The sequence below is a fragment of the Carassius gibelio genome, chromosome B22, assembly GCF_023724105.1.
Source record: "Carassius gibelio isolate Cgi1373 ecotype wild population from Czech Republic chromosome B22, carGib1.2-hapl.c, whole genome shotgun sequence".
Classification (NCBI taxonomy): domain Eukaryota; kingdom Metazoa; phylum Chordata; class Actinopteri; order Cypriniformes; family Cyprinidae; genus Carassius; species Carassius gibelio.
The window spans coordinates 11338242-11482420 of record NC_068417.1 but is presented as its reverse complement, the minus strand read 5'-3'; the positions used below and the strand labels follow the sequence as shown (position 1 = coordinate 11482420).

The following is a 144179-nucleotide window of genomic DNA, read 5'->3' as shown; positions in this document are numbered from 1 at the left end:
GCTAAATTAAGATGTTTTTGAACTGTTTGTGTGAAAATGAAATATTTGAGGCTGCCTATATGAAATCACGCCTCCGATCACAGCGCGTACAGTGTCGAGCTCAAAACAAACGAATTTATTCTTGTTTAAGAGCTTTTTTAAATAAAATATTACCACAAATGCACACAATAAACCCATTGTAACACTACAAGAGCTAAATGCAGGTGTTTGTGACCCGTTTAAGTGTGCAAGACTATTTGAAAGCGCGACTGGCAGAATAACATATATCTCTCGAGCTGCAGGATTCTGGCTTTCGTCGTACAAACGAACACATCACGGACAAGATTATTTCAAAATAGCTTGGCGAATATAAACGAAAACAGCCACGTGAACGTAAACCGTTGAGAAATATATCTGAAGTGGATCTACTGGATTTTAATATTAAGTGACCGCGTATACCAGCTGCTTCTGTCTTCAATTTTAATCTATATAAAAAATGTAATTCATTCATCTTGGCTGCGTTTTTAATGTGTGTACGTATTTATTTATTTATTATTTTGCTCTAACAAGAATTAATCTATATTTAATTAAATCAATTACATTTTATTTTACATTTGATTTGTCCATTTCTGCATCTAAACGCCTAAAAACATAAAACATGCTCTATTATACTATTGTTAGCAATTTCTTTATCGTCCAATTTATCTGGTGTACACACTTTTATTTTCATAATAAACTTGTTTGTTAGATTATACACAGTTACAGTGGTCTATAATAAATATTAACAGGTTTTATTCAAGCTGTTTAGAATGATTGCAGTAGGCTAAAAAACATTGGAAAACAATAACTGTTGTACTTTTTTATATATTTTGTATAATTTCATAGTTTATGCATTATAGTTATAAAAACAAATAAATTTAGCCACTCACATAGAAATCTTAGGCCTTATCCGTTTCTTACAGTTTTAGGAATTTTAAAAAATCGTAAAAAACCTTATTTGTGCTGCAAATAATAATTTCAAACTCAAAAAGTAAATAGTCAGTTCATGCTTTATAAAGCCTTGTCCCAATATTAATAGTCAGTAGTAAGCAGTTTATAAATACAGCTATAAATAGCTTGTTTTTGGTTTATAAGCACATTTATTAAAAAGGAGAGTAAAGGATCAGTTATCTTCCTATGAAAAATAAAAAAATAAAAATAAACAAACAACAACACAGATTGATACAGAACTCAGAAATTCTATTGTGGATTTATGATAAAATCAGCCTGTAAATGAATTCATACTCCTCCAAGAAGACACAAGTAGTTCACACCAAACTTTTTTTTTAACATGAATCCAATATACTGAAGATGTTAAATTGCGAATGGGTTTAGGATACCTTAAATGGTGTGGCCATAGCGATTTATTAAAGTAACATAAAAAAATACAATAGTTATTTTACTATATCTTTAAATTTTTTAATTCCAAACTCTTCATAATTTTTTATATACGTAGAAGTCATCATTTGAAGGAACCACAGTAAGTTTCAAAGCTTTATCATTTTCAAGAGCCAGCAAAAAATTAAAACTATCATAACTTATAAATGAAGCTTGCAATTCTTAGTACCAATAATGGCCACCTGATGGAGCTATAGGATCACTTTTAAATAATTATTGTAGAAACAAGTATGATTTAAATCATTTATAGAAATCTTTCAAAGAAAAATAATATGAATTTTATGTATTTTACTGATAAAATGACCCTCACTTAATTAGAATAACAAGCTGAAGTATTGTGAACTGTATATTAAGAATAATTCTTTATAGGCTTTATGGACAGATACGTTTTGAGTGACTCTTGAAGGTTCAGCACCACATCCTCTTTTACCACTGTTTAAAGAATTTATCTTACAGAACAGATGCGAATGAATTTTGGATAGCTTGAATGGTTTTGTCGTGGTGATTTTTTGAAATAACAGTAAAAAAGTAACCAGTAAATGTCTTTTATTTTTTTAAAGTGCAGCTTCTAAACACTTCAAAAAAATGTACACATAGAAGACAAGTCATTCTGAGGAAATATGCATAGTTTCATGACTATACAACACTATATGGATGATAGAAAATTAAAAAACTATCATAAATCTGATGTCACTCAGTCCCACTGTCACTGTGGGTAATGTGTGTGTGTGTGTGTGTGTGTGTGTGTGTGTGTGTGTGTGTGTTAAGTGAATTAGGTGTGAAACTATCAGGGAGCATTTAGTCTCCAGTGCCAACATTTTACAGAACTGCCACTTTCCTGGAGTCTCAGAATTACAATGTGTCAGGTTCTGAGAAATCTAAGATTCCAAAAAATGATTTAATTAGAATACCATGAAGTATTGTGAAATACTATATATTAAGACTTTATATATAGGCTTCATGAACAGATTAGAGTGACTCGTGAAGGACCAGCACCACCTACTCTTGTCCGATGGTTTGAGGAATATATCTTCCAGAATCCGAGATTAAGATTTAGGAGTTCATTTTTATTCCACCTCCTTTCCTGAAAGTCTGTCTTGCAGAATTGACTAAAAATTAATCTTCACATTAATTCCTAATTATTTTGCAATTCTTTTTGTCAGTTCTTCTTGACCTGTTTTTTTCTTCTTCTTTTCTGACCTCATGACCGAGTCAGCATTTTTTGTATAATGGTCAAGTCTTAACTTATCCATTTCTGTATTGCATTTGTGTTTGATATTTCTCATGGGTATTTCATAATTTTCGACTTTACAGTTTGAGTTAAAACTCTTTTTTAGCGCATTCCATCTGCAAAAGAAAACATGCCTAATAATTCTACACATAAATATAAAGTGTTTTTCTCTTCCAGCTTTCCTGGACTATTGTATAGCACTTATAAATGATTAAATAAAAATAATGGTAGTTATTAAGATTGATATGGTTTGGAATTGGTAAAATGTTCTTGGAAAAAAATCACAATAAAACAATGTTTTAATGTTTAAGTTTGGAATATTAACTGACATGAATGAATGCTATATAAATATTGTTCATGTTAACATAATGTTTATAAATGAAATCTTATTGTAAAGTGTTACTAAAGTTATATATATATATATATATATATATATATATATATATATATATATATATATATATATATATATATATATATATATATATATATATATATTGTTCTGTGAATGTAATTTTAAAGTCTAGATGATTCGGATTAACCCTTTAACTGCCATATCCTTTAAAACCTCACTGCCAGAGGGATATTATGAATGCATGTGCCCGCTGGGCACACTTTACCTGATGCCACCGGGGTGGCGATGGCATTGGTGGCTTGAGCCCGCCATCGCTGCTTGCAGCTATATTTATTATTATTATTATTATTATTATTATTATTATTTTTTTCCAACGTCTCGGGGGCTTTTGGGGCCCTTAACGTGCTTAAAAAGTCTTGAAAATTGGCACACAGATTGGAACCTGCGGCCATTAGGGCCGGGCAGAGACTGATACACGGGCGTGGCACAGGGGCTCTACAGCGCCCCCTGGAATATGGAGGGCCATATATCATACATTCTTGCTCGTAGACGTATGAAACTCGGTACACATATAAATCTCATCAATCCAAACAACTTTTGTATTGCATATCATAGGCTCCGCCCAACAGGAAGTTGGCTATTTAGGGTTTAGTATTCAAATTTTTCGTCAAAGTTGTGGGGGCTTTGGGGGTCCTTAACATACTCAAAAACTCTTGAAAATTTGCGCACACTTTGGAATCTGTGACCTTTAGGAGCCTGCAGAGGCTGGGACCCGGGCGTGGCACAGGGGCTCTACGGCGCCCCCTGGAACACAGTCATAAATGTTGATGTATAGCTCACACATACTTGCACATATTCATATGAAACTCAGTACACATATAGATCTCATCGTGCCGAACAACTTTCATATTGCATGTCATAGGCTCCGCCCAACAGGAAGTCAGCTATTTAGAGTTATGTAAAAAGCGCATGCTCTGGAATTTGAAATACTTGTCATAGGTTTTTTTCTCGATTGCCGCCAAACTCGGTCAACATGATCTCAAGACACTGGGGATGAAAAATTGCCAGGGGATTTTTGATATCTCGAACGGTTTGCTCGTGGCGAGGCATTGAAATTATGGCGAGAAATGAGAAACAGGAAGTGTCTAATACCGTCCACATACAGTTTCTGATTTTAATCAAACTTCATCAGATTATTCGTTGTATGATGTCGATCGCATATATGTGACTATTAGGAGTCAAAGTTATAGCGCCACCAACTGGCAGAAGGAAGTGTGTCATTTTCAAAATGATTTGAATTCAGCATCTTATTATTACTCGATTTGCTTCAAACTTCATCAGAATAATGTTAAAACACAGCCGATATAAATCTGCAAGGGGGATATTGATATCTAAAAAATTGTTGGCGTGGCAACATGTCAAACTGGAATACTTCTCAGGTGATTTTGAGGCAAATACCATACTTAGAATTTCACAAAACTCTGAACACACATCAGTATTTCTGATAGGAACTTAAATTGTGAATGGATTTTGGATAGCTTGAATGGTTTTGCCGTGGTGATTTTTTTAAATGACCTTACAAAGGGAATCATTATTGTATTTTTAAGTTGCAGCTTCCAAAGACGTCAAATAATTTTTTCATACAGATGAAAAAGTCATTCTGAGGAAATATGCATAGTTTCACGACTTTACAACACTGTATGGATAACAGAAAATTAAAAAAACTGTCAGACATCTCATCTCACTCTGTCCCTCTGTTTGAGTATATGTGCTTCAGACTTCCATTGTCTGAGAGAAATAGCGCCCCTACAGGTTCAATTCCCGGACTTTTACTTTCACTTTTAAATCCGTTAAAAATACAAATAAATACTTAGATTTAATTCACACTGACAAGCTAAACCAACATATCTGATTATTACCGGTTCAGGGCTCATGGATAAATTATTTCTGGCCAGAGATACGTGAGAAATAGGAGAGATGAATCACCGCTGTGATCACGAGCGTCTGGAGTAAAGAGCTCAGAGAAAACGAATTTATTCCTGTTTTAAAGCTTTTAAAAATAAATTATTACAGCGATATCACACAATCAACCAATTAGAACACACCAAGAGCTAAATTAAGATGTTTTTGAACTGTTTGTGTGAAAATGAAATATTTGTGGCTGCCTATCTGAAATCACGCCTCCGATCAGCGCGTACAGTGTCGAGCTCAAAACAAACGAATTTATTCTTGTTTAAGAGCTTTTTTAAATAAAATATTACCACAAATGCACACAATAAACCCACTGTAACACAACAAGAGGTAAATGCAGGTGTTTGTGACCAGTTTAAGTGTGCAAGACTATTTGAAAGCGCGACTGGCAGAATAACATATCTCTCGAGCTGCAGGATTCTGTCTTTCGTCGTACGAACGAACACATCACGGACAAGATTATTTCAAAACACATAATAGCTTGGCGACTATAAACGAAAACAGCCACGTGAACATAAACTGGATCTACTGGATTTGAATATTAAAGTGACCACATTTACCACTTGCTTCTGTCTTCAATTTTAATCTATATAAAAAAGGAAACTCATTCGACTTGGCTGCTTTTTTAATGTGTGCGTATTTATTTATTTACCTTTTTATACGTTTTGTATAATTTCATAGTTTGTGTATTACAATTATAAAAACAAAAATAAATTTAGCCACTCACATAGAAATAGCTTAGGCCTTAACCTTTTTCTGACAGTTTTAGGGATTTTAAAAAATCCTAAAAAAACCTTATTTGTGCTGCAAATAATAATTTCAAACTCATTTGATACTGACCTATGACATCCTGTGACATTATATTTATTTTAACTTACATAATCTCATGGATGTAACAGTAAATCTGTTCAGCTCACAGATCAATACTAAGCTGTAATACAAGCAGAACTTTCACAAATGCTTATGAGTCATTTAAGGATTTGATAACACTGTAAAATAATGTCTAATTTGTTAACATTAGCAAATGCATTGATAACACTTTATAATAACTGCACTCATTATTAAATAGTCAGTTCATGCTTTATAAAGCCTTGTCCCAATATTAATAGTCAGTAGTAAGCAGTTTATAAATACAGCTATAAATAGCTTGTCCTTGGTTTATAAGCACATTTATTAAAAAGGAGAGTAAGTTATCTTCCTATGAAAAATAAAAGATAAAAATAAACAAACAACAACACAGATTGATACAGAACTCAGAAATGTTATTGTGGATTTATGATAAAGCCTGTAAATGAATTCATACTCCTCCTCATACTACTCCATACTCCTTTTTCAACATTATGCCAAAATACTGAGATGTTAAATTGTGAATGGGTTTAGGATAGCTTAAATGGTGTTGCCACAGAGATTTATTAAAGTAACATAAAAAAAACAATAGTTATTTTACTATATCTTTACAATTTTTCATTCTAACTCTTCATAATTTTTTATATAAGTAGAAGTCCTCATTTGAAGGAAGCACAGTAAGTTTCATAGCTTTATCATTTTCAAGAGCCAGCATAAAATTTAAACTATCATAACTTATAAATCAAGCTTGCAATTCTTAGTACCTATAATGGCCACCTGAGGGAGCTATAGGATTACTTTTAAATAATTATTGGAGAAACGAGTATGATTTAAATAATTTATAGAAATCTTTCAAATAAAATAATATGTATTTTATGTATTTTACTGATAAAATGACCCTCACTTAATTAGAATAACAAGCTGAAGTATTGTGAACTGTATATTAAGAATAATTCTTAATAGGCTTTATGGACAGATACGTTTTGAGTGACTCTTGAAGGTTCAGCACCACATCCTCTTTTACCACTGTTTAAAGAATTAATCTTACAGAACAGGTGTGAATGAATTTTGGATAGCTTGAAGGGTTTTGTCGTGGTGATTTTTTTAAATAATAGTAAAAAAGGAACCAGTAAATGTATTTTTATTTTTTTAAAGTGCAGCTTCTAAACACTTAAAAAAAACTGTACACATAAAAGACAAGTCATTCTGAGGCATATTTCCTCAGAATGACTGGTCTCATGACAATAGTTTCATGACTATACAACACTATATGGATGATAGAAAATTAAAAAACTATCATACATCTGATGTCACTCTGTCCCTCTGTCACTGTGGGTAATGTGTGTGTGTGTATGTGTGTGTGTGTGTGTTAAGTGAATTAGGTGTGAAACTATCAGTGAGCATTTAGTCTCCAGCGCCAACATTTTACAGAACTGCCACTTTCCTGGAGTCTCCAGAATTACTCGGTGTCAGGCTCTGAGAGATCTAAGATTCCAAAAAATGATTTAATTAGAATACCATGAAGTATTGTGAAATACTATATATAAAGACTTTATATATAGGCTTAATGAACAGATTAGACTGACTCGTGAAGGACCAGCACCACCTCCTCTTGTTCGATGGTTTGAGGAGTATATCTTCCAGAATCTGGGATTAAGATTTAGGAGCTCATTTTTATTCCACCTCCTTTCCTGAAAGTCTGTCTTGCAGAATTGACTAAAAATTAATCTTCACATTATTTCCTAATTATTTTGCAATTCTTTTAGTCAGTTCTTCTTGACCTGTTTTTCTCTTCCAGCTTTCCTGGACTATTGTATAGCACTCATAAATGATTAAATAAAAAAATAATGGTAGTTATTAAGATTGATATGGTTAGGAATTGGTAAAATGTGCTTGGAAAAAAATCACAATAAAACAATGTTTTAATGTTTAAGTTTGGAATATTAACTGACGTGAATGAATGCTATATAAATATTGTTCATGTTAACATAATGTTTATGAATGGAATCTTATTGTAAAGTGTTACTAAAGTTATACATATATATTGTTCTGTGAATGTGATTTTAAAGTCTAGATGATTCGGATTAACCCTTTAACTGCCATATCCTTTAAAACCTCACTGCCAGAGGGATATTGTGAATGCATGTGCCCGCTGGGCACAGTTTACCTGATGCCACCGGGGTGGCGATGGCATTGGTGGCTTGAGCCCGACATCGCTGCTTGCAGCTATATTTATTATTTTATTTTTTTACTTAACTTAGTTAAGTAGATTTACTTAATTTCCAAATGTGTTAAATTTACTTGAAAAATGCTTGTGCAAAAACTTGCCAAATAAAAATTAAGTAAATTTACTTATTACTTTTTTCAGTGTAGTCTGTACCGATTTTTTCCGGAAAAACATGAGCGTCTGTAGGCGTGACGTGTGGGCGGAGCTAAAGAATCACGAGAGCCAGTAGGCTTTTGCGCTGATAGCGTTTGGAAGCTGTGACATTACGTGAGGACAAAACCAACCAAAACAAACCATTGCAACAGTCAGATTCAGCGTATATTTATGATCCAGAATCAGATCCAGAGGCTGAAATTTAACAAGAGCAGCAGCAACAACAACGTCTCTATGTGGTATGTACTGAAACTGTATATATTTGCTTAGCGGTTTTGGAAAATGATTAAGTTCCACTTTGTCGTTTTTTTTTTTATGTGGAAAGTGCAGTTTGATGACAACATCGCATGTTGTTTACTTGATGTGCTTACGCGCCGATAGCTAAGTTAACAACACAGAGATATTTGAAGCCGTTTCACTTACCGCCTGCGGTTCCAACACACGATCGTGACCCTTTTTCATTGGGACTGTATTATCCTTAAGAAATAAACGATGTGCAAATCCGTCGTCAAACTGGGCCTTGTTTGTAAAACAAGCATCTTTGAAATGCAGGGAACAAACACAAACACTTACACAACTCCGTTGATGCTCTGTAAAAATAGACTCCATCCACTGGTCCCTTAATGCTGTTTCTCTTTAGGTAATCTGTGCAGGGTTGTCTTGCCCTGGCAACCAAAAACACACTTCTTTTGTGACATTTCGCGACGCTCTCGCTCTGATCAGTGAAGTCTGTTGTGCTCTCAGTGCTCTGCTATACGGGAGCGCGCGCTCTTCCGGCAGAAGTGCCTCAGGACCCATATAAGGAAATTCCGCTCCATCTAACGTCACACAGAGCCATACTCGAAATAAACTTTCCGAAACTTGTGACAAACCGGAAGGAGTATTTTTGGAACAGAAATACTCCTTCAAATGTACAACTTAATTTTTGAAACTTTGTCCATGTTTAGCATGGGAATCTAACTCTTTAACAGTGTAAAAAACTCAGTATGCATGAAATAGCATTTCACCCCCCCTTTAAAAAAAAACAAAAAAACTTTAACCACTAGATGGCTATAGAGCTTCACTATATGCTATTTGCTATTTGACTACCTGAAAGATATCTTTCACAAGTTGGATTCAGTTGGATTAATATCTAAATATTATAAAATCACAATTATAACAAAAATAAAATATTTTTTGTCAAATTTTAGTATTTATTTTACTGAAAAAATCCCAGATTTTCAATGTTACATTACAATGCATTGCAGGCAGTAAGCATGGTAAACTGCATGACTTCTGTAGAAGGCGTTGGAGCAGGTTTGTGTGTGTGTGTGCGTGCTAAATTGTATTGTCTCATCCTGTCATCTCACTCTCTCTCCCTCTTTGGTGGTTCTGCATGATTTTTTTGAAATAATTATAAGAGAGCAGTTGTTTTATAACCTCACAAGTGTGTGTGTGTGAGATGGAGAGAGAGAGGGAGGGAGGGAGAAGTGTGTGTGTGAGATGGAGAGAGATAGAGAGGGAGGGAGATGTGTGTGTGTGTGTGTGTGTGTGTGTGTGTGTGTGTGTGTGTGTGTGTGTGTGTGTGTGTGTGTGTGTGTTTGTGTGTGTGTGTGAGAGAGAGAGAGAACCAGAGAGAGTGTATGTCAAATTATAATAAATTGTTTCTTCAACTTATTAAAATATCTTATTTTACTGCAACTATCTGTTTCTGCTTCTTTATCATATTTATAGTGTGTGATTTATAAATATCCTACCTCACATATTTAGATTTTGGGCGTCTGGTCACTTATATATTATATCAGAATATAATATGTCACTTTAAGCCTATTATGAATAGGGAATGTGAAGGTACGTCACGCAGTGTTGCATTATGGGACGTGGGCGCCATGTTTAGAGGCACGATCTCTGTTTACGTTTTCGCCAACCATTGCTATGACATTTAATTGTGGGTGTGTTTGGCTAAAACAAGGTAAAATTGAAGAACGGAAGAAATGGAGAATTTGAAAGAAAAAGAGAAGGGACCCTATCGGGAGAAACTAAATGCCACTGCCAAAAAAAAAACGTTATTTAGACAAACTGTCCGAGATAAACAAGATAGATCCATATGATTTAGCAGCCCAAGACTGGATTACGGATCCAGACGCACTACCTCCGCTCACATATATGGTTTTAGGATTGAGTGCGTACACTTTGCAGGAGTTTAAGAGCTATAAATCCCTTCAAGCCCATGAACAGTTTTGCAGCGGCTGGGTACAAGACCTCCTCATTCACAGGCCGCCTAACTGCAAGAGCACAGTCGTACTGGCAAAGGTAAGATGGCACTTCTTCTGTCGGAGTTTTATGGCAGTTGGCAAACCAGCTAAAATAAATATGCTATTCACTGACAATGTTTTAATACCTAAGTATCTTAATGATTCTGTAAAACTGATTCTTTCTCTGTTGTATTTTGTGCAATGAATCAACACGTTCATAAGAAGGCACTTGTGTTTTTGGCCAAGTTATTAAAACAAACAAAATGCTAAATATTCAGCTGAAGTTATGTTATTTTAAAGAGTCATAAGCAGTGGGTTTGAGCAGTTGCATTTAAAAAAATATTGGTTATAATTGTCAAAATTGTCTAAAAACCCAGTTTTATTTTGCTTGTGGTGGGCAGATTTATTTTTGTAATACGTGATTATGTTGATTAGAAATGAATGAATACATAATGTACAATCAATAATTTACATTAGATTATTTTTACATTGAAATACATAATTTACATTTACAAATTAGTTTGACAGTGTAAGCATAAAAGCAAGATAATTTAAGTGGTTCTGCTTTTATTAATCACAAAGTAACTACATTTAATTTGTATTAATCAAATAATAAATGTATCTGTCATTGATTAACATTTCTGTCTTTATGTACAGGTGATGCACTCCCAGCGCCTTAGTGAAGTTCCTCTGAAGGCTTGGGTTATTATCAACACCAATGGTGAAGTTTCCTCAGCCCACTGTACGTGTATGCCTGGAGTTGCAGAGACATGCACCCATGTTGAAGAATGTCAGTACCCAAACAGTTACCTGGAACCACTGACTTCCGTAGATTTTTTTTTTCCTGCTATGGAAGTCAGTGGTTCCAGGTAACTGTTTGGGTACTGACATTCTTCAAAATATCTTCCTTTGTGTTCAGCAGAAGAAAGAAATTCATACAGGTTTGAAACAACTTGAGGGTGAATAAATGATAAATTTTTCCGGATACATCGTGGTAAGAAATCATGCCTCCCAAACAATCTAAGACTGCACCTTCTGAGGATGATTCAGTCGTTACAATGAGTGTACTTTCTCAATTAATGGATCAACAGAGAGAATTTTACAGAGAGATGCTTCATCAACAACAAGACAACTTCAAGAGCTTTGTTCAGTTGGTAGTAGATGGAACAAACAAAAGATTGGATGGAGTGATCAGAGATGTTCAAGATATAAAAACTAGTTTGGAATTCACACAACATAAAGTGGATGGATTGATGACTGGTTATAAGGATGTTGAAATAAAAATAAAGCAGTTTGAAAAGGATATTGTCAAGTCAAAGGAGGAACTAGACGGATTCTTTGTCAAACTGGATTATGTGGAAAATCAGATGAAGAGGACAAACATCATTGTGGATGGGATCTCTGATGAAAAAGATGAAAGCTGGATGAAATCAGAGGTGAAAGTTCGTGATATCCTTTCAAGTAAATTGGGGCTAGATGACTCCGAAATGGAAATCGAGCGAGCTCACAGGATCGGACAGTATCAAGATGGGGGTAAGCCCAGAAAAGTTGTTGTTAAACTTCTACGTTTGAAAGATAAACAGACTATCATGTCATCAGCCAAGAGGTTAAAAGGCACAAACATTTTTATAAATGAAGACTTTTCTGAGGCTCTTCAGTTGAGAAGGAGGGAACTCCTTCCAAAATTAAGAGCTGCCCGGGACAGAGGTGAAAGAGCCTTCCTGAAATATGACAAGTTAGTCATCTTGTCCAGAACTGGAAATACTCAAACATAATTGCAATGCATTTTTAGAATGATTGTGTAATTATTATCTTACATTTTTGTTTGCTGTTTTGTTAGGAAGCAAGACAAGTTTATGGCATCTCTTTTAACAAAATTGTCAAAGAAAGGATTAATTATTGCACATTTAAATATATGTAGCCTCAAGAACAAAATTCATGAGGTGATGAGAATATGCACTGAAGATAATATTCAAGTTTTAGCATTGTCAGAAACACATTTAGATATGGCTATGAGTAATTCTGAGCTTATGATTAATGGTTTTAAATTGTATAGGAATGACCGGGATAAATATGGTGGTGGAGTAGCCTTTTATATTAGAGAACATTTTGGTGTGTTGTTAAGGGAAGACTTAATGAACAGTTATATTGAAGATATATGGGTAGAGATTTCTGTTCCACACTGTAAACCAATTTTAGCTGGTTGTTGTTATCGGCCTCCTAGTGCTAATGTGCAGTATTTGGATAGAATATGTGAAAGTATGAACAGGGTCACAGATGAAAATAAGGCCATATTTTTATTGGGTGATTTTAATATTGATTGGATGGCTAAAAACTGCTCATTAACAAAAAAGTTAAAATCTATGGCTGATACTTGTAATCTCACACAAATGATTATCCAACCAACAAGAATTGTTATGAAGGCAAACAAGGTTAGTACTTCTAGCTGCATTGACCTTATATTTACCAATGTCCAGGAATTGTGTTCAAAGGCAGTATCAGTGGCAGTTGGCTGTAGTGATCACAATTTGATCGCATTAACTAAAAAGACAAAAATTCCCAAATCAGGAGCCAGGATTTTATTATCTAGGTCATATAAAAGATTCAATCAAGATCTGTTTATTAATGAAGTTCAGAGTGTGCAGTGGACTGAAGTGTGTCAAGAAAAAGATGTTAATAAAGCCTTAAATATTTTTATGGATATAATAAATAAGATAATTGATAAATACGCCCCACTTAGAAAAAGATCAGTAAAAACTAAAAATGCTCCTTGGCTCGATGATGAGCTGAAGTGCTTAATGCTGCAAAGAGACAAGGCAAAGGAGGTAGTACAGAAATTAGGAAGTGACTACAATAAAAAATTCTATTGTAAGTTAAGAAATAGGGTTTCTAAATTAAATCATATTAAAAAAAGGGAATATTATAAGCAAAAAATTAGGTCTGCAGCTGGTGATTCCAAGAAAATATGGAAAACACTGAATGAAATAATGTGTAGGAAGACAAATAATTATCAAGGGTGTGTGGAAAATGAAGGTCAGTTTATTACTAAACCATTAGAGATAGCTAATTATTTTAACACCTTTTTTAACGATAAGGTGAACAATTTAAGATCTAGCATGTATGGCAATGATGTTCAATCAGCCTGTAGTCCTATTTCTAAAATAATGAAAAATAAATTATGCAGTTTTAATTTTAGGTCTGTTGATCAAACTACTGTAGAAGAGATGTTGCTTTCAATTCCAGATGATAAACCTTGTGGAGCTGATCAGTTAGATGGAAAATTGCTAAAAATGGTAGCTAGACAGCTTTCTCAACCGATCTGTCATATTTATAATAGGTGTTTGATTGGTGGCAAATATCCAAATCTTTGGAAAGAATCTAAAATTATTCCATTTCTTAAAAAGGGAAAAACAGACTTTTTAGGTTCTAATTGCAGACCAATTAGCATACTTCCAATTTTGAGTAAGCTTTTAGAGAAGATTACCTTCAAGCAAATTTTACAATATTTTAGTACAAATGGATTACTTGCCAATGCTCAACATGCCTATCGACCAGGACACTCCACAAGTACTGCTCTTATACATATGACAGATGAATGGTTAGCATGTCTAGATAATAAGAAACTGGTTGGTGCTGTTTTAATTGATTTTACAGCAGCCTTTGATGTCATTGACCATGATATTCTTATGGCTAAACTAAAATGTTATGGTTTTTCATTGACAGCCCTTAATTGGATGGGAAGCTATCTTTCTAATAGTAAACAGAGAGTGTTTTATAATGGATCTTTTTCAGATGCTAAAAATACTTATTGTGGTGTTCCACAAGGAAGTTGCTTAGGTCCTTTATTGTTTTCTATTTTTATAAATGATTTACCATATGTTGTTAATAATGCTAATATAGTTATGTATGCAGATGACTCTACAATGTTTTCTGCAGCACATTCTTCAGCTGAACTAAAGAAAAATTTGAGTGATGAGCTTTTAACAATTTCTAAATGGGTTCAAATTAACAAATTAATTTTAAATATAGAAAAAACTAAATGCATAATTTTTTAGCCAAAAATACAATATTTCTAGGGCAGCAGATTTGAATTTATTTATTGATGGGACGCCAGTGGAACAAGTAACAGATGTTACTTTGTTGGGCGTGATACTTGACAATACATTGTCCTGGTCCAAACATATAGATCATATAGTAAGCAGCATGGGTAAAGGTATAGCAGTAGCCAGGAAATGTTCTGCATTTATTTCGTCTTTGGTTTTAAAAGATGTGGTGCAGTCAATAGTTTTATCGCATCTTGAGTACTGCCCTATAATATGGTCAAGTGCATCAGAAAAGCACTTAAAAAAACTTCAGATTGTTCAGAATAGAGCAGCTAGGTTGGTGCTCCATTATCAATTTCAGGCCAGTGTTGCTGATATGCATAGAAAATTATCATGGCTTTTAGTGAAGGACAAATTACATTTACGAGTGTTGGTATATTTTTATAAGGTAATCAAGTATCACACACCATGTTTTTTCTTTGAAAGGCTTGTTTATGTTGGTTTTAGACACGATCATAAAACACGTCAAGTGAGTAAGTCTCAACTGTTTTTACCATGTCCACAATCAAATTTGCTGAAAAAGACTGTATTTTATCGTGGCTCTGCTGCTTGGAATGTTGTTCCTATAAATATACGTAAAAGTAATTCAACACATGTGTTTAAAAGAAATTGTGTAAACATGTTGTTAAAGGTATAGACGTACTTCTGCTTGTGCTACTACTATTAATATGTATGGGTATAGTTTTGTGATGTGACTGGATTAGCAATTGTATTTTTGTTATTATTTTATTTGTTTGAATGATTTTTTGTATTGTGCAACTCTGTGGACCCCAGGAAGATTAGCAACCACTTTGTGGAAGCTAATGGGGATCCAAATTAACAATAAACAATAAACAATGACAGAATTTTCATTTTAAAGTGAACTATCCCTTTAAAGGGTCTCTGTGGATACAATCAGTACAGAAACAGATTCGTCACTTAATGTATTTATTAAGCAGTTATATAAAAACTTGAGTCAGAAACATTTTAAAAAGGCATGTAAAAATATGTACAGAATATCAAAGCAAATTGTTCATTGAAAAAATAAATAATTTTTGATTCATGCAATGTGGCCTGTCTTTATCATCTGCTAACATAAACCACAAATTCAACATCATTCATCAGCTATCCTACACTGTAAAAATTGATACTCTATATTTACTCAATTAAATTGTGGCAACAGATTACAAGCAATATTGTTAATTACATTTAACACATTAGAATTAATTGGAATTAATCAAATGAGATGCTTGAAAGAAATTATTCAAAATGAGTAAAATAACATGGAAAAAATAATTAAAATATATTTAAAAATATCGGTTTTGTTGGATAAAACGAGAAGCACCCAGCTGCAGCCTGCATATAGAGGCGGGGTGGCACAAATTAACCCGCCCCATACCTACTGTGATTGGTTTGACCATCTTTCATAGGCATACATGATAGGAAATGCGTGTGTAGTTGGTGTACACTGTTAAAAATAATACATTATATTTAGTTAATAAAATTGTGGCAACAGATTACAAGCAATATTATTAATTAAATTTAACACATAAGAATTCATTAGAATTAATCAAATGAGATACTTAGAAATTAACCATTCAAAATGAGTTAAATAGCACAAAAAATAAGCTAAGTTTAAACAAATAGAAACAACAACAAAAAAATAACATTTCTTTAAGAAAAACACACTATGAACATTATGTTATGCATACCAGGCCAGTAGTTGGCGACTAAGAAACACAGCCCAAAAATGTAATTTACAAAGTCATGTTTTAGTTGATTACATGGAGATGATACAGGCATCATGTTCAAAAGCTCATGTTTTCAAGCTACCAAAACTGGAGACACCTGATGTTAACAAACAAAATCACTGCGGGAGAATAATCTAAATTTTGGTTACCATTACGGTGGTCAGTGTTTGCTGTAGTTGGGAACTTTACCCTTAACCTTTCAAACAAAGCTTTTTTTGGTTGCTGTAATTGTGAGATTGCCGCTAGATAAGCCAATAAAGAGTAAGATCAGATGGTGTTGTTTGTTTTGACAGCATTTGGTCTGGATTTCAGTTGTCCTATGTTTGAACAGCATAAGGTCTGGACATTTAAAAAAAAAAAAAAAAGAAAATTTTATTTAGGCACACAAACATCAAGAATCAGCCTGATAATCTCAACAATGGTGACCATCAAATATCTTGCTGCACTGCATTCGGGGTGCCACCAATCAAAACTAATTTATGGATCCCATCATGCTGTCTGTCACCATTCTTGAGAATCATATGCTGGTTCTTGATGTCACTTAGTGCCAAAGAGAAAGTTTCCCTTCTCCATCGCATTTTTTTTTTCTTAATCAGAATTCTTAAACTCTGGATTTCACATAAAAATCCAGGTCTTCTATTGCAGAATTACAGATGTTGCTTTAATGAATGTCAATTTGTCTCCGAGAACAGACTCAATTTATAATGCTCAGGCCAAACAAAGATTGTGCTAGATTATAACCAGGACCACCGCAATTCTGTCAGCAAATCTAGCTGTTATAATTCAGTTACAACAGCAGTACAAAATGTAACATTAAAAAGTCAAGGGTCAAGAGCCCTACTAAAGCAAACACTGACCACTATAATGGAAACCCTATAAATGTACCTTTTTTTCCTTCAGTGATTCTGTTTGTGAACCTTAGGTGTCTTCAATAACTTTTGGGGGACTGAAGACACAAACTTCTGAACATGATGCCTGTATCATATCTATGTAAGCAACAAAAATGTGAACATGTATAGTGTTTCATGATCCCCAACTACTGGCCTGGCATGTATAACATAGTATTCTTTAGCATAGTGTTTTTTGTTTCTTTGTTTTCAATAAAATCAATATTTTTGTGAAAATTTTAATTAATTTTTTCATGTTATTCTACTCATTTTGAATGGTTGGTTGTAACCATCTAATTTGATTATTAATAATTAATTATAAAGTGTTAAATTTAATTAATAATATTGAATGTAACATTTTAAACAATTTTATTGAGTAAATAAAGTGAATCATTTTTTACAGTGTACAAATCATCAAGGAATATACAATACACAACACCTCTTGCTTTGTACAACTTTTAACAAACGTTTTTACAAACCAGTTGATTTAGCAATCACTGCACAACACTTGGACACATGTTTGTAAGAGCACAGCAGACTGTGACAACTTTCTTCTTGTTCTTTCTCCTCTCCTGCCCTCTTGCTAATTACCTGATGTTTGAGGTATTTTCTTAACTGACGTGCAAACCTCTCTTTGTTCATCCCTTTCACTTCATTGTGGCCCAGAAGCAAAGATGGTGCCCAGTCAGGATGAGTATCCAGCATTTCAAATGCTGGTTGTCCTGTAAATACAGCAATTTTGTAGGTTATAGATAATTATGGACATCTTCATATACTTTCAACACACATACACACACACACACACACACACACACACACACATATATATATATATATATATATATATATATATATATATATATATATATACACACACACACATACATAATTATGTTAGTAGAAACTGGACCAGAAGATAAACAAAAACTAACAATTTTAAAGTGATCTTAATAAAACTATTGACAGTGTGTGACATATACATATATATATATATATATATATATATATATATATATATATATATATATATATATATATAATCAACTTCTTAGATATTGTGATTGTTGTTGCAAATGGAACATTATCTGTTGATCGCCACAAATTATGCATTGCTCTGGAAGTCAACACACACCGACGTTTAAGACAATAAGAACAAAATGAAAATATTCTATTTAGGTCAAAGTTAGAGACCACAGAACTCACCTGACTGAAAATGCAGCGAACACACTCTCGCTGATGCAGGGATGTTTTGGAAAGTAATTTTTTTTTCTCCTGATTGCGGCAACCCACGCGATCCGGCGTCTTTTCGTCAGCTCCTCCACCTGCTTCCCTTGTTGTTTTTTCCAGGAAGGAAAGCTGAAAAAACGTATTCCGTTGTTCAGTTTCCTCCCTGAACGATCGTGTGACCTGCTATGGCAGTTTTTGATCGAGCAGTAAGATTCCCCTCAACACTTGAACAAATGGTAGCTAGCGAGTTTTCTTAGCTTGTTTTTTTAACAGTGGCTGGAGAAAATCTGAATATATCTGCTTTATCTGAATATTTAAGGTCACTCACTGTCCGGGGCCGCGATAATTATTTGAAAAAGTTCACTTTAACGGACGGAACCAGATTGGTCGACCCGTACACAATCACTCATTGGATGGACGATCTGACAGGATTACCTCCGATTGAGTGGATTGAGAAACCGAGCGTGTATAGTAAAGAGAAATGATGAGGGCGTATAAATCCTTAGATTAAATAAAGAGTGACATTACAGTAAAATTATTATTAAGATGTAAATATTTTCTAGAAATAAAAATTCTGAAGACTGCAAATTAATTATAAACTTTCTGTATTTATTCTTTCTTACCATGTTCTTAAATTCCGGTCACAATTAATCACAACAATGTATATAAAATGTTCTCTGTCGATTCTGGCAACCAACAACACAACAAGACGACATTTTAAGCTCCTTGAGTAGCCGACCCTGTGTTGGTTTGTATTAGCCGCCTCCAGTTTTCCATTTGTTTTGCCTCCAGCTAGCGCCGTGACGTACCTGTGACGTCCGCGCAAAAGGGGTCTATTGGAAAGCTCTCAGAGCACCGGCAAGATGGCGGCGTGAATAGTCAGATGTTTCGAGCTCTCAGCACCAAACTTTTCTAAGGAAAGTAATTAACGTAACTATCAGCATAATTGTGTACGTTTTGATTTGTAAGATATATTTTTCAACTTGAAACATGCCCAAACCTGCACAAAAGAGAACCAGTGACTCAGGAAAAACTGATTCACACGTGCTTGCTAATAACGACCATGGCTACGAAAGTGGTTTGATTCGAGACAAGCATATGGCAGAAGATGAAGACGAATTTCCGCCATACCCTGTAACTCCGACTAAACCTCCACTTGCGAAAAAGCCAACTTTTACCAACGTGAAAACAGGGAATTCTAATACTGATTAAATAATCTTGACGCTCGCTAATCTTATCAATACACGGAGTGATGCGTTGGAATTGATGGTGCAAACCGCCTGTGCAGAGATAAAAGATATATAAAATGTTTTACATGGAGAAACGGATTGACAGGGGTGAACAGACAACCAGGCTGTGCATGAGTCGGGTGACGGATTTGGAGCGGTACGATAGGCGCTGGAACCTGCGGCTCAATGGACTGGCAGAGGCTACCAAAGAGAATGTGTGAGAAGAGGTTATCCGTGTGTGCCAAAAGCTGCTTCCACATGAAGCCGTGAAACTACCAGATGCTATAGATGTCGCTCAACGACTGGGTACCAATCGCGTTAATGAGACAAGGCCCCGTGCAACAATCATTCGCTTCACTGCCAGAAGGCTCAGAGATGCAGTTTGGAAAGCAGCTAAGAGCAGCGAGTTTCTTCGGAACCGAGGCATGCAGTTTAAGGAGGATCAGACAAAGGAGGATAGAGACAGTAGACAGAAGTTGTGGCCTCTGATCAAAAAAGCCTGCGATGAAGGAAAATCTGCTTATTTTGTCGGAGGTCGTGGATTTATTGAAGGTACTGAAGTGACAGGGTGAGAGGAGCAGACAAATGACTGTTCTTCAATATATTCTCAAGGTTCTTGATATATTCAAGAAAGTTGATCTCTATGTTTTCTTCTATAAACTCCAATAGCTAGGGTCATTAGTTTACACTCAAGTCTGGGTCGGACTGGAAGGGTTTGACCTGCCTACTGGAATGTTTCACAGTATTCTAAATACTGTTTGTTTTGTACTTTTATAATATTCTCGAGTTTTAAGAGAGTTGTTACGTTTCATCATCTACCGTTGGGAAGTTTGAGATTAAGATTATTTTCCTAATGTTTATTTAGCACTGCTAAAGGTGCTGATCTTGATACTACTTTGATTTCAGCGTTTACAGATTGATCACACAGTTCAATTGTCTAATATTCCTTAACTAGTCTGTCTCATCTTTCATTTGTTTCGTTTAATGCTAGGGGACCAAGAAATAATGTCAAAAGGAAAGCTCTTTTTCTATTTGCTAAACAGTTTAGGGCTGATTTTTGTTTTGTACAAGAAGCACACTCTACAACAGAGGATAGCAAATTTTGGACTTCACAATGGGGTAATTCCGTATGGTTTTCTCACGGGTCTGAACACTCGGCTGGAGTGATTACCTTAAAGAACAGATTTAATGGAGATGTTTTGCAAACACAATGTGATGCTGCAGGGCATTTTATTTGCCATGTAATTAAGTATGTTGATAATTTATTAATCCTGGGTAATTTATATGGGTATAATAACTATCAAGATAATAATTATCTTTTTGAATCCATAGAAAATATATTTTTTGGTTGGTTAAATATCCAAATGCCACTGTATTAGTTGGAGGAGATTTTAATATCGTATTTGATGGAACAACTGATAAATGGCCACCAGGTCGATCTAACATAAATAACAGTAATCTTAGAAATTTAATGGATAAATTCAATCTCATAGATATTTGAAGAGCCAAATTTCCACATAATAAGTCATTTACCTGGAGCAATAAAACAGGGTCCAGTCAGTCCAGAATTGACTTTTGGTTAGTGTCCGAGAACTTTAATATAGATAATTTGGTAGTTGATATTGCTTCTACCCCATTAACAGACCATAAAGCTATAAGTATTAATATTAAATTATCTAATACAAGGTGTTTCAATAATGGGACATACTGGAAACTCAACAATACATTGTTAATGTATGATGAAGTAAAAAGAGAGGTATCTAGATTGATATGCCAATTCTGGGGTAAAGCTAACAAGGAGAATTCTTTTTGTTCAAATTGGGAACTTCTGAAATTTGAGGTCACTAAATATTTAAGGAAATGTGGCAGCCAATTAGCAAAATATAAAAGAGCTGAAGAAACCGCCATTATTGTTGAAATTACTAAATTAACAAATAAATGTCCAGACAGTTTATTAAATGAAGAAAAAATATGATCTGATCTGCAAATCAAACTAGATGAACTTTATAGAAGGAAAGGTGAAGGTGCGTTTGTTCGATCAAGGAGACGTTGGCTTGAGGAAGGCGAGCAAAATTCACAATACTTCTTTAATTTGGAGAGGCACCATATTAATAATAACTTAAGTAAATTAAATGTTAATGGGATTGTTACAAAAGACCATAAACTAATTTCTAATGACTGGTTTGAATTTTATAAGAAAATATATACTTCTAATTACTCTCCATCTATATCTGATGCTTTTTTAAACTCTATAGAGGTAAAAACTATTGACAAAAATGAAAGAGTATTTTGTGATATGCATATCTCTGTTGAAGAAGTGATAAAGGCAATTAATAATCTGAAAAAGTAATAAATCTCCAGGCACGGATGGTTTGACTGGAGAATTTTATAAGCTATTTGCAGATGATTTGGCCCCTTTTTTGCTAAAAATGTTTAATGAAAGTGTTAATAATCAGTGTCTTCCTCCCACCTTAACTCAAGGGTTAATCACATTAATTCCCAAACCAAAAAAGGATCTATTTTCTCTGGATAATTGGCGTCCAATTAGTTTACTCAACAATGATTATAAACTATTTGCCCTGATCTTTGCTAAAAGACTGAAATCTGTGCTAGATTCAATTACAAAAGAATCTGGATTCATGAGAAATAGGCATATTACAAACAATATAAGATTAGTATTAGATATTTTGGATTATCCAGAATTTAACATAGATAATGGTTTTATTCTTTTTCTTGATTTTTGTAAGGCTCTTGACTCCGTAGAGCATCAGTTTATTTTTAATTCTCTTATAAAATTTGGTTTTGGAAATTTCTTTACTAATGCAATTAAAACCCTTTATAAGAATTTTAACAGTTCAATTAAATTGTTTGGTGGTACTTCTAGTAGATTTAACTTGTCTAGAGGGATTAGACAGGGCTGCCCTGTTTCTCCATATTTATTTTTGATAATTAGTCAACTCCTAGCAAATCATATTAAAACCAGCCCAATTAAAGGTATGTCTATTATTGATAGAGAACTTATTATAACGCAATTAGCTGATGATACCACCCTTTTTCTCCGAAATGAAAACCAAATCCCAGTCGCAATTAATGTAATAGAGGAGTTTTCTAAAGCATCTGGTGTATATTTAAATGTAAAGAAGTGTGAGCTTATGGCAGTTAAAGAATGTTCAGTGCCATCTTATTGTAACATTCCAGTCAAAACAGAAGTCAACAGAAATCAACAGAACAAAAGTTTATTAAATTTTAATCATGTTATTCAAAATACTCAAAGGAAATTAAATCAGTGGCTTTTAAGAGATTTATCATTAAAAGGAAGAGTTTTGATTTCCAAAGCAGAAGGTATATCCCGGCTAACTTATACAGCAATGGCTCTTCAAGTTGATGATAAAATTTCAAAGGAGATTGATAAGATGCTCTTTAATTTTGCTTGGAAAAATAGGATACATTATATAAGGAACTATTTTAATGAACTCGTATGATAATGGTGATAATGGTGGCCTCAACTTTCTGGACTTTACTACACTAAACAATACATTTAAAGTCAGCTGGATTAGACAATTTGTTAAATATCCAACCTCTATTTGGAATATTATTCCCTTTCATCATTTATCCAATCTGGGTGGCATACATTTTTTTCTTGTTTGTAACTTTGACATCAACAAAATACCAGTGATGCTTTCTGCATTTCATCGACAAGCTTTTCTGTCATGGAATTTGATTTTCAAACACAACTTTTCACCACACCATTACATTATTTGGAATAATAAGGACATATTATATGAACAAAAGTCTATTTTCTTAGAAAATTGGTTTCAAAATAATATTGTTTTGGTAGATCAACTATTTAATTCGGAAAGCCTTCTTTTTACATACGAGGAATTTATTAAAAAAAAATGTAATATACCCATAACCCCAAAGGAATTTGCAACTGTTTTTGGTGCTTTTTCTTCTAAAATATGTATGTTGTTTAAACAGCACAAAAGAGTTAATTATGAGCAACTTCCATGCCTTTCACCAAATCACTCCCCTATAGGTAAAATATGTTTCTCTTTTAATAATTATAATAGATCAATAAGAGCCCTTTTCCAGAAGGATGTTGTCTCGAAACCAAATGTAACTGCATATTGGAGTAAATTTGTGAGTGGTGTTGACTGGAAAAAAGTCTGGCTTCTGCCCAATTGATATCTTTTAAAAAATAAGGTGAAAGAAGTATCCTTTAAACTTCTTCACAGAATATACCATGCTAAACATTATTTAATTAAATTTAAAAAGGATATTGATGTTAGCTGTAGCTTTTGCAAGCAGAAACCAGAGACAGCTGTTCATTTATTTTGGCACTGCCCTTTTGTGTCTTTTTTCTGGAAGAATATACTTGATTTTATTGTTGGATATGTTGATGGAGATTTCATTTTAGAGTGGAAAGATGTTCTTTTAGGCATTACTGTAAATTCTAAAGATAAACAGACCTGTATTTATTTTATTAATTTTTTTATTTCAATGGCTAAATTTCATATACATACATGTAAATTTTCAGGTAAAAAAACGTGTTTTATAGCATTTAAAAATGAGGTGAAATACTATATTGAATCTATATTACCCTCGAAGAAACAAAAAGCTATTCAAATTTTGCAAGCATGTACACTTTTTAATGTATTCCTATAATTTTGTTTACATCTCCCCCTAGCATTCTTTTTTTGTATTGTTATTGTTACTTTATGTTTTGTATGATTGTGCAATTCTGTGCAATAATAAAAAATAAAGCTCTCGCGGTGCACAGCTAAACAGATGTGTTTTAAGTCTAGATTTAAATGTGGCCACTGTTTCAGCACATCTTTAAGACATGTTCAGCATTTTATGCTTATAAATAACATTTTTGACAATTGTTGAGCTATGTTTCTCCTTCTTTTTACTACATACTACAGAATGTCACTCCGCTGCGTTTAAGCCTGAAACGAAGAAAATTAAATCCAATTTGATTTTTACTGATGTGTTTACTGAAAACTTTTTTAATTAATTTAAACAAAGCAGAAAAATATTACTAACTGTGATGTTCACTTATCAATAGATCACAATAATGAGTGTCTATCTGTATAGTTCCAGACTCAACATCTATGATCACTGCTGCTGGATCTCTGCTGATTGTTGCTGCAGTCGTGATAGTTTGTATTTGCAGGAAATGTAGAAAAACAGACAAAGAAGGTACGTGTTAAATGTATTAATGGCTATTACATTTGTAAAAGTAATAAATGTTATAATAAATAATAATTAGCCCTTGTATTGTGGTGCGGTCATATTGAACCGAGAATATACAGGTGCTGGTCATATAATTAGAATATCATCAAAAAGTTGATTTATTTCATTAATTTCATTCATAAAGTGAAACTTGTATATTATATTCATTCATTACACACAGACTGATGTATTTCAAATGTTTATTTCTTTTAATTTTGATGATTATAACTTACAACTAAGGAAAATCCCAAATTCAGTATCTCAGAAATTTAGAACTAAGTATAACTTAAGACTAATACAAAGAAAGGATTTTTAGAAATCTTGGCCAACTGAAAAGTATGAACATGAAAAGTATGAGCATGTACAGCACTTAATTCTTAGTTGGGGCTTCTTTTGCCTGAATTACTGCAGCAATGCGGCGTGGCATGGAGTTGATCAATCTGTGGCACTGCTCAGGTGTTATGAGAGCCCAGGTTGCTCTGATAGTGGCCTTCAGCTCTTCTGCATTCTTGGGTCTGGCATATCACATCTTCCTCTTCACAATACCCCATAGATTTTCTATTAAGGTTAAGGTCAGGCGAGCTTGCTGGCCAATTAAGAACAGGGATACCATGGTCCTTAAACCAGGCACTGGTAGCTTTGGTCCTGTGTGCAGGTGCCAAGTCCTGTTGGAAAATGAAATCTGCATCTCAATAAAGTTGCTCAGCAGCAGGAAGCATGAAGTGCTCTAAAACTTCCTTGTATACGGCTGTCTTGACCTTGGACCTCAGAAAACACAGTGGACCAACACCAGCAGATGACATGGCAGCCCAAACCAACACTGACTGTGGAAACTTTACACTGGACCTCAAGCAACGTGGATCGTGTGCCTCTCCTCTCTTCCTCCAGACTCTGGGACCCTGATATCCAAAGGAAATCCAAAATTTACTTTCATCAGAGCACATAACTTTGGACCTCAGCAGTAGTCCAGTCCTTTTTGAAGTGAGACGCTTCTGACGCTGTCTGTTGTTCAAGAGTGGCTTGACACAAGGAATGCGACAGCTGAAACCCAACACAGTCAAATATACAAATTTTAACACTACAAATTCAGTCTCAGTGTAAACGGAATGCCAAAACAGAGAGAAAAAGATGTGTTTTCAAATGAAAACGTATTAGTGTGGATATGGCCTAAGTTAATCTATAGAACATTGGTGGCAATAAACAATAAAATAGCTGCATGTGTTAATTATAAAGATTTGGTTTATTTATGTTACTTATGCGCAACACTTTTATTCCCAGGTGTATTTAATGAAGTGGTTACAGTGTCCATAATGGAGGGAGATACAGTCACTCTAAACACTGATATAATCAAAAAAGAGCATGACAAGTTGCTGTGGTATTTTGAAGACACTCGCATCGCTCTGATCAATGGACATCCCAACACGAGCTGTTTATATGATGGAGAAGACGGGAGATTCAGAGACAGACTGGAGGTGGACTATGAGACTGGATCTCTGATCATCACAAACATCACAACTCAACACACTGGACGTTATGAAGCAGAGATCATCAGAAGTGAGAGTTCAGGAAAAAGACAAAGTTTAAACAGAAACCGCAAGTGTGATAGCACAAAAATCACCAAAAAAAAACAAAAAAAAACAATCAGCATCAGTCATGATGATACCATAAAATCTTTCAATGTGATTGTCATTGGTGACTTACTCAATGTAATTTACCCTTAAATGTTTTTCTTCATCATCATCTTCTTCTTTTTTTTTGGAATAAATCAATGTTAGATATTAAATATTAAATATAGAACCATGAAATTAAAATCATGATTCTTGCACGTCATCATTTTTTTTTTTCATTTTATGTTTGTTTTTTTTCATTTCACTCAAAAGTGACACAACATTCAGCCAAGTATGGTGACCAATACTCAGAATTCATGCTCTGCATTTAACCCATCCAAAATGCACACACACAGAGCTGTGAACACACACTGTGTGTCATGTGTAGGCTTTTGTGGCTGTGCTCTAATGAGCTTCAGCTGTGGCTGACCAGCCCATACTGAGGGTGCACATGTGTTTCCTCTCTGTTTCCAGGGCGATGCTGATGAGTGCTCAGGACGCATCACAATATATATATATATATATATATATATATATATATATATACATATATACTGTATATAATGTATATATATATTATTACTATTATTTATTTATTTATTTATTTATTTATTTTTCTGAGAAAATTTTATACACCTTTTATATACTTAACTGCAGACATGGACATGGTACAGTACAAATAGTTTGAGCATCCCTTATTTTCCTACAAAGAATCACAATTATTCCTTATTATCCTTTATGGGATCCCTAGTTATATTGTTAGGAAAAGTTTAAATTGTGTGAATTTTAACTACGTGGTCTGTAATTAATTACTTTTTAAATAAAATGAGCAAAACTTTTTGTGGCGAAAGAAGCATTGCAATAATATGATCTTGAGGCTTACTATGGAGTAATTTTAACATACACAACATGCAAACACCAATAAAACTATTAAAGTTATTAAAAACAATCAACATGCAGCAAGAAACACAAAAAGAAAGTTGGATGAACTAGTTTTTTTTTTCTGATTTAGTTTGTCGATACTGCATTTTGCTTTTGCAATACTGTTTTAGTAGTTTAGGTCATCCAAAGGCAGAGTGCAGTATCTGCATTTTAGTGGTCAAAGGTCACATCAATGGTCATGGTTTTTATCTATAAAAAATGTTATCCTAAAAAGGTCAAAAATATGTAAAAACTTTAAAGGCATTTTTCTCAATTTCAATGTTTGCGTGGTTACTGCAATTTGCCTTTGTAGGGCAGTATAGTTCACTGTAAATTATTTTGCAGTTTTTTAAACATTTGCATTTCATTTAAACACAAAATATGACATTTCATTTTTTTTTTTTTTTTACAGAAGCATAAGCCTTTTGGAAATGCAAAAGTGTCCATCGAGAGAATATATGCAGTGAATATGGTATATAAACACACTGTAATGTTTTATTTCACTTAAGTCTGTGTGTCTTTAGCTGTTTCAGGTTCAGGTCTGTCTTCAGCGGCTGTAGCAGGGATTGTTGTTGGGGTTATTGCTGTTCTGCTGCTGACTGTTGTAGCTGCTGCTGTGATTCATTATCGCCGCAGGAGCTCCAGAAATAGTGAGTATCACATGAAGAAACTATAGTGAGAGAGAAACATCATGTGCTTTATGCAAAATTATTATTTGGCTCTCTGAAATACTTGACTCTGATTGGTCACACATTCCGGATATTCCCTGGTAATGACCTTCATCGTTTAATTGTTTGTGTGTTTTTTTTTTTCACAGCAGTCAAGGAGAAAAACTCCAATAAAGGATTACTGCAAAACAATGAGGTAAGACACGATACTGTAAACTGACTTTTCATCACATCTGTCTTTGATTTTTACCTGCACTGACAAAATCATTTTAAATTTCAAATAAAACTTTTTAACCGAATCTAATTCACTGATAGATGATGGAGGCGCTGATTGTGTCTGATTTGTGTTTGAGCGGTGTTCGTTTCTCTAACTTTATCTTCTGTGATTCATTGTTTTCTTACAGGAGGTCCTAAAAGTGTGATTATGAAACAAGAAAAAACTGCTTACCTGTAAAACATATTGCACTACTGTACCTTGATCAAACACTGATTGTAACACTGGACACACTAATTTTAAGGCAATAAGTGCACCTTTTTAGCTTTAAGAGTGTAACATCATAGTTGTGTTGTGTTTTGGTGTGGTTGAATTGGTTTTATCATTCATTTGTAAGCATGTAATTATTTTGCATACGTCCTACGTTTTTTAATTTTATCATTGTGGGGTATTTTTTAAGTAAGATATATTGTCTTCATTTAAATATTTTTGTAATATTTCCCATTGCTTTGGTTTTGGTATGACTATTTTGAATTTGTCTTGATGAAGTAGGGATGAAGTAACAATGAAGACTGGGCACTGAAATGTGTGCAGCTGAAAGTATTTATTCTACTACCTGTTAACTTTTACACTAGCTGTAATCTGATCTAGAGTACATTACATTTAGTCATTTAGAATATTTAGATCAGCAGATGAGCATCACAAGAAGTTATTATAATAAGATGAAGGATGGATCCTTAATCCAACGAAGCTCAACAGAGCAGGTTAAGGTTCTGGAAGTGACTTTGAAACTTATTGTTTCTTTGTGTAATAAATAAATATTTGGATGAAACATATATTTTAGGTTTACTTTATGCACAGGACAATTTTAGGATTACCAGTCAACAATTAGCAAGTTTATGTATAGGTGACTATAATCAGATGGTTGCACCAAAACATTATGCAAACAAATGCAAACTTGTACTATCACTGTACTATAACTGTTACTTTCATTATACCGCAGAGGATGAAATTCTCTTTGACCAATAACTGTAATGTATTTATAATACTCAACATTCTGAAATTCCCATTAATTTCCTCTGTTGAGAAACTGATTAATGATTCTGTATAAACCACTGACATGTAAGCGGTGCAAAAACTTATTACAAATTACATGAAAATTAGAGTTTGTAATTTAATCTAGACTACTAATTTTAAGTAATGTATCCTGACTACTTCTAGATTAATTTTGAAATGACTCTTAAAAAGATTTTAAGCAAATATTCTTAGCTCAAAAGGGTTTTTCTGGCAAAAAAAAAAGTTTGGGAATCCCTGCATGACATCAAAACACAATATTTCACATTTAGAGATTTCCAGGTTTGAGAAAATGTTGTCTAGACATTTGTTCAGATCAATGATTAGTTAAGGTCAGTGGATGCAATAGTGTGAATAATATGTAAATGTAATCCATAAAAGTAATTGTAACCTGATTATGATAATTTTAAAAATGTTATATAATTACAAAGAAAACTTTTTGGAATGTGATTATGTGATCTGGATTACATAATCACATGAAAAATCAATCAGATCAACATGTTTTGCATCACATGGTCATTGCTCTAATATATATATATATATATATATATATATATATATATATATATATATAAATAAAAGTATTATTATTATTATTTTTTTTTGTGTGTGAAATCTTTATGGAGAAAATGAATTGGACGAATTCTTCCAGAACATTTTTTTTCTGTCACTGTTTATGCTGAATTACTATATGCATTAAAATAAGAATTATGAATGTATGTCTGTAATAAAGAGATTGTTGTCCGCTTCAGATTTCCTGTGGTATGTTGTTGCTGCTGTTTTTTATTATTATTCACTTGTAGTTTTGTCTTTTTATTTAATTAAATATTAAATAAAAGTACAATTTATGTATCTATAAGTAATTAATTTAACTGAAATTCCCCTGTAAATTGGCTTAAATCAGTAAAAATAATATTTATACCATGTTAGTAATGTATTTATATTACTGTGAACATTTAATTTGAATCCACTACAATATATATATATATATATATATTTCTTAGTATACAGTACAAAGTGTTAAAGTGACACTGAAGCATTAAAAAAATAATAAAAAGTGATTAAGTGCCGATTCAGCATTAGTGAACACCATAACAAGCAGAAAAAAAGTGAAACAAAAATAGAGAAAGGGAAGAGGTGAGTAAAAACACAACTAACTGATGTCCAGCCATAGACTTGCATGAAATCAACTAAAATAAAAGAAGTCTTGACTTTTTACTCAACAATGCTGACAGATGGCCGCAATGTACACCATATACCCGCACTGGATAAAAAAAAATCTTAAGAAGCATACATGTAAATCAAAATATTTATATCTGATCTTTTTTCCTTTCAAGAGGTGCGTTCATGCCATATAGTAATTACGGTAATTATGACATACCAGCTTGTAAAAATGTCAAATTTACAATGAAAAAGAAAGAAAAAAAGAAAAGAAAGAAAATTACATAAAAACATGGAAATGTTTACATACATTAACACACTTAAAAGGGTTTGGTTTATCAGAATGTAAATATATTTTAGGCATTGCTTAACTTCTGATTTCAAAATGAGAAACAATGGTTTATAATCGCCGTACTTGCATTTATGTATACTAAACTTTGGCAGCAAAAGTAATAAATTAATCAAATAAAATTCCTTATGGAATGAGATGTTGTAAGTAAAAAATAAATAAATAAATAAATAATAAAACATTTTCAAATCAGAGCTGAAAGCTGGGCATGATACGATCTGTAACAAATGAGCAGAAATCGGAACACAAATTGGCTGACAAAGAACAATGCCAAAATAAATGAAATAACTGTCTGTATGTAGACCAAAAATGTAAATAATGTATTAATATGACAGTTAAATCTGTTTACAAGGAAATAGTTACTGGGGTAACATTTATAAATGAGTTTGAAATAAGTGTTTTTTACTTTATTTGTGATTAAATATTTCTGAGGTAATTTCCAGATTTTATGTCATATCAAACCATAAACCCAACTATTCCAGAAAGTTACAACAGGAGATCTAGAGACAACATCCCTTTGAAAAAGAGCCCAAACCTGTCAATTATTGTGTTTAACAGAAAAAGAAGAAAAACAAACTCGATCAACAGCAGTGTCAACAGAATCTAAAGACTGCAGAGAGGATTGGGGACACAAATTTTTAAGCATTTGTGAAAATTGTGAAAATTGGATAACGTTAACAGAAGTTTAGAAATGCTTACAAAACAAAAGAATGAAATGAAGACCTTCAACCTGTGAAAAAAATGCAGTGAGGAATAATGTTCCATATGTTTTTTTTTTATTATTATTGTTTAATTCAGTTTACTTTATAAGTTTAAGAGTGGCAAAATCTAATTTGATCTGATTTATTAATTTCTGATTCAGCATGAGTGAACATCTGCTGTTAACATGAAGAATCACTGAAGAAAAGAGAAAGAAGAACAAAAAAGGGGAAGAAGAGAGTAAAAACAGTCTAATTTACTTTCAACCTACAAGAAATCTGCTGATATAAAAGAAGACTTAACTTTTTCTCAATAATGCTGACAAACAATATAAAACTTCATGCTGCAATGCATGCTGGTTCCACCAATCAAACTCATCCATTACTCTCAGTTATTTATTTATTTGTGTCTTTAATAGCTTGTTTTGTGATGTTCAGAGTTATCTGTTTATCTGAATGTCTTGATTGTCACGGTTGTTGAGATGAATACACTTATTCTTGATATGTGTGTGTGTGTGTGTTAAAGTAGTTCCTTTAGATATCTGAACACTGCTCGATCTCAAGCTGTAGAATCACAGAACTGCTAGAATCAATCATGTAACATTAACACATTATCCATATACAGTAAATGTGATCAGGTTAAGCAGAAGGATGATGCTGATGTTTTACTTGATGATCCTTTTGTGTTAAAACATGAACTCCTTTATAAGCAAACTAAGAAGGGGGATCTTCGGCTAGTTGTACCTAAAGCACAAAGAAGTGAGGTGTTGCAGTTAGGTCATTTAGGGTTCGCAAAGACATGTTTGAGAATCTCTAAAAGATTTTATTGGCCCAGAATGTACACAGACATTAAAAAACACTGCCAGGCATGCCCTGATTGCCAACTCACTGCTGGTCGGACTCCTGGCAATGCACCACTAATCCCTTTGCCTGTGATTGATGTACCTTTTGAGAGAATAGGAGTGGATGTTGTTGGACCAGTTGAGAGAAGCCAGACAGGGAACAGGTTTATTCTAGTAATCTCAGATTATGCCACAAGGTACCCTGAAGCATATCCCTTGAGAGACGTTACTGCTAAGCAAATAGCTTCAGCCTTGTTGAAATAGGCATACCAAAAGAGGTTCTGACAGACCAGGGCACTAACATTATGAGTCACACACTGCATCAAGTTTATCAGCTATTAGGCGTTAAAAGAGTACGAACAGCCCCATATCACCCTCAGACTGATGGCCTTGTTGAAAGGTTCAATCAGACTCTAAAGAATATGTTTAAGAAGTTTGTTTCAGACTCTGGCAAAGACTGGGATAAATGGCTGCCGTACCTCTTTTTCGCCTACCGTGAAGTACCCCAGGCTTCTACAGGATTCTCGCCGTTTAAACTGCTATACGCCCACCAAATAAGAGGTCCTCTAGATGTACTGAAAGAGAGCTGGGAGGCAACAGACAACCCAAAGAGAATGAACATCCTCACTTACGTGATGAAAATGAGGGAGAACCTTCAACAGAATACTGCCTTGGCACGAGAAAACCTGGGAAAGTCCCAAGTACAGCAGAAACACTGGTACGACAAGATGGCTAGATCACGAAGCTTCAAACCAGGTGAGGAAGTCCTATTGTTGCTTCCAACATCTGACAATAAGCTGTTAGCAAAGTGGCGAGGCCCGTACCAGATAAAGAAGAAGGTAGGTCCTGTGACCTATCAGATCGAAATTCCTTCAAGAAACCAGCCTCTTCAAATATTTCAAGTGAACATGCTGAAGAAATGGCATTCGCATCGAATTCCAGGCTGGACAGAAGAGAACAAGGACATGGCTATGCTGGTTAGAGCCATAGAGGGTGAAGAGGAAATAGAAGAACAGTATTTACCGTCCTGTCGCAGTGACAGCAAATTGAATTTACAGCACCTGACTGAAGTGCAGAGACATCAGCTATGGGAATGTATTCCTGATCAGCTGTTCATGGATACCCCTGGCAGAACAGACTTGTTCGACCATTCTATCATCCTCAAGGACCCTAAACCTGTCCATCAGTCTGTGTTTCGTGTGCCAGAGAAACTTTTATCTGTTATGAAAGAGGAATTACAGACCATGAAACAACTGGGAGTTATTGAACCATCGTCAAGTGAACCATCGTCATCGTTATTGAACCATCGTCATGAGCTGGTGGAGAGGCTGGGAAGGGCAAAATACCTAAGTACGCTGGATCTCTGCAAGGGATACTGGCAGGTGCCACTGGAACCAGCATGTAAGGAGACACTTCAGAACCCCCTTTGGCCACTACCAGTTCCGAGTCCTTCCTTTTGGTCTCCATGGGACCGCGGCCACATTTCAAAGGATGATGGATAAAATCCTCCATGGTACTGAGGACTATGCTGCGGCTTACCTTGATGACATCATAATATTCAGCCAAAGCTGGGAAGAGCATCTGGAGCACCTTAAGGAGGTGTTGAACCGCATTAAGGCTGCAGGACTAACCATCCGCCCTGATAAATGTGCCCTCGACAAACCAGAAACCCAATACCTGGGATTTGTACTGGGTCATGGTGTGATCTGACCTCAGGTGGGGAAGGTGGAGGCCGTAAAAGGAGCAGGACAGCCTGTGACAAAGAAGCAGGTTAGAGCGTTTCTTGGACTTGTTGGCTGGTATAGGAAATTTATTAAAAATTTCTCAGCCGGGGAATAAACCTAACAAACTTGACAAAAAAGAGCCAGCCCAACAATGTAGTATGGACTGAGGACTGCGAAAAAGCCTTTAAAGACTTAAAAAATGCACTATGTCAGGAACCAGTTCTTCAGAGTCCTGACTTTGGGAAACCGTTCACAGTACAGACTGATGCCTCACAACATGGCGTTGGTGCTGTATTCCTTCAAGAGGAAGAAGGTCTAGGGGTGCTCCGATCACGATCGGACGATCGTTATGCACATCTCGTCAGTAAAGCCGGTTTTCTAATCAGCAGTTATCAACATTTGGTCTTAATTTATATTATGGCCTAACGTTATATAACCTTTTCAGTGGTGAGTTTAAAATATTCCAGTGGTCCCCCCAGAGTGAGTTATTTTTAACTCGACCATTATTTTAGAACGTTCCCCTTACTGTTTCCATGGCGATGTGTCAGAATTGTCACATGACACACCACATCTACAATAACCCTGTATGACAGATGGATCGCTTTTATTTTGTTTGTTTTTTTATTTAAAATATTCAAAAACTTGCATATGATGTCATGAACAATCTGATATTCTGATTCACAAATATGTGTAAATGAGTGCGTTTTTGTCATTTAAAAACCTTTCTAAATGATCTTGATCGTGATCTGTCATGTGAGATGGGCGCCGCCATGTTTGTTCGCGCTGCAGTTCAGAGTCCTGTCGGTCGGATTTACAGCACGTGAATTCATCAGTTTCTCCCGAAATACAAGTAATAAGTGGCCGGTGAACTGGGTGAAGAATAGAGTGAACTTTATGGTTACCTATGTGTATCTGATATGAATAAAAAACATCTGCAAATTAAATTTGAATTGATTACTATTGTTGCTTCCATAGACAAATGCCTGTATTTTTCAAACTCTAAATGTATTGTTTTACTAGTACTTATGTGTATTAACTGTCATCATCCCACCTGTGGAACGCTTGGCACTCTTTTTTGTTGTTGTCCTTTTTCTCTATAAAATCTTTTAGTAATCATCATAAATTATATATCATTTGAAAGCCCAAGATTCATCCTGTGAAAACCATTTTGAAATCAGACATTGCGTTACCATGGAAATGGTACTTTAAAATCTTATGGCAGTCTCCTCCCCCTTAGTGGGCAGTGTCAAGTGTCATATTACAAAATGCATTATTTTAGAATCAAAACTTTTTTATAATCTTGGCAACAAACATATCATTGGAAAGGTCTGAGTCTAGGGATTCCATATTTGGTGGTTATTTTGAGATAGAAGTAAAATTGACAGAGAAATGTAGAGAAAAATTCATTAAGCAAAATTCAAAGTAGTTTTGATGGCTCCCAGTGGCTGTTTGTGGTATGACACCCTTAATAAACTCTCACAGGAACCTAATTTTTTTTTTTCATATCAACTTCAAATTTGGAATATAACTTATTTAGACACAAGGCTTTCTTCAAAGTGTATTCTTTAAAAAGAGATCAACCTTAGGTTTATATTCCAAATTATATTCTAAATTACAACAATTTAAGTTTGGATAGTGCACTTTAATGCCTATTTTAAAAAATGGGGGCTGACAGTTAAAGGGTTAAATGTCTGAAACCTAAAATATGCATTATGTGGTTAATAATACTGCATAGTTGTATTAATATGACAAGAGCAGTGTACGTCTGTCTCTGGCTCAGCGCCAGCCAATGCACGAAACCACAGTTTGAATTTGGCAGTTATGCGACGTCACCGAACGTTCTAAATCCCATCTGTGGGACCATACTCCCAGGGGCACGGAAATAAGAATCCCATATGTGGGACCATACGCCCAGGGGCCCTGGGGCATATATATATATATATATATATATATATATATATATATATATATATATATATATATATATATATATATATATATATATATATATATATATAGGGATTCCAAATTAAATGAAATATTAATGAGTACTCTACAATACATCTTTGCATGAAATCATCTGAAAATTTCCTAAATATTCCATAAATGTCATAAATTCACATAAATGTAAAACATTATTAGAAATTAATAGTCACAATATTTCTATCTGAATTTTTTTTCTTCAATGATACAAGCAGCAATCACATCATAAGCACATTTATCACACACCTCAGTTTTCTACTAATATAGATTATTAAACTAATCTTTCTAAAATCTTCCAAATTTACAGATATATGAAATATGGCCATTTACATTGACTATGTAGATTTTAAAATATGCTGCTAAAAGCTGTTTTATGTTTTCATTATGACACCCATTTAATTAAAATATAGTCACATGATTCATAGAGCTGTCATATTTTCAGTATGTAATATTCAGTTTTTGATAAAAAATAATAACAAATATCTTTACTTTTGTATTAGAGGGGTTGCTGCAGATAGTGTAAAAAAAATACAAAAAAATAACAAATGAAAGAGGAAATGAGAACATTGAAATATTGAAGAATATTTATCATTTTGGCCACTAGATGGAGAGCAAAGTTTTGTTTTGCCATCACTAACAGATGGAGCACACATATTTTGTATCTGATTATAACTCCAATATACGTTACAATATCTTAAATCTGTTCTGTTCTTCTTTTAACCTCTTGTAGCTCTGACGTCATTGATCAGAAGAACAGCAGCAGCTGCAGCAGCCACGCCCATCAGAGCAGTGACGACCAATCGCATCACAGCTTCAACTGTATCACAACAACTGACATGTGCTTCTGAAAATAAGAAATAAAAAGAAATGGGGTTTACATACCTCATCTCATTAGCAGTAAATTGTTGAAAAAGGAAAAAAAAAATGACAGTTTAATAATATGCAAAATTTCATATATTCATTTAAATCAGTGTAAATTTGATGCTAAAGAGGTTGAACTTGCCCATTATCAAAATATATTAGATGGGTTTTCAAACAAAAAGCTGAAGGAGCAATTGTTAAAGTTGGATGTAAGTAGGTTGGAAAAGCAAAAAAAATAAAATAAATAAAATCTGATTGGAAAGCTTATGATTTGAAAACAAGAAAATCATTGCTAATTTTTGTGCCAAATTTTATACTTATTTATTCACTTAAAATCCATTCACTTAAATTTAACAAACATGCATTTTTTTTTTATCATTTGTTTTTTCATCGCTATCTTCCATAAACACATTGATACTGATCAAACTTTTTGTGATGCTCCCATTACTTTAAAAGAAACTGATGGTCTGACGTAAGAATTACAAGAAGTAAAAATATAGCTACTTCCTTATTAAGTGTTTATAAATTAATCTTTTCATTCCATCAGGAATCAGTAGCTTTTTAACCCTTTGGGCCTCTGTTTAGAAGTCACACTCAGCTCTTTCATGGTGAAAAAAAGTGACTGAAAACTTGAAATGTAACTTTTTTTTTTTCCTGCAGGAAAATCAATGTAATAAATTTTTGTTCAATAATATTTTCTCATTGTAATTTAAAATTATTTTATGATATTATGCAATATTTATACAGTTTTAATAAGCTATTCTTTTCCATTAGAATTAATAAATATTTTGTTATTTAATTATATATTTATTAATTTTAAATAAATGCAATATTTCACATTTAAACATAATGAAATCTTCATTTTTTGAAGTGAGAATTGTGTCATCTGGTGGCATTAAAAAATAAAAACTTGTGTAATGTCTTCCTGTATAGCTCCCTATATACATATACACAGAGGCTTTTGGATTCCAAGTTTTTTAGACATCATTTCTTAATTTTATTACCCTCAAGTTCTGATGTTGTGTCTTCTATCTTCTATCTTTTCTTACTTTTTTAAGTCTTTAAACAAATTTCTAATACTTCTTTGTTTTCAGTTGATATAGTGTGTATTGTTGTTAATTGTGTATTATGCACAAAACATTTTTATATGTCAACTCTAGAATCTTTTCTTGAATTAGTAAAAAAGTCTCAAAAATGTCCTTTTGTGCTCCACAAAACATAAAAAAAAAAAATCTAATTTTTCATAATTTCAGGCACCTTAAAATCAATAAATTAAATTAATTCAGTGAATACGTGCACAAGAGCAGCTGTACCAGAACATGGTTGACAGAGTTTGCTGATGTCCAGATGTGTGGTCTGGTTTGTGATGGGATTGTTGATCACACAGCTGTAGCTGTTTTTCTCCTGATATTCCACCTCCAGAGGTAGAGAGAGACTGATGCTGAGATCAGACACACTGATGCTGGACAATAAACTGTTTCCTTTGTACCAGGAGAGAGTCACATGACCCACATTCACCACTGAACACAACAATGAACAATTCTGCTGTGATGATGAAGATGATGATGATGAAGAACATTGTGAAGAGTTTCTGATGATGACAGGAACAGGAAGATGAGCTGAAAACATGAAAAAAAAAATAATAATAGATGATTATAAGTGTTTTTTTTTTCAGCATCAGTCAGTCTCATAGCAGTGATCTTCACTCGTTTCTCTCTTTACATTTATAAAAGATTATTGTTTACATGTATGAACAAATATCAGACAGGAATATTATGCTTAATTAAAGTTATCTAGTAATTTTAATAATCAATAATCAAAATAATAGAAGTGTTAAGATACATCTAATAAGTTAATGAAACCAGTATTTAACTCACCGTAGACCGTGAGACTGAATCTCTTTCTCACAATGTTGATCTGTAGTTGATATTCTCCAGTGTGTTCAGTTCTGGTGTTTGTGATGATCAGAGATCCAGTTTGATGATCCAGCTTCAGTCTGTCTCTGAATCTCCCGTCAAGAACATTATCAAATACAGTGACGCTGCCGGCCATTACATTGATTTGAGCTATTAAAGTGTTTTCAGATCCAAACCTCCACAGAATCAGATCTTCATCCATCATTTCAGTAAGACCAGAGTGAAGAGTGACTGAATCTCCCTCCAGCACTGACACTGACTTCACTGTAACTGTATCACCAAACACACCTGAAGAAAAGAGTTACAGATTAAGGTCTCAAATAATTTTGTTGACCTTCTTTAATAGATCAGTTTCATAAATGTAATGAAGAACAGCAGCACAGACAAAAAAAGTATCCTGGGATTCATATTTTCTGACGTGTTATTTTTAGTTAGCTGACACTGTTAGTAAAGCTGGGTCTGGAGCCAATCTGATTGTTCCCTTTAGTGCCTCTGAGAGATTAAGACATGTTTCACAGACAGACAGAATAAAACAGAATTAGGCAATAGCAAAAAAAAAAAATAATAATAATAATTAAGTAATTTTTATAAACTGCCTTGAAAGATAAGATTACTGGTGTGCATACTGAGACAAAACATAAGATCAATCAGTGCAAGTTTCTTTCAGATGAAACAGCTCAGATTTATATTTCAGTCTGGGAGGCCTTGTCTGTGAAACCAAGTATGAGGTTTACAGGAAGCCAAATACTACAAATCAGATGAAAAACACAGCAACACACCTGGACAGAGCCGGTTCATTTATGCTGGACACATAAGCAGCTCATTGTGCTTTCATCACACAACAGAAGCAAAAGAGCAGTGATCCTTTGACACTAATATATGTAGGACATCTTTCAATAAAGCCAGCATGAAATCAAATTGACTTTTTCTTTTTTTTATGGAATATTGAAGTATTTATTATAAAGGATTTATACATTTTTAATTAATGTGCAGTCATTATCTTTAATAAAAATAACTTGTCTTCCCTCTAACAGATACATCTCTTCTCTGATGATGTGTTTACTGGCACGAGGGCGGGGAAACTTGTCACTCACTTGAGATTGTCCAATAGCAAACCACAACCATCCAATTACCTCCCATGAACAAAATTAAGCCCCGCCCTACATTTGTTCTTATGTTTTACATTTGTTTGAATGTCAGGAATAGGAAATAAAAGACTCTGTCCATTGCATGCCAAACAGAACAGATTTCACACAAAAGGAAACTGCAGCCTGACTTCACTACAGTACAGTAGTTGCCTTAAATGGATAACTGTATAATAACATTGCAATGCCTTTGTTTTGAAAATAATTCACTTGAATGACAAATAATCTGCACAATCTGTAAATCATGGATATATAGAAATGCATATGCAGCTGAATATCAATCTCATATTTCACATACAAATAGTAAATTAACATCTAACATCTACGCAGTAACTTTAACATTACACTCTTAAAAATAAAGGTCCTTTATTGGCATCAATATTTCCATGAACAACCTTAAACATCCATTGAACCTTTCAAATGCAAATGCAAATGCAAAAAAAAAAAAAAGAGTCTTTCGATTTTTAAAATGTTTTTTAAAAAGTTTTCTTGGGTAACCAAAAAGGGTTCTTCAATGAAATCACTGCAAAAACATCATTTTGGAGCATAATTTTTTAAGAGTGTAGCATTCATAGATTCTTTACTTTATTTTACAATAAAACTGTTTCTCATATAGAGGAAGTGAAATTGTGGAGATCCTTTCAATCACATGCTATACTCATAAGAACACACACTCACTCTATTCAAACCTCAAGACATTGTAGCAGAAATGAGTCAAACCAGACAAATCAAAGAGTCTATCAGAGCTGTGTGCATTGAAACGAGAGCCGAACTCCTCAGGAAGTCATAAATCAGTTCTAGTGCCACAAGAACCAAGCAAGATAACCAACCAACCAACTTGTTCACACAACAGCTTTCAACATTAACACCAATAGAACAATTATTGAAAATTTTAATTCGAAGAAGAGATTGTCAAATTTATTGTTCGTGATTGGAATGCAACGCTGGACATCACATGTAAACCCAGCAGATCAAGTTAAATACTTGCATTGACTTCCCCCCCAGCCAGTGAAACCAGACTGAAATTCCTAAGGGGAAGGGCTTTAAACCTTTGTCTTCACAGAAAAGTCCCTTTGCCAGAGAATGGCAAAGAAACTGCTTGTTGTACATTATATATGGACCAGAATGAACTCAAAAAGACTTATAAATGAATCGTTCCATTTCTTAACTCCATATTCATTTATGTGTAACCCACACTTTTGACTATCATGTATAATCACTTATTGTGTATGTCTTTTGATAACTATAGGATACATAGTCATGTCTAGTATTGACATAATCAAATTTCCGTGCCTGCCTGCTGCTACTATGCCACAATGAGAAGGAACACAACCTAGTCTCGTCAAACTTTATTTCTTTTCCGTTTGAGAGTTTCGTGTTCTGAGTTAAGTTTTGTAACGTCGACCTCGTCTGCGCGTTGAACTCCAACCAGCCACACAACTCCAGCTTCAGCCAACGCCCAAGCACGGGCTTCCCAAGACGTCACTTCAGCCAACTGAACTTCCAGCCAATCAGCGACACCGGGATACCCCTTTCAACTGGAGTCCCTTTCACAGCAAACGAAGGCAACGTATTCCCAGATATTTGTTGTGCTGGTGTATCTAATATAATTTTAACCCCATTGAGGAACTCAATGCGAGCGCTAATTACGTGATTGATGGTTGTTCATGTCTATGCAATTTAACGTATTGCTGTAAACTTGGGATTCCATATTTCCATTCTCTTAAACTCATCTTTCCCTAACTTTCGACCATCCTGCAACTTGTGTGAATGTGTGTGTGCGTGCGTTTATGTGTTAGATTAGTTTATATGTCTTAGATTTATCTAATAAAGCCTTATTCATATTGAAAAGAGAAGTATCTTGTGTTTTGTGCTTACAAGTTAATGTCTTAAACTGCCGATCTTGTTACTGTGCTAATTGATAGTGTTTTCACTATAGTTTGGATATTAGTATCCAGCGCAGATTTGATGTTAAACGGCTCGTTCACTGAACCGCAGGCGCATCTCCGTGAACAGCCGTGAAACAGTGATTCTGTTCAAATTCCCTTTAAAATCTTAAATGATTCCCTTTGAGCTAAATTGACCTGTTTCCCTTACAACATACACACACTAACATACATTAACCACAAACATGGAATAATAGCCTCACTGTAATGCACGTTAAAAATGAAGCTGTGGAGATGCAGTGGTAAAACAGTGTCTGCAACCGAAGACAGAGTGTTAGTAAGAAGTATTCTGACATACTCCAAGCTCACATACTCTATGCTATTTTGTGATATTACACATAATGCAACAATTTACACTTAAATAATATTTGATCTAATTTCACAGTTTACTTTGTCTTGGATTATTGTTACTTCTTTAGATTGCCATCTTTGTAGATCCTCACCCCAACTGCACATTACGTGTAGCCTACTGCAAAATTAACTCAGTCTAACTATAGTTAGTTTGTAGTTAAACTAGTGCATTAATGAACTGGTTAACTTTAACTGAGGAGACATCAGGAGACATCAGTTTTTTCTTATTTTTAGCTTAGTGACTTCATCTGCAGAGACATATATACACCAGAGGTCTGTGCTTTGTAGCTCGCATAATACATCAGAGATTATTTGACACATGGCTGACCTTGTAATTATCTGAGGCTAATTTGGATTTATTAAAATATCTGCATTAGGTTTTCTGAGATTAGTGCAGAGATTGTGTGCACTGGAAAGGACAGATATATTGATCGTTGAAACCATGATCAGCAATGCAGCAACTGACTGAATCAAGACAGAAACATAATGACATCATAACTAAAATCAAGGAAACAGCCTAGCGAGCATAAAAGTTATATTAGATATTTATTATTATTATTATTATTATTTTTACAATCTCTAGTATTTGTACAGGCTTGCATTATTTATTGATTGATAGTGGAATTGAATTCATTAGAGCTCCACAATAATAACATGCCACTGTATAAAAAAAAAAATAATAATAATAATAAATCTGTTCTGTAACTTACCAGCCAGGCTGCAACAGCACAAACAGCAAAAAGCCAATGTGTGAAACATTTTCATCATCAGTCTGAAACAGTTTCAGTCAAATGTGAAACCTTGCAGTAAAGTTGTGTAGAGAACAAGCTGTTAACAAAGTGAACCCTCTGCTGACTTCCTCCGGACTGAAGACTGAATTAGATCATCCCCCATGTGTTCAACAACACTTCCTGTCTAAAACTCACCCAAAGACAGTCAGTAAATTGGCAGCTAGGAGAGCCTTTGTTTTTTTCTTGACAAAACTATTATTCACTACTCATTAAATTTTCAGTGTAGGTTGCGGTTTACTAGACAGTATGTTATTAAAAGGGTCTTATTATGCTTTTTCACTTTTTCAACTTTAGTTAGTCTGTAATGTTACTGTTTGAGCATAAAAAAAGATCTGCGAAGTTTCAAAGCTCAAAAGCAAATTCAAAAGGAGATTTTTTTTTTTTTTTTTTTTTTTTTTACATAAATCACTTGGACTACAACACATATTTTCCGGGATTTGTGATATCACAAATATCAATGGATGGGATGAGATCTGGTTGAGCTGCAATAGAGAAGGCAGTGCGCTTAAATTGATTTGATTTTGACGCAATATTTACACTGAAGCACAGGCAGGGAGCTATGGTAAGAGGCAGGACATTTTCTGAACAGTGGTGCCAAACACAACACACTCTAGCCCAGCTAACCAATCACAGCACACACTGGCCCAACTAACCAATCACAGCACATTTCATATTCCAGAAGGCGGGCCTTCATTTGATACAGGAACTATTGGAGCAGTTCGTGTCAGACTGGGGAAAGAGGTGTTGTAATAATGTAAAATAAGTGAAAAATAATGTGTTTTTCAAGCAACCTAGTATAAGAGCCTGTTCTAGTACACCCCTAAACAAAATCAAGACTATGTAAAAGAGCATTATAGGACAACTTTAAAACAATTCACTTTGTTGTTTTGCTTGTTTGTATGTCACGTTTGAAAAAAGCATTAATGAAGATTTAATACATATAAATGTAGATGTGATTTTCCTGAATTTACTGGATTTACTATTTTACATAAATCATCCTTCATAATGTAAAGAGCATTTTGTGAAAATGTAACCTTGATATCTCTAATACTGACTAAGGCCATGTCAAAGATTGAAATCATAGTGAAATTAATGGTTGAAATCAAACTTTGATGCTTGTTATCACATAGATTTTGAGACTTTAGACTGGATGGTCCCACTTTATATTAATAATACATGTGTACTTACATAGTAACTAGATGTGTACATATGTAACCACAGTGTAAATACACATTGGTACATAGTCTGTACAGCTGTAATATTTCTGTAACTACACACATGTAACAACCCCCAGGACAGTTTGCGTAAGTACAAATCTGTAACTGGACATTGCTAACAACACTTTTGTTCACTTCACTAAGAACTCATGCAACAGGAATTATATAACTACATTTGTAACAACAATATGTATAAAAGTAATTGGAACAATTTGATCCAGGGGGTGGAGATGGGTAGGTTCAGGGATATGTAAAGGTGGGATGTAAATGTGGAATGAGTTGGGTCTTGAGTTGGAGTTGGTGCACCACTCCAGTGTACTTATATGGTAACCTCTCAGGAACTACCCACCTAATATAAAGTGTATCATTCTGGACACCAGCCACAATTTATATGTAAAGCCTAACTTACTGGCTGCTGCTGTGTAACATCAGAGTAATTACATGATAAATCTAATATAAAGTGTAACACCTTCTTAACCAAAAAGTGCTGTTACCAAAGTATGTTACACATTTGTACTTACACATACCATTCAGTGGGTTGTTACATGTGTGTAGTTACACAAATATTACAGCTGTAGATACTATGTATCAATGTGTACTTACACTGTGGTTACATACTACATACACATCTAGTTACTATGTAAGTAAACAGGTATTAGGGACACAATATAAAGTGGGACCCTGCTGATGCAGTGTCACTGTCAGTGTCAGAGATAGAGGGATATTTGTTTACTCTAAACACTGATGTTACTGTTACACATAGATATAATATATACAGTATCAATAGAGAGACAACTCAAAAAAGATTGATGCGTCTCCACTTCCTTCCACTTTAGAAAACTGAAGCCAAAACATGTCAGTATGACTGCTGTCATCTTGTGAAAATGATGTTATTTGGAAGCTGAGAGTAGTAGGCTAGTCATCATGAACTGGAGCTGTGGTATTAAAGTCCCGCCTAAACTCCTGCAGACCCAATCACAAGCTCACAATCATGACACCACACCCCATTCTGTAGCATCAAATAGCTAACTAAAAGCAAACTTATTCAAAACACTTTTACATACACCGTGATAGGAACAACCTGAAATTATGGAAAGCATCTTCTGAAAAAAAAAAAAAAAAAACATCTAAAGTTTAAATTGATTATTTAGTTTAGGTCAACCTCCAGTTGTCAATAAAATACGATACATCACTACAGTAGCAATATAGGCTACTACTACAGTACCCCAGGGTAATTCCTGTCCCAAATATAAAACAATATAACAGAAGAGTATTTGGAGGTAATTTCATTCCCAAATGGTTGTAGAGTGACAATGAAGTGTCAGTTGTTGTGATGAACTGTAGAGGGCAGGCTAATGCTGTTGGTATTTGGTATAAAGCAGCAGAGAAGAACTTAGTATTTATTGCAAACTGACTCCACTTGTGAAGTGACTGAGTGTACTGCTGGTCGATGCAATCTTGAACAGATCTCATGTCTCCTCAAGTTATTACACAAATATATATACAATACAACCCAATACTACTATTGCTGCTTTCAACAGGCCAACCTCAGACCACATGTGAGCAGCAGGTATTTAGCATCCAGGGCCGCGGGAAGTAATTTTGAAGAGGGGGTGCTGTGAATTTTTTTTTTTTTTTTTTTTTTGACAAAAAACCTATGAGCCTATAGGCCTATTTAAAATACATTTTAAAAATAAATACCTTGAGATTTACTACTTTATTGTCATATACACTTCAGTGCACAGGGTCTGAAACACACAGACATCAGTTCTCAGATATGCGCAATGCCTTATTAATCTGAAGCAGAATCAGAAATAATAGTTTAATAATCGAAAGAAAACGAAATAATTACTTTCATTACAATTTCAGATAGCCTATACATACATGCAACTTATTTAGATACAACAAATAATATTACAACAAAATATAATATTAATCAAACTTCACAATAACGCTAAAACAATGCAATCGATTTGGGCAGCTGGCTTAATTGAGTCACTGCACGTTTATGTCACACGCAACTCTATTAACTCCAAAATCTTTTTACGCACACCACAAGGAAATAATCTCTGACTATTTAAGCAATTTGTTTATTGAACAGTTCTCCACATCCATTACGCAAAAAACACACGCACAGTATAAAGCTTTCTGTCTCCATCTCCAACATTTTTACACTAACCACAAGGAAATAATTTCCGACTATTTAAACGTTATTTAACAGTTCTCCACAACCATTACGCAAAGAACACACGAACGAAATAATACTCTCCATCTCCATCCCCACCACCTTCCAAAAATACTATAGTATACTACTTACAGATGCTTGGCTAGTCAAAGCTGATCCCACACTTGTTGCCAAAAAAATAAATGTTACAAGCGCGGCAGCACAATGCTCTTACCTGAGCTTCATGCAGGCGGGGTGCCCTGGTTACAGGTGTCCAAATGTCGAGGTGCGCTGTATTATATAAAGATGAATGTATTCTGCATGGAACGAGCGGGAAACCTCGTTACTCGGCGACCAAACCTGCCTGCCTGACGTTGACAACTTAACTTCCGAACCTGTGTTGATTAGGCTTCAAAATATGAAATTAAAATCCAAAATATACGTAATAGACTGCGTGTGTCAAAATCATTTTCTAAAATATTCATAAGGAATTTATAAATTGTGCAAAATATTTTAATAGGCCTACATTTTTTTTTATCTCCCTCTCGTCACTAGGGGGTGCTGCAGCACCCCCAGCACCCCCACTTCCCGCGGCCATGTTAGCATCTATACACTTTCACTGCTCAGGTGTAAGCAGGTCCATTAATACTAACTGATCTGGTGATTCCTTTGAAATAATAATCTAATAATCGAAGGCATGGTTTCACAAACGGAACTTAGCTTAAACCAGGACTAGACCTTAGTTAAATTAAGATATTTAAGCAACTTTTACAAAAATGCCTTAGTAGAAAACATTACAGGTGTGCATCTTGACACAGAACAATGACACTGACATATTTTAAGATCTGTCAGAGCAAGATATTTTAAGTTGAGACAGCTCAAACATGCATTTTAGTCTGCACCTATCTTAAGGCTTGTCTGTGAAACCGGGGGTAAGTGTTTTCATACAGATGGTGTGTTTTCCTGGTGAGCGTGATTTCACCAAGTACAACATGTTCCTGGATTAACATCCTTGTTGATGGAACAAAATTCCAATCAACCAATCAGAACAGAGATACAACTTTTCAGGAAATATCTGTTTTAGGCTTACAATCAGGGGTTAGGTGCTTCTATACTCTTGTTAATCAGCTATCATTTCACACTGATTTTAGGAATAAGTTATGGATAGTTTAGAGGTAGAGACTGGTCGAAGTCTATATTTTTGGACATTAATGTTGATCCAGGAACATGTCTTACTTGGTAAAATCACAATGACCTTGTTTTCCTATTGATGTTAATCAGCATTAAACATACTCAAGCTTGTAAACCTAAAATTCTCAAAAGGAAAGTGAGCTTGTGCTGTTTGTGATGATAAAAACGAGCTGGCGTTTATTCACTCTAGAAGTGCACACTTATTTCTATTTAAAATAAAGTATATAATGTTGTGATTCATCTTGGAAGTTGAACAGGACAGATATCCTATACTTACTGAACAAAAATTGCTCTTTCTCTGTGTTCCTCTATTGACTCTTAATGGCTATGTGCATGAGTTACTTTTTAAATCAGGGGTCAAACTCAATTCCTGGAGAGCAGGAGTCCTGCAGAGTTTAGATCCAACCCTAATCAAAAACACCTGCCTAATATCTACCTCTGAATGTGGAAGTGATGATCATTAAAGGGGGGGTGAAATGCTCGTTTTCACTCAATATCCTGTTAATCTTGAGTACCTATAGAGTAGTACTGCATCCTTCATAACTCCAAAAAGTCTTTAGTTTTATTATATTCATAAGAGAAAAATAGTCTGTACCGATTTTTCCAGGAAAAACACGAGGCGGAGCTAAAGAATCACGAGCGCCAGTAGGCTTTTGCTTTGAGAGCGTTTGGAAGCTGTGACATTACCTGAGGACAAAACCAACCAAAACAAACCATGGCTAACAGTCAGATTCAGCGTATATTTATGATCCAGATGCTGAAATTTAACAAGAGCAGCAGCAACAACAGCGGCTCTATGTGGTATGTACTGAAACTGTATATATTTGCTTAGCGGTTTTGGAAAATGATTAAGTTCCACTTTGTCGTTTTTTTTTTTTTTTTTTTTTTTAAGCTGTACATGTGGAAAGTGCAGTTTGATGACAACATCGCATGTTGTTTACTTGATGTGTTTACACGTCGATAGCTAAGTTAACAACACATAGATATTTGAAGCCGTTTCACTCACCGCATGCGGTTCCAACACACGATCGTGACCCTTTTTCGTTGGGACTGTATTATCCTTAAGAAATAAACGATGTGCAAATCCGTCGTCAAACTGGGCCTTGTAAAACAAGCATCTTCGAAATGCAGGGGAACAAACACTTACACAACTCCGTTGATGCTCTGTAACAATAAACTCCATCCACTGGTCCCTTAATGCTGTTTCTCTTTTGGTAATCTGTGCAGGGTTGTCTTGCCCTGGCAACCAAAAACACACTTCTTTTGTGACTTTTCGCGATGCTCTTGCTGTGATGAGTGAATGAATGTCTGTGCTCACAGTGCTCTGCTATACGGGAGCGCGCGCTCTTCCGGCAGAAGTGCGTCAGGACCCATATAAGGAAATTCCGCTCCATCTAACGTCACACAGAGCCATACTCAAAAAAAAATTTCCGAAACTTGTGACAAACCGGAAGGAGTATTTTTGGAACAGAAATACTCCTTCAAACGTACAACTTAATTTTTGAAACTTTGTCTATGTTTAGCATGGGAATCCAACTCTTTAACAGTGTCAAAAATTCAGTATGCATGAAATAGCATTTCACCCCCCCTTTAATGTTTTAAAAACACAATCTTCTAAATATACTACTTCATTATAAAGAAAAAAATATCATAACCACAAAAAAATATATATATATTAAACTAGATTAGTGAATAATTCAGCAGCAAAAGAAAAAAATCTGAGTCATGATAATTTAATAAAATCTAAACATTTAGTGTTAAAAGAGTTTAGTGGGTAAGAAAAGTGAGCATAATTGTTGCCAAAATTTTTATTAAAATAATAATAATAATAATAATAATAATAATAATAACACATTACAAATTATTATTTATATTCGTATAAAATACATTTATGAAAAATTGTATTAAAAATAAATATATACTATAAAATTAAAAGATAAAGAAACAAATTAAAATATACAATTATATAAATATACTATGTAATTATACATTATGTAAGATTATAATGCATAATCTTTAAATAAGATATTTTGAAGCCTTATCTTTTAATAAAAAATGTTTAATTAATTTGCCCACACATATATATCTTACTATCTTATGATCACATATTGTAAAACTCAAAAAAAAAAAAAAAAAAAAAAAAAAAAAAGCATAGATGGTTTTTATGGGTTCTCTTTTCTGTCAGTAAGAGGGAAGGATTTCTTTGGAAGTCAGATCCCGCCTTTGACACTTGTGTGTTGCTGTTACCTGTTTCATCAAACCCTAACTGTCAGTGAAGATTCATGATGGATGATCCTTCACATGGGCCTTTGGACTCCGATGATTGTTGCATCTTTATTCATGTTATACTAGCACTTTATACATCCCAAGCACAGAAGCATAGATGTGGAGGTTTTTTTTCTTCTTTTTTTTCAGCTGTTTCTTGGAGGTTGAGATGCTTTCAGATCAGATGACCGTTGAATGTTTGAAAGTTTCTGGAGTGAATCTTCTGAAAGAAACTCATTGTAATTGAACCACTAGGTGGCGTTATTCCCTCTAGTGACTGTTGACATATAAATGTTTTTTTCTTTTCTTTTTGTACTGCAAAACTGATGCAGAAAAGCTTTTTTTTATTTTTTTTAGGAAAGTGGAAAAATCTGAATAGACTGTTTAAATGTTAAAATGCTATTGAAATTATTTGTCTGTTGCCTCTCATTTGTGCCAGACAACGGTGAAACTTGTTTTGCAGCAATACTTCTGTTAAGATTTTCTATATATAATCTAAAAGTAAACTGTTTAGATGCTGAGAAAAAAAAAAAGGAACAGTTAGTGTAGACAAAATAAGAGTTGAAAAATTTACTCGTGGTCATATTTATTCATCTACTTGGGGGAAAAATTTCTATAATGGAAAGTTTATAAGTTTGATGTTAAATGTCCCTTCAGAGTAGCTGATGTCTTTACTATTGTAAATTGTTTATAAATTGTTTTTTTACTGTGTTTTGTTTAATTTAGTTATAATTCATTGAGCTATTACTTAAGAAAAGTATATTTCAAACATTATTCATTGTAACCATCACCAGCTATGAACAATCATTCAGCCTGAATTTATAGTTTATTGCTATTACAGTTCATAATAAAAATACTTCAAAGCAACATAAAACATATATTATGCAAATATATAATGAAATGAATGGTAGTATAGAAGATGAAAGGAAATATTAAAAACTATTCATTGTCTTAACCACCAGATGGCCTTAATTTTGTGATCCATGAAAGGAAAGCATTGATAAGCAAAACTTTTTGACATCACTGAATAATACATTAAGACCACCATATCTTTGAATGTAATTATGTTTCTTTCCCCAGACAATGTGGTTTATTTTTCCATATAAATCGAAAAATAAAAAAAGGTTTTACAATTCTATTTGCATCCACACATTAAACCTCTTCTTGTTTTCTTTGATAAATGTATTTTAATTTAAATCCTTGCAACGTTTTATCTTTAAAGATTAAAACTCAAAGATATTTCACAATATTTATGATATCTGTTTCTTGTCTCCTCCTCTTGTAGATCTGATGTCATAAACCAGGAAAGCAACAGTGGCCACACCCACCAGAGCAGAGATAACCAATCGGATCACAGCTTCAGTAAAACCACAACAGTGGACTTCTGGGAAAAAAATAAGAATAAAAATAAATAAATAGAGTACTCATTTTCAACCAGCTGACTACAGTCTCTGTCAGGAACTCAAACTGTAAAAATACAAGTATAATCAACATGATGAAAACAATCCCAATGTTGCAAAAATACATACCATACATACATACATAAATACATTAAAAAAAGAAAGAAAATTATAGGGGACTTACTTGGGGCTTACACAGTGTGAATCACAAACTGTTTTTATTATATGGAAAAAGTAATCAGCTCTGCTGTACCTGGACATGTCAGACAGAGTTTGCTGATGTCCAGATGTGTGGTCTGGTTTGTGATGGGATTGTTGATCACACAGCTGTAGCTGTTTTTCTCCTGATATTCCACCTCCAGAGGTAGAGAGAGACTGATGCTGAGATCAGACACACTGATGCTGGACAATAAACTGTTTCCTTTGTACCAGGAGAGAGTCACATGACTCACATTCACAACTGAACACAACAATGAACAATATGACGATAATGATAATGAAGAAAAGTTTGAAGAGTTGCTGCTGATGACAGGAACAGGCAGTTGAACTGAAAACATGAAAAAATAATAGATGATTAAGTGTTTTTTTTTTTTTCAGCATCAGTCTCATGACAGTGATATTCATTCCTCTGTCTTTACATTTATAAAAGATTATTGATGACATATATGAACAAATATCAGACAGGAAAATTATCAGGAAGAATTAAAGTTATCTAGTTATTTTAAAGGGGTGCTATTATGCTTTTTCACTTTTTCAAATTTAGTTAGTCTATAATGTTGCTGTTTGAGCATAAAAATGTCTGCAAAGTTACAAAGCCAGTCTAATTGAAAAGGAGATATTTTATTTAACAGAAATCACTTTTCAAAAACTACACTGAACGACTCGTTTTCCGGGATTTGTGATATCACAAAGATTGACGAATGGGACGAGAACTGGTTGAGCTGCAATGGAGAAGGCAATGAGTGTTATCACTATGTCGGAGACACGCTAGCTTTCCCAAGACAGATGAGTGTAGAGTGGTTACAATCATCCGGGTTTAAATCACGCTCAAATTGATTTGATTTTGACACAATATTTACACTGAAGCTCGCAAGTGGCTCGCACGCGACCAGGCGCCGAGTGCTGTCAATTACAGTACACACTGGCCCAATTTACTAATCATAGCACACACTGGCGCAGCGAACCAATCACAGCACAACTTGTATTCCAGAAGGCGGGCCTTCATTTGATACAGGAACTATTGGAGCAGTTCATGCCAGACTGCGCAGAGAGGTATTGTAATAATGTAAAATATGTGAGAAATAATGTGTTTTTTGAACAACCTAGTATGAGAGCCTGTTCTAGTACACCCCAAAACAAAATCAAGACTTTGTAAAAGAGCATAATAGGACCCCTTTAATAATCAATAATCAAAATAAGTGTTAAGATGTATCTAACAAGTCAATAAAACCAGTATTTAACTCACCATAGACAGTGAGACTGAATCTCTTGATCACACTGTTGCTCTGTAGTGTATAGAGTCCAGCATGTTCAGGTGTGATGTTTGTGATGATCAGAGATCCAGTTTGATAATCCAGCTTCAGTCTGTCTCTGAATCTCTCATCAAGAACATCATCAAATACAGTGCTGCTGTCGGTCATTACACTGATTACAGCAATCACATTGTTTTCATTTCCAAACCTCCACAGAATCATATCATCATCCATCATGTCAGTAAGACCAGAGTCTAGAGTGACTGAATCTCCCTCCGTCACTGACACTGACTTCACTGTGACCGGATCAGCAAACACATCTGAAGATCAGAAACACAGATTAAAGATCTCAAATAATTTTGTTGATCAGTTTTGTAAATGTAATGAAGATCAGCAGCACAGACACAGTCTGGGATTCATATTTTCTGGTGTATTATTTTCAGTTATTATTTTCACTTTGGATGGGTAAATGCAGAGCACAAATTCTGAATATGGGTCACTATACTTGGCTGTATGTCACATCACTTTGTCACTTTGTCTGGGACTGGAGCCACAGGTACATTTGTCCCATCTTAAATCTGATTGTTGCCTTCAGTGCCTCTGGAAGATTAAGGCCTGGTTTCATAGACAGGTTGTAGACTAAGACAGAATTAGGCCATAGCTCAGCTTTTTACATTAGTGTGTTTTTTTTTTTTTTATAAAGTGCCTTAGAAAATAAGATTACTGGTGTGCATACTGAGACAAAACATAAGATCAATCAGTGCAAGTTTCTTTCAGATGAAACAGCTCAGATTTATATTTCAGTCTGGGAGGCCTTGTCTGTGAAACCAAGTACACTGTAAAAAGTTTAACTATTATTTACTCAATTTTTTTGGTGAAACATTTTTACACTCAAAAAAATTGAGTAAATTTTAAAGCTGTGAAATCAATGAAATATACTGTTTAAATTGAGTAATTGTAAGTAAAAAAATTAAGTAAATCTGAATAACTGAATAACTTTATATGAGAAATAAAATTAGTTAGATATAATCAAAATTATAAAACACCACAACTGTAATTCTATGTAAAATAAACAAAAAAATATTGAGTAGATATAATTGAAATATTGGATGAAATTTAACCAAACAAATGTGCTATGTTTACTACATGTAAAAGTGAATTTAACTTAATATTGGACTATAAATGATCAAAATGTTGCATTCACTTTTTTTTACACCATTTACCCTTTACAATTAATATAATAAAACCAAATAAAGAAAGAAACACATTTTTTATTAAACATTTATTTATCAATTAAACATCAGACAAAGTCTAAAATCAACCTTTGAAACATTTTAACCATTTTAATATTCCAGTAGATTGCAAAAATTAAAAACTGTAAAGCAGCCATAAGGGAAATGATTAAACCTTATGAAACATTTCATCCATCTTAGTATTCAAGTAGATTACATGTAAAATATGATAGCCGTAAGAGAAATGACATCTTACTTTGTTCCTGGTGCATACCAGCCATTTGCAGTCACACTCATTACCACTCATTAAACCATAAAAAAAAGCAACACTTACATCAAAAAATATTAAAGGGATAGTTCACCCAAAAAGATGATGTTGTCATAATGTACTCGCCCTCAATTTGTCCCAAACCTGTACGAGTTTCTTTCTTCTGTTGAACACAAAAGATATTTTAATGAATGTTGGTTAACAGACAGTTGAAATTTGCCATTGACTTCCATGGTAGGAAAAAAAAAAAAAAAGGCTACTATGCAAAGTCAATGGCAACCTTTAAATGCATTAACCAACACTCTTTGATACTTGGCTGAATGTCACATCACTTTACTTAAAATATCTTTTGTGTTCAACAGAAGAAAGAAACTCGTACAGGTTTGGGACAAATTGAGGGAGAGTAAATTATGACAACATCATCTTTTTGAGTGAACTATCCCTTCAACAGAATTAATCCAATAACAGAAACACTTCCATCAGGAATACCCATTCTGTGGGATGATCATGAACCACTACTGTGCAAGAAGATAATTTTTTAACCTCTGAACATTAACAGAGAGTTTTGGAGGATCCAGCTCAATAAACAGTTTTTGGAACAACTCAAGTGAGTACAGGTCTTTCTCAAAAAATTTGTATATTATGATAAAACTTCATTATTTTCCATAATGTATTGATAAAAATTAAACTTTCATATATTTTTGATTCATTGCACAACAACTGAAATATTTCAGGTCTTTTATTGTTTTAATACTGATGATTTTGGCATATAGCTCATTAAAACCCAAAATTCCTATCTCAAAAAATGAGTATATCATGAAAAGGTTCTCTAAACGAGCTATTAACCTAATCATCTGAATCAACTAATTAACTCTAAACACCTGCAAAAGATTCCTGAGGCTTTTAAAAACTCCCAGCCTGGTTCATTACTCAAAATCGCAATCATGGGTAAGACTGCCGACCTGACTGCTGTCCAGAAGGCCAACATTGACACCCTCAAGCGAGAGGGTAAGACAGAAAGAAATTTCTGAATGAATAGGCTGTTCCCAGAGTGCTGTATCAAGGCACCTCAGTGGGAAGTCTGTGGGAAGGAAAAAGTGTGGCAAAAAACGCTGCTCAACGAGAAGAGGTGACTGGACCCTGGGAAGATTGTGGAGAAGGACCGATTCCAGACCTTGGGGGACCTGCGGAAGCAGTGGACTGAGTCTGGAGTAGAAACATCCAGAGCCACCGTGCACAGGCGTGTGCAGGAAATGGGCTACAGAGAAGCAGCACTGGACTGTTGCTCAGTGGTCCAAAGTACTTTTTTCGGATGAAAGCAAATTTTGCATGTCATTCGGAAATCAAGGTGCCAGAGTCTGGAGGAAGACTGGGGAGAAGGAAATGCCAAAATGCCTGAAGTCCAGTGTCAAGTACCCACAGCCAGTGATGGTCTGGGGTGCCGCCATGTCAGCTGCTGGTGTTGGTCCACTGTGTTTTATCAAGGGCAGGGTCAATGCAGCTAGCTATCAGGAGATTTTGGAGCACTTCATGCTTCAATCTGCTGAAAAGCTTTATGGAGATGAAGATTTCATTTTTCAGCACGACCTGGCACCTGCTCACAGTGCCAAAACCACTGGTAAATGGTTTACTGACCATGGTATTACTGTGCTCAATTGGCCTGCCAACTCTCCTGACCTGAACCCCATAGAGAATCTGTGGGATATTGTGAAGAGAAAGTTGAGAGACACAAGACCCAACACCCTGGATGAGCTTAAGACCGCTATCGAAGCATCCTGGGCCTCCATAACACCTCAGCAGTGCCACAGGCTGATTGCCTCCATGCCACGCCGCATTGAAGCAGTCATTTCTGCAAACAGATTCCCGAAGTATTGAGTGCATAACTGAACATAATTATTTGAAGGTTGACTTTTTTTTGTATTAAAAACACTTTTCTTTTATTGGCAGAGGTGGAGAGTCCAGGGGTCAGAAAGTAAAAGTCCTGCCACATTTTTGCTCCACCCATGAACTCAGCAGCTGATTTCACCAGAGGAGGAAACAAGTCATTCCTTCCAAGTCACAAACTAGTCTCAACTCAAATCCCAAGTCCTCAAAGAGTTAAAGTCAATGAGATAATTAAGAGACTAATTAAATGATGATTGTGCATTGGTGATGAACACCTGCTGTTATTGTGCGTTACAGAGGATCAGATGCTGATGTTTTATTGGTTAAAATTATGCCACCATCATGGAGATCAGTGTTTGCTTCAGTTGGGCTCTTGACCTTTGGTTTCTTATGTTAGATATTTCTCTGTAAAAGTACATGTGCTGTTATAAAACAGTGCGATCAGTGCTGTGCAGAAAACCGTTACTAGCTAGTTTTACATGATGAAGTAATTATTAGGCATCAGCCTGTTTATTTCCAAAACAATTTTATGTATTTATTATTAACAAATGTTCAGTTTTTAAATAACCTACCTTGTGGAACCGTTGGTTTAATCACTATAATGAATACATTTCCTAATGTATGTAATAAATATACATTTTTCGAAATCTTTTCCTAATAAGACGCACAGACATCATGACCCAGCATATGAATCTCAACAATGGTGACAATCAACAAAACGCTTCAAGCTGAAGTGCATGCTGGGTAACACCATAGTAAAAACTCTGATTATGCACTGTAGCATGAATAATTATTGTAACCACTGTTGAGGATCATATGATAAGTGCTCATGTCTAAAATCCCGAGCCTGTACAATTTTTTCCCCCAATATTTAAGCATTACAATAATATTTGTTTAATAGGACTTTTTTTGTAGTTCAGTAATTGCTGAACATAATTTAACAAACCAAAGAGAGACACCTTCATGAAGTTAATTAAAATGTTTTAGATGAAAAAAGGGCAATTAAATTTTCCACTTCAAGCTTTTAATTCAGCAATGTGTTAATGTTTACTACGTAACACAGCCGCAAGTGTTTAAAAGCAAATTACTTTGAATTATTAAAAGGGTCAAGAGCCCAACTAAAGCAAACACTGATCTCCATGATGGTGGCATAATTTTAAACAATAAAACATCAGCATCTGATCCTCTGTAACGCACAATAACAGCAGGTGTTCATCACCAATGCACAATCATCATTTAATTAGTCTCTTAATTATCTCATTGACTTTAACTCTTTGAGGACTTGGGATTTGAGTTGAGACTAGTTTGTGACTTGGAAGGAATGACTTGTTTCCTCCTCTGGTGAAATCAGCTGCTGAGTTCATGGGTGGAGCAAAAATGTGGCAGGACTTTTACTTTCTGACCCCTGGACTCTCCACCTCTGAATATAAATGGTTCCATTGTATTTATTCCCTGCTATGCATCTATTCTCTGATATCGCTGTTCATTTTGTTTTTGGAGTGGCAGTAAATTGTCAGTTTGTCAGTGAAATGCTTCTTTAAAAAAATTTAATTAATTATTTTTAATGTTTTTTATATCAGACATGACATCCTAAACATTGTAACATTTTATTTTGGGTTGTTACATTGTATGGTTGTGAGATTAATTATTATTGAATCTGTGAATTAAACTGTTTTCCATTTAAGGACTAAAATAAATGTCTAAAATTCAGTTAGTTGTTGTTTGCCTTTACTTTCTTTCACTCCTTAAGGAATAAAAATAGGGCTGGGCGATATATCTAACGATATGATCATGCGCATCTAATCAGTAAAGTTGCTTCCGTGATCACCGCTAAAATCTCCATCACCTGCTTATAATTGGAGTGGCATTTAATAGACAGCAGAGGTGGGACTTTCAAGTCACAAGCAAGTCTTCAAGTCATATCCAAGTCCTCAAAGGGTTAAAGTTAATGAGATAATTAAGTGACTAATTAAATGATGATTGTACATTAGTGATGAACTTCTGCTGTTAACAATCAACATCACTGAAGTAAAGAGAAACACAAGAACTACAACTGAATTTAGCCACAGCCTTCAACTGAAAAAACAAAAAAACAAAAAAAAAAACACTATGCCACCATAATTGTGGTCAAGGTTTGCTTTAAGTAGTGTCTTGACCCTTTTACTAATTCAAAGCAATTTGGTTCAAAACAATTTCAATATTGTTTTCGCAACAAACATGTATGCATTGCTGAGTCGAACCTTGTAGTGACAGATGATCTTATGCTTTTTCTGCTTATAACTCATGTTGACTTGGACATCATGAGATAGTCTTCTTTGGATTGTTGACTGACATTCAGCTTTTACCAGAGTTGGGACTTTCAAGTCACAAGCAAGTCTTCAAGTCATATCCCAAGTCCTCAAAGGGTTAAAGTTAATGAGATAATTAAGTGACTAATTAAATGATGATTGTGCATTAATGATGAACACCTGCTGTTCTTGAGAATTACAGAGGATCAGATGTTGATGTTTTATTGGTTAAAGTGATGCAACCATAATGGAGACCAGTGTTTGCTTTAGTGGGGCTCTTGACCCTTGACTGTCATGTTAGATCTCTTTATGTAGCATTGCATGATGTGCTGTAAAGCAGAGAGAAGAAATTAATCTGTATGTGATAGGTGGTCAGATCACAATCAAATTAACATTAGCTCTACTTAAGTTTAGCATAATCAACCCAGTAAAACTACACTATGGAAAAAAAATTAAAGTGAATTTTAAATCTACTTAGTGCATACAAAATTTGAAAAACTATACTGTGTAGACACACACAGACATCAAGAACCAGCATATGACTCTCAACAGTGGTGACAATCAACAAAATGTTGCATGCTGGGTAAAACCTTAGTAAAAACTCCCATCATGCACTGCAGTATGAAAAATTGTCACCACTGTTGAGGATCGTGTGATAAGTGTGTTTGTCTAAAAACCTGAACTGATTGTCTCCTTTTGTGTCTTTCAACATTGAAGCATTGTGATTTTTTTTTATTTTTATTTCAGTTCAGTAATAGCTGAGTGTCAGTCTGCTATCCAAAGATAAACACAATTTCATGATGTTCAGTCAACATGAGTTATAAGCAAAAAAAGCATAAGATCATCTGTTACTGCAAGGTTTGACTCAGCAATGCATACATGTTTATTGCGAAAACAATATTGCAATTGTTTTGAACCAATAAAAGGGTCAAGACACTACTTAAAGCAAACATTGACCACAATTATGGTGGCATAGTGTTTTTTTTTTCTTTTACTTTTTTTTCAGTTTAAGCCTGTGGCTAAATTCAGTTGTAGTTCTTGTGTTTCTCTTTACTTCAGTGATGTTGATTGTTGACAGCAGGTGTTCATCACTAATGCACAATCATCATTTAATTAGTCACTTAATTATCTCTTTAGCTTTAACCCTTTGAGGACTTGAATATGACTTGAAGACTTGCTTGTGACTTGAAAGTCCCACCTCTGATAGACAGAGCCGTAGATCGCTGACAAGCCACGCCATATCGTGTTCATTATTGAAGGCGATTCATCTGCGATAATGAGAGCGATATGGCGTGGCTTGTCAGTGATCTACGGCTCTGTCTATTAAATGGCACTCCAATTATAAGCAGGTGATGGAGATTTTAGCGGTGATCACGGAAGCAGCTTTACTGATTAGATGCGCATGATCATATCGTTAGATATATCGCCCAGCCCTAAATAAAAAGGAACTTTTTTGCCACCTAAAGGTACAAAATGGCTTTGTCACTGGGGTGGTACCTTAATGGGACAAAATTGTACCTTTTTCCAGAGGTACTTTATTGTACCTTTGTCTAAGGTACATTATTGATCCTCAAAGGTACAGTATTGGCCCTTAGAAGGTACAAAAAAAGTAAGGTACAAATTTGCTCCTCTGACTCAAGGTACAATAATGTACCTTTGAGGGTACCACCCCAGTGACAAGCTTTTGTTCCTTTAAGGTACCGTTTTGTACTTTTTTTTCTGAAAGTGTACTCACAAGAACACACACTCACACTCTTCACCTCTCAAGACATACACACACTAACATACATTAACCACAAACATGGAATAATAGAGTGTTATGAAGAAAGAAGTATTCTAATGTACTCCAATCACACATACTCTATGCTATTTTGTGATATTACACATAATGCAACAATTTCCACTTAAATAATATTTGATATAATTTCACAATTTCGTGTAGTGTAATATTTAGTTCATGCCATTCAAAGACTCATTTAGTTATATTGTTTCAGTTTTCACTATTTTGTTTAGCTCTGTTTTCTTTAGTTTATATAGTGTTAGGTTTCCATGGCTTTTGGTTTTCCCTTCAACTGTGTCTAGTCAGTTGTATTGTGTATTTATAGCCCTATGTTTTGTTCATTAGTTACTTCTTTTACACAAAACTGTTAGGTTGCATAACCTTTGTCTTGGATTATAAGTGTGATAGTGTGATATATAATTTTATCACACTTGTTGAGATGTGTTTAACTGTTAAAAATATAAGCTGCATAATCTTTTCTCAGAACTAGCTTCACTTTTTTCTGAATTTTTGCTGAGTGACTTCATCTACAGAGAGTCATGTTTAGAGGATGAATGTTACAGTGTGAGTTTTTAACAGTTGTGTGTGAGACTCATATATACACCAAAGGTCTGTGCTTCAAAATATCTGCATTAGGTTTTCTGAGATTAGTGCAGAGATTGTGTGCACTGGAAAGGACAGATATATTGATCGTTGAAACCATGATCAGCAATGCAGCAACTGACTGAATCAAGACAGAAACATAATGACATCATAACTAAAATCAAGGAAACAGCCTAGCGAGCATAAAAGTTATATTAGATATTTATTATTATTATTATTATTATTATTATTATTATTATTATTATTTTACAATCTCTAGTATTTGTACAGGCTTGCATTATTTATTGATTGATAGTGGAATTGAATTCATTAGAGCTCCACAATAATAACATGCCACTGTATAAAAAAAAAAATAATAATAATAATAAATCTGTTCTGTAACTTACCAGCCAGGCTGCAACAGCACAAACAGCAAAAAGCCAATGTGTGAAACATTTTCATCATCAGTCTGAAATAGTTTCAGTCAAATGTGAAAGCTTGCAGTAAAGTTGTGTAGAGAACAAGCTGTTACCAAAGTGAACCCTCTGCTGACTTCCTCCGGACTGAAGACTGAATTAGATCATCCCCCATGTGTTCAACAACACTTCCTCTCTAAAACTCACCCAAACACAGTCAGTAAATAACTGGTAGCTAGGAGAGCCTTTGTTTTATTATTATTATTATTATTTTTATTTTGACAAAAACTATTATTCACTACTTACTAAATATTCCTTTTAGGTTGTGGTTTACTAGACAGTATGTTACTAAAACAATTCACTTTGTTGGTTTCCTCGTTTGTATGTCATGTTTGAAAAAAAAGATAAATACCTAAATGAATAAATATAAATGTAGATGTGAATTTACTGAACTCAGATGCTGTAACGCTTGATTTTATGAACATGTGACTCTGCCTGTGAAAACACAGCTAAAGTCTTTTTTTATTTATTTTTGTGATTTACTATTTTACAAAAAATCCTCCTTCATAATGTAAAGAACATTCTGTGAAAATGGAACCTTGATATCTTTAATACTGAGTAAAAACATGTCAACGATTGAAATCATAGTGAAATTAACGGTTAAAATCAAACTTTGTTGCTTGTTATCTCATAGATTTTGAGACTTTAGCCTGGACTTCACAGACAGGGTCACATATTCTATTGTGGTTTTTATATTTTTAACCAGTGAAGGTCTGAACAGTTGCAGTGCAAGTCTTAGCAACAGTTTCTGTTTCTTCAACAGGCCAAGTACCCCCGGCTGCAGCCTGCAGATGGAGGCGGGGCTGCACCTGGGGCGGGGCTGCACGTGCAATACCTACTCTGATTGGTTCGATCGTCTTTCATAGACATACATGATAAGAAATGTGTGTGTAGTTGGTGTAGGACAGAGGATGTTGATTAAAAAGCTAAAAATGCTGTGCAGTTTTATAAAGCCTTTACTATAATGCAGTTGTTTATTGTTAACTTGACTCACAATAATTGAATCAAGAGATGTTTACTGCAAGTTTAATCTGGACCAGTCAAATTCACAAATTAATCATTGGGACTTTCAAAAGCATTTAACGTGAAAGTACGTGGACTTATGCATTAAAACGGTGTTTTAAAAAGACCAAACTCAGTAAACAAATTATTAATAAAGCATTATATTCACAGACAAGCAGATGTGAGCCCAGAATACGAACGCAACGCGTTTAATTACGTGTTAAGCATTCTCCTCCCATAACCTGCTTGTCTGTAAATAGAATGCTTTATTAAAAATGTTTACTGAGTTAGGTCAGCTTTTTAAAACACGTTTTAATGCATTACGCCACGTTAAGCATTTTCCTTTTAGTCTAAGGTTTTCTATGGGAGGAAAACGCTTAACGCGTGATTAAACGCATTGCATTCTTATTCTGGACTCATCTGCTTGTCTGTGAATATAATACTTTATTAACAATGTGTTTACTGAGTTTAGTCTTTTAAAAACACTGTTTTAATGCATTAAGCCACGTTAAACTTACAAACCCAATTCCAAAAAAGTTGGGACACTGTACAAATTGTGAGTTAAAAAGGAATGGAATAATTAAAAAAAATCTCATAAACTTATATTTTATTCACAATAGAATATAGATAACATATCAAATGTTGAAAGTGAGACATTTTGAAATGTCATGCCAAATATTGGTCATTTTGGATTTCATGAGAGTTACACATTTTAAAAAAGTTGGGACAGGTAGCAATAAGAGGCCGGAAAAGTTAAATGTACATATAAGGAACAGCTGGAGAACCAATTTGCAACTTATTAGGTCAATTGGGAACATGATTGTGTATAAAAAGAGCTTCTCAGAGTGGACGTGTCTCTCAGAAGTCAAGATGGGCAGAGGATCACCAATTCCCCCAATGCTGTGGAGAAAAATATTGGAGCAATATCCGAAAGGAGTTTCTCAGAGAAAAATTGCAAAGATTTTGAAGTTATCATCATCTACAGTGTATAATATCATCCAAAGATTCAGAGAATCTAGAACAATCTCTGTGTGTAAGGGTCAAGGCCGGAAAACCATACTGGATGCCCGTGATCTTCGGCTTAGACGGCACTGCATCACATACAGGAATGATACTGTAATGGAAATCACAACATGGGCTCAGGAATACTTCCAGAAAACATTGTCGGTGAACACAATCCACCGTGCCATTCGCCCTTGCTGGCTAAACGGCTAAAACTCTATAGGCCAAAAGAGAAGCCATATCTAAACATGATCCAGAAGCGCAGGCGTTTTCTCTGGGCCAAGGCTCATTTAAAATGGACCGTGGCAAAGTGGAAAACTGTTCTGTGATCAGACGAATCAAAATTTGAAGTTCTTTTTGGAAAACTGGGACGCCATGTCATCCGGACTAAAGAGGACAAGGACAACCCAAGTTGTTATCAGCGCTCAGTTCAGAAGCCTGCATCTCTGATGGTATGGGGTTGCATGAGTGCGTGTGGCATGGGCAGCTTACACATCTGGAAAGGCACCATCAATGCTGAAAGGTATATCCAAGTTCTAGAACAACATATGCTCCCATCCAGACGTCGTCTCTTTCAGGGAAGACCTTGCATTTTCCAACATGACAATGCCAGACCACATACTGCATCAATTACAACATCAACATCTGCGTAGAAGAAGGATCCTGGTACTGAAATGGCCAGCCTGCAGTCCAGATCTTTCACCCATAGAAAACATTTGGTGCATCATAAAGAGGAAGATGCGACAGAAGACCTAAGACAGTTGAGCAACTAGACGCCTGTATTAGACAAGAATGGGACAACATTCCTATTCCTAAACTTGAGAAACTTGTCTCCTCAGTCCCCAGACGTTTGCAGACTGTTATAAAAAGAAGAGGGGATGCCACACAGTGGGAAACATGGCCTTGTCCCAACTTTTTTGAGATGTGTTGATGCCATGAAATTTAAAATCAACTTATTTTTCCCTTAAAATGATACACTTTCTCAGTTTAAACATTTAATATGTCATCTATGTTGTATTCTGAATAAAATATTGAAATTTGAAACTTCCACATCATTGCTTTCTGTTTTTATTCACAATTTGTACAGTGTCCCAACTTTTTTTGAATCGGGTTTGTAGAATGTCCCGAATCATTCCAGCTGATTGAAAAGAATCGGCTCAATAACGGTAATAAAATGGGTATCGGAGAAGATACCAATTTAATATATTAATTTAATATAAATAGATGATACTTTATAAAGTTTATCTCAATATTTGACTGCAATGGCTGACACAACTGCACTAAAATAAGAGCATGATGATCATGAAATTGTGTTCGTTACTATAGCAGCAGATTACAGGTATGTCCTATCAGAATCATCACTGGACGGTAGAAATAAAAGTTTCTCGATTTCTTCACTTTAAAATAATGAGGAGCAGCATAATTTCCTGAAATAAAGGGGAGGAAAATTGCAATATAGTAAAGAAAATTCAAGTTTCATAAAAATTGAAATGGCACACAGACACATTATTGCAGTGTCATTTATCAACTGCATTACAGATTATTATATATTACAATATGTCATGTTATATAAATTAAAACAATACTGATACATCCTTTTCATTTCCTTTCTCATACTCTGATGATATGAAAGAATAAAATTTTCAAAACTTATTTAATTCATAATTCATTTTTCTATCTAAAGGCCTGATCCTCCCACTGTGGATAATAAACCCAATTAATTTACTAAATGTAGTGGGTTGTTCGTCTGTTAGCCTAAAAATCAGCTTAATTAAAAAAAACAATCATTTCACAGACATAACGAGTTACAGACTAATATTTTTTTTTCTTCTGTGCATTATAATGAAGGCACAGCATTTTTAGCCTTTTAATCAACATACTATGTCCTACACCAACTACACACACATTTCTTATCGTGTATGTCTACGAAAGACGATCAAACCAATGGGGCGATCTGCAGGCTGCAGCCGTGTGCTTCTCTTGTGTGGGGGTGGATTCAGATTGTGAGATTGTGCATTCTTACTCATTCTGTGTATACAGCTTGAGTGTCACATGCATTCAGTGGATCACATGTATTTTCTGCAGGGAAAAACACTGTGGCGTTTTGTGGGTTTGCAGACTGTTACATTTCCATGTTTTTATAGTAGGCTAATGCGGTCTTAAAAGATATAGTTTGCAGATGATAATGTTGACAATGTTTTTTCCACTGTGGGGACAGTTCTCCTCCCCTGAGGCAGATGACACGGATGTTGTAAACCTGTTTGCTTGCTTTCTCTTTCAATAAAGGCTATGCGATATATCAGTAGGCTACGTGTGTTTTATTTTAACCTCTGAAATAACGATTATTGACATTTTATTTAGATAAATCGGTCGTGTCTTTATTGTGCAGAATTTATTTATATACTGAATATCAAAATCTTGCGAGCGTTTTTTTTTTTGAAAGGCAAGAAGAAAAAAACATTGATTACATTAACGCAACGGAGCAGCATTATTTGAATGAACTCTTACAGACACGTTAGTTGAAACAATGGAATGCTGTTTTGTGCTCGATCTGTTTGTTTTGCTCGTTGGTGGTAAGACATACATTTTATTTTGTATATTCAACATTTTACATTTACAGTTTCATTTCATCAACTCCTAAAATATTGTATTGTGTCCATCTTGTATGTCGCTGTTTTAAATAATTATTTAGTATATTTTAAGAATATAAAGTAGCACGATTTTCCTTCTATGTTTTTGGACGACATTTATTTGATTAGTTCTTCCTGGAAATGGCGACTGACTGACGCGTAAAAAAAAAACTGATTTGCCTGTGACAACAGTACCGTCGCTGTCGGCACCAGGGCTCGGTTTTTCAAGAGGTATAAGCTTATACTAAATGCAAAGTCAAATAAATTTCAGCTCCATCTTTCTGGATGTCTAATGGGGTGGAGGGATAAGAGTTGAGTAGGGTTAGTGTATTTATATAATGCGTTTGTATTTGCCAGTACTAAAACTAACCATTAAGGTGTCAGTAGTGTTACACTTACCAGGGGAGCACAAGCGGTCCTCGCTGCAGCCTGCAGTGCCGCTGCTGGCCAAATGGGTGCCCTAAGCAGGATTGAGTACTTCATGTATTTAACATGAAGGTGTTTCCTAGTGTTTCTTACATCCAGAATTATAATTGTAAGTAGCAGACTTTGATAAAGTTTGAAATCGCGGGTGTGCCCCTTTGTGCCTCCACTGTGCGATTGTGCTGTTGGGAATTATTGTGCTGCCTTTACTCGTTTTTCCCACCGTGTCCGATACTGAAATCAGTGCGACATACTTTGCAAAAAGCGTGGGAATTGTCGATGCTGCTTCGTGATAAGAAATTCCTCAGACTAGCTGTTGTTATATTTGCAGCTATATTTAGTTTTTTTCGCCACCACCTGAGATTTCTAATGCCATTTTTAGTGACGCTTGATTCAAATTCCCCCGTCTACCTGCGCAGATATCAACTGCGCAACAGAGCTGTAGGTTGCCAGGTTGAGGTCACAAATGGGTTCAGAATTGTATGATGTATCTATTGTGTGAGTAGGATGCGTTTCATACAAGATCTGGCAACTGGACAACCTTGTAATAATGTATTAATGTGATTATTCATATAACGAGGTAGGGCCATACAAATTACGGGAGTTTACCAGGAGAAACAACAAAACGGGAGGGGGTGAAAAACGGGAGACTCCCGGGAAAAATGGGAGTGTTGACAGGTGTGTGGATTACGAAGCAGAAGTTTAGTTGTGTTGCGGCTGCTCCTGTTCCCGTCCTGAAAAAATAGAAAGATCAGTTTGTTACAAAACTTTCTTTATTGGATCAAGAAACATTACATTGCACCAGGAGTGGTGATGACCAACACCCAGAGTCATCAAGGAAAGTGTTAAACTGCCTTACGCTGTGAACTAGACGGGGAATATTGATTGTGAATGGAGAACTTTTAAACAAGGATTTACACTTTACCTGCAAACAGTGGGCCTTGATGAAGCATCAGATGCATGTAAAATTGCACTGCTACTCACCATGGCAAGACCTCAATCTATAGAGATGTTTAACATGCTCATGTTTGAACAGTCCAAAGATAAAGGCAATAGGCCAATAGGACGTGGTAATTGAGAAGCTTGACTCACACTGCTCGCCAAAAAAGACTTTTGAAAGGTATGTTTTTCGTTAACGTCTGCAGCTACAGGGAGAGACTTTTGACTGTTTGTTAATAGATTTAATGTTGAAAGCAAGCAATTTCGGAAAGTTGCAAGATTCAATGATTCGTGACAAAATTGTGTTTGGCATCAATGATAAAAAAAAAGTGAGGGAGAGGCTTTTGAGAGAGACAGAGCTTAGCTTGAATGAAGCTGTCATGCCAGTGTGATAGCTCTTCAGCATGCTAGAAACTTTTTATGAAACCGCAAAGATGAGTGGAACTGACAGCTCAACTGTAGCTGCAGTAACAGAGAAGAATGAGTAAAGTGAAACAACAAAAGGAGAAAGAACTGTTTAAATGTAAGAGATGTGGCAGAAAACACTCGCTGAAGTAGTGCCCAGCCTATGGCAAAATCTGTGCCAAATGTAAAGGGCAGAGTCATTTTGCCAAGCAATGCTTTTCCAAATGGAGATGGAGTCAAAAGGCGCATGAAGAAACAGATGTGAACACCTAGATCTGGTGAAAAGAATAATCATAATAAATAATGGTGAAACACAGAACAATGTGGGAAATATAGTGAAATAGTTTTCTGAATTTTTGGAAGGGTTTTGGAGAATTAACATTCACCTACAAAATAAGTTGAAAAAAGATGCATAGCCAGTAGTCCATGCCCCAAGACGGGTTCCAGCACCTCTTCGTGAAAAGCTGAGGCAAGAGCTGGAAAGAATGACATCAGTGGGAGTCATAGAAAAAGTGGAAGAGCCTACAGAGTGGGTCAATTCGGTGGTGTGCTTGAAAAAAGCAAATGGTGATGTACGTGTTTGAATGGATCCAGAGGACTTAAATGCCAACATTCCCAAAGAGAACATTATCAAACCCCAACATGAGAAGAAATCATAAGTGAGATGGTAGGTGCAAAGTTCTGGATGCATCTTTGATCAAATAAATGCAGGCTTGATGAGCAGAAGAAACTTCTTTCAAAAACATTAAAAATAGTAATGTTTCCAAACTTTTGACCTGTACTGTAAGGGGAAGCTATCCAATATTTGTCCTGTCTTCCATTCATATTAATCAAATGACAGTTTGAGAAAATCTCTCACCGCTCTTGACTAAATCACTTTTGTAACTAGAATAAGAAGAAAATAAATAAAGACAGAAAGGCTGTACATAGAGTAATGGGGAAGACCAAACTTGTTCATACCAAACTTATCTTTAAAAACAGTGTACTTGAGAGAACTATAACATGACAAAGGCGAGTTCAAGTGGACAGCTGATCATGAACCAAAATGGGTACGTTGAAGACTTTCTTTACCTCAGAGCCTGTGCTAACATTCTTTGACCCATCAAGAAGAACAAAGATATCCACAGATGCATCCAAAGATGGACTGGGTGCAGTTCTATTGCAGGCGGAGTTAGACAATTGGAGGCCAGTTGCATATGCCTCAAGAACAATGACTCTGTCTGAATGTCGATACGCACAGATAGAAATACAATGCTTGGGCTTGGTGTATGGAGTGGAAAGATTTCATAGGTGTACGGGTTACAGACATTTGTGGCAGAGACGGATCACAAGCCATTAATTGCTACCTTAAAAAATAACCTGAATCAAATGTCTCCAAGATTTCAGCGGCTGATAATATGACTGCAGAGGTATGACATGGAGCTGGTTTATACTCAAGGAAAGTACATAGCTCTGGCAGATGCTCTGTCCAGGGGGGAAACATGCTGAAAGCTCCACAGACACTGAGGTGACTCATCATGTGAATATGTTAGCTAAAACTTTTCCTGTCACAGACACAAAGCTCAAGCAAATTGCAGTGGAGACTGAGAAAGATAGACGTAGCATTCCACAGGTGGTTTGCAGCAATATTGGGCATTGCTACAGTAGCAAAGACAACCAGAAATTTGCTGAGGAGTATAGGTTTCAACATGTGACTTCACACCCATTATATCTGCAGTCGAATGGAAAAGCAGAGAACACCCCCATACAGTAAAACTGCACATTTTAGAGTGGCCTTTTATTGTGGCCAGCCTAAGGCACATCTGTGCAATAATCATGCTGTCTAATCAGCATCTTGATATGGCACACCTGTGAGGTGGATGGATTATCTCGGCAAAGGATTAGTGCTCACTAACACAGATTTAGACAGATTTGTGAGAATAGGCCTTAGATCTTTCTTTGAGTTCGGCTCATGAAAAATGGGGGCAAAAACAAAAGTGTTTAGTGAGTGGGAGCTAGACCTAAGCTCCACCCATTTGCTCTGTAGTGAGCAGCCTCTCCATTCTTTTCTGATACTAGCATGCAATGTTATATTTAAAAAAATGCATTAAAATAGCATTATTATAGAGACATATTAGCACAGTGTGTTTCTGTAGCTCGCATCATGTAGTGCGCCCTCAAGACTTACACTTAACACTTTTGTTTATTTGTGTTTCCAGGTGTTTTTGGTGATGATGTGGTGACAGAGATGGATGGAGACACAGTCACTCTAAACACTGGTATAATCAAAAAAGAGCATGACAAGTTGCTGTGGTATTTTGAAGACACTCGCATCGCTCTGATCAATGGACATCCCAACACGAGCTGTTTATATGATGGTGAAGACGGGAGATTCAGAGACAGACTGAAGGTGGACTATGAGTCTGGATCCCTGATCATCATAAACATCACAACTCAACACACTGGACGTTATGAAGCAGAGATCATCAGAAGTGAGAGTTCGGGGAAAAGACAAAGTTTAAACAGAAACCGCAAGTGTGATAGCACAAAAATCATCAAAAAAAACACCATCAGTCATGATGATAACATAAAAACTTTCAATGTGATCGTCACTGGTGAGTTACTCAATGTAAATTACCTTAAGTGTCTTTGTTGTTGTTTAAAGAAATTAAATATAACACAAATTAATGATTTTTCTTTTATAATTCAAAATATATAATATAAAACCAAATTCGAATTCATTGGCTTGCTGTAAATTAAATGGTTCAATTGCATAAAATTGCATTTCTGATAACCTGTATGACATTATTAAAATTCTGTGATCCAACATAACACAAGTGGATTACAAAAAGGTTGGATGGATTGATGGATGTTATTGAAATTATAATTTAATAACTTTTTTATGATGACCAAACATACCATAATTTATCACCGATGGGTCATGTTTCTTTGAAATCACCATGAAAAGGCCAAAAGGACTTTTCAACATCAATTCAACATCAATGTGTTATCTTGTATTTCTGTACTTTTATTCCTTTGTGTTTTCCAGCTGCTCTGTCTGATCAAGTCACAACTGAAGAAGAGCCCCGGATGGAGAAGAGGGAGTCTGACTTGGGTATATTTTCTCCATTCCTTTTTTTTCTCTTAATACATGGCATATAATGGAGTACAAAATATTTATAAATGCATTGTTCATAAGGGGAGCTAATTTTATGGTTCACTTATATTGATTTTGCTGTTGTTCTTTCAAAAACATGAATTTAATTTGAGCAAAATGCTACATTTAAAAAATCTATGAATAAAATTTGTCAAACTTCATCCTAAACACCTGCTGCTTATAATAAAGACATCAGAAATAATTATTTACACAGTTTAACGCTGTAGTCTTGGGAAGCCAATGACATGCTTTCTCCAAACTTGTAATTCAATTACAAAAAAATTGCCGGTGTTCAAACAAATTTAAAGTACACAATGACGTTTGACATGCAACAAGTGTATCAAAGTCAATAGAGAGTGAAAAGACGTCTCTTGACATTTCAAAGACTGTTCCCAAACCTTTCATAAACTATTCCATTATGGAATAATCCCTAATTTTTAATAGAGGAATAAGCCTTTTGGACATGCAAAAGTGTCCATAGAGAGAATATATATGCAGTGAATATGGTATATAAACACACTGTAATGTTTTCTCTCACTAAAGTCTGCGTGTCTTTATCTGTTTCAGGTTCAGGTCTGTCTTCAGCTGCTGTAGCAGGAATTGTTGTTGGTGTTATTGCTGTTCTGCTGCTGACTGTTGTAGCTGCTGTGATTCACTATCGCCGCAGGAGCTCCAGAAATAGTGAGTATCACATGAAGAAACTATAGTGAGAGAGAAACATCATGTGCTTTATGCAAAACTATTATTTGGCTCTCTGGAATACTTGATTCTGATTGGTCAGTTGAAACATTCAAAATATTTCCTGATAATAACCTTCATCATTTAATTGTGTGTGTGTGTGATTTGTTTTTGTTTTGTTTTTTTCACAGCAGAAAGGGAGAAAAACAAGTGTGAAGGACTAATAATTGAGGAAAGATACTGCATTGAAAACTGACATTAGATCACACTAAGGTTTTTTTTTTTTTTTTTTAATCTGATTCACTGATAGATGACAGATTTGTCTGAAAAAAAAAAAAAGTTTGGGAATTCCTGCACTACATGAAAAAAGTGATTGAAAAAATGTTGTCCTAACTTTTATCCAGGGGTGCATTTCTCAAAAACAACTATGGTTGCAAGTTCTTTTGTTACCAATAGAGTTCAATGGAATTTACCACCACAGTTAGCTAACAATACTTTGTTGAGGAAATGCAGCCCAGATCAATAATTACTGAAGGCCAGTGGATGCCATTGTGTGAGTAATATGTAATGTAATCTGTAAAAAGTAAAAGTAATCTGATTATTAGGAGTTTAAAATGTAATATAATTATAAGTACAATTTTTGGGGAATTTGGAAAATTACATGAAAAATGAATCAGAGAAACATGACAAATTTTGCATTACAGGTACATTTTGTGTCTTTTTTCCGTGATCTTGTTTTTCTGTTTACAAACTTTTTTCTTTGTCTTTTTTTGCTTCAACTCAAAGTATGTAATTCATATGTATGTACTTTGTCTGTATGCATGTGCTTTAGAAGACATTTGTTCTGTAAAATCTTTATGGAGAAAATGAACGAGACAAATACTTCCAAAATAAAAATTAATCATGTCACTGTTTTTGCTGTGTTATCATATTTATTTATGCATGAGAAAAAATATTAAAAAAATTTAAGTAAAAAAAAAAAACTTACTTCCAGCCACCGACAGAAAACATCTGAAATAAAAAAAGTGAAAGTGAAACACAGACAGTCTTTGGTTCTTTTAATTGTGATGATTTTGGCTCACATTTAACAAAACCCCACCAATTCACTATCTCAACAAATTAGAATAAAGTAAAAAATAAAATAAATAAGACCAATAAAAAAAAAAAAAAAAAAAACATTTTTAGTAAATTGTTGGCCTTCTGGAAAGTATGTTAATTTACTGTTCATGTACTCAATACTTGGTAGGGGCTCCTTTTGCTTTAATTACATTTACATTCACATTTAATCATTTAGCAGACGCTTTTATCCAAAGCGACTTACAAATGAGAGCAGTAGAAACAATCAGATCAACAAGAGAACAACAACGGTATACAAGTGCTATGACAAGTCTCAGTTAGTCTAGTACAGAACGCATAGCCAGGTTTTTTTTTTTTTTTTTTTTTTTTAACAGAATGTGCTAGACAAGAAAAGAAAAGGTAAGTGCTTAGTATTATTTGGTTAAGTGCTGGCGGAAAAGATGAGTCTTTAGATGTTTTTTGAAAATGAGTAAAGACTCAGCTGTTCGAATTGAGATCGGGAGGTCATTCCACCAGCTGGGACCAGTCCAGGAAAAAGTCTGTGAGAGTGATTTTGAACCTCTTTGGGATGGCACCACACGGCGTCGTTCACTTGCAGAGCGCAAACTTCTGGAGGGCGGATAAAATTGAACTAGTGAGCTTAGGTATGTTGGTGCCGTGCCAGTGGTCGTTTTGTAGGCAAGCATCAGTACCTTGAATTTGATGCGAGCGGCTACTGGTAGCCAGTGTAACCTGATGAGGAGAGGAGTAACATGAGCTTTTTTTGGCTCGTTGAAGACAACCCTCGCTGCTGCATTGTGGATCATTTGCAGAGGCTTGACAGTACATGCAGGAAGGCCCGCCAGGAGAGCATTACAATAGTCCAGTCTGGAGAGAACAAGAGCTTGGACAAGAAGTTGGGTGGCTTGCTCCGACAGGAAGGGTCTAATCTTCCTAATGTTGTATAAGGCAAATCTGCAGGACCAGGTCGTTGTAGCAATATGGTCTGTGAAGCTTAACTGATTATCCATCACAACTCCTAGGTTCCTGACTGTCCTGGAAGGAGTTATGGTTGACGAACCCAGCTGTACAGAGAAGTTGTGATGAAGCGATGGGTTAGCTGGAACCACCAGCAGTTCAGTCTTAGTAAGGTTGAGCTGAAGGTGATGGTCATTCATCCAGCTAAAAATGTCACTCAGACAGGCTGAAATGCGAGCAACTACCGTCAGGTCATCTAGCTGGAATGAGAAGTAGAGTTGAGTGATATCAGCGTAGCAGTGATAAGAAAAGCCATGCTTCTGAATGACAGATCCTAATGACGTCATGTAGATGGAGAAGAGAAGTGGTCCAAGTACTGAGCCTTGATGAACCCCAGTAGCAAGTTGTTGTGACTTAGAAACTTCACCCCTCCAAGACACACTGAAGGATCTGTCAGAGAGGTAGGACTTAAACCACAGGAGAGCAGTTCCAGAGATGCCCATCTTTCTTAGGGTGGACAGGAGAATCTGGTGATTAATGGTGTCAAAAGCAGCAGACAGGTCCAGCAAGATGAGTACTGAGGATTTGGAAGCTGCTCTTGCCAGTCGCAGGGCTTCAGTAACTGAGAGCAGGGCAGTCTCAGTTGAGTGGCCGCTTTTGAAGCCAGATTGGTTGCTGTCCAGGAGGTTCTTTTGTACAAGGAACATAGAGAGCTGGTTGAACACAGCTTGTTCAAGTGTCTTTGCAATGAATGGAAGAAGGGATACCGGTCTGTAGTTTTCTAGAAGTGCTGGATTTAGAGATGGTTTCTTCAGCAGTGGGCTTACCCGAGCCTGCTTGAATGCTAAGGGAAATGTTCCAGATTGAAGAGAGGAGTTGATAATGTGAGTAAGTGAAGGTATGACTGAAGAAGAAATCGTTTGAAGGAGGTGAGTGGGGATCGGATCAAGTGGACAAGTAGTAGGATGACTGGACAGGATAAGTTTAGAAACGTCCGTCTCTGAGAGTGGAGAGAAGGAGGAGAGAGAATGTGCATTAGTCGTTGTAAAGTTATCCTCAGTCCGCGGTGTGGAGAATTGGTCACCGATGATTCTTGTCTTATTTGTGAAGAAAACTGCAAAGTCGTCAGCTGTAAGAGTCGATGGAGGAGGAGGTGGAGGCGGATTAAGAAGAGAAGAGAAAGTTTTGAAGAGTGTGCGAGCATCACAACAGTTGTTAATTTTGTTGTGGTAGTATGATGTTTTAGCAGTGAAGACATTTGCAGAGAAGAGACTGATACACACTGAGGTCGGTAGAGTTTCTTGATTTATGCCATTTCCTCTCTGCAGCCCTGAGTTTAGAGTGATGTTCATGGAGGACTTCGGACAGCCAGGGGGCAGATGGGGTGGTGCGTGCTGGTCTAGACAACAGTGGGCAAAAGTTGTCCAAGCAAGAGTTTAGAGCCTCAGTTCGGCGTGGCATGGAGGTGATCAGTTTGTGGCACTGCTGAGGTGGTACGGAAGCCCAGGTTTCTTTGACAGTGGCCTTCAGCTCATCTGCATTTTTTGGTCTTTTGTTTCTCATTTATAGTCTGGTTTACCTTGAACACATTGCCGCAGAAATATTTGACTTTTGCTCAACAGCAGAATGTACATACATACATACATACTACTACTTACATTATTAAATTATACTTTATTTTTTAAGGAATGATCAAACAACATTTCTTCCATGTTTTAATTTGAATAGTGAATCCCCTTTGTTTGCCAAAAAATAAAGTGTAATGTTCAATAATTTAAAGTTAAAGTAAATTAAAGTCTTATGTCTTTATTTGATAACCAAATACACAACACAGAATAACATTTAATAAGGCTATTTTAAGAATAAATGTGAAGAAATTAAGTTGTTTTTATGCATTCAAATAATTAGACATGCTACAACACAGAATTTGGTATCAAAAATATTTCATTGTGTCATATTTGTCAAACTTTAATAAACTGATGTGACATTCTATAAGTTCTATAAGATTTTAATTAATTAGATACAACTGATAGTAAAATGTAATTTAATGATTAAAAAGTATCCTAGAAAAAAATTGAACAGAATTTGGGAAAAAAATAAAACACATTTCATAGGGACCTATATTTAACACACAATTACAATAGTATATGGTTTATATATTATTTTAATGAGATTTATTGTTTTCTTAACAATAAAGAAAGTTTTCATAAGAAATGCCAAGCTGGTAGCTTAGTATAAAAACTATAAATAAGTTATTACAAACACTCAATGTAGAATTGAAATGAGATTTGAGTAAAAACTTACTATTCATTTTATAAAAACTCTTAGCTTGGTGCTAATGTTAGCTCTAATGCACTTGTTAGCCTGCTGCGATTGCATTTCATGATGTATCAGAACAATTTACCTAAGGTTGTAAGAATTTGTAAGAAAGGTTTTCTAGAAAGACGCTTTAAGTGGATAAATGAATATTGGATCAATGTAATGTGGACCACGAGTGGATAAAGATTTTTAGTTTCATAAAATGTTTAACAATCTAATGTTATATGTTCATCTATACAAAATGGCCCCTTTTAGCTGGTATGTTTCATTTCATTTCATGTTCAACAGGTTTGTTTTTGTGAAATGTAACTTTAGAATTGTCATTTTTTTAAATTATTTAATTATTATATGGTATTTATTTGGCATGACAATAATTTCAGCATTTTTTCTTTCTAAAGCATTTACAGCATTGTTCCATTAAAAAAAGTACAATGTAACAAATTAAGAAACTGTAATTGACATTTTTCTTTTCTTTTCTTTCAATGATACAGGAAGCAATCACAAGATAATATGAATATTTCACACACCTTAGTTTTCTATTAATGTAGTTTATTAAACTAATCTTTCTAAAAGCTTCCAAATGTACAGGTATATGAAATAGCCAATTACATTGTCTATGTGTTTTTTTTTTTTTAAATATGCTGCTAAAATGTGTTTCATGGTTTAATTATGACACCCCTTTAATTAAAATATAGGCATATGATTCATAGATCTTTCTCTTTTCAGTATGTAATATTCAGTTTTCGATAAAAATAATAACAAATATTTTTACTTTTGTATTTGTGGGGTTGCTGCAGATAATGCAACAACAAAAAAAAAATAGCAACATAAATGAAGGGGGAACTGGGTGGCATTTTTAAAAATGAAATATTGAAGAATATAGATGGAGAGCAAAGCTTTGTTTTGCCATTACTAAACAATTGGACCACACATATTTTCATATGATTATAACTCCAATATATGTCACAATATCTTGAATCTGTTCTGTTTTCTTTTAACCTCTAGCAGATCTGACATCATTGACCAGAAGAACAGCAGCAGCTGTAGCAGCCACGCCCATCAGAGCAGTGACGACCAATCGCATCACAGCTTCAACTGTATCACAACAACTGACATGAACATCTGGGAAAAAAAAGAAGAAAGAGTAGTGTTTAGATTTATGGATAGCTCATGGAGCAAATATCTCTGCATCCTTAAAAATCATTTTAAAGGGAAGATTGTATGCTCTGGTTGCGAAGGGAAGTAAGGGAAAAATAATTTTATTATTTACAATTATTGGGGGGAAAAGAGCAAATAGGGAAATGTTGCTGTAATTGGGAGTTAGCAAAAAAATGTGAAATCAGTAAATTTATACAAACATTTAGCAGTAAATTTGTGGGAAAAAAAATGATGACAAAAATTTCAGATCTTCTATTAAATCAGTGTTATCTGACGCTAAAAAGGTTGAACTTGCCCATTATCAAAATATATAAGGAGCATTTTTGAGCATTTATTTATTTATTATAAATCTGTTGATACATACAGTCTCAAATCAGAATTATAAGAAGCAGAAAATCAGAAGTAAAATTATAGCTTCTTCTTGTTAAGTGTTTATACTGTAAATGGATCTTTTCATACCATCAGGAATCAGTAGCTTTTTAACCCTTAGGGCCTTTTCGTTTAGGAGTCACACTTGGCTCCTTCTTGGTCAAAAGTGACCGAAGCCTTGAAATGTATTTTATTTATTTTTATTTATTTTTTTCCCAGGAAAATCAATGTAATACATTTTGGTTCAGTAATATTTTCAATATTTTTTAGAATTTTGAGGGGATTTTAATATAAGCTATTTTTTTTTCCATTCCATTTTTCCATTTTTCCAATTTTTTTAAGTGAGAATTGTGCCATCTGGTGGCGTTAAAAAATAAAAATAAAAACTTGTGTAATGTCATGTAACCTACTGTAAAGCTCCCTATTGTCACCGTGTTGAACTCCATGGTTCCCTCTTCTGACCATCAGAGGGCTCCCTCACCCAAATATTGATTTTTACTCTCACACTACATTTCCCATCAGCCCCGTATGTAGCACTGATCACTCAGCCTAGCTGTAACCCAGCAGGCACCGGACGTCAATATAACGTCATGCTGACATTGGATCCCAACGTTGGTCAGACGTTGTTATTTGGTTGAAAATGAAAATCGGGTTGACGTCAGAACCCAACGTCATATTGACGTCGATCTCCAACGTTGGTCAGACGTTGAATTTTGGATGAATATGAAAATCTGGTTGACGTCAGAACCCAACGTCAGGCTGACGTCGATCTCCAACGTTGGTCAGACGTTGAATTTTGGATGAAAATGAAAATCTGGTTGACGTCAGAACCCAACGTCAGACTGACGTCGATTTCTAACGTTGGTCAGACGTTGAATTTTGGATGAAAATGAAAATCTGGTTGACGTCAGAAACCAACGTCAGACTGACGTCGATTTCTAACGTTGGTCAGACGTTGAATTTTGGATGAAAATGAAAATCTGGTTGACGTCAGAACCCAACGTCAGACTGACGTCGATTTCTAACGTTGGTCAGACGTTGAATTTTGGATGAAAATGAAAATCTGGTTGACGTCAGAAACCAACGTCAGACTGACGTCGATTTCTAACGTTGGTCAGACGTTGAATTTTGGATGAAAATGAAAATCTGGTTGACGTCAGAACCCAACGTCAGGATGACGTCGATCTCCAACGTTGGTCAGACGTTGCATTTTGGATGAAAATGAAAATCTGGTTGACGTCAGAACCCAACGTCAGGCTGACGTCGATTTCTAACGTTAGTTAGACATTGCATTTTGGTTGAAAATGAAAATCTGGTTGACGTCAGAACCCAACGTCAGGCTGACGTCGATTTCTAACGTTGGTTAGACGTTGCATTTTGGATGAAAATGAAAATCTGGTTGACGTCAGAACCCAACGTCAGGCTGACGTCGATCTCCAACGTTGGTCAGACGTTGAATTTTGGATGAAAATGAAAATCTGGTTGACGTCAGAACCCAACGTCAGGCTGACGTCGATCTCCAACGTTGGTCAGACGTTGCATTTTGGATGAAAATGAAAATCTGGTTGACGTCAGAACCCAATGTCAGGCTGACGTCGATTTCTAACATTGGTCAGACGTTGCATTTTGGATGAAAATGAAAATATGGTTGACGTCAGAACCCAACGTCAGACTGACGTCGATCTCCAACGTTGGTCAGACGTTGCATTTTGAATGAAAATGAAAATCTGGTTGACGTCAGAACCCAACGTCAGGCTGACGCCGATTTCTAACGTTGGTTAGACGTTGCATTTTGGATGAAAATGAAAATCTGGTTGACGTCAGAACCCAATGTCAGGCTGACGTCGATCTCTAACGTTGGTCAGACGTTGCATTTTGGATGAAAATGAAAATCTGGTTGACGTCAGAACCCAACGTCAGGCTGACGTCGATCTCCAACGTTGGTCAGACGTTGAATTTTGGATGAAAATGAAAATCTGGTTTAGGTCAGAACCCAACGTCAGGCTGACGTCGATCTCTAACGTTGGTCAGACGTTGCATTTTGGATGAAAATGAAAATCTGGTTGACATCCGAACCCAACGTCAGACTGACGTCAGTCTGCTACGTTGGTCAGACGTTGCATTTGGGATGAAAATCTGGTTGACGTCCGAACTCAACTTCACACTGACGTCAGTCTGCTACGTTGGTCAGACGTTGCATTTCGGATGAAAATCTGGTTGACATCAGAACCCAACATCAGACTGACGTCAATCTCCAACGTTAGTCAGATATTGCATTTTGGATCAAAATGAAAATCTGGTTGACGTCTGAACCCAACGTCAGACTGACGTCAGTCTGCTACGTTGGTCAGACGTTGCATTTCGGATGAAAATTTGGTTGACGTCAGAACCCAACGTCAGACAGACGTCAATCTCCAACGTTAGTCAGATATTGCATTTTGGATCAAAATGAAAATCTGGTTGACGTCTGAACCCAACGTCAGACTGACGTCAGTCTGCTACGTTGGTCAGACGTTGCATTTTGAATGAAAATGAAAATCTTTTTGACGTCAGAATCTAACGTCAGACTGTCTGAAAATGGAATACACAAATGTTTTGTGGTTTTATCAGAAAAATGACTAAGAGATGAACTGGTTTATAACAAATATGATTTATTTATTCACATGTTGTATCATTTACATTTAACATGGAACAGAACATTTACAAAATAATTACATTTTAACATCAACATTATTGGAACTGAATAGTTTTGAAAACATTAACATACATTTTATTAACATCTTTCTTTTTTTCCTGCCACCTCCACCCACCCTGTCTGGTGCACAGTACCGTCGCAAGGGCTGTGCAAAGTGTGCAACTTCACTAGGCCTCACACCTCTAGAGGGCCTCGCTCCTGGCCTGCATTTTATGTCATTTATATCTAATTTTTATTACTATTTTTTCCACCCATCTTGTCCTTTGGTAGACTAAAATAGTCATAGCGGATAGACAGTACAAGACTCTAAGTATAAGAATGAGTAAAGTTGTTTGTTGATAGGACGACAAAAAGTTATAAAGTTTAACTTTTAAATGGTCTAGAGCCCTGCATTTCACCCTGACTTTTTTTACACTCCAGGCCGGGTTTCGGGGCAATTTCCACATCATAGTTCAGATGCGGGCTGTCCTTAGGCCTGTTTAAGGCTTCTCCTTATTTTTATATTTAAGACATCCATCAATTAGTGATGAAAAAATTGCCGCACTGAGGGAAACAACACAAGACCGTGCTAACATGACTGTCAATAGCGGCTTAACAGTGTTAAGTGTCCCGCAGCATCACAGTGTTCTGCTTTTATATGCACGCAATAGGCTTAAGCTTGACATAAAGCATCTTCAAAAAATTATTACCATAAATGAGTCATGGGGTAAATAGGAATGAGATTGAATTATTTACTAATAAATAGTTTTCTGAGTTGGTGTAGCAAGGATGATGTTGCTAATCCTGACTCGCCAACTCTTCATTTTACAAGCCTTAAGAGAAAAGTTCATCTTTATGGATTATCTTTATAATGAATGAGTTTTTGTTTCTGATGTGTTGTATTTTGTTAAGTAGTCATTTAAAGTTTTCTATAGATATATTTGTCATGTCCGTGAGTCATGTATTCACTGAGCTTTGGTTCATTTTTGTTAAGTGCTCCTGTTCAAGACGAGACGGTAGAAAGCGCATCATGACTATTTTCTTTTTTTTTTATAAAAGCACAACGATTTGTTGATAATGTGATTGCACACAAATAAAAGTAGACAATTTACAGTTACGAATGATGTATTACTCTTACCTTTATGAGCAAAAATTACTGCATATCCACTGAAAAAAATGCAAGTGATTGCTTTGGCCAGCACGCTTTTGCTTGCACTCTCCGCACAAACTACTGGATATAGCGCACATTTATCTAGGTTTAATTTTTAAACATACTTGAACTGTTTTATATATCTATAGATTTTATTTTAGGCAAGTCGTGATGATTTAAGAAGGCTAAACTGATCCATAGGTTCACTGTCTGGCACTGGCCGCTTGGCCATTAAAAAAAAAATCTAGGTCTAGGGATAGGGTTTAAATTTGAGGTCCGTGCAAGGCTCTAGGCTGGTCTGCCTCAGTGGTCGAGATGGCCAATCATATCAAAGAATGTGGGTCTTACTGTCACAACATAACTAGAGTTTGTGGAAAAATGTAAGCAGTAGCCTACGGTATTAGAGAACTGTTTTATGATTGAAATGTTCAGCGACCAAACATAATAGACTATCTAGAGATGCAAACTACTCAACCTTTTATGAAATTTCGCCCTTTTGAATTGAAAAAATGCGATAGGTTAATGATTCATGTAAAACATAAAATAAATGTGACAATAGACATTTGCGTTTTCGACTATTAAACATACGAATAAGAGTGAGAGTGCACATTTTAAAAGAAAATATAATTTTCAAATAGTGCAAATTGATTTTAGATGTAAAATTCAGCTGCAAAAACCTAGTACCGTTTAATTTCACTTTAATAGCAATAAACAGTTTCTTTTCTTTCCCAATAAAGTGAAATACTGAACATAAACATAGGAAGATGAGAAAATAATTATTTTAGAAGAAAATGTTGGATCGCACTTTCCATCTGAACTCTTCATATATAACTGTCTACAAGCCTAGAACTAATTTAAGCATTCTTATTAACTTATTATAATTATGATTGTAGATCCTTATGAGTTAGTGCGTGGCCATGATTTGTGCACAAGCATGTCAGTGAGCAAGGCATCACAATCGAACAGATGCATGTTAAAGTTGAGTTTGTTGCAGTTCTGGCTTTGCTACCGTTCGGACGTTCTAGCCTACTGTTCTGCGCTTCGCTTATTATTTCTAGGGATGCACGATAATATCGGCACAATATCGGTATCGGCCGATAAAAGCTTAAAATGACCATTATCGGTATCGGCCGATATGAATATTTCTGCCGATGAGCCAAACCGATATTCTCCAAGTGAAATAATTGACCTGTTTTTCAGATGTGAATGTCTGTCTACATTTGTAAAATAATAAATTTATGGTAGAATCAGTACAGAAGAGATACATGGATTTCTCTTCAGTAAAATTAAAGTTTAAATATATCAGTATATATTTGTATATATATCGATATCGGTATCGGCATCGGCCAAAATTATTTTGAAAATATCGGCATATCGAATATCGGCCAAAATCCAATATCGTGCATCCCTAATTATTTCTGTACTTTTCTCTGATTTTTCTACGATTTTTTACTTCAGCAGATCAGCACAGTGCTCAAACAAAATATTTTTGGCACAAACGCTAAAACTAAAAACTTTTTTTGACTGGAATAATACTACAAAAGAAGACTTTGCCTCCCACTGCCAGCAGCTTACATCCTGGAGATGGGAAAACAACTGCCTACATTCAAATGGAAGAGAGAGAAAATGCCTCCTGTTGGATCTACTTGTTGCATGAACTGCTGCAAACTTCTACAAAGGATTGTGATTCTTGAAACAAAGTTACTTGCTGGACTTCCAAAACAGGCGAAACACTCAGCAGACTGTCGTCATGGACCCTCTCAGCATACAGCCGGTGAGTCCCATGAATCTTCTGAATCTCAACAGTTTGTACCAAGTGTAGAGGAACAAGCCGAAACGGATCATCACACTAATCGATGGCACAAACAGGGTGCAAGACCCAGAGGAACACAAGACATCAGATTGTCATGAGTTTCTCATATTGCTGCCGTAGCTTTCTCTACCCCAGATTCAACTATGACAAGGCTTGTAAATACCAGTATTCTACCTCCCACTATACATCTTGAAAACAGATTTGAAGAATTAATGAATGCGGGTGAGGAATCCCCAAATGTGATTAGCAGCTAACACCGTTACTAACAGACAGTGACATTCAGCTCAGAGCGTAGCCGAGCCTAGGACTCTGATAGTGGGTGACTCTATTATCAGAAACATCCGTAGCAGGACTACAATAACATGCTGCCTTCCTCAAGCAACGGTCTCTTATGTGAACAAGGAACTTCAGAAAATGAAGCACAAGACTACAAATCTAATTATCAATCCATGTGGGGAAGAATGATACTCTCAAAAAGCAGTCAAACATCCTTAAGAAGGACTTCAGTGAACTCTTTCAAACACTTTGAAGACTCCAAGTTCAGTCGTTCATCAGTGGACCACTCCCAACTGATAACACCATGCAGCCACAAAAAGCACTGCTGATGGACACCATCCCGGAAGAGACCTGCCCTCAGAGCTCCTCACAGACTGTGATGTATCAAAACAGATACAAGACTCAGCACTCAAGGATGACTTTCTTGAAGACAGCCGGGGAAGCCAAGACAACATATCACAGCCACAAGAAACACCAGAGACACAACCCATCTCACCAGACACATTATTCCTCTCTCCAGCATCTCCACTTCTGTGCTTTTCACTGAAAATGGTAGAATTGGTGTATGCTTGGACTAAACTCTCTCACTCATTCGCTGCAAGCCCGCAAATGTCAACAAGAAAACAGCAGGGTCCCAAAACATCAAAGCCTGGGGGCTGTGAGAGCTCTCAGACCGCTGCAGCAACAGCAGGCCCCAAACCCTCAATCTGCTGAAGGTGAACCAAAAACAACTGATAGAAGCTCTCAGTGATATGTGCCGGGTCCCTGCTATAATAACCGCAACATTCACAAATGTTTAAAGAACAAGTGGGAACCCAGTGTGCCTGTAACTTTCTCGATTTCACTTTTATCATGTGACAGAAAGTTTAAGGCCATCTTAAGCCGAAGGGCAAACTCATCTAATATGCATCAAACTAAAACTGATGTAATGACATAAAGCACTGCCATCAAGTTAGCATCTTTAAACATTCGCTCACTAAAAAAATTAATCATTTTGTAATCAATGACTTTATAACCACAAACAATTAGGATTTTATGTTTCTAAATGAAACATGGCTAGAGGACAGCTGCAGTTCAACAGTCCTCAATGAAGCAGTCCTTCCTAACTTCACTTCCATGAGTGTTTGCAGGACTGTTAGGAGAGGTGGAGGTGGAGCTGCTTTTTTAAAGATGTCTATCAATGCAAACAAGTGTCATTTGGTCATGACTTGTCTTTTGAATATTTAGGGGTTGTGCTAAAAGGTGCTCAACACATTCTTTTTATTATTATTTACAGGCCTCCAAAATACTCTTCAGCATTTTGTTGAGGTAACAGAAACGTTATCAATGATTTCCTCAGAGTTTGACTGTTTTGCTAATGCAGGGGATTTTAATTTTCACATAGACAATGCAGAAAAAAAAAACTACAAAAGAAATGATAACAGTTCTAAATACCTTTGACTTGATTCAGCATGTGCATGGACCCACACAAAGGTGGACACACTCTAGATGTAATCATCAGTAGGGCTCTAAACATTTCATTCATTGTTATTAAGGACGTAGTACTATCTGATCACTTCTGTATTTTCTTTGATATATTGATCTCTGCTACCACTTACTCTAGAACTGTCTCTGTCAGAAGGATATGCTTTCAAATGTAGCCACACTTAATAACCAGAGCCGTAGTTCGCTGACAAGTGGTGCATTATTGCGTTCAAAATCGCAGAAGAATCTCATGCGGTTATGAACGCGATATTGCGTAGCTTGTCAGCAAACTACGGCTCTGTCTATTAAGTGCGGCTCCATTTGAAAGCAGGTTATTGACATCAACCGCTAATCACCGCTAATCACAGAACCAGCTTTACTGACGAGACATGCATGACAATTGCATGCAATTAATAGTGCAGCCCTAACGAGAACACTAGTGTACTATTTACAGAGGCCATATCTTTAACACCAAGTATTTTCTGCCGACTCTGTTGATATTCTCCTTGATTCCTTCAACTCAAAAGTTAAGAATGTTATTAATGATATTGCTCCAATAATAGTCAGTAAGAAAACAAACAACATTTTGGAAGACATAGTGCAGCAACTAAAATCATCAACTTGCTATATTGACACACTTCCCACATCTTTTTTCAAAAGTGTGCTTAACTGTTTAGAACCAAATCTCTTTCTGGGACTTTTCCAAACTCCCTGAAAACTGCAGTTGTTAAGCCCCTCCTGAAAAAGAGCAATCTTGATAACACCATTTTGAGCAATTATAGACCAATATCTAATCTTCCTTTTAAAGGCAAAATTATAGAAAAGGTAGTTTTTAATCAGCTGAATAAATACTTAAACATCTGGTTTCAGACCGCATCACAGCACAGAGACAGCACTCATTAAGATAATAAATGATATTAACTTAAATTGTGACTCTGGCAATATATCAGTGCTGGTATTGCTAGATCTCAGTGCTGCGTTTGACACTGTCGATCATAACATACTACTAGAGAGACTGGAAAACTGGGTGGGGCTTTCTGGGATGGTACTCAAATGGTTCAGGTCATACTTAAAAAGGAGCGATCATTATGTGAGTCTAGGAGAGCATAAGTCTAAGTAGACATCCATGATATGTGGAGACCCACAAGGTTCAATTCTTGCACCGCTCTTGTTTAGCCTGTATATGCTTCCTCTAAGTAAAATAATGAGAAAGAACCTAATTGCCTATCACAGCTATGCTGATGATACCCAGATTTACCTAGCCCTATCTCCAAATGACTACAGCCCCATTGACTCCCTCTGCCAATGCATTGATGAAATTAATAGCTGGATGTGCCAGAACTTTCTTCAGTTAAACAAGGAAAAAACTGAAGTCATTGCATTTGGAAACAAAGATGAAGTTTTTAAGGTGAATGCATGCTTTGACTCTAGGGGTCTAACAACTAAAAATCAAGACAGGAAACGTGGTGTGATTCTGGAGACAGACCTTAGTTTCAGTAGTCATGTCAAAGCAGTAACTAAATCAGCATACTATCATTTAAAAAACATTGCAAGAATTAGATGTTTTGTTTCCAGCCAAGACTTGGAGAAACTTGTTAATGCTTTATCACCAGCAGGGTGGACTATTGTAATAGGCTCCACACCGGCCTTCCCAAAAAGAGCATTAGACAGCTGCAACTCATCCAGAACACTGCTGCCAGGATTCTGACTAGAACATCTGAGCATATCACACCAGTCCTCATTAACTTCCAGTTACATTTAAGATTGATTTTAAAGTACTTTTACTTGTCTAGAAGTCACTCAAAGACCTAGGACCAAAATACATTGCTTCCAGAATCAGCCTCCAGAAGAGATCAGATGTGCTGAAACACTAGTCACATTTAAATCTAGACTCAAAACTCATCTGTTTAGCTGTGCATTTATTGAATGAGCACTGTGCGATGTCCGACCTGATTGCACTGTATTTTATGTATTAACTGTAAGATCATTTTCTATTTCTAACTGTTTTAAATTCAAGTCAATTTTTAAATAATTTCCAAAGTTTTAAAATTGCTTGTTTTAGTTTTGTTCTTCATGATTATTTTACTTAATTTTATGTAAAGCACTTTGAATTACCATTTTGTTCGAAATTTGCTATATAAATAAACTTGCCTTGCCTTGCTACAGCAACCTCCCCCACCACACACACACACACACACACACACGCAAAATTGTAGAGGGCCTCGCACATCAACTTTGCACAGGGCCTCTCACCCTCCTTGCGACGGCTCTGCTGGGGCATATTTTAAACAAAAGGCAGTGGCTGCTGCAGTATTTGCCCCGTCTCTTTTGATGTTTTCTGGACACTCTCTGTAAGAAATATTTGAATAAGAAAATGTGTAAGTATAGGATATGATGCACTATAGTAATCACTGAATGTAATCATTAACTATTTATTTGCCTTCCACAGAATACATTTAGACCACTTACACTATTGATTTGGTTTCTTAGAAAAAAATAAAAATCTACCCTAGCTTTAAGAGCCATGAATGTAAATTACATGCTATAAGTCATCAAAATATATTTCAGCTTGTGATGCAATTGACAAACACTAAGCAGACAATCTAGCAAAAGAAAACCATGAAAACAAAGACACATTGCAGTATTTTTTTGCAGAGTGTCTTAAGGTAAATTAACATTTAATGTCTAATACATTAAATGCAAAAACAATTGTTAGAGAATGCAAAAACAATTGTTAGAGTTCTGAACAATAAAGATAGGCTGGCAACAGGAATGACCTGCCAATCAATAAGAAGTGTATATATGGAAGTTTGTGTGATTTCTGTGTGACAGATGAGTACCTACAATACGAGGTTACTGGTTTTCACTAAACCAACTAAAACAGAAACTAAACAACGCTGAATGTCACAATGATATTATGCTAATATTTGTATTATATGTTAATTTTGTTTTACCTGTGACAACAGTGTACAGATTGATCTTGGTGAAAGCAAGCTTCCCCTTCCCCCACTTCATACTGAAACAGGCCATGACCTCATTTTTCATCAACCTGTGGATACAAGAGTAATGCCCAAATAATTAATTATACATGACACATTATGAGGCAGGTGTTATAGTTTCTGTTACGTGTTCATCATATCTAGTATAATGCAGATATCATACAGGTCCTCCAGTTGGTACTAGATTAAAAGTCATAGGCTCACCCAAACTGGCAGGTTTTTATCTTATTGCAAAACAACTGATATTGTGCAATTTCAAAATGTAAAACCAACACTATTTCAACAACTTGGCCTGTAAATATTAATTTCATTCATTTTCTCCTTGCTAGCAACTGTAAAGTGCAAAATTATAGGATAACAGAAGAGCACACAAGAAAACCACAAGAATCAGATTAACTACCTTCAATCTATTAATATTTTAATCTAATTAATGTAATATATTAAAGCAGATTGTTCTAGCGGCTCTTTTATAAATGAACAAAAAAACATACCTTACAACAATATGGCTTCTTCAGAACATGGCAAAGAGATAAATGCAAAACAAAGCAAAAACAAAAGTTATAACCTCATATAGTATAGCCCCTAAATTCACACTATATTAAATACTATACCTTAGTGATAAACTTGAACCCCAAATATAAAACTAGAGCTTGTAGAAGAAAAGGCTGTTTTTGCTTAAAATAAATAAAAAAGGAGCCTCTTTACATCGTGTGTAGAAATCTGACAGCTAAAGGAGATCCAAAATTAATTAAACTTGTACAGCAGAATATTAAGTTACTATAAACACCTGTATAACTAATTCGCATGACACAATTGAAGAAAAAAAAAGCATTGAATCGTTAAATTATTCGAAACAATAATAATAATAATAATATAATAATTAAAAACATATGTCTCAAGTTTAAACTTTATTTGAACTGTTTTTCAGCGCTAACAGTTAGATGGCTTTAATGACTCAGGCGTTTTTATTTCAGGGATATAACAGTTAACGTTACCATTTTTTAATTAATTATCTCTACCCATCGTCTTGCAGCTAAAACACTTCGATGTATTTGATACGTATTACAAGTAATATCATTATATAGGGGGGCATAAACACTTTTACGTTATACATGATCTAATATCCAGATATACTCACCACAGTTTGAGCTGTAAGTGCACCGCAGGCCGCCTGATAAACTGATGCCTGCCGATCCAAAAAAGACCGCCAAGTATTCGCAAAATGGCGCAATAGCGCGATGTCACCGTGTTGCATTATGTTTGGGCGTGGGATTATGGGGGGAGGGGGGGTGGCAAAAAAAATAAAAAAAATACAAATAATAATCATAATAATAATAAAAATCCAAATAAAATAAACAATAATATACTTTAAATTAACTTGTATTATTCTGTAGTGCTTATTCACAAAATCCATACACAGAAAAAGTTGAAGCATATCCATCATTGATGGATGAGATCAACATTTAAATATGAAATTTGTAATTTTAAATTTTTAACTAGAATGTACTTTAAATATGAAAAATGCAAGTAAGAAGCAGCAATCAATCTGATCAATTATTTTATATATTTAAAAAAAAAACATATATAAGAACAGACTAAATTATAGCAAAGGAATTAGACATTTATATTGCATAATTATAAGACTGTACAATAAACAGTAATGCTTGCATTGTCTGCATGCACTCACTTTACTTTCCAACACAAAGATCAACAAGTTTATGTTTTGATAAACAATGTTTCCAGCCCAGAATTAAGTAAGCAATACTGTTTTGATCCTCCTAAATATGTCTTAACATGTTTGAGAGTGTTTGAATTGCATTATATTGCAAACAAGATTGTGTCACGGTCCAGCAACGAAAGAACAGGGTCTGGGTCCAAATGCAGGGAAGATTAACTTTAACCCTCTGGAGTCTAAGAACAAAAAAGCCAACACGGCAAAAACAAAACCAAGATGCAAAAAAACACAAGAACCAGTAACACTTACAAGACGTTGAGGTGACAAGGTGGGCGGGGTCAGAAAAGAGACAGGACAAAAGCACATGGCACCAAACAAACACAACACTCACAGAAGACTGTGACAGAAAGACATAAGACTGTGACAGAAAGACAGAAAACTGTGACAGATTGGATATCAATTTATATAAACTGTTATGGTTCATGAATGGTCATGGGTCAAATTAAAGTCATAACACTTTATTTTCATAGTCCCTTTTGAATATTCTATTGACAATATAAGTATTGCACTTACATGTCAACTAACTCTCATTATAGTACTAATAGACTGTCTGCTTAATTTCTAATTCTGATGCTCTCCGAGAATATGTTTGACTGACTACAAGTAACTTTGCAAGTACATCAACTTATTCTAACACTCTAATGAAAGCAGGTACAGTCGTGGCCCAAAATATTGGCACCCTTTGTAAAAGTGATCAAAGAAGGTTGTGAAAATTCATTGTTAATCCTTTTGATATTTTATTTAAAAAAATATTCACAAAAATGTATCCTTTCATTGGATAATAAGAAATGAAAAGTTTTTTCTCAAATGCTCATTGGACACAATTATTGGCCCCCCTAGAAATTTTTATGAGTAAAATATCTCTGAAGTATATTCCCATTGAAATTCACAATTTTGAGCACTCAAGCTTGATTATAAACATGAAATTATCCAGCTATGGCTATGGCTACCTGTTTCACAGAAATATAAAGAGGAGGGAAAACAAAGCCCAAATTCCCTTAATCATTCATCACAATGAAAAAAACCAAAGAATGTATTTCTGATGTGATAATTGAGATAATTGAGGTTAACAAATTGGTGAAGTGGCTTTAAGAAAAGAGCTAGAGCAGTGAAAATTCCCATTTCCACCATCAGGGCAATAATTAAGAATCTCCAATCAACATAAAATGTTACAAAACTGCTTGGAAGAGGACTTGTCTATATCGTCCTAATGTGTGGTGAGAAGGAGAGTTTGAGTAGCTAAAGACTCGCCAAAGGTCACAGCTGGAGAACTGCAGCAAATAGCAGAGTCTCTGGTTCAGAAAACCTTTTAAAAAAAGTCAAACAGAACCTACATCAACACATGTTGTTTGGGAGGGTTACAAGAAAAATTATCCTAGCTCATTCAAAAACAAACTAAAGCATAATTCAGTTATCAGCCAAGACTGGAACTTTAAATGTGAATGGCTTCTATGATCACATGAAACCAAAAAAATGAGATTTTTTTTAGCAGCAAACACTCAAGATGGGTTAGGTGAACACAGAGAGAAAAAAGTAACCCATGTGCACAATGAAATATACTGCTGTATTTGTTTTTTTCTGGGCCTATATTTCTGCTGGAGGCCCTAGACATCTTGTTTAGAAACATGGCATCATGGATTCTATCAAATACCAACAGATAAAAAATCAGTAAGTGACTGTTAGAAATCTTATAATGGTCCATGTTTTGATCTTTCAACCATACAATAATCCAAACACAAACCTCGAAAACAACACAGAAATGGGTCACTGAGCTCAAAACCAAGCTTCTGCTATAGCCATTCCAGTCCTCTGACCTGAACCTTACAGAACATGAGAGGAGTGAACTGAAGAAGCACCAACATGGAGCTGGGAATCTAAAGGGTCTGGAGTGATTCTGGATGAAAGAATGGTCTCGGATCTCTTGTCAGGTCTTCTCTAACCTCATCAGGCATTATAGAAAAAAAAATAGACCTGTTAATCTGGCAAATGGAGGTTTCAAAAAGTACTGAATAAAAGGGTGCCATTAATTGTGGCCAATGTGTATTAGAAAAAAAAAAAAATTATTTCATAATGATATTTCCCCCTGTTTTAAATTCTTATTATCCAATGAAAGGATACATTTTTGTGAAATTTTTATATAAAAGTGCAAAACGATTAAAGCAGATGAATTTTCAAACCCTTCTTTGATCATATTTACCAAGGGTGCTGATATTTTTGGCCATGACTGTAGGTGCAACAACGCAACAACATAAATTTCAAAAGGAACCATAACAATAAAGTGAAACCACTATATTAAATAACAATTAAAAAAAATAAAATAAATTGATGTTATAATTTGACGTTGTTTGGATGTTACCATTATGATGCCTTGAAAACACTGGATTATGGTTGCCATACCTGATGACTAAATATCAGTATTTGATGTCAATCTGACGTTGGTTTAAGAGGTTGACTCGACGTTGGATTTTGATTTGCTAATGCCACAACCTAAAACTAACTACAGATAAACATCAAATGATGTTTTAATTTGAAGTTGTGTGGACGTTGCCATTATGACGTCTAGAAAACGTTGGATTATGGTTGCCATACCTGACGACTTAATATCAGTATTTGATGTCAATGTGACGTTGGCCTGAGACGTTGGCTCGACGTTGGGTTTAGGTTAGTTAATGTCACAACCTAAAAACAAACTAAAGATCAAAGTCAAATGGCGTTATAATTTGACGTTGTTTCGACATTAACATTATGACGTCTTGAAGACGTTGGATTTTGGTTGCCATACCTGACGACTAAATATCAGTATTTGATGTCAATCTGATGTTGGCTTGAGACGCTGTCTTGATGTTGGATTTTGGTTAGTTAATGCCACAAACTAAAACTAACTACAGATCAACATCAAATGATGTTTTAATTTGACGTTGTGTGGACATTACCATTATGACGTCTAGAAGACATTGGATTATGGTTACCATACCTGACGACTAAACATCAGTCTTTGATGTCAATGTGACGTTGGCTTGAGACATTGGCTAGACGTTGGATTTTGGTTAGTTAATGCCACAACCTAAAACTAACTACAGATCAACGTCAAATAATGTTTTAATTTGACGTTGTTTGGACGTTGCCATTATGACGTCTAGAAAATGTTGGATTTTGGTTGTCATACCTGACGACTTAATATCAGTATTTGATGTCAGTGTGACGTTGGCTTGAGACGTTGGCTTGAGACGTTGGCTCGACGTTGGATTTTAGTTAGTTAATGCCACAACCTAAAACTAACTACAGATCAACGTCAAAGGATGTTTTAATTTGACATTGTTTGGACGTTGCCATTATGACGTCTAGACAACGTTGGATTATGGTTGCCATACCTGACGACTAAACATCAGTTTTTGATGTCAGTGTGACATTGGCTTGAGACGTTGGCTCGACGTTGGATTTTGGTTAGTTAATGCCACAACCTAAAACTAACTACAGATTAACGTCAAATGATGTTAGAATTTGACGTTGTTTGGACATTAACATTATGACTTTTGGTTGCCATACCTGGCGACTAAATATCAGTATTTGATGTCAATCTGACGTTGGCTTGAGACGTTGTCTTGACACTGCATTTTGGTTGGTTAATGCCACAACATAAAACTAACTACAGATCAACATCAAATGATGTTTTAATTTGACGTTGTGTGGACGTTGCCATTATGACGTCTAGAAAACGTTGGATTATGGTTGCCATACCTGACGACTTAATATCAGTTTTTGATGTCAATGTGACGTTGGCTTGAGACGTTGGCACGAAGGTGGATTTTGGTTAGTTAATGCCACAACCTAAAACTAACTACAGATCAACGTCAAATCATGTTTTAATTGGACGTTGTTGGGACGTTGTCATAATGACGTCTAGAAAAAATTGGATTATGGTTGCCATACCTGACGACTTAATATCAGTATTTGATGTCAATGTGACGTTGGCCTGAGACGTTGGCTCGATGTTGGGGACGTTGGCCTGAGACGTTGGCTCGATGTTGGGTTAAGGTTAGTTAATGTCACAACCTAAAAATGAACTAAAGATCAAAGTCAAATGACGTTACAATTTGACGTTGTTTGGACTTTAACATTATGACTTTTGGTTGCCATACCTGCCGACTTAATATCAGTATTTGATGTCAATGTGACGTTGGCCTGAGACGTTGGCTCAATGTTGGGTTTAGGTTAGTTAATGTCACAACCTAAAAACAAACTAAAGATCAAAGTTTAATGTTGTTTGGACGTTAACATTATGATGTCTTGAAGACGTTGGATTTTGGTTGCCATACCTGACGACTAAATATCAGTATTTGATGTCAATCTGACGTTGGCTTGAGACGTTGTCTTGACGCTGGATTTTGGTTAGTTAATGCCACAACTTAAAACTAACTACAGATCGACGTCAAATGATGTTTTAATTTGACGTTGTTTGGACGTTGCCATCATGACGTCTAGAAAACGTTGGATTTTGGTTACCATACCTGACAACTTACTATCAGTTTTTGATGTCAATGTGACGTTGGCTTAAGACATTGGCTAGACGTTGGATTTTGGTTAGTTAATGCCACAAACTAAAACTAACTACAGATCAACATCAAATGATGTTTTAATTGGACGTTGTGTGGACATTGCCATTATGACATCTAGAAAACGTTGGATTATGGTTGCCATACCTGACGACTAAATATCAGTATTTGATGTCAATGTGACGTTGGCCTGAGACGTTGGCTTGACGTTGGGTTTAGGTTAGTTAATATCACAACACAACCTAAAAACAAAGTAAAGATCAAAGTCAAATGATGTTTTAATTTTACGTTGTTTGGACGTTAACATTATGATGCTTTGTAGACATTGGATTTTGGTTGCCATACCTGACGACTAAATATCAGTATTTGATGTCAATGTGACGTTGGCTTAAGACATTGGCTAGACGTTGGATTTTGGTTAGTTAATGCCACAAACTAAAACTAACTACAGATCAACATCAAATGATGTTTTAATTGGACGTTGTGTGGACGTTGCCATTATGACATCTAGAAAACGTTGGATTATGGTTGCCATACCTGACGACTAAATATCAGTATTTGATGTCAATGTGACGTTGGCCTGAGACGTTGGCTTGACGTTGGGTTTAGGTTAGTTAATATCACAACACAACCTAAAAACAAACTAAAGATCAAAGTCAAATGATGTTTTAATTTTACGTTGTTTGGATGTTAACATTATGATGCTTTGTAGACATTGGATTTTGGTTGCCATACCTGACGACTAAATATCAGTATTTGATGTCAATCTGATGTTGGCTTAAGATATTGTCTTGATGTTGGATATTGGTTAGTTAATGCAACAACCTAAAACGAACTACAAATCAACATCAAATTATGTTATAATTTGACGTTTTGTGGACGTTGCCATTTTGACGTCTAGAAAACATTGGATTATGGTTGCCATACCTGATGACTAAATATCAATATTTGATGTCAATGTGACGTTGGCCTGAGACGTTTGCTTGATGTTGGGTTTAGGTTAGTTAATTTCACAACCTAAAATAAACTAAAGATGAAAGTCAAATTACGTTATAATTTAACGTTGTTTGGACGTTAACATTATGATGTCTTGAAGACGTTGGATTTTGGTTGCCATACCTGACATCTTAATATCAGTATTTGATGTCAGTGTGACGTTGGCTTGAGACGTTGGCTCGACGTTGGATTTTGGTTAGTTAATGCCACAACCTAAAACTAACTACAGATCAACGTAAAATGATGTTTTAATTTGACGTTGTTTGGACGTTGCCATTATGACGTCTAGAAAACGTTGGATTATGGTTGCCATACCTGACGACTTAATATCAGTTTTTGATGTCAGTGTGACGTTGCCTTGAGACATTGGCTCGACGTTGGATTTTGGTTAGTTAATGCCACAACCTAAAACTAACTAAAGATCAACATCAAATGATGTTTTAATTTGACATTGTTTGGACGTTGCCATTATGACGTCTAGAAATCGTTGGATTTTGGTTGCCATACTTGACGACTTAAGATCAGTATTTGATGTCAGTGTGACATTGGCTTGAGACGTTGGCTCGACATTGGATTTTGGTTAGTTAATGCCACAACCTAAAACTAACTACAAATCAACGTCAAATGATGTTTTAATTTGACGTTGTATGGACGTTGCCATTATGACGTCTAGAAAACATTGGATTATGGTTGCCATACCTGACGACTAAACATCAGTATTTGATGTCAATGTGACGTTGGCTTGAGACGTTGGCTCGACGTTGGGTTTAGGTTAGTTAATGCCACAACCTAAAACTAACTACAGATCAACGTAAAATGATGTTTTAATTTGACGTTGTTTGGACGTTGCCATTATGACGTCTAGATAACGTTGGATTTTGGTTGCCATACCTGACATCTTAATATCAGTATTTGATGTCAGTGTGACGTTGGCTTGAGACGTTGGCTCGACGTTGGATTTTGGTTAGTTAATGCCACAACCTAAAACTAACTACAGATCAACGTCAAATGATGTTTTAATTTGACGTTGTTTGGACGTTGCCAATATGACTGCTAGAAAACGTTGGATTTTGGTTGCCATACCTGACGACTAAACATCAGTTTTTGATGTCAATGTGACATTGGCTTAAGACGTTGGCTTGACGTTGGATTTTGGTTAGTTAATGCCACAACCTAAAACTAACTACAGATCAACGTCAAATGATGTTTTAATTTGACGTTGTTTGGATGTTGGCATTATGACGTCTAAAAAACGTTGGATTTTGGTTGGTTAATGCCACAACCTAAAACTAACTACAGATCAACGTCAAATGATGTTTTAATTTGACGTTTTTTCGATGTTGCTATTATGACGTCTAGAAAACGTTGGATTATGGTTGCCATACCTGACGACTAAACATCAGTATTTGATGTCAATGTGACGTTGGCTCGACGTTGGGTTTAGGTTAGTTAATGCCACAACCTAAAAAAAACAACAGATCAACGTCAAATGATGTTTTAATTTGACGTTGTTTGGACGTTGCCATTATGACGTCTAGATAACGTTGGATTTTGGTTGCCATACCTGACATCTTAATATCAGTATTTGATGTCAGTGTGACGTTGGCTTGAGACGTTAACTCGACGTTGGATTTTGGTTAGTTAATGCAACAACCTAAAACTAACTACAGATCAACGTCAAATGATGTTTTAATTTGACGTTGTTTGGACGTTGCCATTATGACGTCTAGAAAACGTTGGATTATGGTTGCCATACCTGACGACTAAACATCAGTATTTGATGTCAATGTGACGTTGGCTTGAGACGTTGGCTCGACGTTGGGTTTAGGTTAGTTAATGCCACAACCTAAAACTAACTACAGATCAACGTCAAATGATGTTTTATTTTGACGTTGTTTGGACGTTGCCATTATGACGTCTAGAAAATGTTGGATTTTGGTTGCCATACCTGACGCGTAAACATCAGTTTTTGATGTCAATGTGACATTGGCTTAAGACGTTGGCTTGACGTTGGATTTTGGTAAGTTAATGCCACAACCTAAAACTAACTACAGATCAACGTCAAATGATGTCTTAATTTGACGTTGTTTCGACGTTGCCGTTATGACGTCTAGAAAACGTTGGATTATGGTTGCCATACCTGACGACTTAAGATCAGTATTTGATGTCAGTGTGACATTGGCTTGAGACGTTGGCTCGACGTTGGATTTTGGTTAGTTAATGCCACAACCTAAAACTAACTACAAATCAACGTCAAATGATGTTTTAATTTGACGTTGTTTGGACGTTGCCATTATGACGTCTAGAAAACGTTGGATTATGGTTGCCATACCTGACGACTAAACATCAGTATTTGATGTCAATGTGACGTTGGCTTGAGACGTTGGCTCGACGTTGGGTTTAGGTTAGTTAATGCCACAACCTAAAAAAAACTACAGATCAACGTCAAATGATGTTTTAATTTGATGTTGTTTGGACGTTGCCATTATGACGTCTAGATAACGTTGGATTTTGGTTGCCATACCTGACATCTTAATATCAGTATTTGATGTCAGTGTGACGTTGGCTTGAGACGTTAACTCGACGTTGGATTTTGGTTAGTTAATGCCACAACCTAAAACTAACTACAAATCAACGTCAAATGATGTTTTAATTTGACGTTGTTTGGACGTTGCCATTATGACTGCTAGAAAACGTTGGATTTTGGTTGCCATAACTGACGACTAAACATCAGTTTTTGATGTCAATGTGACATTGGCTTAAGACGTTGGCTTGACGTTGGATTTTGGTTAGTTAATGCCACAACCTAAAACTAACTACAGATCAACGTCAAATGATGTTTTAATTTGACGTTGTTTGGATGTTGGCATTATGACGTCTAAAAAACGTTGGATTTTGGTTGGTTAATGCCACAACCTAAAACTAACTACAGATCAACGTCAAATGATGTTTTAATTTGACGTTTTTTCGATGTTGCCATTATGACGTCTAGAAAACGTTGGATTATGGTTGCCATACCTGACGACTAAACATCAGTATTTGATGTCAATGTGACGTTGGCTCGACGTTGGGTTTAGGTTAGTTAATGCCACAACCTAAAAAAAACAACAGATCAACGTCAAATGATGTTTTAATTTGACGTTGTTTGGACGTTGCCATTATGACGTCTAGATAACGTTGGATTTTGGTTGCCATGCCTGACATCTTAATATCAGTATTTGATGTCAGTGTGACGTTGGCTTGAGACGTTAACTCGACGTTGGATTTTGGTTAGTTAATGCAACAACCTAAAACTAACTACAGATCAACGTCAAATGATGTTTTAATTTGACGTTGTTTGGACGTTGCCATTATGACGTCTAGAAAACGTTGGATTATGGTTGCCATACCTGACGACTAAACATCAGTATTTGATGTCAATGTGACGTTGGCTTGAGACGTTGGCTCGACGTTGGGTTTAGGTTAGTTAATGCCACAACCTAAAACTAACTACAGATCAACGTCAAATGATGTTTTATTTTGACGTTGTTTGGACGTTGCCATTATGACGTCTAGAAAATGTTGGATTTTGGTTGCCATACCTGACGCGTAAACATCAGTTTTTGATGTCAATGTGACATTGGCTTAAGACGTTGGCTTGACGTTGGATTTTGGTAAGTTAATGCCACAACCTAAAACTAACTACAGATCAACGTCAAATGATGTCTTAATTTGACGTTGTTTCGACGTTGCCGTTATGACGTCTAGAAAACGTTGGATTATGGTTGCCATACCTGACGACTTAAGATCAGTATTTGATGTCAGTGTGACATTGGCTTGAGACGTTGGCTCGACGTTGGATTTTGGTTAGTTAATGCCACAACCTAAAACTAACTACAAATCAACGTCAAATGATGTTTTAATTTGACGTTGTTTGGACGTTGCCATTATGACGTCTAGAAAACGTTGGATTATGGTTGCCATACCTGACGACTAAACATCAGTATTTGATGTCAATGTGACGTTGGCTTGAGACGTTGGCTCGACGTTGGGTTTAGGTTAGTTAATGCCACAACCTAAAAAAAACTACAGATCAACGTCAAATGATGTTTTAATTTGATGTTGTTTGGACGTTGCCATTATGACGTCTAGATAACGTTGGATTTTGGTTGCCATACCTGACATCTTAATATCAGTATTTGATGTCAGTGTGACGTTGGCTTGAGACATTAACTCGACGTTGGATTTTGGTTAGTTAATGCCACAACCTAAAACTAACTACAAATCAACGTCAAATGATGTTTTAATTTGACGTTGTTTGGACGTTGCCATTATGACGTCTAGAAAACGTTGGATTATGGTTGCCATACCTGACGACTAAACATCAGTATTTGATGTCAATGTGACGTTGGCTTGAGACGTTGGCTCGACGTTGGGTTTAGGTTAGTTAATGCCACAACCTAAAACTAACTACAAATCAACGTCAAATGATGTTTTAATTTGACGTTGTTTCGACGTTGCCGTTATGACGTCTAGAAAACGTTGGATTTTGGTTGCCATACCTGACATCTTAATATCAGTATTTGATGTCAGTGTGACGTTGGCTTGAGACGTTGGCTCGACGTTGGATTTTGGTTAGTTAATGCCACAACCTAAAACTAACTACAGATCAACGTCAAATTGATGTTTTAATTTGACGTTGTTTCGACGTTCCCGTTATGACGTCTAGAAAACGTTGGATTTTGGTTGCCATACCTGACGACTTAAGATCAGTATTTGATGTCAGTGTGACATTGGCTTGAGACGTTGGCTCGACGTTGGATTTTGGTTAGTTAATGCCACAACCTAAAACTAACTACAGATCAACGTCAAATGATGTTTTAATTTGACGTTGTTTGGACGTTGCCATTATGACGTCTAGAAAACGTTGGATTATGGTTGCAATACCTGACGACTAAACATCAGTTTTTGATGTCAGTGTGACATTGGCTTGAGACGTTGGCCCGACGTTGGATTTTGGTTAGTTAATGCTACAACCAAAACTAACTACAGATCAACGTCAAATGATGTTTTAATTTGACGTTGTTTGGACGTTGCCATTAGGACGTCTAGAAAACGTTGGATTTTGGTTGCCATACCTGACGACTTAATATCAGTATTTGATGTCAATGTGACGTTGGCTTGAGACGTTGGCTCGACGTTGGATTTTAGTTAGTTAATGCCACAACCTAAAACTAACTACAGATCAACGTCAAATGATGTTTTAATTTGACGTTGTTTCGACGTTGCCGTTATGACGTCTAGAAAACGTTGGATTTTGGTTGCCATACCTGACGACTTAAGATCAGTATTTGATGTCAGTGTGACATTGGCTTGAGACGTTGGCTCGACGTTGGATTTTGGTTAGTTAATGCCACAACCTAAAACTAACTACAGATCAACGTCAAATTATGTTTTAATTTGACGTTGTTTGGACGTTGCAATTATGACGTCTAGAAAACGTTGGATTATGGTTGCCATACCTGACGACTAAACATCAGTTTTTGATGTCAGTGTGACATTGGCTTGAGACGTTGGCTCGACGTTGGATTTTGGTTAGTTAATGCCACAACCAAAACTAACTACAGATCAACGTCAAATGATGTTTTAATTTGACGTTGTTTGGACGTTGCCATTAGGACGTCTAGAAAACGTTGGATTTTGGTTGCCATACCTGACGACTTAATATCAGTATTTGATGTCAATGTGACGTTGGCTTGAGACGTTGGCTCGACGTTGGGTTTAGGTTAGTTAATGTCACAACCTAAAACAAACTACAGATCAACGTCAAATGATGTTTTAATTTGACGTTGTTTGGACGTTGCCATTATGACGTCTAGAAAACGTTGGATTTTGGTTGCCATACCTGACGACTTAAGATCAGTATTTGATGTCAGTGTGACATTGGCTTGAGACGTTGGCTCGACGTTGGATTTTGGTTAGTTAATGCCACAACCTAAAACTAACTACAGATCAACGTCAAATGATGTTTTAATTTGACGTTGTTTGGACGTTGCCATTATGACGTCTAGAAAACGTTGGATTATGGTTGCAATACCTGACGACTAAACATCAGTTTTTGATGTCAGTGTGACATTGGCTTGAGACGTTGGCCCGACGTTGGATTTTGGTTAGTTAATGCTACAACCAAAACTAACTACAGATCAACGTCAAATGATGTTTTAATTTGACGTTGTTTGGACGTTGCCATTAGGACGTCTAGAAAACGTTGGATTTTGGTTGCCATACCTGATGACTTAATATCAGTATTTGATGTCAATGTGACGTTGGCTTGAGACGTTGGCTCGACGTTGGATTTTAGTTAGTTAATGCCACAACCTAAAACTAACTACAGATCAACGTCAAATTATGTTTTAATTTGACGTTGTTTCGACGTTGCCGTTATGACGTCTAGAAAACGTTGGATTTTGGTTGCCATACCTGACGACTTAAGATCAGTTTTTGATGTCAGTGTGACATTGGCTTGAGACGTTGGCTCGACGTTGGATTTTGGTTAGTTAATGCCACAACCTAAAACTAACTACAGATCAACGTCAAATTATGTTTTAATTTGACGTTGTTTGGACGTTGCAATTATGACGTCTAGAAAACGTTGGATTATGGTTGCCATACCTGACGACTAAACATCAGTTTTTGATGTCAGTGTGACATTGGCTTGAGACGTTGGCTCGACGTTGGATTTTGGTTAGTTAATGCCACAACCAAAACTAACTACAGATCAACGTCAAATGATGTTTTAATTTGACGTTGTTTGGACGTTGCCATTAGGACGTCTAGAAAACGTTGGATTTTGGTTGCCATACCTGACGACTTAATATCAGTATTTGATGTCAATGTGACGTTGGCTTGAGACGTTGGCTCGACGTTGGGTTTAGGTTAGTTAATGTCACAACCTAAAACAAACTACAGATCAACGTCAAATGATGTTTTAATTTGACGTTGTTTGGACGTTGCCATTATGACGTCTAGGTAACGTTGGATTTTGGTTGCCATACCTGACGACTAAATATCAGTACTCGATGTCAATGTGACGTTGGCTTGAGACGTTGGCTAGACGTTGGATTTTGGTTATTTTATAACACAACCTAAAAACAACCTAATATCATCGTCAGATGATGTTGGTCTTGGACGTCAATTTAACGTTGTCATTAGACGTTGGCTTGACATTGAATTTTGGTTACCTGACGTCGCGACCTAAATCTAATCTAATATTAACGTCATATGACGTTGTGTGCCTGCTGGGAACTCACTAGGTGGCCTATATAAGCAGTCTGTTCATACTATCTCATTGTGGAGTCTTGTATGAGTAAGAACTGCGGCAAAATATGCTCTCACATTTCGTACTCTTGCTGCTCAGACTTCATGGATCGATGACGTTGAAAGTACTGTTTAGAAGCGGATTAAGTCATGAACTACAGTCTGAGCTGGCCTGCTGTGATGAGGGGAGAAATTTGAATCAATTTATCGACTTCGCCATCCAGATTGACACCAAACACTCAGGCTTTTGAACAGCTTAAGCAGCGATTTGTCACCGCCCCCAATCTACATCATCCTAACCCCGAATTCCCCTTCATAGTGGAAGTGGATGCTTCTAATACTTTCTTGGGTGCTGTTCTGTCCCAAAGGCAAGGTTCACCTCCTAAACTATACCCTTGTGCGTTCTATTCCAGGAAATTAAGCGCAGCAGAGAGGAAATGTGATGTCGGAAATAGGAAACTCTTAGCCATGAAGGCAGCTTTTGAAGAGTGGCATCACTGGTTAGAAGGGTCTACACATCCATTCACAGTGTTGACCGACCATAAGAACCTGGAATACCTGAAAACCGCCAAGAGACTCAACCCCAAGCAAGCTTGTTGGTCACTTTCCTTCACTCATTTAGATTTTGTAGTCACCTATCATCCTGGATCCAAGAACACCAAAGCTGATGCCCATCCAGACAGTATGAACTCGACCAATCACAACAACTTCCTGAAACAGTCCTGTCCCCCGATCTCATTGTCGCTCCTGTCCAGTGGGATATCATTACGGAAGTTGAACAACCCAATGCCCAGTCTGAAGTACCAGTTGAATGTCCCCCTAAAAAGATCTTTGTGCCTGAAATCCTCCGAAACAGAGTCCTAGAACATGTTCATTCTCTGCCCAGTTCCGGTCATCCTGGTATTAACGCCACTATCTATCTCCTACAAAACCGCTTTTGGTGGTCCTCCCTGTCTAAAGATACCATCACATTTGTCCACCAATGTCAAACCTGCAATATTCAAAAACCATCATGTCAACTACCAGCCGGCCTGCTCCAACCTCTTCTGATTCCACAAATTCCCTGGCCACATATCAAAATTGACTTTGTCACTGATCTACCAGCCTCCAACGGTCACACAACCATCCTCACCATCATCAGTAGATTCTCTTAAGCCTGCCACCTCATACCACTCCCCAAACTTCATACCGCTTTACAGACAGGTGAACATCTTTGCAACCAGGTTCAGATTCTACAGGCTACCAGAGGATATAGTTTTGGATAGAGGTCCCTAGTTTACTTCACAGGTCTGGTCAGCCTTCATTAGGATGCTTGATGTAAATGTGAGCCTAATGTCTGGTTATCATCCTCAATCAAATGGTCAAACCGAAAGATTAAACCAAGAACTCGCTCGTTTCCTGCGATCTTACTGCAGTCAACATCAGAACGATTGGAGTCGTTACCTTATGTGGCCAGAGTATGCTCAGAATTTGCTTTGAAAAACCTCCACTGGTCAAACTCCCTTTCAATGCATCCTTGGATTTCAACCACCCCTCTTCCCCTGGTCTGGAGAACGCACTAATGTCCCGGCAGTCAATAAATGGTTACACAGAAGTGAGGAGACCTGGAATCAGGCTCATGCTCACCTCCAGCATGCCATCCATCAACAGAGAGAACAGGCTCATCATCACCATCGTCCTGGTCCAGAGTACGGTCCTGGTCAGTGGGTATGGCTATCCACTAGAGACTCAAGTCTTTGGCTGCCCTGCATGAAACTCAGTGCTAGGTACATGGGTCCATTTCAGATTATTAGACAAATCACACCTGATTCTTTCTGCCTTGCCCAGACTAATCATTATCATATTTCCCAACGTTCCATGTATCTGTACTCAAACCCACTGGTGGTCTGAATGAGGAGGGAGAGTAGGTGTCCAGTGACCAGGGTCCCCTGCCCATCATGGTAGATGGAGAGGAGGCGTACCAAGTTTGAGAACTGCTTAACTCCAGGCGCTGGGGGAGAATTTTCCAGTATTTGGTCGACTGGGAGGGGTAAGGTCCAGAGGAGCGTTCCTGGGTTAATGCAGATGACATTCTTGCACCCAACCTTGTGGAAGAGTTCCACTGCTCCCATCCGGATAGTCTGGCCCCCTGACCATGTGGGAGACCCCAGCGTTGCCCGTATCCCGCGCCAGGAGCTGCTTACAGGGAGGGGACTCTGTCACAGTGTCAAATGTAATACATTTTTGTTCAGTAATACAGGCGCTGGTCATATAATTAGAATATCATCAAAAAGTTGATTTATTTCATTAATTTCATTCAAAAAGTGAAACTTGTATATTACATTCATTCATTACACACAGTATCTCAGAAAATTTGAATATAAATTAAGACCAATACTAAGAAATAATTTTTAGAAATCTTGGCCAACTAAAAAGTATAAAAATGAAAAGTATTAGCATGTACAGCACTCAATACTTAGTTGGGGGCTTCTTTTGCCTGAATTACTGCAGCAATGCTGTGTGGCATGGAGTCGATCAGTCTGTGGCACTGCTCAGGTGTTATGAGAGCCCAGGTTGCTCTGATAGTGGCCTTCAGCTCTTCTGCATTGTTGGGTCTGGCATATCGCATCTTCCTCTTAACAATACCCCATAGATTTTCTATGGGGTTAAGGTCAGGCGAGTTTGCTGGCCAATTAAGAACAGGGATACCATGGTCCTTAAACCAGGTACTGGTAGCTTGGCACTGTGTGCAGGTGCCAAGTCCTGTTGGAAAATGAAATCTGCATCTCAATAAAGTTGGTCAGCAGCAGGAAGCATGAAGTGCTCTAAAACTTCCTGGTATACGATTTTGTTGACCTTGGACCTCAGAAAACACAGTGGACCAACACCAGCAGATGACATGGCACCGAAAACCAACACTGACTGTGGAAACTTTACACTGGACCTCAAGCAACATGGATTGTGTGCCTCTCCTCTCTTCCTCCAGACTCTGGGACCCTGGTTTCCAAAGGAAATGCAAAATTTACTTTCACCAGAGCACATAACTTTGGACTACTCAGCAACAGTCCAGTCCTTTTTGAAGTGAGACGCTTCTGACGCTGTCTGTTGTTCAGAGTGGCTTGACACAAGGAATCCGAAAGCTGAAACCCATGTCTTGCATACGTCTGTGTGTAGTGATTCTTGAAGCACTGACTCCAGCTGCAGTCCACTCTTTGTGAATTTCCCCCACATTTTTGAATGGGTTTTGTTTCACAATCCTCTCCAGGATGCGGTTATCCCTATTGCTTGTACAGTTTTTTCTATCACATCTTTTCCTTCCCTTCGCCTCTCTATTAATGTGTTTGGACACAGAGCTCTGTGAACAGCCAGCCTCTTTTGCAATGACCTTTTGTGTCTTGCCCTCCTTGTGCAAGGTGTCAATGGTCGTCTTTTGGACAACTGTCAAGTCAGCCATCTTCCCCATGATTCTGTAGCCTACAGAACTAGACTGAGAGACCATTTAAAGGCCTTTGCAGTTGTTTTGAGTTAATTAACTGATTAGAGTGTGGCACCAGGTGTCTTCAATATTGAACCTTTTCACAATATTCTAATTTTACTGAATTTGGGATTTTCCTTAGTTGTCAGTTATAAACATCAAAATTAAAAGAAGTAAACATTTGAAATATATCAGTCTGTGTGTAATGAATAAACATACAAGTTTCACTTTTTGAATGGAATTAGTGAAATAAATCAACTTTTTGATGATATTGTAATTATATGACCAGCTTTTAATATAAGCTATTTTTTTTCCATTCCATTTTTCCCATTTTTTAAGTGAGAATTGTGCAATTTGGTGGCAAATAAAAATAAAAACTTGTGTAATGTCATGTAACCCACTGTAAAGCTCCCTATTGTCACCGTGTCGAACTCCATGGTTCCCTCTTCTGACCATCAGAGGGCTCCCTCACCCAAATATTGACTCTTAGACTCTCACATTACATTTCCCATCAGCCCCGTATCTAGCAATGATCACTCAGCCCAGCTGTAGCCCATTAGGTGGCCTATATAAGCAGTCTGTTCCTACCATCTCATTGCGAAGTCTTGTATTACTGTGGTTTGCATTTCTGAGTGGTTTCCTACTCTCTGCAGCCTGCCCTGACTTTATGCCCGATTACTGATGATGATTGTGTTTGCTCTCTGTCACTGTATTTGCTGGAGTTTGACCATTGCTTGTTTGACCATGATTCTAATAAAGCCTGCTTATAGATCCCACTTCGAGTGATGCCACGTTACACCTATATTCTAGGCTTTTGGATTCCAGTTGTTTTTAGACATAATTTCTTCATTTTATTAGGTTTTACATTTAGATATACAGTATATGTATAGATATTCTAAAAGACTATTTTTTGTCAGGGTTTAGATATTTTTGGTTAGATAAATATCAGGTTTTGCATTATGATTACAATGTAATATTCTGGAAAGCATTTTTGTTACTCTGATATCAGGAACACCTGTTAGGCTAAAATAAGAAAAACACAATAATTATCAAACAGTAATTTGTTTGATTTGCTTTATTTTATTTATAACCATAAGTAAATATAGTTGTAACTATTATTGCTACACATTGCTGCACATGCAACCAATAGTCATTCAGTGTCTTGAGAATTTATTTATTTATTTATTTATTTAATTTGACATATTCTAAAAACAAATTGTTCTGATGATGCTAGGATTTTTTAAATTTATATATATATATATATATATATATATATATATATATATATATATATATATATATATATTTTATTTTATTTTATTTTATTTTTTTTCTGTCAAAAATGAGCAAAGGGACGATTAGCACATGCTTTATTTCCTGAGCCAATAGATACCACTAGCGATCAAATATGTTTTTCTGTTACAAAAATAGAAATTATGAAGTTAAATCAATTTTTAATTAAAAATTTTATTTCTTTGCCACCTGTAAATTCATATTTTACTGGAATAATTTATATAAAAATCTGAACTGGGGGAAAAAATATGGTCTTTGCAACAAAAATATTTCCTCACTAATAAAGTAAAAGAAGTATCTTTCAAATTAAATAACAAATTTTACCCCATTAAACATTTTATGAAGAAATATAAGACTAATATTGACAGTAGATGTTCACGTTGCCAGTTTCACACAGGAACTGTGTTTCATTTATTGTGGACTTGAGTGAACTGAACAACTATGGGAAAATATTGGCTCATTTATTATTCAGCAAGATGTATCCATAACTTTTAAAGACAATATTTTAGAACATTATAAATCTATCTCCACTAAAACATTGCTTGTTTTGTTATAAACTTAAATCCACAAATGTAAGTTTTCCAACAACAAACCACATTTTCTTTTCTTTTCTTTTTTCTTTTCTTTTCTTTTCTTTTCTTTTCTTTTCTTTTCTTTTCTTTTCTTTTCTTTGCTTTTCTTTTCTTTTCTTTTCTTTTTGAAAGACTTTACCAATTATCTAAACACCATTTTATTGTCAATAAAAGAAAAAAAATAATAATTTGGGATGTATTTTTATTATTATTATTAATGGTTAAATGTCTTACCCTCAAGTTCTGATGTTTTGTCTTCTATCGTCTATCCTTTCCTACTTTTTCCTGTTACAGTTTTTAAATAAATTGCTAATACTTATTTGTTTTCAGTTGACAGTTGATAATTTTGTATTACTTACAACACATTTTTTTAAAATATGTCAACTCTATATTTTTTTCTTGCATTAATAAAAAAGTCTCGAAAATATGTCCTTTTGTGCTCCACAGAACATAAAATATAAATAAAATAATAATAATTCTACATAATTTCTGACACCTTAAGTTCTCTTGGTAAAATCAAGAAATTAATTCAGTGAATATGTGCACAAGTGCTGCTGTACCTGGACAGGGTTAACAGTGCTGACTGATGTCCAGATGTGTGGTCTGGTTTGTGATGGGATTGTTGATCACACAGCTGTAGCTGTTTTTCTCCTGATATTCCACCTCCAGAGGTAGAGAGAGACTGATGCTGAGATCAGACACACTGATGCTGGACAATAAACTGTTTCCTTTGTACCAGGAGAGAGTCACATGACTCACATTCACCACTGAACACAACAATGAACAATATGACGATAATGATAATGAAGAAAAGTTTGAAGAGTTGCTGCTGATGACAGGAACAGGCAGTTGAACTGAAAACATGAAAAAATAATAGATGATTAAGTGTTTTTTTTTCAGCATCAGTCTCATGACAGTGATATTCATTCCTCTGTCTTTACATTTATAAAAGATTATTGTTTACATATATGAACAAATATCAGACAGGAAAATTATGCTTAATTAAAGTTATCTAGTTATTTTAAAGGGGTGCTATTATGCTTTTTCACTTTTTCAAATTTAGTTAGTCTATAATGTTGCTGTTTGAGCATAAAAATGTCTGCAAAGTTACAAAGCCAGTCTAATTGAAAAGGAGATATTTTATTTAACAGAAATCACTTTTCAAAAACTACACTGAACGACTCGTTTTCCGGGATTTGTGATATCACAAAGATTGACGAATGGGACGAGAACTGGTTGAGCTGCAATAGAGAAGGCAATGAGTGTTATCATTATGTCGGAGACACGCTAGCTTTCCCAAGACAGATGAGTGTAGAGTGGTTACAATCATCCGGGTTTAAATCACGCTCAAATTGATTTGATTTTGACACTGGTGTATTACACTGAAGCTCGCAAGTGGCTCGCACGCGACCAGGCGCTGAGTGCTGTCAATTACAGTACACACTGGCCCAATTTACTAATCATAGCACACACTGGCGCAGCGAACCAATCACAACACAACTTGTATTCCAGAAGGCGGGCCTTCATTTGATACAGGAACTATTGGAGCAGTTCATGCCAGACTGCGCAGAGAGGTATTGTAATAATGTAAAATATGTGAGAAATAATGTGTTTTTTGAGCCTGTTCTAGTACACCCCAAAACAAAATCAAGACTTTGTAAAAGAGCATAATAGGACCCCTTTAATAAACAATAATCAAAATAAGTGTTAAGATGTATCTAACAAGTCAATAAAACCAGTATTTAACTCACCATAGACAGTGAGACTGAATCTCTTGATCACACTGTTGCTCTGTAGTTTATAGAGTCCAGCATGTTCCTCTGTGATGTTTGTGATGATCAGAGATCCAGTCTGTCTGTCCAGCTTCAGTCTGTCTCTGAATCTCTCATCAAGAACATCATCATATACAGTGATGCTGTTTGTCATTACACTGATTACAGCAATTACATTGTTTTCATTTCCAAACCTCCACACAATCAAATGTCCATCCATTATTTCAGTGAGATCAGAGTCTAGAGTGACTGAATCTCCCTCCAGCACTGACACTGACTTCATTGTAATCTTATCAGCAAACACACCTGAAGATTAGAAACACAGATTAAAGATCTCAAATAATTTTGTTGATCAGTTTTGTAAATGTAATGAAGAACAGCAGCACAGACACAGTCTGGGATTCATATTTTCTGGTGTATTATTTTCAGTTAGCTAGTAGCTGGGTCTGTACTAAGAGTGTCCGCATTCTCCAAGCAGGCTCTAGCCCTTGTGGGAAGTCTTGGCCCAGTGGTTAGAGATAATGCTGTGTGTGTGCACTTTGGATGGGTAAATGCAGAGCACAACTTCTGAATATGGGTCACTATACTTGGCTGTATGTCACATCACTTTGTCACTTTGTCTGGGACTGGAGCCACAGGTACATTTGTCCCATCTTAAATCTGATTGTTGCCTTCAGTGCCTCTGGAAGATTAAGGCCTGGTTTCATAGACAGGTTGTAGACTAAGACAGAATTAGGCCATAGCTCAGCTTTTTACATTAGTGTTTTTTTTTTTTTTTTTTTTTTTTTTATAAAGTGCCTTAGAAAATAAGATTACTGGTGTGCATACTGAGACAAAACATAAGATCAATCAGTGCAAGTTTCTTTCAGATGAAACAGCTCAGATTTATATTTCAGTCTGGGAGGCCTTGTCTGTGAAACCAAGTATGAGGTTTACAGGAAGCCAAATACTACAAATCAGATGAAAACACTCCAGCAACACACCTGGACAGAGCCGGTTCATTTATGCTGGACACATAAGCAGCTCATTGTGCTTTCATCACACAACAGAAGCAAAAGAGCAGTGATCCTTTGACACTAATATATGTAGGACATCTTTCAATAAAGCCAGCATGAAATCAAATTGACTTTTTCTTTTTTTTATGGAATATTGAAGTATTTAATATAAAAGGGTTTATATATTTTAAATTCATGTGCCGTCATAAATTTTTATAAAAAAAAAAACTTGTCTTCCCTCTTGCAGCTACGTCTCTCTGATGATGTGTTTACTGGCACGAGGGCGGGGAAACTTGTCACTCACTTGAGATTGTCCAATAGCAAAGCACAACCATCCGATTACCTCCCCATGAACAAAATTAAGCCCCGCCCTAAATTTGTTTTTATTCAAGAAGCAGTTTACCTCGGATGAATGTCAGGAATAGGAAAGAAAAGACACTGGCAACTTTCATTGCATCCCAAACAGAACAGATTTCACACAAAAGGAAGTTGCAGCCTGATGACTTTGTAGTTGCTTAAAATATTTAACGGTGTCATAACATTGCAATGCCTTCATTTTAAAAATAATTCACTTGTTTGTGTCCTTGACATTGACAGATTGACAAATAATCTGCACAGATATATAAAGATGCATATGCAGCTGAATATCAATCTCATATTTCACATACAAATAGTAAATTATATTAACATCTCACATCTACGCAGTAACTTTAACATTACACTCTTAAAAATAAAGGTCCTTTATTAGCATCAATGGTTCCATGAACAACCTTAAACATCCATTGAACCTTTCAAATGCAGTAAAGTGTTACAATTAAAATTGTGTTCAACATGTTTCATTTAAGATCTGTTCACTTGAAAGTTTTCTTGGGTAACCAAAAAGAGTTCTTCAATGAAATCACTGCAAAAACATCATCTTGGAGCAAACATTTTTTTAAGAGTGTAGCATTCATAGATTCTGTACTTTAGTTCACAGTCAAACTGTTTCTCATATAGAGGAAGTTAAATTGTGGAGGTCCTTTCAGTCGCACACTATACTCACAAGAACACACACTCACACTCTTCACCTCTCAAGGCATGCACACACTAACATACATTAACCACAAACATGGAATAATAGAGTGTTATGAAGTAAGAAGTATTCTAATGTACTCCAAGCTCACACACTGAAAACCCTAATAAGTTGACTGAACTAAATTTATTGAGTAAACTTGTTGCCTCAATTTAATTGAGTAATGGAGTCTCCCAAAACTTACATTTTTAAGTTTATTTAACTTGACGGTTTTGTAGACTACCTAAATCTCTCAGAGGTTTAAATGTTGATACTTGATTCATTTGAAGTCACCATTGTGGTGGAAAGTGTTTGGTTTAGTTGGGATCTTGGTCCAGTTACTTCTTGGGTTAATTTGTCTCTTGCTGCTGTATTGGTGTATTTTAAAACGCTGTTTTTGTGGTGAAAAAAGACTAATTTAAATGAGCTCAGGTGTTATTTGATGTTTTTTGTTGGTGAGAAAGTCATCACATAATACGTGTTTGAGATCATAAAATAAGTTTTGTTTGATATTTTTAACAGGCACCAGGAGTAAAATACTTATTTTAAAGATGGACGAAATAAATGCGTTTGAAATAATTTGAGTAAAAGAATCAATCAAGTACTCACACACACAGACTTCTAGATTTAGCATATGCATCACAACAACGGTGACAAACAAAAGAGCTCCATAGCACAAACTCCTCCTTATTTTCCAGCCTTTTTTGTTCTGATTGTCACCATTGATGTGATGCATATCCAAAATCTTGATGTCTGTTTGTGACGACGTGATCGGTTTTCTAAAAGTAAGTACATTGTTTTATCTACAAAGTTTATATCCATAAAAGTATATCCATAGTTGCAGCAATACATTTTATTTTACTATAATTAGTCACCATTACAAGCAAGATATGTGTATGTTAGATCTCAACTCTCTTTGCCACAGTAACAGTGTTTTACAACACACAAGTTACAGCAGCAAGAGACAAGCTTACACCAACAAAGAGCTGATAACACCTGAGCTCTTTTAAACTTTGTCTTTTTTCGCCACAAAAAACAGCATTTTAAAATATACTGTTATAGCAGCAAGAGACAAGCGAACATAAGAAGTATCTGGACCAAGATCCCAACTAAACCAAACATTTTCCACCACAATGGTGACTTCAAATGAATCAAGTATGCACATTTAAACCTCTGTTAATTCTCAATAAGAGCTTCTCTAGATGTCTGACAGAAATAAAGTCACAGAACCTTGTAAGGAGGATATGTGAACGTCTATATCGGATGTACAGAAGACATTTTTTTTTGTTTTTTTTTTTTTTGTTTTTTTTTTACAGTGCAGTATAGGGTTTACTGTATTTTAATAAATATTGAGACAGTTTGTCAAAAGGTCATAGTTTAAATATGCTGTTATTTGTTTTACTTCAGTGTGCTGTCAAAAATAAGAACATCATTTTCAGTTAAATTTACATGTTGAGTTAACTTAAATATATAAGTACACTTGAAATTAGTACCAAGTTAAGTGAACATAATTGTTTAAGTACGTTAAATTAGCATCAAGTTTGGTGAACTGATTGATTTAAGTACAATCTACAAAACCGTCAAGTTAAATAAACTTAAAAATGTAAGTTTTGGGAGACTCCATTACTCAATTAAATTGAGGCAACGAGTTTACTCAATAAATTTAGTTCAGTCAACTTATTAGGGTTTTCTGCAAAACCGTCAAGTTAAATAAACTTAAATATGTAAGTTTTGGGGGACTCCATTACTCAATTAAATTGAGGCAATGAGTTTACTCAATCAATTTAGTTCATTCAACTTATCAGGGTTTTCGATCTAACGAGTTAAGCAGTAACTTTAGCTGCCATGTTCTTTCGCTCAAAGGAAAACGATTGGGCCACTTCATCAAATACTTAAGTTGTCGTTTCAATAATCATCTCAAAATCACGTACCACAAGGATTTAAATTAACATATTTCACCAGTAGAAATCATGCAAAACAACTTTATATCTACATAATTTTAGTCACCGAACATAGTACACGAAGAAAAACTTCCTCTTGAATTGTAGTTCAGCAACCAAACAGACCAAAAGGACGAATTTTGTAATCCACCAATCAGTGCTTTTGTTCTCTTGTTGCTAGGCAGAATTTCTTCCATGGCCAATCACATTAAAGGAAGAACAGAGTGACGTTGAGATTTTCGAAAGGATTACTCATGATTTTGAGCTCACAACACTTGAAATCTTAAGTTTATACATTTTGAAGGTAAATTAGTTAAATTAACTCATATTTTTAAGTGACAGGGCCAAAATGCAAAATTTTAAGTAATGTTTAGTCAACATTACTTGATTTTTTAAGTCAAGGCAACATTAGGGTTTACAGTGCATACTCTATGCTATTTTGTGATATTACACATAATGCAACAATTTCCACTTAAATAATATTTGATATAATTTCACAATTTTGTGTAGTGTAATATTTAGTTCATGCCATTCAAAGACTCATTTAGTTCTATTGTTTCAATTTTCACTATTTTGTTTAGCTCTGTTTTCTTTAGTTTATATAGTGTTAGGTTTCCATGGCTTTTGGTTTTCCCTTCAACTGTGTCTAGTCAGTTGTATTGTGTATTTATAGCCCTATGTTTTGTTCATTAGTTACTTCTTTTACACAAAACTGTTAGGTTGCATAACCTTTGTCTTGGATTATAAGTGTGATAGTGTGATATATAATTTTATCACACTTGGTGAGATGTGTTTAACTGTTAAAAATATAAGCTGCATAATCTTTTCTCAGAACTAGCTTCACTTTTTTCTGAATTTTTGCTGAGTGACTTCATCTACAGAGAGTCATGTTTAGAGGATGAATGTTACAGTGTGAGTTTTTAACAGTTGTGTGTGAGACTCATATATACACCAAAGGTCTGTGCTTCAAAATATCTGCATTAGGTTTTCTGAGATTAGTGCAGAGATTGTGTGCACTGGAAAGGACAGATATATTGATCGTTGAAACCATGATCAGCAATGCAGCAACTGACTGAATCAAGACAGAAACATAATGACATCGTAACTAAAATCAAGGAAACAGCCTAGCGAGCATAAACGTTATATTAGATATTTATTATTATTATTATTATTATTATTATTATTATTATTATTTTACAATCTCTAGTATTTGTACAGGCTTGCATTATTTATTGATTGATAGTGGAATTGAATTCATTAGAGCTCCACAATGATAACATGCCACTGTATAAAAAAATAAAAATATAATAATAATAAATCTGTTCTGTAACTTACCAGCCAGGCTGCAACAGCACAAACAGCAAAAAGCCAATGTGTGAAACATTTTCATTATCACTCTGAAATAGTTTCAGTCAAATGTGAAAGCTTGCAGTAAAGTTGTGTAGAGAACAAGCTGTTAACAAAGTGAACTCTCTGCTGACTTCCTCCGGACTGAAGACTGAAATAGATCATCCCCCATGTGTTCAACAACACTTCCTGTCTAAAACTCACCCAAAGACAGTCAGTAAATAACTGGTAGCTAGGAGAGCCTTTGTTTTATTATTATTATTATTATTATTATTATTATTATTATTATTATTATTATTATTATTTTGACAAAAGCTATTATTCACTACTTACTAAATATTCCTTTTATAAAGTGTATATACAACTCAAAATGTAATATGAACAAAACGAATATGAACATATTCACTGGTAAAGGTGAAGGGGAGTAGCTTGAAGATGTCATGTTTCAAAATCACTTTACATCACCCAACGTTCCTCTGGTGGCAAAACTTCCTTCTTAGGCTTCGGCTATGGCTCTAGGGTTGTTGTGAAGGTAGGGGCGGAGCATAGAGACTATGCCGTTTCTCGTTTGTTACTCTAGAGTAGACCAATTCACTTTATTGAGGCATACTGCCCCCATCTGGAATGGAATGTGGAGTATGACTTGATTTTTTTGCCAGACATGACACATGGCACCTTTAAACGAGACAAGTGTAACATGAACTAAGAACTTTGGTGCCTCTGGTGTAGAGATTATTAAGTGTTATAAATGTGGTCAATTAGGTCATAAAAAGCCAATGTGTTCACAGTAGACAAAAACACTTACTAATATGTGTTATGTGCCTCGAGAGACAGTACCTGAACCTGTTAACCTTCCCGTTCCAAATCCGGTGATAAGAACTGTTGAGTTGAATGGGGAAAATGTCACTGCCTTAATAGATACAGGATGCACGCAAAGCCTAGTAGACTCTGAGCTGGTACCTGAATTATGTGCTAGTAGTGATGCTCCAGTAATAGTGAGATGTGTTGACAGGGAGGAGCAGCAGTATTCTGTCACTGATGTTTATGTGGGTATAGCGGGGCAAACCTATTTGATGAAGATAGGACTTGCATAGAACTTACCATATCCGGTGATTTTAGGTCATGATTTCCATGCTCTGATGGATTTGCTACCTTTTCAGGATACCTGTAATGAATGTAGTTCTGACACAGGCACAAAGCAAGCAGAATGAATGTGATGAGGAGGAAAATCCATTTGTTGATTATGCCTTTCTTTGATTCTGAATTGTCTATGAACCAGTGTAAAGTAAAGAAGTCTAGAAGCGAAAGAAAACAGAAAAAAAAAAAACATAGTGTCGGCTAAAGAACTAAAAGAACCTGAGAAACTGTTGAATGCCGATCAGATTCCCATCCCTGAAGAATTGAGGCAGCTGCAGAAAGAGGATACTGAAATTTCAAAATTGTATTCTCAGATGGTTGAGGCGGGGGGAAAGGGTCGAATGTATTCAAGTTTCAAGGAAGATCTTTTTGTGTAATGAATGACTTTCTGTATCATAAAACGGGAGATCAGTTGCAAGTGGTATTACCCGTTAGTGTACGTAATACAGTGATGATGTTGGGGCATTCGATTCCATGGGCAGGACATTTGGGGAGGCGGAAGACACATTCTAGAATTTGTAAGCATTTTTACTGGTTGGGTATGTCTAAGGACATCGCTGAGTTTTATAAAGCTTGCCCTGAGTGCCAATATAGCGAAATTCTCAAACCCCATGAAGTACCGTTAATTCCCTTAACAGTCATTGATATTCCCTTTCAGCGGCTGGGAATGTACATTGAAGGTCCGCTGGAATGAAGTAAGACCGGCTATAAGTATATGTTAGAAATTTGTGACTATGCAATGCAGCTTCCAGAAGTATTTCCATAAAAAAAAAATCAAAGCTAGAGCTATCGCTTCCTGTCTGGTCCAATTCTTTTCAAGATTAGGTATTCCAAAAGAAATACTGACCGATAGAGGAACGAATTTCACGTCTCAACTTCAGCAATTATGTGATCCAGAGTTGTTTAAAAATCAGCCAGTCTACACAACACTGATAAAGCATAGAATTGTGCTTAAAGGAAATGCTCAGCTGAAACGAATGAGTTACCACATCCCTGAATGATTGCTGACTGCTTTTGAAAATGAGGTAAAATTGATGCAACAAATGGATATAGTAGAACCATCAAAGAGTGAATTGTGTAATCCCGTGGTATTGGTGCCAAAGAAAGATAATACCCTCAGGTTTTGTATTGATTTTCATTATTTAAATTCTGTCTCTAAATTCGATTCATATCCTATGCCTCGTATCGAGGAGTTAATAGAAAAACTGGGCAAGGCTAAATTTATCAGAACCATCAATTTAAGTAAAGGGTATTGGTAGGTGACTGGATTTGGAGTCACGAGAGTTGACTGCTTTCCGTACACCAAGGGGGCTAATGCATTTTTTGGGTGTTACCATTTGGGCTGCACAGAGCACCCCCGCCTTTTCAAAGACTGATGGATACCGTATTGGATGGTTCAGGAGAATTTGTGGTGGCTTACTTAGATGATGTTGTGATATTTAGTACCTCGTGGGAGAATCATCTTCACCATCTTCAAACAGTCTTCCAACGAATTAAAGATGCCGGTTTAACCATTAACCCCACATAATGTTCCTTAGTTAGAAACCGAGACGTAGTATTTGAGGTATACATTGGGGAATAGAGTAATAGAGCCCATACAAGTGCAGAAAGTATGGGCAATTCAATCTTGTCCACTTCCAGCTACAAGAAACAAATTAGCTAATTTCTTAGTTTGGTCGACTGGTATCGAAAATTGATTCCCCTTTTCTCGACCATTGCGACACCGTTAATGGATTTAATTAAAAAGATGAGTCACAACAAAGTGCAATGGACAGTACCTGCAGAAAAAGCATTCCTTGAGTTAAAAGCGGTGCTGAGCAATGAACCTATTTTTCCAGTCATTTGTACTTCAAACAGATGCGTCTGAATTAGGTTTAGGAGTGGTTCTGATGCAGGAAGAGAGTTGAGGAAAGCATCCTGTGGTGTATTTGAGTCGGAAATTATTTCCCAGAGAAACTACAGTAGGTGTTCTGTGGTGGAGAAAGAATGTTTAGTTTTGAAATGGGCACTTGATATTGTTTGCCGTGATTTTGTTATCGAAACAGATCATAATGCTCTGAAATGGTTGAATACAATGAAAGATACAAATTCTCGCTTGACGCGATGGTTTTTGTCTAAACAACCCTTCTGCTTTACAGTGAAGCATCGTCTGGGGCTAGAAAATATAGCAGCCAATTTTCTTTCTTGCTCACCATGCGAGAGTGCATAGGTGGGGGGGAAATGTGATGGCTAAGGCCACACTTAATAATTGGGCTAGTTTATTTCAATTATTTTAGATGCCTTTTTTATTTCATTTCTTTATAGGATAAATTTATTTTGTTTAAGGCATTAATTGTTTGTGTGTTTGTTTATAAATTTCTATGCATTTATTTTGTCTCTTTTAATATTATTTAACCAAAACATTTTGTGTTAGTTGTCTCTTATGTGTGCACTGAAGATCAAAGAGCGACATAAATATTCATTAATAGAGTGCACGCTAGTGATTGAATAAAAACCACAACTAGACAAGATATGGGTTGATATTTTATTTAATTGTTTGAATGATTGAGTATCTTAACCGTGGATCTGCCGGGATCTATGACTGCAGCATGGAACAAAGGTTTGTAATTAAAAGAACGCAGCATTTCCTGATGTCCTTTATATCCTTTTCTAGGAATTATGGGAAATGTAGTTTTGGGTACCATAAGGGTTTGGACTCTTTGTTCAGTTTAATGTGTTATTATTGAGGGCATTCTTCCCAGTTTATTTTATCATTGCTTTATGGTGAATGGAATTTCATGTTTATAGAGTTTATTTGTATATATAATACATTTCTTTTTTCATTTAGGTTTGATGTACTGAATTGAGTCCCCCGGCAATTCTACAATGGTTTGATCTGTTTTGTTAAAAGGATGTGATTTTTCTATGGCTGAGTCAGTTCTGGTGATGGATCCCTTGAGAAACATCTGAGGCCCAGAACTCAGTAGTGTGCTGGTCTTATTTATCAGTTAGTTTTCTTTCTTTTCTTTTGTTTTTTTCACATTTTTTTCTTGCACCATTGTGATCAGTACATGAGTGTGGCAGTTAATAAAATGTAATTTGAAAATTCTATGAATGCCTCTTGAAAATTTTATGGAAGAACCCTGACAGTGCTGATGAGAGATTCAGAGACAGACTGAAGCTGGACAATCAGACTGGAACTCTGACCATCACAAACATTAGAAACACAGACTCTAGACTTTATGAGGTTGACACATAGACTGTAAACAAAACAAAAAAAAATTGACGTGTCTCCACTTCCTTCCACTATAGAAAACTGAAGCCAAAACAGGCCAGAATAGCCGCTGTCATCTTGTGAAAATTATGTTATTCCTGTCCCAATTATAAAGCAATATATCAGAAGAGAATTTTTGTGGCAATTCCATTCCCAAATGATTGTAGACTGACAATGAAGTGTCAGTTGTTGTGAGGATCTGTAAGATGGCAGGCTAATGCTGTTGGTATTTGCTTAAAAAGCAGTAGAGAAGAACTTAGTGTGTGTGCAAACTGACTCCACCTGTGAAGTGATTGAATGTACTGTTGGTTGATGCATTCTGCTGAGTAAATGCAATTTTGAACAGATCTCATGCCTCCTCAAGTTATTACACACGCACACACACATACAGATGCTGGTCATATAATTAGAATATCATCAAAAAGTTATTTCACTAATTCCATTCAAAAAGTGAAACTTGTATATTACATTCATTCATTACACACGGACTGATATATTTCAAATGCTTATTTCTTTTAATTTTGATGATTATAACTGATAACTAAGGAAAATCCTAAATTCAGTATCTCAGAAAATTAGAATATTACTTAAGACAAATACAAAGAAAGGATTTTTAGAAATCTTGGCCAACTGAAAAGTATGAACATGAAAAGTATGAGCATGTACAGCACTTAATTCTTAGTTGGGGGCTCCTTTTGGCTGAATTACTGCAGCAATGCGCTGTGGCATGGAGTTGATCAGTCTGTGGCACTGCTCAGGTGTTATGAGAGCCCAGATTGCTCTGATAGAGGCCTTCAGCTCTTCTGCGTTCTTGGGTCTGGCATATCGCATCTTCCTCTTCACAATACCCCATAGATTTTCTATGGGGTTAAGGTCAGGCGAGTTTGCTGGCCAATTAAGAACAGGGATACCATGGTCCTTAAACCAGGTACTGGTAGCTTTGGCACTGTGTGCAGGTGCCAAGTCCTGTTGGAAAATGAAATCTGCATCTCAATAAAGTTGGTCAGCAGCAGGAAGCATGAAGTGCTCTAAAACTTCCTGGTATACGGCTGTCTTGACCTTGGACCTCAGAAAACACAGTGGACCAACACCAGCAGATGACATGGCACCCCAAACCATCACTGATTGTTGAAACTTTACACTGGACCTCAAGCAACGTGAATTGTGTCCCTCTCCTCTCTTCCTCCAGACTTTAGGACCCTGATTTCCAAAGGAAATGCAATATTTACTTTTATCAGAGAACATAACTTTGGACCACTCAGCAGCAGTCCAGTCCTTTTTGAAGTGAGACGCTTCTGATGCTGTCTGTTGTTCAAGAGTGGCTTGACAGAAGGAATGCGACAGCTGAAACCCATGTCTTACATACGTCTGTGTGTAGTGGTTCTTGAAGCACTGACTCCAGCTGCAGTCCACTCTTTGTGAATCTCCCCCACATTTTTGAATGGGTTTTGTTTCACAATCCTCTCCAGGGTGCAGTTATCCCTATTGCTTGTACACTTTTTTTCTAGCACATCTTTTCCTTCCCTTCGCCTCTCTGTTAATGTGCTTGGACACAGAGCTCTGTGAACAGCCAGCCTCTTTTGCAATGACCTTTTGTATCTTGCCCTCCTTGTGCAAGGTGTCAATGGTCGTCTTTTGGACAACTGTCAAGTCAGCCATCTTCCCCATGATTCTGTAGCCTACAGAACTAGACTGAGAGACCATTTAAAGGCCTTTGCAGTTGTTTTGAGTTAATTAGCTGATTAGAGTGTGGCACCAGGTGTCTTCAATATTGAACCTTTTCACAATATTCTAATTTTCTGAGATACCAAATTTGGGATTTTCCTTAGTTGTCAGTTATAATCATCAAAATTAAAAGAAGTAAACATTTGAAATATATCAGTCTGTGTGTAATGAATGAATATAATATATGTTTAATATAAGTTTCACTTTTTGAATGGAATTAGTGAAATAAATCAACTTTTTGATGATATTCTAATTATATGACCAGCACCTGTATATACATTACAACCCAATACTACTATTGCTGCTTTCAACAGGCCAACCTCAGACCACATGTGAGCAGCAGGTATTTAGCATCTATACACTTTCACTGCTCAGGTGTAAGCAGGTCCAACACAGGACCATTAATACTAACTGATCTGGTGATTCCTTTGCAATAATAATCTAAGGCCTGGTTTCACAAACAGGGTTTATTTTAAGACAGGACTAGACCTTAGTTAAATTAAGATATTAAGATTAAATTAAGATGCCTTAGAAGTAAACATTACAGGCGTGCATCTTACATTTACATATATTTACATTTAATCATTTAGCAGACACTTTTATCCAAAGCAGCTTACAAATGAGGATATTTTGACATATTGACACATGACAATGGCATCTTGACACAGAGCAATGACACTGACATATATTAAGATCTGTCAGAGCAAGATATTTTAAGTTGAGACAGCTCAAAAATGCATTTTAGTCTGCGACTATCTTAAGGCTTGTCTGTGAAACCGGGGGTAAGTGTTTTCTCACAGATGGTGTGTTCTATTGATGTTAATCAGCATTAAACATACTCAAGCTTGTAAACCTGAAATTCTCAAAAGGAAAGTGAGCTTGTGCTGTTTGTGATGATAAACACGAGCTGGTGTTTATTCACTCTAGAAGTGCACAATGGAATCTGCTTTTCCTTTTTCTCTTTCTTCTTATTTCTATTTAAAATAAAGTATATAATGTTGTGATTCATCTTGGAAGCTGAACAGGACAGATATCTTATACTTACTGAACAAAAATTGCTCTTTCTCTGTTGTGATATTGATTCTTAATGGCCACATACATGAGTTACTTTTTAAAATACTGCTTAACTATTTAATACTGGGGTATCTGCATGAGAAAAAATAAGCATAGTTTTATTTCTTTTATTTTTCTTTTATTTTTTATTGGAAGTTTAAGTCCTATATGATTCATAGATGTAGATATCAGTTCAGCAGGTGGTTTTCAGTTTAAGGTGCTTTATTGGCATGACAAATATTTCTACTTTTGTATTTCCAAATCATGTGCTATATTGCAGCATACAATTAATACAGTGCAAACTAAAAAAAAAAAAAAAAAAAAGTGCAATGAAACAAAACATATAATAAAATGAATAGTGTAACTGACAACGTCATAAAAAGGATGTCATATACAGCAGGGCTGGGCAACTCGGCCCTTTTTTTTCATGCAGAGTTCAGCTCCAACCCTAATCAAAAAACACCTGCGTGTAGATTTCTAGTTATCTTGAAGACATTATTAGGTGCAGGTGAACTAATTTATCACTAATTTTTATTCAGGACCGACATTGCCCAGCCCTGGTCTACAGATTCAAATTTTGAAGAATAAACATTGTTTTGGCCACCAGATGGCCTCAGTGACATCATATTGAAAGGATTTCAGTTCAGAAGAGAGTATTGATAAGCAAAGCTTCCTTTTACAGTCACTAAACAAATAGACCACACATTTTCATCTTTACTGAATACAACTCCAAGACATCACACAATATTTATATTATATTATATTATCTGTTCTGTTTTCTTCTTTTAAACTACAGAAGATCTGACGTCATTGACCAGAAGAACAACAGCTGCCGCTGCAGCCACGCCCATCAGAGCAGCGACGACCAATCGGATCACAGCTTCAGTAGAATCGCAACAGCGGTGAACTTCTGAAGAAAAAAAGAGCAATGACAAAAGGGAGCTTTTTTTAGCATCTCTGTCAGGAACTCAAAATAATAATAATAAAAAAACAAATATTGGCAAAAGATATCTTCAAAAACCCAGATCTACTTGGATTGGAATAATTGCATACGTTTCATTTTTAGGTTAAATATTTCTTTAATATATTTCTGGCATCTTTAAAGTTATCAGGCTGGTAAAAACAAAACAAACAAACAAACAACAACAACAACAACCACACAAAAAAAAAAAAAAAAAAAAAAAAACTATATAAAGCTAAAATATCACCACTGACATACCAGCATATGTCTGACAGAGTTCAGTGATGTTAAGATGTTCACATTTTGATGATGATGATGATGATGAGTTTGGAAGAGGCAGAGGAGCTGGAAAATAGAAAATATGAATAAATCAGAATAAAGTGTTTATTATGACACACATTGATGAGGTCAATACTTATACTGATAGGCTACTGAAAGCCTTGAACAACTGAGCGATCATCTAAATCAGTGCTGCAGGTTCTTAGAGGCCCAACACAGTTTCACACATTTTGCATGTCTATTTAATCAAGTCAAGTCAAGTCATCTTTATTTATATAGCGCTTTAAACAAAAACAGATTGCGTCAAAGCAACTGAACAACATTAATTAGGAAAACAGTGTGTCAATAATACAAAATGATAGTTAAAGGCAGTTCATCATTGAATTCAGTGATGTCATCATGCAGCTCAGTTCAGTTTAAATGGTATCTGTGCAATAATTTGCAATCAAGTCAACGATATCGCTGTAAATGAAGTGTCCCCAACTAAGCAAGCCAGAGGTGACAGCGGCAAGGAACCGAAACTCCATCGGTGACAGAATGGAGAAAAAAACCTTGGGAGAAACCAGGCTCAGTTGGGGGGCCAGTTCTCCTCTGACCAGACGAAACCAGTAGTTCAATTCCAGGCTGCGGCAAAGTCAGATTGTGCAGAAGAATCATCTGTTTCCTGTGGTCTTGTCCTGGTGTTCGTCTGAGACAAGGTCTTTACAGGGGATCTGTATCTGGGGCTCTAGTTGTCCTGGTCTCCACTGTCTTTCAGGGATGTAGAGGTCCTTTCAATCACTCCTGATTCAGGTGGAGGATGGAGAACAAGGGAAATGAGGAAGCATCAATTTCAGTATTGAGAAGCACCAATGGCTTATCACCATCACTCAAGAATTTTTTTTAAAATAAAATAAAAATGTGAGCAGTGTATATATTAAAATTATGACTGGAAATTAGATTGTGTGTGTGAATGCGGCCCAAGCCAACAAGTATGATAACTGCTGTGACATGGTCACTCTCTTTCAACATTTGCTTACATGTTGAAATAATTTACTAATTTTAATGAAAATAATTTAAATGTTCAAATCCAGAACTTTAAAAGATGTAGTAAATGTGAATGTGAAACTTATAACTCACCTTGGACATTGAGACTGAATCTCTGACGCACACTGTTGATCTGTAGTTTATAGAGTCCAGCATCTTCAGGTGTGATGTTTGTGATGGTCAGAGATCCAGTTTGATGATCCAGCTTCAGTCTGTCTCTGAATCTCTCATCAAGAACATCATCATATACAGTGATGGTGCCAGCCATTACATTGATTTCAGCTATTAAAGTGTTTTCAGATCCAAACCTCCACAGAATCACATCACCATCCATCATTTCATTAAAACCAGAGTCTAGAGTGACTGAATCTCCCTCCGTCACTGACACTGACTTCATTCCATCTGCATCAACACCAAATACACCTAGAATACATGGAGTTTGTCACAATTTAAGGGTTAATAACTGTATTTACATAAAATAGCTGGTTCAGAATGAGAAATTAAGATCAAACAGAACAGCAGAATGATGAGCGAATGGTTTACATTAAGAATACGATCATAACTTACCAAACAGATGCCACAAGCAGAGCAAAATAAACAGGTGAACCATTGTCAAATAATAGTGCTTTATTTGAACACTGGTAAATAAACATGTGAGTCTTAGACTGTGATATTAATAGTGTTGCGTGTGAATTCTTCCCCACAAGATTTGATCCCCACCCATCAAATGCATTACTCATGCACATGTTGGTTGAACATAATCATCTACCTTCTATTAAGTGTTACACTGTCCTTATGTTATCCTTTAACACAAGTTGTTACTTTTAAGTGCACTTTCAATTATTAAATAGATTTTTGTCACTCTTGTCTGTGGTCTGTGAGTTCAGTTCATTCCATTTATTAGTCTCCTTGTCATTTGTCTCCATAGTTTCTGATCTGGTTTCTTTTCTGTTCACCTTTTTAAAGATTAGTTCCTGTGTATTAATACCACGTTTCATTCAGTTATTGGTCCATTATCAGTAGGTTGGTTTGTGTTTTCTTTTTTTATCCGCAACTGAAACATCTCCTTTGCCTGTGACACTTGTCACAGTTCAGAGTGGTGGCTAGTGAAGGTTTTGTAATGCTGTTCTCTTGCTACCATCAACCGATCACACAAGCCACATGCTTCTAAACCACAGCAGGTTTAAAAAAAAACTGAAACTCAGCTTCTGAAGAGCCACACACTCAAGTGGAACACATTAATGTTATACTCTGCTCTGAGGCCCTGTGTAGATGTCACAGAATACAATTTAAGTTCACAGACAATGTGTAATAAAAACACATATTTGTCATTTCTCAAATGCATGGCAAAAACAGACGCATAAATAAAAATTATATTCATACTGAGCTAAAACATATAGCTAAAGTGGCTCAGTGGGCAGATATCTGAGGCTGCCAAGAACATCCCTGGTCTCACACACTATCAGAAAAAAGGGTCCGTATTGGTACCTTATTTACAGTACGTTCACGTTAGTACCTGAAAGGTACAAAGATGTAAATTTGGGAAAGATACCATGCCAATTACAGCTTTTGCGGGTTTTTTTTTTTCTTTTCTTTTTTTTCAGAGTGTGTGAGAGCAGGGATGGTTCTGCTGTGACAGTCATACAGGGATTATTCAGTTATGTTTTTGTTTTTGGGTTAATATGATTACCCACACTAATTCAAATGCATTCAATTCTCCATGCTGAATGCACTAGTGATGTTGGTGGTAGTACAAAATAAAGGTCACTTTTTTCTTTTCTTTGGACTCATTATTTATATGTTATATATTATTTCCTGCATTCAGTTCCTGCTTCCTTTGCTGCCTTGGTCTCTGATTATGGCCTAGTTTGCCACAGTAAGCCTATGTTCCTCACCTTTTACTAGTTCAGTTCTCATTATATCAGAGTATTTATGGCAGAGGTTCTCTCTGGGAGTTGTCTGTTCTTGTATTAAAGGGGTCATATGATGCTATTTAAATTTCTCCTTTCTCTTTGGAGTGTTACAAGCTCTTGGCGCATAAAGAAGATCTGTAAAGTTGCAAAGACTAAAGTCTCAAATCCAAAGAGATATTCTTTATAAAAGTTAAGACTCTCCACATCCTCCTAAAACACCTTGTTTAAACACACCCCACGTTTACGTCACAAAGTGAGAAGATTTGCATAACATCGCCCAGATGTTTACACAAAGAAAGAAGGCGTAACTTTTATTCTCGTTGTAGTATTGTTGTTGCTGCCATGTTGTGGAGACACTGTTTCGTTGTAAAAGGGAAACTACTTTGTTTGGCCTTCCAAAAGAGGTTGATATCCGCTTCATCATGTCTAGAGCTGATCTATGCTGGTCACTAAGGAAATACGTAAACTTCACGCTGTGGATCGCCGGATCAGCTTTCATCGTGTATGAGCAGAGTCCAGCCCGGGGTCATCACATGTGGTTCTACCCCGCCGGCCGCTCCTTTCGTCGAATGGCCGGCGAGACCATTCTCAATCCACCGGCCGCTGCACACTCAAGCCCGCCATGTGTGACGCTGTGTGACGCATTTTATGGAGGACTGTTTCCTGAACCAGTAGCCTACAATGTGTCTGTGCTCAAAGGCTGTTTCTATAAAGCTGGGAAATGACAACTTTGCAAGGACAGTCTGGTGCTTCTGACTCACAGCCTGTAAGTACATTTTTATATTTAAAGAATTTGACACTGATGATTCAAATGTGAGTTTTGAGCAGTGTAGAGTAGCGCTTGTTGTTTGTCGTTTCTCGGATCACAAATCCAGACAAGGGGGAACAGACTTTGACACAACACCTGTGCCTTTGTGTGTGCACAACTGAAGAGCATCAGCGAGTATAGTACTGTTTTCACGCTCATTTGACTGAATTACTGCGATTGAATAAATGCACTTCTTGTCAAGAAAAAAAAAGAGACCAAATTAGCAGTTATGTGTGGGGTGGCCAAACCCAGGCTCCGCCCCTGCGTTAACTGTGTTAAAGGGGTCATATGATGCAACTAAAAAGAACATTATTTTGTGTATTTGGTGTAATGAAACGTGTTTATGCAGTAAAAAAAAATATATAAAAAATTAAAAATAAAAACATTATTTTCCACATACTGTACATTATTGTTTCTCCTCTATGCCCGCCTTTTGAAACGCATTGATTTTCACAAGGCTCATCACTCTGAAAAGCGAGGTGTGCTCTGATTGGCCAGCTATCCAGTGCATTGTGATTGGCTGAATGCCTCAAGCGTGTGATGGAAATGTTACGCCCCTTAACATATTGTGATGCCTTGTCAGCCGGAGCAATGAGACATAAACATAAAACCCATTATAAACGTGGAAACGCTGGACTCCGCTTCGTCCACAGTGAAAGCTGATCCGGCGATCCACGGTGCAAAGTTGATGTATTTCCTAAGCGATCAACACGGATCAGCTCCAGACATGATGAAGCGGATATCGTCCTCTTTTGGAAGGCCAAACTAAGTTGTATTGCTTTCACAACCAAACACACAGCATCTATACGACATGGTGGCGGCAGCAACAACAATACTACTACGAGAATAAAAAGGTACGCCTTCTTTCTTTGCGTGAACATTTGGACGGTGCTATGCAAATCTTCCCACATAGTAACATAAAGATGTGGGGGCGTGTTAGAACAAGCCGTTTTAGGAGGGTGTGGCTGACTTAACTTTTAAAAATAATGTCTCTTTGGATTTAAGAGTTTAGTCTTTGCAACTTTACAGATCTTCTTTATTCACCAAGAGCTTGTAAAAAAAAAGAATGAAACTGCAAACACTCCTTTAAATAATTTTTATGCATTAAACTAAACTAAAATAAATAAATAAATCACCTGTGTTAACATGCTAATTTTGACAGCACTATTTCTGACTAATTTAGCTTTGTGTGGAATCAAAAAAAAAAAAAAAAAAAAAAAAAAAAAGTTTTGTGAGGCTTGGAATGACAATTAGAATTTTGTAAAAAAAAAAAAATCGAATGTAACATTAAAAGGATAAATAACACAGATTTATTTTCACAGCCACCTTTGCTCATATTTACCAAGGGTGCCAATATTAGTGGGCGGTACTGTATGTGCACCTGTCCATGTTTGCATGGTATTGTAATGAACCAGTCCACTGAAGGCGAGTTTGAGATTAACAAAGACTTGACCAGACTTGACAAGGCATGAAAAGACTCACTGACAGCAGATTACATCATCAATACATGACAAAGAACAACAGGAACATGAGGGCTATTTGTATCAAACACTAAGGATCACATGACAAAAATCAACCAATGAACAAACTGACCTGAAAACCACATGACAGGACAATAACCAATGAGGAACAAGACAAATGACTGGAACAACTAATCACAACATGACACATACACAGGGCAGAAATACATGAGGGTAGTGTGTTCAAAAGACCAGGTACTTCGGTACCAAGTCGGTAATAAAAAAATGAAAATGTCAGGGTACCAGGTTTCTTTAAGTACCAGTGGTACAGAGTACCCGGTCAACTCAGTTCTTGACGCATACAACGCTATGATTTCTGCGAAGCAGAAAACGCAGACTGAATCTCAAAATCAGCACTGTAAAAAATGTACTGTAGAATTTACAGGATTTTACTGGCAAAAAAGTTGCCATTAAAATCCTGTAAAAATTATGTTAATTGCTGTAAAATGGATTACAGGAAATTACTGCAAAGCAAATTACAGTTAATGCCGTACATTAGGACATGACTTTATATTATTCAAATAGTCTAAATAAATACAAGACGATAACACGGGTCAAATAACTTTCTTTATTATTGAAAGTTTGTGTCCAAAGCATAGTGTATGTGAAATACAGTATTTTGTAGTATTTTTTGTAGTAACATTGAATTTAACTTGTAGTTTATTTTACAGCAATATTTTGTGATTTCACTAAAGTATATTATTTACCTGGCAAAAACGTTGCCAATAAAGTCCTGTAAATATATTTTACAGCAACATTTTGTAATTTCACTAAAATACAGTATTTCCCTGGCAAAAAAGTTGCCAATAAAATCCTGTAAATATATTTTACAACTATATTTTGTAATTTCACTAAAGTACAGTATTTACCTGCCAAAAGTTGCCAATAAAATCCTGTAAATACCCCTAAATACAATATGATGTTGTAATAATATAACAACGAAACTGCTTTAAAGAATATTTTTAACAGTAAACTATAAAATATGTATATAAATGCATTATCATGAGCTCTATCTTAATACATTTACAAATGAATAAAGTCAATGATGTTGCAAGTATTTATTAAAACTGGCAGAAAGACATTGCAAGGCTTTTACTGGTAAAATAAAAATGTCAGTCTTTCAACAGTTAAAATCCTATCATAAAAATAACATAGCATCACAAATAACTACAAATACATGTTTAAAAAATAAGCCATACTCAGAGTAGAACATTAACTTTCTATAAAAATGAAGGTCAATCAACAGAATTTGTATAATTTTTGTAAAAAAAAAATGTTTTAAAGGAAATTATTAAAATAAAATGCTGGAATCAACATGAAATCACAAATTCTGTTGTTTGAGCTTATGTTCTATTAAATTAAGAATATTAAAAAGTCTCGCGTTTCGATGCTTCCTCAGTCTCTTTTTTTTTTTTTTCCTGTTTTTTTAATCAGGCTAACTTGTCCAGTCGGGGATATAAAGATATATTTCACTTATTATAGTAAGGCGTCTGGTCAATATGGGACAGTTGAACACATATAAACAAATTAAATTTCACATATTTTGCTGTTTATTTCGACAGATAGTTGTTACTATGACAATCATTCGCATTGGGCTTTATGATAAAAGTTAGGTAAACACTACTTTAAATCCTCTCAATAAGAAAATGTAAATTCCAAAAATCAAAAATTTAACACTCTGAGTGTGGATTATATAAACACTAAAGCAGTGTTAAAAGTAACACTGAAGCAGAGTTGAAGTTAATGAGATAATTAAGAAGTTAACTGAGTTATGATTGAGCATTATTGAAGACACCTGATGTTAATGTGGTGGGAAAGCCCTTTACCTTCCCTTATTATGTGGATCGTAAGCCAATTGGCTGTCACCATGGGGATATAAAGTGCGATAGACCTGCGCTTTAGGTCAACTTCATTTGTTAATGTCACTGACGCACCGCAAACACTTTACTGTGGCTGCTTCCAGCATCAGGTGTGGACATTAGAGAGGTAAGAACGCTTGGTGACTTTTAAAAGTGGTTTTAACTTTTAGTAACTAATTGTCCTGGGTTGCGTGTGTCTTTCTTGCACCTTAGTACAAGTAGCCCAGAGTGCAGTCTGGACGATGGGGCGGGGCGACACGTTTGGGCGGAGCGACACGTGTCGCCCCGCCCACCTCGGCGGTTATTGGTTTATGATTAAGATGAGCTTATTGGTGTACAGATGAGTGACGATTTTACAGTTTATTGGTATAGAGAATTATGACGCTGTGAGCAGGATTGGAATGTGGAAGTAGACCATAGATATACATAATAAAGGCTTTATTATGTATATCTATGAAGACACTCAGATGAACAAACTTTTAATATAAATTAAAGAGTGAATATAAATGTTGTGTTTTTGCATTTATTTTTGCGTTTCTACAACATCCCGTATAAATACAAAGAGTTTTGGATTATGACGAACAGAATAGAAATAAATGGTCTACTCCCTCAACGGCTGTAGACGCTACCTCGACATTACTCGCTGGATTTTGAAAATGACACGGCAATATTATGTGAAGTATGGTTATGTAGATAGTCAGTACCTTGATTTATATATTCAGAAGTGCACTACTGAAAACCTTATTAATCCTGAATTTATTTAGCTACTTGCTTCTAAATAAAAACATAATACATTTAATCACCCCTTTAAACGCTTTATAAAATCATTGGTAATTGAAATATTACACCAAATTGTCACAACTAAATTAAGAATTCATTATGAGCAATGCATAGCAAATGATGTTATCATCAAATATGAGAAACCTTAAAGAATGATAGACTGATGTAAATGACTGAAACCTGTTGTCATGCACGTGTTTGCCATAGCTTTTTTATTAAAACATTATACACTGCAAAGTTTAACTTTAAATGACATCAATTAATACATCAAAACCAGTTGATCTCAGTTCAACTATTTCCCTTCAATGAACTTAACACACAAATGTGTTTCATGCCGAGAAAAAAAAAAAAAAAAAAAAAAAAAAAACAGTCCTTGGAACAAAATCCTGTGTATATAAAAACCCAGAAGATCACCACGCCGGTCTCTTCCCTGTACCCTGGGGGGTTAAACTTGAAAAGGGCTCTGCACTGCAAGCATTCCCTGATGCTGTACATCCATCTGAACTCGTTCCGGTCAGGAGACAGGAGTACAATTCTTCCAGTTGGCCACAACTTATAGTGTAAAGACAAAATACATGAAATATAATAACAGCCTTCTACTACAAAATTCAATTGGAGAATGAGCATTAAACGGGGAAATCTTACTCTCTAGCCAGGCAAAGTGTGCCGCTTTCCGAAAAACTTCTTGAGTGAGCACATCCCTAAACCATCTGCAAACCAGAGAAAGTGTCAAATATGGACAGTCACCCGCCGACAAAATAACTTACCTGAGGATTTCCAGTGGAAGCTGTTGAATCAAAAACATACATAGGTTTATTTATACATGTATATAAAAGTTATTAAACATTATATAAACACTGAATACAGACAACCTTGCTTTAAACAAACTCTATAGACTGTTGTCACAACTGCATACTCATTATTTTATAATACCACTAATAAAATGTTAATATATAGAGTACTGTGCAGAAGTATTAGGCATGTTAGTATTTTCACATTGAAAAAAAAAACTGTTTTAAGCCAATTATTTATATATTTTGCAGTAGTGTGTCAGTAGGATATATTAGTTTACATTTCCACACATTCATTTTGCCATTAATTGTAATAATCCAGTGAGATATTTGTATATATTTTAATGCATGATCCACATGAAGATCTTTTACATTGAATATAAATATTTCTGTCTTATATGGTGAACAAAATCCACATGAGATTGCAAACAGAAGTTATTTAAAAAACTCGCTGCTGTCTGAAAATGAATTAAGCTGAAATGTTTTTAAATGTCTTTGATGCTGATGTTTACTGATAGCTGTATATTAAATAATCCACAGTGCTGACCAATATAGTACTTGTACATAATACCAATTTCACATCTGAACAACTATGTAGCTGTAATAACTAAAACACCTCTGCATGTACACACATATGTAATTATTAGTTCTTAATGAATGTATGTGCACAATAACCTGCTTTGCTGGACTCTGCCTGAAGACATGGTGAATGGTGAAGTTCCTCCCCTCAGTGGTTGAGCTCTAAAAGAACAAATGTCAAGAGGTAGGTTTATTGCTAGATATAGTACAGAGTTATGTTTCATGTAGCAACATTCAAACAGCTACATACATTTGCTGAGTGAAGCTGTCCAGGAGAACAGAACACCACCACCTCCTGATCATGTCATCCTGAAAAATAATAATAATAATAATATACACACAATAATCATGCATGTCTGTTCAAATAACTTGACAAATGTAATGGCATACCTCTGTAAAATCAAACCTAAGAACTAAAGCCATGTACAGAGTGTACTGTTACAATCCACAAAGAACAATAAAAGAGCAATTTATAACAATTATTAACATCAATTATTCAAATTGAACGTACCATGGATAAATAAATGATCGAACATCGCATTTAATATTATAAGATATTTACACAACCACTTTTACTCACCTCATGCAATCAACGTGAAATAGCGTTATTACTCTGCTGCTGCAGTTGCCACCGTTCTGTTTGTTTCAACGCAAACTGCCCCCTGCTGGCTCGGAGCAAAATGTCAAAGGCGGGGAAAACAAATATGGGCGGGGCGACACGTGTCGAAGTGTCATCCCGCCCCAACCTCCAGACTGCACTCTGGGGTTACTCCCTTAGTAAGTTCCTCATTGTCATTTCCCCTCGTAAAGTGCGAGTCAGCTGTTCCGTTTCTTGTGTGGACACTGCTGCTGTGACTACCGTTGCTGGGTGTGTGCGCTACTGATTATGCACGCACCATATTCATCATTGGTAGGTCTAACCGGCGTTTACTAAGTTCGGGTGAGGCTCTATAAGTAATATTAAATGGTAACATTCTATTTTATTCCAGGTGCTCGCCCGGAAATGTTGAGCATACGCTGATTGCTTGATCGCCATTGCCTCTCATGTGATTCAAATCGCTGGATTAGTTTCTCCTGCAGATCTCGCACTGCTGCGACTGCTAGTTGGGCGCGTTTCACGTCCTGCCCACGGATAGCCTTGCTGTTTTGTTTTTGATAACATTGCTGTTTTGTGTTGATCTTTGTTTTTTTTTTCTATTTTTGTATTTTCCTAGTTTGTATTTTGTTTTGCTGCTTAGTTAATTGTAACTTGATTGAGTTCGGTTTGGTTTATTTTTCCGTAACCTAAAATCCATTGTCTTTTGTATTTATTTTTGTTTAAATTAGTTGTTTGATTTATGATTTGTAATTTTGGGGCAACTAGGCCTTGTACATTTCACTTCCAGTTTTGTTAATTCTTATTTTGGGTTTTGTTTAATTTAAATCAATATAAGGCAATCCAGCACCTTAATTATTCTGTGTGCATTTTAGTGACTCGTATTAAGATTGCTCTGTTCTTGTGCCGCAGGATCTGGGTGCCGGAGGCAGGCTCTATTCCCTTCTAAGCGGTGGTGGTGTGTTGTTCACAGTGTGCCGTGTCCATCTGTGGAGTGTGGTGTGCGTGTGTTTGCGTGCACTGGTGAAAGGAATGATTTCTCTGCTATAGGCAGCCTAATCTCTGATAGCCTGACCCTGCTGGTAAGCCCCAGTTAGCTGGTGTTTCTGTGACCTTTTCAGTGTCAAACCCTTATGATGAGCTGTGATTGGCTGAGGCCTGATATTTTTTAACGAGTGTTTTAAAATGATTGTGTAACTTAAAGTCAGCTGTTTTGTATCGTCACCCATGTCTCTGAGCGATTATTGATGAACGAACTTGCGTGTCCTTTAAGAGACACTAAATTCTCTGGGTGTAACTCTGAGTGGCGTAGTTGGCAAATTATCCTTCAAATGCACCTCCGGGTTGCCACATTCATGGCGTAGTCGGCAGGGTTTATCTTAATATTTTGGCATATTTTAGACATGGGTACATTTTGAGGTTTGTTAATAGTTTTTTTTTTTTTTTCAGTTTTTTTTTTTTTTTTTTTTGTTTGAACAGGGCAGCAGTGTTTCCATGGGTGGGTTATCCTCCTTTGTAATATTCCTGTGAGAATTTAGTAAGTTCGTTTTATCTCTTTTGATAAGATGGAGGCTGAATTGCAAGAAATGAGAGAACTGGTGGCTCAACTGAAAGCTGATAATGTGAGGCTGCAGCAGGCTCAGGTGGCCGTTGAGCTGCTGCTGCTAGCACCGCTGCAGTACCACCAGTAATCCCTCAGTTATCTGTTGCCAGCACCTCTGCGCCCGAAAAGTTTGTTTTTGCACCCCGAGACTGTAGATGTCCAAAATTTAATGGTAAAACCGGTATGGGTATTGACGAGTGGGTAGAGGAGGCAAAAATCTGTATGAGGATACGCCATTTGTCTAATGCAGATCAAGCATTTTTCTTATTTGACCAGCTAGAGGGAGAGGCTCGTGAGGAAGTTCGTTATCATCCTGAGATTGAGCGTGGGGACCCTGATAAAATTATTTTAGCCTTGCGTGAACTATATGGCTGCTCTCAGTCTTACGTGGCTTTACAGGAAGCCTTTTTTTCCAGAAGGCAACTCGAAGGGGAAACCCTATTAGAGTTTTCCCTTGCTTTGATGGGCCTTCTGGAGAGGGTCAAATGTCGCTCCCCTAATGTAATTTCCAATGGTGAGATTTTGTTGAGGGACCAGTTTGTAGAATATGTGACTGATAGTTCATTACGGTGTGAGCTTAAACAACTGGTCTGTTGTCAACCCACCTCTACATTGCTTTAAGTTAGAGGTGAGGCAATCAGGTGGGAACGAGAAGGAATGCCTGGCGGGGCGAGAGGGCGTAGTCATTCTATGCCACTAGCTTATGGCGTTCAGTATGGTGTGCGGGGTGGGCCTGCTGCGGGGCCTGAGAGTTCACCACAGCAGTCAGAGCTGGGTGAGCTGCGGGATTTATTAAAAAAACAACATCGGCAGTTAGACTAGTTTACCTAAAGTTTCGCCAGTTTTCAGACTCCTTATGTACGGGGTCGATCTCCTCGTTCCGGTCCTGTGATCTGTAGACGTTGTCAACGACCCGGACATTTTGCAAGGATTGTGATGGGGAATGACTTTCCCCGCGTCCTATGTCACCATCAACGGGCGCCAATATGACTGGAAATGGGCAGTCTCGTAATCTACAATTGTCGGAAACTAGTCCCCGCCGGGCTGTCGCGTCACTACCCGATTGGGGAAATAATTGGCTCCAATAATTTAGCTTTTCCTCGCTCATTGTCTCATCTAATGTCATCTTGTCCACATCTTGTTGTTTGTATGGGAGGAGTATCAGTACCGTGTTTAGTGGATACCGGTTCCATGGTATCCACAATTAGAGAAAGTTGCTTTTTGCAGCATTTCGAACCTTGGGGTCAGGATTGCCTTAAATCTTGTCAATGGTTGCAGCTAATGGGCTTACGATCCCATATGTTGGTTACCTGGAGCTTGACGTCAAGCATTGTGACTGGGAAGTTTCAGGATATGGTGTGTTGGTTGTCCGAGACCCTCCCGGCGGTATGTGTAGAGATGTTCCTGGGGTGCTGGGGATGAACTTACTAGGCCGTTGTTATCAGGATCTGTTTGGACAGCATGGCATAGCCCTTTTTGAATTGCCTATCGTTGTGCAGTCTCCGAGTGTTTTACAAACATTACAACATTGTCAACGAGTGAGTACTAAGAGTTGTTCAGATCTTGCAGGAAATGTATGGGTACGGGGACGTCGGACGTGTCGAATCCCTGGGGGCACCATGAAGTTAGTTACTGCCACCTGTTATTCCCAGTATTCTGGCTCTACAGTCCTGTTTGAGCCCCCTGAGTCAGGCTTGCCGGCTGGGCTCTTAGCATCCCCTGCAATAGTCAGAGTGACCCATGGTACAGTTTGGGTTCCTATCGTAAATGTGGGCACTGTGGATGTGGTATTGTGTCCAACAACTGTGATTGGTAGTTTGAGGGATGCTTATGTCATCAGTTTACCTACAGGAGTTGTTGAAGTTGACCCGGTCGTTGCTACAGTTCAGTCTCTTTCTTTGGAGACAGCCGCTGGTTTAGCAGATTGAGTCTGTTGATTGGTCTGCTTTGTCAAAAGAGGAGCAAGTGCAGGTAAGGGCGCTGCTTCAGAAATATCAAGTGATATTTTCAGCTCACAAAAATTGTTGTCGAGATTTAGGCTGCACCAGTCTTATTTCTCATGATATCCCCTTACTGGATGATACCCCTGCCAGGCAGCGGTACCGACGGATACCGCCGTCAGATTATGAAGTGGTTAAGACCCACATTAATCAGCTCCTGGAGACACAGGTCATAAGTGAGTAGTAGCCCTTATGCATCCCCCATAGTGTTGGTTAAGAAGAAGGATGGTACACTAAAAGAAAAATGATTTTTCAGTTTTTGTTCACTTTACCTGAACAATTCATGTTGAATTAATGCCATTTTGGCTATTTTTCAGTTCAACATTATTGTGTCATGTTAAACTGACTTAAAACTGTCACTCGTTGGTTTAACAAAGTTTTCATTTTGAAAGAACATGTTTCAATCAAGTACCTCAAAATAAGTTTTACACTTCCCATCATGCTTTGCACAGGACTGGAAATGGGGAGAGAAAATGTTGAAATAGTGTTATTTTATGCAGTTTTTAGTAAAATGTGATAAGGAGACTTTCATGTCTAATGCTCTATTATGTGGGCATTTTAAAATACTTTTATATTGGTGTATTTTGTGAAGGTTACCATTGTGGTGAAGTGTAGAGCTTGTGGGTGGGTTAAGGAAATGCCAAGTTAGCTAAAATTTATTATAATCGGGAAGTTGTGGCCCAATGGTTAGAGAGTCGGACTTCCAATCGAAAGGTTATGAGTTCGAGTCTTGGGCCGGCAGGAATTGTGGGTGGGGGGAGTGCATGTACTGTTCTCTCTCCACCTTCAATACCATGACTTGGGTGCCCTTGAGCAAGGCACCGAAACTCCCAACTGCTCCCTGGGTGCCGCAGCATAAATGGCTGCCCACTGCTTTGGATGTGTGTGTTCACAGTGTGTGTGCACTTCGGATGGGTTAAATGCAGAGCACATATTCTGAGTATGGGTCACATTACTTGGCTGAATATCATGTCATTTTCTCACTTTCACTTTTTCATTATAATGTTGGCATTTTTATCTAGTAGGCAGGACAAAAATGTATATTGTTGACATGGCTTTGTTAGATATATTAGACATGACACAATTAAATGTAGTTAACAGGGCATTATTTTTTAGAGTTGGCATGGCAAAATTAGAACTAGTTAACCTGAAAAGATTTTCTCTATTAGGGATGGAAAAACTTTATCTAGTAGGAATAACACATATTTTTTTAGAAGTCTTGACTAAATGAATTCAAGTTCATACAACAAGATTACAACAAATCATATCAAACAAATTAGATCTTGTTGGAACAATGTAATTCAATTTCATGGAAAACCTTTCCATAATTTTAAGTTCGTTCAACAAATTTTTTTGAGTGTAGTCTACGCATGTGCGTAGACGACCATCACCTGAACGCAAAGACCAGAAAGGATGCATTTCCATTGCCGCGTATAGAGGAATCCTTGGATTCGTTGACAGGGGCTCGGTGGTTTTCAACATTAGATCTTGCCAGTGGTTATAATCAAGTCCCTGTCACAGAAAAAGACAAGTCTAAAACGGCTTTCTGTACTCCATTTGGTTTATTTGAATGGAACAGGATGCACTTTGGTCTTTGCAATGCGTCCAGCAAGTTTCAGAGACTCATGGAGAGTAGGGCTGGGTGATATATCTAACAATATGATCATGCGCATCTAATCAGTAAAGCTGCTTCCGTGATCACCGCTAAAATCTCCATCACATAATTGGAGTGGCATTTAATAGACAGCAGAGGTGGGACTTTCAAGTCACAAGCAAGTCTTCAAGTCATATCCAAGTCCTCAAAGGGTTAAAGTTAATGAGATAATTAAGTGACTAATTAAATGATGATTGTACATTAGTGATGAACTTCTGCTGTTAACAATCAACATCACTGAAGTAAAGCGAAACACAAGAACTACAACTGAATTTAGCCACAGCCTTAAACTGAAAAAAAAAAAAACACTATGTCACCATAATTGTGGTCAAGGTTTGCTTTAGGTAGTCTCTTGACCCTTTTACTTATTCAAAGCAATTTGATTCAAAACAATTTCAATATTGTTTTTGTAACAAACATGTATGCATTGCTGAATCCAACCTTGTAGTGACAGATGATCTTATGCTTTTTCTGCTTATAACTCATGTTGACTTGGACATCATGAGATAGTCTTCTTTGGATTTTTGACTGACATTCAGCTTTTACCAGAGTTGGGACTTTCAAGTCACAAGCAATCTTCAAGTCACATCCCAAGTCCTCAAAGGGTTAAAGTTAATGAGATAATTAAGTGACTAATTAAATGATGATTGTGCATTAATGATGAACACCTGCTGTTCTTGAGAATTACTGAGGATCAGATGTTGATGTTTTATTGGTTAAAGTGATGCAACCATAATGGAGACCAGTGTTTGCTTTAGTTGGGCTCTTGACCCTTGACTGTCATGTTAGATCTCTTTATGTAGCATTGCATGAGGTGCTGTAAAGCAGAGAGAAGAAATTAATCTGACTGTGTTAAGTGGTCAGATCACAATCAAATTAACATTAGCTCTATTGAAGTTTAGCATAATCAACCCAGTAAAACTACACTATGGAAGAAAATTAAAGTGAATTTTGAATCTACTAAGTCCATACAAAATTTGAAAAACTATACTCTGTAGACACACACAGACATCAAGAACCAGCATATGACTCTCAACAGTGGTGACATTCAACAGAATGTTGCATGCTGGGTAAAACCTTAGTAAAAACTCCCGTCATGCACTGCAGTATGAACAATTGTCACCACTGTTGAGGATCGTGTGATAAGTGTGTTTGTCTAAAAACCTGAACTGATTGTCTCCTTTTGTGTCTTTCAACATTGAGATTTTTTTTTTTTACTTCAGTTCAGTAATAGCTGAGTGTCAGTCTACTATCCAAAGATAAATCCAATTTCATGATGTTCAGTCATCATGAGTTATAAGCAGAAAAAGCATAAGATCATCTATTACTGCAAGGTTCGACTCAGCAATGCATACATGTTTGTTGCGAAAACAATATTGCAATTGTTTTGAATCAAATTGGTTAGAATTAGTAAAAGGGTCAAGACACTACTTAAAGCAAACCTTGACCACAATTATGGTGGCATAGTGTTTTTTTTCTTTTACTTTTTTTTCAGTTGAAGGCTGTGGGTATCAGTTGAATTTCTTGTGTTTCTCTTTACTTCAGTGATGTTGATTGTTAACAGCAGATGTTCATCAATAATGTACAATCATCATTTAATTAGTCACTTAATTATCTCTTTAGCTTTAACCCTTTGAGGACTTGAATATGACTTGAAGACTTGCTTGTTACTTGAAAGTCCCACCTCTGATAGACAGAGCCGTAGATCGCTGACAAGCCACGCCATATCGCGTTCATTATCGAAGGCGATTCATCTGCGATAATAAACACGATATGGCGTGGCTTGTCAGCGATCTACGGCTCTATCTATTAAATGCCACTCCAATTATAAGCAGGTGATGGAGATTTTAGCGGTGATCACAGAAGCAGCTTTACTGATTAGATGCGCATGATCATATCGTTCGATATATCGCCCAGCCCTAATGGAGAGGATGTTTGGTGACCAACAGCGACAATCTTAGCTACTCTATCTCGATGACATAATTGTGTACTCCTCTTCAATAGCTCAACACTTGGAGCGATTGGAGGTGGTTCTGGGCCGCTTGAAACAGGAGGGCCTTAAAGCAAGACTTGAAAAGTGTGCGTTCTTCAGACAAGAAGTAAGATACTTGGGGCATGTCATCTCAGCTGAAGGGGTGGCAACTGACCCAAGTAAGGTCGAGGCTGTGGTGCAGTGGCGTTGCATTACCAGTGTGTGTCTGAGTTACGGACGTTTTTGGATTTTGCCAGTTACTACAGGCGCTTTGTGGAGGGGTTTGCCAAGTTGGCTTCCCCCCTGCATAAGTTGGTAGCTGAGGTGACTGGTGGTAAGTCAGGGAGAGGGAAGGGACAGAGTCTGGCTCAAGTGTGGACTGACCAGTGTCAGGAAGCATTTGAAGAGCAAGTTAACCATGGCTCCAGTACTGGCTTATGCTGATTTTTCTCGGCCTTTTATAGTGGAAGTGGATGCCAGTTACGGAGGTTTGGGAGCGGTGCTCTCTCAAGAACATCAAGGTCAAGTGCGTCCCATAGCATATGCCAGCCGCAGCCTAAGGCCCACTGAGCACAATATGTCCAATTATAGCTCCATGAAATTGGAGTTTCTTGCACTCAAGTGGGCCATGGCTGAGACATTTAGAGAGTACCTTCTTGGCCACAAGTGTCTGGTATACACCGACAACAATCCCCTCAGTCATTTGGCTACTGCCAAGCTAGGGGCCACAGAACAATGGTGAGCAGCGGAATATGCAGCATTTGATTTTGAGGTAAGGTACAGGTCAGGAAAGAGCAATCGTAATGCGGATGCTCTTTCCAGACAGGATCCGACTGCTGGGGGCATTCCAGAAGGTCTAGTAGGTGGTAGTGCTGTTCCAGCGTCATTGCATTAGGCCATTAGTATGGGGCGGGTAGCACAGGCAGTGGTGTCAACAGTGATTGTTTTGCTTGGCTATTCTTTGCTAGATATATGTTCCCTGCAGGAAGCTGACCCAGTCATCGGAGTTGTGGAGCAGTTTTGGGAACAAGGTAAGCGTCCAGGGCCTGAGGAGCGTAAAACATTGACTAAGCCAGTCTTGACCTTACTCCAACAGTGGGATCGCTTGGTACGGAAAGAGGGCGTACTATATCGCAGGATTTCTCATACTGATGGCGGTGAGGATATTTTCCAGTTGATTTTACCGGATGTGCTCAGACGGGATGTTCTGATGCAGTTGCACCAACAGCATGGACATCAGGGGATCGAGCGAACTGGTGAACTAATGGTGAACTAATACGGCAGAGATGCTATTGGACAGATATGTGGGCTGACATTACTCTTTGGTGCCAAGAGTGTGATCGTTGTGAACTTGCGAAGGACACTTGTGCTTTATGGGCCACCTGCTGAGTTCTAGACCCAACGAAATCCTCGCAATTGATTTTACGGTGCTATAGAACCTTCCTCTTCGGGACAGGAAAACATTTTGGTAATGACCGACGTACTTAGCAAGTTTACAATGGCTGTGCCAACGCGTGATCAGCGAGCTGAGACTGTTGCGCGGGTGTTAGTTGACGAGTGGTTCTAGAAGTTTGGAATTCCGGGACACATTTACTCGGACCAAGGCCGTAGTTTTGAGTCTGCTCTTATTCGCCAGTTGTGTGAGTTTAACCAGGTGAAGAAGTCGCGTATAACCCCCTATCACCCTGCCGGTAACGGTCAGTGTGAAAGATTTAATCGAACCTTGCCGAGCACTAGAAAGAGGGAGTGGACCGCTTGCCTGTCGCAAGTGACCTTTTGCTATAACGCCACTCCTCACCAGGCAACTGGAGAATCCCCTTATTTTTTAATGTTTGGTCAAGAGCCTTGGCTACCCGTGGATTTCTTGCTCTGTAGGGTAACAGAGCCCTGTGCGGGTAGTGTGCACAACTGGATTGTGGAACACCAGATGCGACTACAGGTCACTTTCGAGGGAGCGCGTGAACGTCTGAAAGCTGCTGCAGATTATCGCAAGTCAAAACATGACCAGCATGTCCGTGATTTACCCCTAAAAGAGGGTCAGTTGGTCTACCTCCATGATCACAGTGTGAGAGGCCGCCACAAGATCCAGGATTTGTGGAGTCCCATAGTTTATCAGGTAGTGAGGGCGCCAAAGGAGGGAGGCGTTGTTTACACTATTGCACCAGTTGAGGATTTGGGTAAGGTACGAAGTGTTCACTTTCGAAGAATCGTATTCGGAGATAATCCATGCAAGTGGATCAGCTCATGGGTCCAGTGAGTGGACCAGGGGTTTCGTCACCGGAGGACAAGATGGAATATGTTGACTTGATGGTATTAGTGCCAGAGATCCCGCAACCTGCTCAAGTACTTGCACCTGAGGGTTTGGGTCATTTAGTGCCAGTCGATTCCACAAACGAGTCATTGTTGGATAGAGGTCATTCAATTCTCTAACTGTTGAACCGGAGGTATCCTTGGAATTACATTCGAGTTCAGTGGGTGACAGGCCGGTTGCCACATGCAGGACTGAACGCACAACGGCGGGTCAACACTCTAATATGGATCGTCTCCCACCCACTGTGAGAGGGACAGAAAGAGAGGTGGAGGTTCCCATCGGGCTAGTGTCTAGGGCCATCTCCGCTTTGTTTAGGCCTTGGGATTAACCATCTCATTGTTCTGAGAATTCCTTTTTCCTTTTTTGTTTGATCGTCGGGACAACGACATAGAAAAAGGGGGTAGATTGTGGTGGGAAAGCCCTTTACCTTCCCTTATTATGTGGATCGTAAGCCAATTGGCTGTCACCATGGGGATATAAAGTGCGATAGACCTGCGCTTTAGGTCAACTTCATTTGTTGATGTCACTGACGCACCGCAAACACTGTGGCTGCTTCCAGCATCAGGTGTGGACATTAGAGAGGTAAGAACGCTTGGTGACTTTATGAGATTGGTTTTAACTTTTAGTAACTAATTGTCCCGGGTTGCGTGTGTCTTTCTTGCACCTTAGTAAGTTCCTCATTGTCATTTCCCCTCGTAAAGTGCGAGTCAGCTGTTCCGTTTCTTGTGCGGATACTGCTGCTGTGACTACCGTTGCTGGGTGTGTGCGCTACTGATTATGCACGCACCATATTCATCATTGGTAGGTCTAACCGGCGTTTACTAAGTTCGGGTGAGGCTCTATAAGTAATATTAAATGGTAACATTCTATTTTATTCCAGGTGCTCGCCCGGAAATGTTGAGCATACGCTGATTGCTTGATCGCCATTGCCTCTCATGTGATTCAAATCGCTGGATTAGTTTCTCCTGCAGATCTTGCACTGCTGCGACTGCTAGTTGGGCGCGTTTCACGTCCTGCCCACGGATAGCCTTGCTGTTTTGTTTTTGATAACATTGCTGTTTTGTTTTGTGTTTATTTTTGTTTTTTTTTTCTATTTTTGTATTTTCCTAGTTTGTATTTTGTTTTGCTGCTTAGTTAATTATTGTAACTTGATTGAGTTCGGTTTGATTTATTTTTCTGTAAACTAAAATCCATTGTCTTTTGTATTTCTTTATTTTTGTTTAAATTAGTTGTTTGATTTATGATTTGTAATTTTGGGGCAACTAGGCCTTGTACATTTCTCTTCCAGTTTTGTTAATTCTTATTTTGGGTTGTGTTTAATTTAAATCAATATAAGGCAATCCAGCGCCTTAATTATTCTGTGTGCATTTTAGTGACTCGTATTAAGACTTCTCTGTTCTTGTGCCGCAGGATCTGGGTGCCAAAGGCAGGGAGGCAGGCTCTATTCCCTTCTAAGCAGTGGTGGTGGTGTGTTGTTCACAGTGTGCCGTGTCCATCTGTGGAGTGTGGTGTGAGTGCGTGTGTTTGCGTGCACTGGTGAAAGGAATGATTTCTCTGCTATAGGCAGCCTA

General features: G+C 36.3%; 2 protein-coding genes and 3 long non-coding RNA genes across 8 annotated transcripts; 2 read left to right on the top strand and 3 right to left on the bottom strand.

Annotated features, from left to right (window-relative positions):
* Positions 1-26133: 26133 nt before the first annotated feature.
* Positions 26134-72443, top strand: LOC127987114 (uncharacterized). Of its 3 annotated transcripts, none has more exons than XM_052589413.1 (5): positions 26134-26316; positions 70105-70309; positions 70744-70809; positions 71419-71532; positions 71721-72443. In XM_052589413.1, exons 1-5 carry the CDS (start codon positions 26155-26157, stop codon positions 71783-71785), a joined length of 612 nt encoding a protein of 203 aa, XP_052445373.1. In that variant the 5' UTR covers positions 26134-26154; the 3' UTR covers positions 71786-72443. The 3 variants fall into 3 exon arrangements, with proteins under 3 accessions (XP_052445373.1, XP_052445371.1, XP_052445372.1); XM_052589411.1 differs by lacking the exon at positions 26134-26316 and adding an exon at positions 65580-65891 and having other exon boundaries at positions 69914-70309; XM_052589412.1 differs by lacking the exon at positions 26134-26316 and adding an exon at positions 68452-68764 and having other exon boundaries at positions 69914-70309.
* Positions 27872-28582, top strand: LOC127987135 (uncharacterized). The gene is made up of 3 exons (XR_008161043.1): positions 27872-28022; positions 28190-28236; positions 28445-28582. It is a non-coding gene; the product is annotated as an uncharacterized LOC127987135 (long non-coding RNA).
* LOC127987105 (SLAM family member 9-like) lies at positions 50779-114924 on the bottom strand. Of its 2 annotated transcripts, none has more exons than XM_052589399.1 (4): positions 114778-114924; positions 109436-109762; positions 51586-51879; positions 50779-51316 (listed from the first exon to the last, which is right to left on the bottom strand). In XM_052589399.1, exons 1-4 carry the CDS (start codon positions 114830-114832, stop codon positions 51183-51185), a joined length of 810 nt encoding a protein of 269 aa, XP_052445359.1. In that variant the 5' UTR covers positions 114833-114924; the 3' UTR covers positions 50779-51182. The 2 variants fall into 2 exon arrangements, with proteins under 2 accessions (XP_052445359.1, XP_052445360.1); XM_052589400.1 differs by lacking the exons at positions 50779-51316; positions 51586-51879 and adding exons at positions 76466-77004; positions 108245-108538.
* Positions 86495-88986, bottom strand: LOC127987145 (uncharacterized). Its single transcript, XR_008161058.1, has 4 exons — positions 88924-88986; positions 88277-88294; positions 87741-87835; positions 86495-87135 (listed from the first exon to the last, which is right to left on the bottom strand). It is a non-coding gene; the product is annotated as an uncharacterized LOC127987145 (long non-coding RNA).
* Positions 114925-131286: 16362 nt separating the features above from the next.
* On the bottom strand, positions 131287-135092 carry LOC127988189 (uncharacterized). The gene is made up of 5 exons (XR_008161565.1): positions 133054-135092; positions 132724-132782; positions 132570-132635; positions 131749-131890; positions 131287-131655 (listed from the first exon to the last, which is right to left on the bottom strand). It is a non-coding gene; the product is annotated as an uncharacterized LOC127988189 (long non-coding RNA).
* Positions 135093-144179: the final 9087 nt, after the last annotated feature.

Excerpts from the sequence above, each read along its gene's own strand:
- LOC127987114 (XM_052589411.1), top strand. The coding sequence starts at position 65,846 with ATGGAATGCTGTTTTGTGCTCGATCTGTTTGTTTTGCTCGTTGGTG. Across the intron at positions 70,310-70,743 it reads TTTCAATGTGATCGTCACTG|CTGCTCTGTCTGATCAAGTC; the intron begins GTGAGTTACTCA and ends TGTGTTTTCCAG. Across the intron at positions 71,533-71,720 it reads CCGCAGGAGCTCCAGAAATA|CAGAAAGGGAGAAAAACAAG; the intron begins GTGAGTATCACA and ends TTTTTTTCACAG.
- LOC127987105 (XM_052589399.1), bottom strand. The coding sequence starts at position 114,832 with ATGAAAATGTTTCACACATTGGCTTTTTGCTGTTTGTGCTGTTGCAGC. Across the intron at positions 109,763-114,777 it reads GTGCTGTTGCAGCCTGGCTG|GTGTGTTTGCTGATAAGATT; the intron begins GTAAGTTACAGA and ends TCTAATCTTCAG. Across the intron at positions 51,880-109,435 it reads ATTCAGTCTCACTGTCTATG|TTCAACTGCCTGTTCCTGTC; the intron begins GTGAGTTAAATA and ends TCATGTTTTCAG.